Source organism: Scophthalmus maximus, chromosome 19, assembly GCF_022379125.1.
Source record: "Scophthalmus maximus strain ysfricsl-2021 chromosome 19, ASM2237912v1, whole genome shotgun sequence".
NCBI classification, from domain to species: domain Eukaryota; kingdom Metazoa; phylum Chordata; class Actinopteri; order Pleuronectiformes; family Scophthalmidae; genus Scophthalmus; species Scophthalmus maximus.
The window spans coordinates 9,108,304-9,252,482 of record NC_061533.1 but is presented as its reverse complement, the minus strand read 5'-3'; the positions used below and the strand labels follow the sequence as shown (position 1 = coordinate 9,252,482).

The window sequence follows — 144,179 nt, the reverse complement described above, 5'->3', positions numbered from 1 at the left end:
CCTCCGGAGAATGGAAGCTCATACAGCTCTGAAGCCTAAAACAACAGAGCAGAATCTCTCATATTGTATCTCCGGGTATAAATTTACATTTCTAATTTCTCTGGCGTTTAGCAGGCAGCCCCACAGGCCAATACAGATGTCTCTGGCAATGACCTAACGGTTCATTAATATGTATGCTGACAACCAGCCAAAAAGAATAGTAAAATTGCTCCTCTCCGGTTACAGTTTCTCTGGGCTCCCAGAGCACCAGGGAGAGCGAGAAGCTGCCTGAGTGTACATCATGACTTTCCCCTTTCCTCTCATCTCCTCGCTTCTTCTCCCCCCTTCCATCTGGACCAAGTGGGGTGGTCGGCTCGTATTAAGAGACATTTAAAGAGGATCCTTTACCCGCTTCTCCTTTAATGTAATTGTTTAAGTATATCAGAGCTCACATCATACCATGTCAGAGAGGAAACCTCTTTTGTTGGAGAAGAGGAAACAGTGATGTGATTGTTCAGTGTTTTTTTTTCCTTTTTTCTTCGGTCACATCTTAGACAAGTTAACCTCTTTAATTAAGAGTACTTAGCTGTGTGGGCCCGGATGGGGCAGGAAGCGATTGTTGAGACCCTGCCAAGCTGGATCGGGTTTCTCGGCGGCTCATGCTTCCAGCCAAGGCTGAATGGGAGGCTGGCCTGTCAGCAGATGCTGTGCTCAGGGATCAGTGTCTCTCTGTTGGATTATAAGAGCCCTTTTCCTCAAGACAAGAGGGGGGGGGGGGGGGGGGGGGGGGGGGGGGGGGGGGGACAGAGGACGAGTAAAGGGTGTAGTGGCAAAACAAGGATGAGGGGGGACTTGTATTGTGAGTTATGTGCTCTGATGTTAGAAACTGAATACTTGCCATAGTCTGTCAGTTTGTCTCTGGCCCACTGAGCATGTCAGCACAGCATTGTCCTCTGTGGGGATTTCACCAGTAGCAGTGCAATATATCAAAATCTTTTTCAAGGTATGACACAAGCCAGTCACTTATCATGAAAGAAGGAACTTGCCCAAAGTGCAGCAGTGAGCACTTCTTAGTACTTGTGTGTATACATATATTATACCTGTTCTCTAGGTCAAAAGCAGAGAAGAAACATTTAAAAGTGTTGAGATGATTGCACTTACATGGCTGTCAAATATAAACGTGAATAGTCTGCATGCTTTAAAAGATACGTGGTGGCGTTTTGAAGTTTTTTTTTTCTCGCGTAAGTCCCTTATAATGAATCACAGTTCTAAGTCTTCAGTTCCGGCAATAATAAGATCCAGCCTGCTGTGTTCGCATGGTAATTCCATCCAGCGTCTAACCCTAAATGAATACATGCGTCATGTGGTTTGCATGCTGTATCTGTATTAGTTTCTCCAGAGCTCCAAGAAAGACGCCTCTAATTTCAGTTTTTGATATCCTAAGTATGCTTTATGCTTGTGGTGACAAGGAATGTTCTGAGGGGACAGCCCCATAATCTCCATGTTTATTGGTCTGTTTGCCAGACGAGCGTGAGACGACTGCAGAAAACTTTCCAGTGTGTAAAGAGAGACGGCGTAATACAGTTCACAGCTAAAGAGGCAAACGTTTCTAATGTCACACTCCAAATCTATATGAAATCATAACCCATTTTAATTGACATTGATTAATTTTAGCATTTGTATTTTCAATAATTAAAAAAAAATCCATCAAATGTTATTTTATTGTCTAATTTATACTGACATCTGCGTGGGAGATATTAATAAAATCCTCTTTCACAATATGTGTATATGTATATATATATATGCATATTTTCTTCAAATTGAGAAACTATAAAGACAACTGAGGAACTTTTTTCTTTAATGGATTAAATTACGAATTGGGAATGTCTGGTTTAAACTAATCCAGTAGAGACCCTAATGTAAAATATTATTTTCTTAAATCCACTGTTGCCATGAAGCACTCCTGCTCATTGTTTTGCTGCTCTGGCACAGGCTTGATATACCCAGACATACTAAACAGAGCTTCCAAATAATAGGTATGGAACTATGAGATATGAGGAACTACTAGGTACTCTGTTTCACCGTATTTTACTCTCCTGTTTTTATCTAACTTTGCTGCATTTGTGTTGTATATTTAGAAGTAAAATATTAAATAACTTTTACCTGAACATTTCTAATAATGTTTGTTACTGTTGAGTCACATTTGTGTGTGTGTGTGTGTGTGTGTGTGTGTGTGCGTGTGTGCGTGTGTGTTTGAGTTGTGCTCCTTGGTGCCTTGTCCATTATCTTGTTAATGGTGACTTCTTCTTTACCTTAGCACACTGTGAGCTGAACCTGGCTCCCCTCTTAGTGTATCAGTGTACTCAAACACATCCATATAGAGTTTCCCTGTCATGAACTAACATACATGCACACTGGGGTCTACAGGAGTTCAAAGTTCTTGGGTGTCCCAGGGGACAGACCAGAGTGAAAGGATCGACTTATTTTGGTCTAAATTACGTTAAATGACTTTAAAATTACACCCTGCAATGTCTAGACTCTTTAAAAATGCACTATAATGCCTATATGGTAATAACATCCATTAAAACGAGGCATATGTCTGCAATGAACTACCAGCTAGAGCCATATCTTTATCTTTCAAAGGGGGAAAAAAATGTTTAACATTTAAAATTTGCACCTGCAAATGTCACCTAAGTGTTTCCTGTACAACATACTTCTGTGATCTTGGGGGGCTTACAAATGAAATGGATGACTGTGTCTAATTGGCTATTCTCTTTGATCTGGGATCAATCTCTACCATATGAGCTGCGGCTTTCTGTTGAAGGGAAAATTGAGAGGAATGGCAACCTCATTTCCCAAGTTTACCGCAAGGTTCAAGCGTCCATAGCCTGTGGTCAGTGCCTTTTTTTGCATGCTCTCGTTATGTCTGTCTGCTACGCTCTTCTTCTCCTCCTCCACTTGTTTCTCATGTTTCCCCGTGCTCTCTCTCAGGAATATAGTGACCCTGCAGGGCCACTGAAGTGTTCACCTTTAAGACCTTTGAAGCTCATATCTCACAGACGAACAACTAACCGCATCCAACATGACACACATGTCCACACTCGTCAGTGAGGCCACTCCCTCATCTTGTGTTTGATTTGTGTTCCCTCACAGCAATGTGCCCTCAAGGTACAGCGAGAAGAGCTTTCCGAAATAAAATACGAACCTACAACAGACCGTCCGTTGTTGTAGAGTTGAGTCAGACTATCCAACATGCTGAGACACTGCTTTTGCATCTTGAGATGGATAGAAGCAATGTCAACAGCAGCAGCAGCAGCAGCAGCTCAAATGAAATGGAAAAGTATTCTGAAATCCGAAAGGGGCTCCCGCCCGCCTTGCCTGTGAAAGCACTCAGGCTCATCTGGCGCTGTGGGCCGCAGCACGGGGAATTCAAACCACACCTGTAACTCATTATACCCAGGCCCAACACTATGCACCGTCCACATTTTGATCTTTCTCCATTTCACCTCAAATAAGTTCCATGAAAAGGAGAGCAGCGCGGATTCAGGGCGTCAGTGTGTCAGACTCGGCGGCTGACACAGCTGCCTCCGCCGACTTCCTTTCCCCCCTATTAGCTAGACCCTGACTGTGGAAGATTAGAGGCAGATTGGGATTCTGGCCCCGCTGCATCGTGAACATGACAAGGAGCGTTCACCCTTCGCATAGACTGCCCATTTTCTACTGATTTTGTGTTAATTTTACATTTTAAAGCAAGCGATGGAAAACCATGAAACAGCAACAGGTTGGCATTTGATGTTTTCTTTCCTTTTTACATTGTTCAGAAGGACGGGATAGCTGCATTTGGCTGCTCGTGTTGAAAGCATAACAACGATCTCCTATCGCTCCAATTCTGTCTTGTAATAAAACTATTTTATTGTGCATAGTGCAAAAATATATATATATACATGTTTATATAATTGTATGCACACATATTATAGTATAACGAGATTGACTACGAGATTTTAACTACAAATTACAAAAGCTGCTTTGAACAGTGCGATATTTGATTAATGCAAGCAGCTAAAAAGCAAACGCTGAGATCAAGTATCCTGTGCAATCATAATTTTTATATTTTTCCAACATGCCTCCTAAATCTCTGTGGTTGCATTTTACGAACGTATAGAGCCCCCACGGCAGGGGTTTCATGTTTGGATTCCCCTGTCTGAGAGCTATAATGCTCAGAACTTGGCATTGCTGCTGTCTGGGCTGCATTCCAGAGAGCCCAAAAATGCTCCCAAATTTTCAATGTCAATCCTTCATTCTCTAGTTTAGACACAACATTAACAAGCGAGCTGCTCGCCGCAGTCACATGGATTGAGTTAAACAAAATGAGCCATACTAATATACTTATTATATACAGAATTTAATGGCAGCTGCTGATAGTGTTTTTGCTGAATACACTGGTATAAAGGATTCCAGTTGAGTCAGGTATGTTTAGCGTTTAGCATATTCCTTACTGCAAGCCCAAATTGCCTTTTGTCTCTTTGTGGAAAATTTGTTCTCTTGCAGCTACTGGCTGACAATGTAACAATTTGCCAGTAAAATTGTGCTTGTTGGGCATTTTTGTTTCCCTCATCAGCACAATTAGAGCCATTTATTTCTTCCATCTTCTGCTAACCAGCCTGTTTTGCTTTGGAGAGCCAATTCTATCAAAGTATGAGTATGGCATTTAGTCAGATTTAATAAATAAGCAGCGCGTAAACCGTATTAATAATGAATTCCTTTTTGCTGGGAAGGTCACTACACAACAGCTGGTAAAACAATACTCTACTTTACTTGTGTCACATGTTTTAGCAGAGTAGACAAATATTTATTAATATATTTTGTTTTAACTGATAACACAAATAATGAAATTGAATTACGGAGGTTGTCCAATTCATTGCAAAATAAACAAAAATGTAATTATAAAGCCTTCAGGTTTTTAACCACAGAGCCCTGTTGCTAGTTCACTCTGTGGCAATTGAAAAACAACACATGTTATTAAATAAAATTATGTAAATAAGCTCAAATGTTTGGAAAGTTAAAACTTAATTCAGGAGCTCCTTTAAATTAGTGAATTGACAGCACTACAATCTCTTACCAACTCATAAGTGATATATGTTGAGATGTGACTTACTATATATACTTTGACCAACTATAAAAACAAAAACAAAAAATCCAGCTGAACAAGTAATTGAATCAGTTACTAAATAATCGTAATAAGTAATCGAGATCCAACTGTTTTCCTGTAGGTGCCACATCTTTGCAGAGAATGATTTTACATACATTACACATGTTAATGTATGACACACAATTGTTTTGCGACTCTAAATGATTGTAGGTGGTGTAATGTGAGAACATCTGCCACAAATTGAAGGGTAAAACGTGCAGCAATACATATGCACTGGGTGGACAGTAATGACGGCAGGTGTTAGGAGGCAGGAGTGGGGTTACTTACAGGAAGGCTTCCATGTGTCTTTCTGACCTTGGGCTCATTTCCCTGTTGGCACACCCCTACGGCATACAGGGACCCTCTGTGAGATGACTCATTCTTGACCCAAACATGTACAGGACATGCTTTGTTAGAAGAAAAAAAACCTTCATGCAATGATACAAAATAGATTTGTCTTTCTCCTGTTCTTCCGCCTTCACAGATTTGGAGAGGAATTTAAAATGTAGTGAACAGAGAGCAAAAGTGAACACATTGTTTGTGATGTTCAATGTCAAATTTATGCTAAAAGAATCCTTGATTAGACTAATGTATCTGTGGTGCTTCAATCAGCAATGTAATTTAATTCAACTGCATACATGAATTTCACTGTGCAACCAGACGAAATGGAGTTAAAGGAAAAACACTGATTAAACTACCAAGAGAACATCCAGTGTGCATGCATCTGTCTTCCTGTATTCATTTTCCCTCATTTGTACTACGCACCTGGCCAGCACCTTGTATGTGCTGACACTCGCTCGTTGCTCAAAATCAAAATGAAACAAACATGCCAGTGTTTCCTCCCAGACACCTTGTATGCGTGTCTTTCTGAGACGGGATGGAGTCTGAATGAACTCCCTGTGGAGTTGCCAGAGGGAGAGTTTGGCTCAGCGTGGCCAGGTGATCTTACCTGCCGACAGATGATAGCTGCATTGTTCTCTCCGACTCCTCTGTTTGAAAAGTCCTCTGGATTCAGTCGCAAATGCCCCTGCTGCTTTGATACAGTTGCCTGGATACCAAGTCCACCTGGACTAGCATATGGTCACAGCATGTCGATCTTGAAGTGAATTATTTTTACTTTTTCTAAACCCTCAGCCAAAAATGTCTTTCCCTCCATGTCTCAGTCCCTCCCTCCTTCTCTCCGTCTCTTTACCTTTCTATAAATATCTTAGTTTTTTCACTGGGATACAATGGTGTGAGTAACTTACACGGAGACAAGAAGAGTATACTGCACAGCAGCATCATAGCTGCAGGGGAAACAAATGGCAAAAATCTTTACAAAACCGCCCCATGCAGCTTGGAGCTGGTACACCTCAAACTGCCTCAGAGGTCTTAATTCTGTCACTGATGAGGTTGGCCTGCGTGTCTCCGGCTCTAATCGCTTCTGCAGATAGTCTGAGAATAGACATTTGCTGGCCTTGCCCTTCTTCTTAACACAGCCCTTTGAATGTTACAGTGACAGACAGAGGGGTAGCTGTACAGAGTAATTATACACCGGCTGATGGATGGGTCATAGGCAGTGACTGACAGTAGGGATATGGGCTAAGGTTACACTGCCAGGCCCCATGGGGACAAGCTTAAAGACGTACAAAACCAGGCAACGGAGATGGAAATCATGAGATGTTCTTCAGACAGTCAGGCATGACATGGAGCAGACAGCGACCACGTGGGTCCTGGAGGGAGTTTCATTGTAGAACAATAAGCAGCTAGTCACAGTAGAATGCATATCAATTTCTCTGACTGATTTACTGATGGAGATAACAGTGTGCATCTATACATGACAAAGTGCTTCATATAATACAGACTCTGGGCAACTTACTTGTTGTATCATGATGAATCTGTGTGAGGCAATAAACTGTAAAGTTGAAGATTCTTTCGGTTTTAGCAGCAAAAGACACATGGACTACGATCTGTTTTCGAAAATTCAGCCTCAACTCAATGAGACAATATTAAACTTTCCCACACATAATCATCAGATAGTAATGGAAACCAAAGGCACATAAGCTGATTTATCAAAGCTCAAATTCAGATACTTTCTCTCTTAAGTTCTAACATCGTCTATAAATAATACTAGTTTTGCCATTGCATAAGGATGTTCTGTTTATTTAGGCAAGGCAAAAAAGATTCCTACAGATCTGAATACGTTGGGATCATGGCATGGAATTTATTCATAAAGATTTTGACTTGTCTTTTGAAGTTGCCGTGTATGAGATTTCTACGTATGAACACACACCGACTCGGACTCAACACTCAGTTTAGTGAGTGTTGCTGCAGGGAGTGATGAGAGATGAGATCAGAGGTCCGCACTTCAATACAAGGTCGGCAGAAAATATTCAGACCAAAAAAACAAAAATGTTTAACCCATAAAGAGCTGGAATGTTTCATTTATTAAGTATTCAGAATCCTAATTTAGTACTTTGTAGAAGCCTGGCTGGCATCATGTACAGCTTTGAGACTCCTTAGGAAGACTTTAAAGTTCATCCCATTCTTCAGGGCAGATCCTCGGTCGCAGGTGATGCCCGCCCACAACTGAGCCTGGTTCTGTTAGAGATTTCTGGGTTAGGGTTCTGGGTTTTTGGTCACCTCCCTGACCAAGGTCCTTTCTTGCCCTTGTCCCGATGGTTCCAAACTTCTTCTGATTCCAAATATTGAGGCCACTGTGCTCTAAGAAACACTCAAAGCTTTTGAGAGGGTGTTGAACCTTTGCCCTTATCTGTGCCCAGGACACACTAGATAGTTCCTTGGACTTTGTATTTGTCCTGACATGCAGTGTAAATTGAGAGACTAAATATTCACAGGTGTTCACCTTTCGAAACGTTGTCTAATTAATTCAGCTGGCCACTTTTCAAGTTCTAGACACATCTCAAGGATAATTAAAGCAAATAGGATGCACACACAAAAGTACCACAGCAAAGCTCTGAATACTTGTGTAAATTGGACATTTACTTTTCATGAAACTGCAAGCGTTTGTTAAAACACTTGCACTCTGTCTTTTGGATTGATTGTCAAAATGGCTTCTTTTTTTTATCCATTTGTTTGCAAACTTTGCATAGTGCAAGTGGAGGGGTCTGAGCACATTCTGAAACCACTGTGGATGGCCCCGATTAGAATACTAATGCAACCACTTGCAGCTTCACACTCACTTCTCTCAATTAGCATTTTTTTTGGGGGGGGATAGTTATTTTTATCAACAATACTTTTTAACTTTTAAACTGGTAGATTATTAAACATTCTGTGGCTTAATATGCAGGTGTCATGTAATATTGGTTGATATTGGCAGTGAATGACATCAGTAAAAACTGAAGGGAAAAGAAGTTTATAACGGACAACATTTCTCACAGACGTTTGACAGTGGTCCATGACCAATGCCAATATTAACACAGCAGGGCGGCTGGCCAATGTATTTTGCTGGTATATTGTTGTTATTGTAATTTATACATTATAGCATGATATATATTGAATGCTAGCCAGTTATGGTTTTAGTTCTGCTGCTAGAAACATTGTTCTAACAGGAATCTAAATTGCCATTGTTAAAGTACTGTAGAAATTAACTTGGTTAAATATACTTGGATGTACCGTATGTTCTTCAAAAGTAAACCATTTTATTAACTCACACCTGGAAGTGTAAAATCCAACATGGGACAATAACAAAAGTAGGAAATTATTTCAAAACACGGTCCTTCTACAAGACCTGCTACAAATATATCTCACAATACACAGTTCGCCTGAAACAAAGTCCAGGGAGGAGTTCTCTGGTTGTTGTTGTAAATACCAATACTCTATGTGTTTGTTTTCTACACCCAATTTCCCCCGGGAATCAATAAAGTATTTCTGATTCAAGTGGTTTTTAAAAACTGTTAAAAAGTTCAGTGCTAACTGTTTATATAAAAAGTATTATTTTACTGTAGTATTGCGTCACGGTTTTTATAAAAACCTCCTACATTTGTTTCTGGGTAGTTGCAGCTCATGAAGCAGCTGGATGAATAAAACATGACTTGGGTGCATCGTTTAGCCGATTCCGCGTCAAATCTGGTCCGCGCCCAGCTTGAATAATGCAGATGGGTCCCATCGAAAAGGTCATTGGATATTACCTTTCATTTTGAGCTTTAATGTCTTTTCTCCAAACAGGGGGTATCTGCTGCAAACAATGTATAGTCAGCGCGCTTCGCCAGAGTCACTCCGGCAGAACTGAATACAGAGATTTGGTCGAAACCTCAGTGTAAAGTGACTGGTGGTTAGTCTTCACTTTATCATAAAAAAAAGAAGGGAAACAGTGTTACCTTTGGATAGGAAAGCTAAATACTCGTTTTATTTTAATTATTAATAACACAAGTAATGAATACAAGAAGTCATCGGGTACAGAGCTTTCTTTGTTTGCAAAAAATCATCAACTTTTCTTCCGAACTGCTCCAAGCAACAGATCTCACCGATGATAATGGCTGCTGATACTGCCTGAAGGGATTATATAACAGTAATGTCTGAATAATTCTCGTCACCCTCACTTCTTTCAGATGATGGGTCCCAATGTGCCGTGTCATCTTCATGAGCCTCTGACCTAGATGCCAACAACATCACTTTCGTTGCTAAATTAAACAATCATTTCTAAAATCATACCGGACGGCAATCAGTTGATTACACGAGCAGGAGCAATTAGGAGGTGAGGCAAACAATGCACCGCGACTGGAAACAGCCAAGGGAGTTCTCGTCTTGTCAACACTGATTAATTCAGCCGAACAGTGGACTTATTCGTCCCGCGGAGGACGGCAACTATGACAGCTCACGTGTTACCTACAGTTTGCGTCACATCCAACCAGAGATGATGTGTTACGATACTGACAGATTCTCCAAGCGGCGAAGAGAGGCGCGGTGTCGTTGAGTAGTGATTTCTGGTCAAATGGAAACGCCCCCTTCCAGTCTCCATTGCCAGCTGCTCTCCAGTGCGAGGAGACTCTCAACATCTTCACCAGCAGGTGTTTGACAGGTGATTTGCTGCTAATTTATTTTTTCCGCTTTAAATCATGTGACAGTTTTGGGCAAGCCTGGGTCACGGGTCAGAGTTCAACCTGGACATCCTGCAAAAATGTCACCGAAGCAGATTGGCTTGACGGTCTCCACTGAGAGGGATAGAATAGCTGGAGGGGAATGGGCTGGGGGTGGATATAGTCAAAGGGACAGGAAAGAGGCGCAGATAAGAGTGGCTGAGCGAAGAGATCGCCCTGGGGCAAATTCACCGCAGCCTGAGGCTTCCAGACAAAGAGTCAAAGCTTGGAGGAAATGTTTAAAAAAATACATTTGTAGCCGGAGCGGTAGAAGTGCACCAGAGTGCTACTGACAGCGATTTCGCCCAGGTTCAGGAGAGAGCAGACGCAGAACCTCCACACGGCTCGCGCGGAAATACCTTAAATGAGGCATTTTTTGGCAGGGAGCGGAGAGAGGAAACAGATCAGCCATGCACGTTTAGTGCTTGTCAGTTAGCTTATGTCTAATTATGAGGATTGATTCTATACTAATAGAAGCTTCACTTCTTCACACCTCCTTATTCCTCTAGCCATCCACCTCCACAGACGATAATCTGACTGAACACAACCAATTTGAATTCAATTCAATATATTAATACATTTTATATTTTTCCACAAAACCTTATAGAAGTCTTGAAAATAATGGTATTTAAATCAGTGGAATATCAGATACTGGGACTCGCATAGGAAGTTTGCTTCTCCAACCACTTAAAAGTCTTTGTATTGATCTTTTTTTGGGGTCTAATGCTGATTGATCTCACCTCCAGTTTTATACCCCTCAATCTGCTCAGATGGCTGGAGTCTTGTCAGTTGTCCGTTTCCCCTCCATTGGGCTGTCCTGTCAGCTTTTAGCCAACCTCTATCCCCAGTATTATCTTTGCCTCTCCCCTTCAATATTAATTTCTTCTTTTCACACCGCATAATACTGGACAGGATGGCCCCTCTGCTGAACAGCCAATACAGTGGCTGTCTCGACCAATTAGAGTTCAATAGAGGGCCCGTTGGAGCAAGGAGAGCAGTGCATTTATCAAATCACAGATAACATTTTGAAACATCTGCATGTACAGTGTTTGTTAAATGCATTATTCTGCTTCACTTTGCTCATTTTTTTGTAACTAATTAAACAAAATTAAATCAATCGATATGCAAAAGAAGAATGTTAAGTTTTGAATATAGCACAGGTTAAATTTTTTTTAAAGTCTTTAGAATTGTTACATACTGTGAAAATATTGAATGAATTTCATGAATCATACATAATGATGAATCTAAAAACATAACAGTTGGAGTTGCATGTGCTGTAGCGTGGCCCTTGACTTAGAGTATAACATTAGAGTGTGTTTATTTGCATGGGCTTTTCTTACTCTGATATTTCAAATATACATGTATAAGTCTACAACTAGTGTAAATAATGAAAATTATACAATTTTTGTCCTCAGCAGTAGACACACACAGACACACACACACACACATTTAATCTCATTTTTTCCTCCTTAAATTTACGCAACAGCAAAAACAGCAAACTGTGCATGAAGGAACATACATGATGACACACAATGCCTATAGCAGGCCTACACATTCAGACATGAAACCATAGGCTTACAGTACACACACACACACAAACTAACATGCACACACACACACGCACAGACACACACACACACAAATAGGACCACATACACAAAGCTGGGAGGTGAATAACCATCTGGCTCCTGTTTCCCGATGCTGTGTGATTTACACTCTGAGGCAGAGGGCTGAAACTGTAGCTTGACGTTGCACAGTGTGCTGCTCCAGTCGGGGCCTCCATCTTCTGTTTATGGATCGCGGCTACCAGCTGTTAGGCACTTCCACTTAAACTACAGTCATTTCCTGACCAAAAAAAAGAACAAGGCCAGCTAGTCAAAGGTTCACTCTGACCCAGGAGGAACGAGGAATGTTCAATTCACAGTTGCGTTTCTTTTAGGCAACTCAAAGAGTCGAGCAATGAGGTGAACTACAATTCATCTAACAAAGTGTGTCATTTCAGATTTTCTGAAGCTTTCAGCAAATGTATTGTATTTTGAACTTGCAAGGCAGAGAGGGCTGAGTCATAGGATAGACATTGTGTTGTTTGTTCTGGCATTATATTCGATTGCGCTGCTATTACTTATAATAAAAACAGCTTACCCTGTCTGAGCATATCTATGCTTTTCTCTTTTGTTTACCAAAATGACACAACAGTAAGAACCAGAAGTCTTAAATGTTAAGTTTGTCTTTACACAAGCAGTTGAAAAATAGAATACAGTCTGAAACTATGATTTAAAATGATGAATATCTGATAAAAGAATAAGTGAACATGATTAATAATCTTACCGAGCATGCAATGGCTACCTCTGGTGCTCCCTTCCACTTACATCCAGACTGAATGTGCCTGATATTTCTGTTTCCATAAGAATTTCCTCTCAAAAGAAATGGATAGGGAGAGAGAAAGTGAAAGCCAATGAGAGCCTGATCGGAAGAAGAGAAAAAAGAAAAAAGGTAATCTGAGCGCACATTCACTACATGATGGATCCAATGCACTGTGATGATTATTTTGTCTTAACATTCTTGCATTTTTCCCCTGAATGATCCTGATATATCAGATGAGAATAATAGAATAATAACATAAAAAAAAAAACAACAACCTCAGGATTCGGACTGTGCAGTGTCTGGCTACATGGTCAGATTTATTCGCCATAGGCAAACCTCAGGAAGTGAGCCAGTGTTCTCCCCTGACTAAACCTCCCGTATGATTCTGCTCGTGCTGTTAAATCAGTGACAGCTCCAAAACGAAACCCAGATCCCTGATTTTGAATTACAATTATCATTACTCATTTATGTTACCTGTAATGTCATGGCAACTCGCAAGTGTTTCGAGGTTCATGTTGAGCTACTGGAAGCACAGGGTCAACAACATACGTCTTCACGGAGGAGAACAGATTACTAGCTCAGAACTCAACACAAACTGGAGGGTCAGATTTCTGCTGTTGTTGTTCAACACGACAGAACAACACAGTGCTTCAACCGGGGGACGGGCACATATACAAATCAGTTGCAGATCCATCTCTCTTTTGATGCTAATTAGTATGCAAATGCCCTCAAGTTGTACCGAGACAAGTCAAATTGAAGCCTTGTGTTATGCTGCACGGATTGCGTTTCAAACAGCCGTGCCATAATAGCTACAGTCAAACATGCAGCTGTGCAGATTTGAAGTCCACATAGTAATCTCACTTTAACGCAGTGCAAGATGTTTGTCCCTCAGAAAGAAAAACCAAGGATCCTGTGATGGATTTCTCAACTAATCAGATTGAAACAAAACTCAAGAAGACTCATCGAGGTGCTTCCGATATTCCATTCTGTCCATGACACGAACGCGGCGGGACGGTTGGCTTCTACCGGCAAAACATTAAATACACAAACATGGGGGATATAAATGAATTGAAGAGGGAAACGAATGGGTCGACACAGCGCACACGGGGAGGGATGCAAGAGGGAGAAAGAGGCAGAGAATGAGAAAGCAATGACGGTGTAAATCTCCCTGTGAGCATGTAGAGTCCTCCATAATGTAAATGGGAAAATGCATTTTCATGATTCATGGTGGGCATTTCCACTCATGGTCTGCAAATCATTAGTGCACCAGACGTCATATTTCTGTGGCTTAAATGGCAGCTGAAATGCTCAAATGCTGGAGAGGAAAGAAGCACACCCACAGAGAGAAACAGTCAGATAAAGAATGTAAAGGGAAATGGGTTGGGATGGATGAATGACAGCACTGGCAGCGGGAGTGGACACAAGGTCTGGATTTGCCCACTGGCTTCGGTCTGCTAACTAGTGAATACAGACTATAACCACATAACCTCTGGCAACCCCAAATTCTAGTGGCTTTCATAGACACAGATAGTTGTGTTTAAAGTTGAGGATGTGTTTCAGTTTGGTTCAGTGTATCAGGCACAGGCTTTACAACGAGAACCCTGGTGCGAGTGTGGATTTACTGTAGCCGGAATCATATTCGGCACCAACATGGCTTTTGAGCTTGCATTTCTGTTCCTGTAGACTTAAACTGTGCTGTGGTTACCTCCTGTGAGCCTGTCTCTCCAAGCTGCCACATCAGCACAGTATTTTATCCAAATGCCTGGCAAAGTCTTAGCAACATTAGGAAACACACAAGTCATAACCACAAGCATATGTATGCGCACAAAAAACACAGACAGACAAATCACATCCAAACTTAATTCTAACAGATGGGCACGTAAACTGAGAGGGTGGGAGAAAGAGAGAGACCTTAAAAAAGAAAAAAGAAAAGTAACATTAGGGAGAAACATATGTGTTCATATTCCAAAACAAATGAAATTATCCATATTGTTGTTCCATAATCCAAACTGTAGAATTCAAAATAGTAGCTCCCCGCCCCCCCCCCCCCCCCCCCCCCCCCCCCCAAGTAGATATAGAAAATGCTACAGAATACAGACCCAAACCAAAAAATCAACCATATATACAAATATGCATGACCAAGATCTATTTCCAAGTAAAGACTTTACCTATATTTGATAACATTATAGAAACGTGTGTATTGGACTACATGCATTAGGAAAATTCATTTTATGTACAGTATGTTTTGTAGAGCTCATTTAGGAGATGGGCCGTTTGTTTTGCACCCGAGGCCCCGTGGGTTAAACTCAGGCCTGGCCAACTGTGAAATTGTGGTGACAAAAAAACATTTCATCATAATGGACCATGGAAATTTAATATTTCCTCAGGATTCACATATGTCGACAGACTTTCGGTGCATTTTATTTTCGTCATCTTGTGTTTAAATGAATTTCTGGCCAATGTACACGCAAAGACGTGGGGGCTTTATTGACAGCCTTGTGAAAGTTGGTTTTACATTAACAAGAGTTCTCTGACAGGAACGAGTCAATGATCCTCAAGGGGTCTTAACACCCCTCACCCAAAACACCACTCACACACACCCAGAGGGAGAAAGGAGAATGTGAGAAGTGAACTATGGTAGCCTGCAAACATTTTGAAATATTAAGGTTAATTGTGGTGCAACATCATCAGGTTTATAATAAGAATTTGCATATTTCATTAAAGCCATTTGGCTGCGTGCTGGAAATTTACACGACACCTTCAAGAAGCTGCCTATTACAGTGACGGCCTCCGTTGGTCGCTTGCTATTTGGTACAATTTGTATGTGCATGGCCGGGGTTTAATTGAGCTGTGATTGCTCCCTCCGAGTACAGAAGAGGGCAAGGTCAGAATGCTAATATGTACGCTCATTCTAGCATATAAAGGAGAACATAAATCATATTTTCTTGAAAAGAAAAAAGAAAACACTCACACTACGATTGCTCACAATTAATATGTGGAAAAAAAGGAGTGCACACACTTTGACACATCCGGTTCTTTTAGTTTTTTTCTGTCTCAACCCTCGATTATCCCCTCTTTGAACTTGTCTATTTCTGGAACTGTATGAATGTCTCTCTCTCATTTGCCCATTCAGCTCCATCCACTGACCCTCTGCACTTTCTCCGCCCTGATTGGTGGAGACTTCTGCACGGTCTGACATCACATGCTGATCCTAGTAAAAGGCTGTTTCCACTCGCTTGTCTCGAGACAATTAATTGTCCTGACATCTCTCGAGCGTAAAAACCAAAGCCCTAGACGGCCGCAATGAAGATGGAAGGAGCAAAGAACAGTGTCACCACATAGCTGACAGAGGACAAAAACACTACAGTAATATACCGAAATGCCTTCTAAGACATTAAGTAGGACACAGTGTGCCTTTGCAATTACAACATTTTTGTTGGGCCAAAAGAGGGGAACTCTAGACAAACGTGTCATTCTTTTATTTTTATGCATCTTTTTTTTTTGAGTGGACTCGAGTGTTTTCTTTTTTCATGTTGCATTGCTGGGTGTGAACTTCTTGGACCCTGCACTGTTAAGCGATGTTTAAGATATCACTTGTGTGCCTGCTGTACAATCACAAATCCCCTCTCATCTCTCCGTCTAAACTGCCGCGTGAGAGCGGAGTCACAACCCCGGCACTCCTGACTCACTGTTGTGGTGCGTCTGCTGCCGACCCCTATATATAAAAAATGCAGGTCTGCTCTTCTGCGCCTCTTGTCTCGAGAGGCCCCTCTCTCTACACCTCGGCTGCTTGTTCTCTGTGATTGCAATCTGTGTGTCTTTGGTGGTGCCCTCCGCGTCCCGTGCTCCCCTCTTTCTAAGGAGTTTTATCAGCCACCGCACACACGGTTTCCCTGGACAAATAATCAGGTGGCTGACTTGTTACTATTTCCCTCGAGGTGGTGTCTATCAGATAGAGAGGGACAACATACACACCACGCTCACATGCAGAAGACGTACGCATTGGCGTGCAAATGTGGATTTGTGTTTTCTCGAAAAAAAAGCAAAAAATGAGCATTGTTATCAGTCCATCTCTCACATTGAAACTGGCGATGGCGGAATAACCACTGAGAAGAGGTTATTCAATTCCCTCTTTAATATCGGTCTTGGCTTTCATGAGCACATCGCAAAAACATCGACGGAGACACAGTGCTCTGCTGACAGCTGTACAGGGAAGTTACAGCATCCCAGAGCAGCATTATAACGGCGCTCCTGCAAGAGGCCCGCGCGGCATGGGGTGCAGAAACGACTACTGCAGAAACATCAACACACTTGGAAAAGGTATCTATGCAAAAAGGACAAAGTTAATTGCTCAGAGACCCAGAATACGGTCTGCCAGATAAAGACACTCTCTGAGAGGCTTTTACAAACTCTACTGGGAACTGTTTAGGCTCAGATGTGGGTTTGAGGTTGCCTCATGATGGTGTTTCTATTGTTAGGTACCGGGATGTGCTTAGCCATTGTGGTGGTGTGATGCACAAACAAAATGTTGTTGGATTTAATCACACATCAGGTTGGCAGTGACAGTCAGCATCCTGCGAGGACCCGATATCCAACAGCCTGAGAAAAACACAAACCACACACACACATTGTTACAAGCAAAACCTCAGCAGCTGTAAACTAACAAAGCTCCATGCCAGTTTGTGCTCCAGAGTCCAGCTAGTGATAACTGTAACACAGCTGAATGTGCTTCTGCATTATGGCCTCCCTCAGTATGTTCTGTTTTATTTATGACTTTTAAGCTACTAGTGCATTGCCAGTTCAAACTGTGCCTGCTGGTAGGGGCTGACTGCTTGGCCTGCCCTTCATGCAGATGCAGTTGAGAGCCGCTTTTCTTCATGTCAAGTAATGTGTAGAGAAGCAATATTTGGAGCTGTCTTGACAACCGCTCATCCAAAAAGTTTCAAGAGGCAACGCTGCACTTCCCTGCCTCCTCAGCCGCACATGCGCAAGGTGTGACGTTTATTGCATGAGTGGTTGTAAAGAAAATCAAATCAAAGGCAAGATTTCTGAGGCAAGCTCTGCCATTAAGTGGACAGTGAATTCTAATGGGCAACCATCAAATGACTAATGGCCAGTGACTGGGATCAGTCATCCAAACAGTGGTCATCCGTTCCATTTGTTTTAGTGTTATACCTATGGTTAAAAAACAGATATGTTCACTAATGTAGCCCTACTGTATAACTACCAAAGGACCATTTCTCTCATCCTGCCAGCAGTGAGAGGAAGGGGGCATATAACGGTGACTCCCCATTCTGCAACCATTCATTGGTTTTATTACAGTAAATACAGTGGGAGAGACGTTGTAGATGTCTGCGAACTAATGGATCTGTCCCACAGTGTTACAGGGTTTTCCAAACAGATAATTTTGGGAGGCAACCAACGGTGCAACAGAGCGAGAGATGTATGAGGTGGTACGTGAGCTATATGTCGGTACAAACCCAGAAATCAACGACACTACCGCGAGAAAGCAATGTGTCTGAGCAGCTGTGCAATGCTTGAAGCTCGCACTTATCATGATTTATCAACTGCCTGTTTCACAATCAGCAGTCAAAGCCGGTGCAGCAAATCACTCGCTGCACCAGAAAGTGGTATCATCGCATTTGTTGTGGTTTTTAGCCCAAATTAGTTAAGGGATTCTGGGATTAGATGAGAATGAGGATTATAGCGACTGCAAAATGAGGCTGCAGGAGTGTGTGTGTGTGTGTGTGTGTGTGTGTGTGTGTGTGTGGCTCAAGTGAGAGTGTTATATTGATCGTGGGTCGGTGTGATACAGAGAAAAGCATCTGATTATTTCTGTGTATGTGACTTTGTGTGTTTTCTTTTACATATATTTGTGTGTGAGTGTGTGTGCGAGTGATTGATCCCCAACCACGCAGCTCTCTCCAACACAGATGGTGCAAATATGGATGCCAGCAGGATGATTCTTCCAACCCCAGTGGGGGCCAGAATGATTGTCTGAGAACCTGTAAGAGCTGGAAGACGGAGCAAGGCACAAATTAGACTTGTTAACGAAGGACAATGAGTATGACATGCAGCTGTCTAATCTTGTATCTCTGAAGCATGCAGAGCACATTCAGAGGAGAGCTGCCTCTGAGATTGAGGCCAAGAACATGTTCTTTCCTGTAGCAAAAGGCCCTTGCCGAGTCATATTCCGTCTGAAGATCTGGCATGAGATGTCCAATATCACACAATGGGGAAAAACACTTTATTCATTCATTCATTTTTCCATGTTCAGACCATAAATCAACCACTGTGTTACGGAGTCTGGTCTTAAACGTATTTGACGGTGAAAGGAAGCACATTCAGATCCCCCTAAGAAATCAGTGTTGATCCCTTGGAAATGTCATTCGATCAAGAGATACAATATTTATTGCTGTTACCAAGCAATAACAAACTGTAAGGTTTTAGCACTAAATCACAATGCCTGTGTGGTTTAGAGCATCTAACAAAAGAGTTTGTGTGTTTTTTATCTGATCCATCAACACATTCACATGTAGTTACTGCTGCTGCTGGATGGTTTAGCCAATCTACGATAGCTGCCTGCCAAGGATAGGTAAGTATCACTTAGCATTGATAGCTATAAACTCTTAAGAGATACAATCATATCTCATGCCAAATCAAAAACAGAATCAGAACCAGCAGTTGTTTCGTGCCAGTCATCTTTTGGCTCTCCTCCTGTTCTTGTTGCATTCAAAGGCTTTCTGTCTTAAAATGGTTTCAGGGTCAATAATTATGGTGCTGCTTTTTTGCCATTAATGGAGAAATCATATGTTGCATTTATATAGAAACCTTAATGATCACTGTTGATGTTACAAGATATTCTACGCAGGATGCAACATTCATCATCTATGTCATATTAAAGCTATCTCATAAAGTTTGCGAATCCAGAATCGGAGTGTGGGATTCGGATTTCACCACACACTTCATGGCCTGATCTGTACTTTCTTTGGCATGAGTAGAAGATGAACTTTGAACCCACCACAGTCCCCAGAGTTTTTCGAGCGTCCATAGACAAATCACAGGTGGCGTGGGTGTGAGATGTTAGAATTTCAGCACTGTTCATGCAGCCAAAAGCACTTAATGTTATTTCTCTGTCAGGGATTAGAAGGAGACAGGTTTAAGAGTTATAATGTTCTCTTACATGACCTTACAAGACCAAGCAGAATGATTTGAATGAGGCTGTTCATATGAATTATGATATTTTTCTCCTCCCTTACAGGGGGATTCATCGCCCCTTTCACGTCATAGCTGTTGTGGTTGAGGCCAGTGGTTAGGCAGGCCTTGTCAACGTCACAGTCTTTATGGTCTCCCAGTCTGAAAACCGAGTAGAAATCACCATAAAGTATAAATTAGCAGGACTATAATATTGAATGAGGGGCATAACGAGATGCCACAAACTGCCCTTCATTGTGTTCTCCTCCTTGGATCATTAGCCGCAGTCCCACATGACGCGGCAGATCAGGATACAACGTGTAGCCGTTCGAACACCAGTCAAGCACATTTTAAGGCTCATTTGCGCAGCATGCGAGGAATGTGGCGCTAAGAGCTTGCAAGTCTGGTGATTAATGCCGAGCTCCACTTTATTCTTCATGAAAATGGATTACCTCAAAATAATCCCATTTATGGGATCATGAATATCTCGACTCTGAATTCATTTGTCGCGGCGCGCTGTGGCAGGCAAATGTTACTTCACATCTAGAATAACATATTTGAGAAATAGGTGCACGTGGGGGCATCCAAACACATACACAGGCACATTACGTTGATATTGCTCAAGCTGTAGCCATTGTTTTAGCATTTGAGTAGGAAACTGGGACAGTGTCTCCACTAGCCAGATCTTTTTTAAAAGGTGCAAATGGAGGCAGCAGCGGTGTGCGACTCTGGCAGAGTGCTCATCCACTCTCTAATGAGCATGGGCCTAAACCCTTCCTTTAGACTGGGCTGAGTATCAGAGTTGACCCTTCGGTCCCCAGTCACATTTAATTACCGCTATGACTCAGCAAGCTGGAGAGCCAGCCAGTCATCTCGCCTGCGTGGCCGGTCCAACCTGGAGCCACAGCAGAACAGAGCAGACGTAGAGACCAAAGCTTTGACATTTTGAGAGATAGCAGCCGCACGGCAGTCGGGGGTTTACACCAACTGTCTTTCTTGGCCCCGGATAGTGGGGCCCGTAATATTCAGCACATTTCCTACACGGCTAATATCTTCTGGACAGCGTCTGAGCCAGTAAAAATACGCTCATTTCCAGGCCTTGAAGCTGGTTTGCATCCAGGTCTCTTTGACAATTTATGGAAAAAAGTGAGAGAAGGAAGGAGGGGGGTTATATTTCTTGCAAAGGGTGATGCTATTTGACTGCCACAAAGAAAAACAGGAGCCTGCAGCTTTTACTGTAATAAATAATGAGATAGAAAAGAGAAAAAAAATAAATAAACATGCCTAAAAGAAAATGGTCAAATCAATTTTATTTAGACAGACCCCTATCACAGATCACACATTTGAAGAAGGAGAGGTCGGAAAGTGATCAGGGCTTTAGCAAGCGATACGGTGGCTATCCCATCGGCATTCTTGTCTGTCAATTTTACTTTCAACAGTTCATTTTGATGTCTGTGTATGTGTGTGTGTTTGCATGCAGGCACACACGCACGGGCATGTTTGTTTTTTCAAAATGAGGTTTGTCCGAGAATTGGAAGGAGAATTTTTGCATTATTTTCGCGAATGACGCAAATAAGCACAACTGTTCCAGCAACCAAACTCAGTTAGGCACTCACGCGACTAAACTTGATGCCTTGTGATGTTAAAGTCATACTCTCACACTACACTCAAGTGTTCGGCAAGATGTCTGTGGAGATTCTTATTAATTCAGATGAATTATCCAAAAGGGTGTTGAATCAGGAATATCTAATGTTCTTTGTGACTACATAGGCTGTTTTCCGACTGTAGGCCGAGCCAAGTGTATCATTTAAACACACACATTCATGTGTGCTTGCAACACACTTTAGGTGGTTCTCACTGAAAAATGTTTGCAGTTGCTAATCTATTGGACTGAACCAATGGGAACCTTTCTCAGCCTGTTTCCCAGCTTGCAGAAAAAACTTGGCTCTTGTTCAAACCGCTGTGGTTTGCATTCTTGTGGAAGATTTTGGACTTGATGGCGGACAGTTTGAGTTGTACCAACACACACTGTATATTTCCCCAAATGCATTGGTCATCAGGAAACACTTAGGCTGAATCGGTGCAGTTGCTTTTGGACACACTTGGTCATCCCACATGAATAGGAGAGAGTTTCAATTATCAATATAAACGCATCTGCCTGTCAGCATGTGATAATTAATTTTGTCTGCTGAAATATTAGTTCATTGAATCAAAGACATTCATTGGTGGTGTTCCTGTTAAGCACCTTATGATGTTTTGACATTAGAGTACTGTTTAAGGAAACCAATCTCTTGACTGCCTCAGGTCAAGATGGATGTGTTGAGAGCCACAGCCCAGACTAGATTCCCTGTGGTCCTTGAGCAACTGGGCCATTCTAGGCCCTGTTCCGCTCTTATTGCCCTTTCCTTCCCCTCATCTATCCGCTCCACTTCGCCTCCCTGGGACCATTCCACCTCCAGCGGCTGGAAATCCCCTTGTCTTTTGAAAGGCATCCTTCACTGACGCTCAGCAGCCATTTCAGACAGACATGTGATTCGGCCTAGAAGGAACACAACAAGCATCTCAATCTCTCAGGCGCTGTGAAGTGACTCCTGACTGGCTCAGAGGAAGGAAACACTTTGACAGGAAAAATGTTTATGCCTTGACGACTCAAAACATGTAAGCACGGATTAGGGGCAATATTTCAAATGTTGAGCAGTCAAACTGAACAGGATCATGTTTGCCTATCTTGACAAACTGGACAAGGGTTAGGCAGCATGTTTTCTGTCTAAATAACGGTGTTTAGCCACCGAACAGCTATATTGTTTCATGGACAATGAACATTTTACTGTAATGCCACTTTGGACTAAATGGTACAGGAGCCAGGGAGTGATTTGACTCTTTGTAGAATTTGCTGCCAAATAAGCTGCAATGGCTATTTTGCACAATTGTACCACATAATAATCAGAGCTAATGGCGGTGCAGATTACATTTAATGAAGATAGTCTTGTCTTGGAAATATACAAAATAGTGCATAAACATACAACTTGTTGTAAAAGAAGTCGGTTTTAGCTTTGTGCGATTTTCATGCGGACCTGGATTAAGGTTTAAAAGTTTAACTATATTAAATAATGTTATTTAATATAGCTTCCCTCTATAGTACAGTGTTATATGGCTCTAGAAGCCTGTCTCCATCTCTAGACCCAGGTTTATGATTCTAGCTGTTGTACCCCTGAGGTATGTTTTGTCTCAGCATCTATCCCCATTTCACTTTTTAACACTCCTTGTCAGAAAGGGGATATGTCATTTCCCTCTGTAAATCTGAGTGGAACGTTAGCTTCCCCTGGAAACACATGTTTTACCTTTACAGACCTGATGAAGGTTATAGCCTCTCAGTCATCGTAATATCGTACTCTGTGACTTTCAAGCACACGAGAATGCAATTTCACATGCACAAGCTCTCACACAGACGCACACACTTACACATTTACACACACTCTTTGCAGCCCTCTGCTCGGCAAGAGTGATATCATGTGACAGTGCTACAGGCCTTAGACGGCGTCCCATAGTGAAACTGTGAAATGTTATTATTTAGTTCCTTGCCAGTGGTCTGTGACGTTATGAAGGACGGCAGGGCATACAGAGGAGGGGCCTTGGATTAAACACATGGTGATAAACACTGCAAAGCCCCAGCTACTCACAGTCCAACCCTAATTCAACTAGTGCACTGCATTCCATTTATGAACCAGATTTACATGTTTTAATTCCTCTGCTGTAGCCTGGCATCACCAGACCCATTCGCATTTGCAAATGGGTCTGCAACCTATCAGCTAATTTAAAATGTCCGAGGCAACAGTACCAGACCAAAATGCCCCTGGATGCAACTGGATAGACCTACAACCAATCAGAGCGAGGAAACGCATGACGTAGCGTATCAGGAGACGCAGCTGTGTGTTCTACATTTTGAGAACATATACCGGCCAGTTAGCCTCATGCCGTTGCGACAGTGGATTCAAAAGATCTCTCTGCATCCGTGAGAGACATCTTGGTTGTTAACGAAAAATGCTTAAGCGGCGCTCTGTCAGTCATGGTATCAAACTCGCCCCATTTTAGATAGGAGGTTGGGATTGGCCCGACCAGTTTCAAGACAGAGGTAAATCGGGCCAGACCCATCTGTGAGAGCAAATATATGAGCTTGCAGATTGGTCTGGTTCCAAGGCTACCTCTGCTTAAAACAATAAATTACACCACTCAACCAGTTGGGTCTGATATACAACCGATGAGTTTCTGTTTAGCTGCAAAATAATGCTATTATCAAGTTTTTGTTTTCCCCTCCCACTTGCTTTCCCATTATCATTTTCCAAGTGACCTCTGAGGTAATTGCTTGAATAATTTACCATTAGCCACAAGTGTTTGCTTGAGTTCAATGGCCTTGACTAACTGTATCTCAAGGTGGAATTTCAGTTAGAGGGCAGACTTTGGACATATAACGTCTGCGGGAGAGTACACTGACACAATTATTTTAACCATTAAGGCTGGTATAGGCTTACACTACACCAGTAATTAAATTAATGTTAAAAAGAGGGGGGGGGGCTGATGGGCTTACAGCCAATTACACCAACCCAAAACCACTGGACCACATCATCTAATGAGCACTTACTCACAAATTACACAACAAAAGGAGGAGGTGAAGGCTTGTAGTGTAAAAAAAACAACCTCCAACCCCCCCGTTGCTACAATTAGTGTGAAAATAGGAGACTTTCTGTGCAACTTTGAATGGATTTCACATCCTGGCCACCACTCACTAGCATGATTGCTTCCTGTGAGAAAAGCAACTTCTCCCTACTTGTCCACTTCTTAAACACACACACACACACACACACCACATGGGGAATGTCTAATTGATAAAATATGGTATTCATTAAACCTAATGGGCCCTCTTTTCAACTGCACACATGACATAAAGTGGCAAAATGGCTTCACCTGCGCTCTGCTCCGAACATGCCACACAGCTACAGGTTCACCATAATGGAAGCAGAGCGCTAGTTACAGGAGACATTTTAAGTGCACAACTTAAAGGTCTGTAACCAGATACAGTACGAGGGAAACCTCAGCGCTCTTCCACAGGGGACAGAGAACTGCAATTTTCAAAATACATTTTTTACATAACCAAGTCAACTACAACTCCTGTTTGGATAGATTTGTGTGTGAGGGATTAGATTCTCTACATTAGTATTCGGGCAAAAATCTCTCCATTTAATCAGTGTGTAAAAGAAGATTTTGTTTTTATTTTGATCATATTTATTTTTATTATAGATTTATTTTTATAATATTTTATATATATATGAATAATATATCAAGGTATTTGTGTGATTATATATTTATCATTATCTATGTCTTTCTAAATGCACATTTGCATTTATACAATTAGAACATAATAGAATAGAATATTAGTATTTGTCCAGCCGAGGTAGGAAAATTACAAGTATCCATAATTTTAACAATAATAATAATATATATAAAAAAATATAAAAAATCGAGTAAATATAAACCCCTTGAAACTTCCGTCTTCTAGGTTGAAGCCAATTGACATTGCTTGCCAATAGTAAGCAGACCACTGCATCTCTTGTTACAGCTGGCAGCACAGACAATAAGTGATCATTGAGCTAATGATGTGCAAACCAGCTCCGCTCCCTGTTAGACCTGGCCCCGCAGCCGTGCACAGGGGCTCTGCCAAGTCGCCAGTGTTAAGGTTTGCGGATGAAATAGTTGGATTTTATGATCATACCACATTTAGGAAACATTGTAATTATGTGACTGTAGTACTCTTGTAATCTTTTGCGATAACGCTTTTATGACTGTATACAATGGAGTGCCTAATCTCCACAAAGAATTCACAGATGATACAGTCATCGAGTTGCCGTCAATCATATTCCATCATATTTAATCAAACGAGCAATAAGAGGTTGTGTGGAGGCCACACAACAGCAGCATTAAAATATGTTTTCGTAAAGCTACTGGGTATGTTAATTAATGTTCACGCAAGCCAAGTGTGAGGAGTGCAATTCTACCGCACCAACGCTAATCCACCACAGCTAGCGATTTATTTTCAAACAGCTCCTCGTAGATGTATGATGAATGGAGTTAATTTATTTCTAATCTGTTACAGATCTAGCTGGGGAGGAATAATGAAAAGTGACTGGTCTAGCAGCCAACCACATCAGTTAACACTGAGGTCGACAGCCTTTGCACCACTGTCAGATGTATAATACCTTGTTTGCAGTGGTCTGTATTGCATGTGCAAATGCAGAATAAAGCAGTGCATGATCAATTTTAAGATTTGGTGAAATTCTGTTAAAGTTAGACTGATAAGGGGGGGGGGGGGGCAGGGATCAATCATGTGCAACAGCACTGATAATAACATACATGTTATTTGATTAATCATAAATCAGGATGTGAAACACCAAATATACGTCTGTAGTAATAGTGTGGTTTTTTATCTATGACCCCACAGCACAATTAATGATTTTCCAACCACAAGACAGGGATTATACATCAGAAAGCAGACAAACCACGATAACCGCCTTATCTCATGCAGACCATACAGTAGACGTATCGGTAATGAATTCTATTGGCATATTTCCATTGATCAGCTGATCAAAAATACCAAACAGGAAAAAGAATCTGCAGGAACAAATCCAGACATCAGGCCATCCCACTACACAGACAAACTCTCAACTGAGGACATCTAAAGAAGCGATGAGAAACTCCTTTCCCCCTGCTTGGTAGTACTCTCATTTTGTGGTGATGTATTCAGCACAGTGATGTGATTGCAAAGTCCCATCTCATTCTTCCACGCCAATAAAAAAAAAAAAAACGATGTTAGTATGATGACGGCCATACTGATGTGTGCCGCTATGGCCGTGAGTGCAACACCAGCACCAGGTGAATGTCCCAGAAAAGCCAGAAACGCAATTTTGCACTGAACTTGGGATTCTGTGGCTTCTTTCTGAGAAGCCCGACACTGTCATTCACGTCAGTGAAATACCAGATTTCTTTTTTTTATTTTGGTTTCACAGTAGGAAGAAGTAATCCATTGGCATTATGAAGCTGGAAATAAAGCATAATGCAACAGTGCTGTCACAATACCAAAGTTATGACTTCAATATGATACCTGTCTAAATATCTTGATACGGATACTGAACTGATACCACAAGACCATGTATTAATACTTTCATGATCAAGTCATAATGTAGTTTATGTGCTGTTAAGTGTTTTATTTTTCATGTATATGCAGTTGGGTTTTTTTATAATAAATTTGTGCATTTATAAAATTAACATTTAGATTTGCGGCAAAAGTGTTATTAAAGCTTTTAGGAGGTATGAAGTAATCTGATGTCCACTCTACCTGCCATTATGTGATTTCTTTAATTGTTTGAACCTAGTATTTGCAGCCAGAATCACTTGTTAGACGGCATTTGAGTATAAGTTCATTATTTATAACTTTTATAACATTTATATATGTTGATGATCTACATACTTTTTTCAGCAGCTCGCAAGTTAAAGTTAAGGTTACCAGCGTGGAGGTTGCATATGCATAGAGATGTTTGCCTTTATATATACATTGGTATATTACTTTAAAAAAAGAGAGCCAAATTATCATTGTCAAACTCAAGGGTGACAAATAAAGGATCTATTTTACGGCACAGGCATGATGTAATTATGTTATCTATCATATTCGCTAACCTGCCGATTTGTTTCCAATTCTTTGAACAGGTTTGCTTTCCAAAATTGTCGGAATTTGTTTGATTTGTTTCCAAAGGAGGCAGATGCACTGTGGGTGAAGGGAGAGAGAGACACCGTGACGACACTGGGAGTGAATCCACAACCAAAAGATTGACCTTGAGATGAGCCCCCGTGTGCACTGTGTGTTGAAGGGCCACAGGAGAACGAGGGACAGAACATCGCAATCAAAGAAAATAAATGCATGACATGTTCGGGAAGGGGACGTAGTTAAAATGCTAATGCAAAGGGGAAAAAAGGACGCCTGAATTAGTGGTACTTAGCAGGGCTCGAAAAGAAGCAGGCTAAAAGTAGTTGAAATGCTTCAAGTGAGGAGAAAATAGAGGGAAATCAGAGACATGTCAGGCAGCAGAAGAGGCGTATATACTTTTATAGCCAGGCCTAGGTTTTTAGCTTGTGGGAGGGCTGTGTAATTCTTGGAGTAAAGCTTGATACAGGCTCTGAAAGGTTTTTACAATGACATGGAAAGTAGATTCTGTTGTACGAGCGTGTTCTAATGAGACCCACATTACTGCCATGGCAACAGAGACACCAAATATAACGTCACAGAACAATACGGGAGGAACATAATTGAGATCAGGAAGAGAGGAAGACAAAAAAGAAAAGGTTCCCTGGATGAAGTGTATCATCTGAAGTAAAAGACCGGTCTGTGGTCTACAGTGGGAGAGAGTTCTCCCCCAAAGGAGCCTATTATCCACATATAGGCACATCACTTTCCTGCTGAATGACACAGAAGATTCGGGCGAACTTTTGCAGATCTCATACGCACACACACATGGTAGCACACATGAAGACCACAGAGAGTTTCCATGCACGTGGTAAATGGACTATGTTTATACGGCTCTTTTGTAGTCTTATTGACCACTGGAAAACGTTCATCCATTCACACACATTCATACATCTAGGCCTGTCACGATACAAAACTACTTTTTGTTGCACAAAATATTGTCCCCGAAATGATTGCGATAAACAATATTATCGTCCTTTTAAGACCATTTTTTGATACTGAATTTATGTGGGCTTGGTTGTTGCGTGTGCATGTCCTACACGATTTGTGTCGCTGCTGAGAGAAATGTTATCCAACATTTTAGAGAAATACTAAGAAATCCATATTTTCAGACATTTTAAAGACCAAACCAGTGATTTCTTAATCATACGATGAGAACAGATGAGAGGACAGAAGCAGTGAGACTTGCTGGACTGTTGTTGACGTTCATTCTCATTTCAACAAACACGCTTGCAGACACAATGGCGATTATCAAAATAATATTAAATAATACAATAATTGATTTCATATTCACGTATCATGCGAATAGGTCGATAATGTTATATCATGACAGGCCTACATCCAGCGCTGCTACTTACCATACTTATCTGCTACATTCATACACTGCCGGAAGAGCCGTCAGAGGCAATTTAGTTAAGTCTTGCCCAAGGACACTTCGGCATGCGGACAAAGGGAAGCTGGGGTCGAACCACTGACCTCCGGGTAAGTGGACGACCGACTCTACCTCCTGAGCCACAGCCGCCCACGTGTGTGTGGGTATATGTGTGTTTATGCAGGCACGTGTGTGTGTGTGTGTGTGTGTGTGTGTGTGTGTGTGTGTGTGTGTGTGTGTGTGTGTGTGAGTGTGTGTGAGTGTGTGTGTGTGTGTGTGTGTGTGTGTGAGATTTAATCTATTTGAATCTTGCTTGTTTTAAATAAGCGCTTGCCAAGGGAGGTTGGTTTACAGGTGCATTTTGTATTTTATTTTTTCCAGTCCAACAGCTCCCTTTGCTGGATCCCATGTTTGACTGTATCGACGGGACTGTACAACTGTTTGGATTCACGGCCTTAAGTACAAACTCTGGTGGTTGGGACCAAGCAGGTATCACCGGCCACCGTATCATTTGCGTGCAGAGAAAGGATTTGTTCTCGCACCAACAATTCAAGAAGACCGCTTTTTAGTGGATGCAGTTTCTTACAGCTGGGGCCAGTGTGAACTCACACCATCGTGTTATTCAACATGCCGTGGCTTTTTAAAAATTTTCCGAGAGGCTGGCCCCGGGTTACTGTTGCGTGCAAAAATCCCAGTTATTTCAGTTGTGGTTTTTCATATTTGGTGCAAAATCAGACTCCCGTAGGGTAAGGATAACATGTACATTTCAACAAAAACATATGCACTTTCAATGAGATTATAAAGATCAATATTGAGATTATTATTTCATCCTTGTATGGCAGTAGCCTTGTGTTGCTCAAAAGATGTTGGGTTTAGACCTTCTTGTGTTGCTAGTGGATCACAACCTCCGCCAAGGAAGTGATTTTTTTCATTGCCGTTTGTTTTTCTGTCTGCCTGTCAGCAGGATTATTTAAAAAACTACACAATATTAAATTTTAGAGCAGATCCGGATAAATTGGCGGATCCAGGAAATGTTTTTCACTTTCTTTATCGCGGTGAGATAGGGCGTCGGCCTAGGCAGAGGTGTGCGCCAGTTGAGCGTCCCGTGGACAGGAATATTTCGATGGGTCATTTACTCATGACAACTGTGATAACGTTGGTGACGTATTTGCAAGTTGTTAAAACCATAGTCATAAAGACCATGACAATATCATATCTCCTGCTGCATTACTGAATTAAACAGTCTCTATAGTAGGGCAAGGTTCAAGAAAATTAAATCTGACGAATTATTTTCATTAAATCAAAAGGCCAATCAATCCGACAAACTGTACAGTTCATAATGCCATGTAATCACCTAGTGCTGAGGAAATCTGATTTGTGTGACAAATCTGATATTTCATGCTGATTTTCCTCACTGTTATATACAATTGAGCAGGGCAGATATGATTTAGTGGTGCAGTTCTCTCCTCTGTGTCTACTTTGGTTGTTATGGGCACTATTGAGGCGTATTCTACAAATTTTATGCATTTTAATCTCACCCTATGAAACCGAACAGCTGCAGCCGTTTCTGATAAATTTTTGCGATTTTCAAACTTTTTTGTGTACATTGTTTTTGGATGCATGCATTGGATGAGGTTGACGTTGTGTGGTGCACTAGACAATTAGGCTATGTTGCTGTATTCCTGCTGTGTACCACTCAAGTGACGCAACGTCAAAAAGACTTGAAACACTTCTGAGCCACATGTGATTTGAATTGTCTCTAAAGACGAAAAACAAACAGAAGTATAGTTCAGGAGTTGCCTGTGGAATGTCAATACCCTTGTGCTTTTGGGCATCAGGGTGGGTAAATGGTTTAATGTTGCCTCACAGCAAGAGCATCCCTTCGTCCAAATCCCAGAGGGCAGTGAGCATGTTCTCCCCATCCTCACATGGATTTATTTTTCTCCACAAGAAGATTAAGCAAATGAATGCATGAAAAATAGATTGTCTGCACTCCGCAGATTAACAAGCTCCTTTCTTGACTGGTTTTTGCTTCTTACTTTTCTTTAAAACACGCTCACTGCATATTTGTTTAGTCTTTGGATGTGTCTGGTCTGTTCAGTTATTTCAGCCATCCTTCTTCATTAGGAGACTGTCGCCAATTGTTTCATCGGAACTGCTGCGTACGTAACCGGCTTCATTTGAAGACAGTAAAGGGTTACATTGCTCTAAGTGGCCAAGTTAGAAATAAATGAACTGAAAACACCATTATTTAGAGGAAGAGATTAGAATGAGCTGCTAGGCTCAAACTAAGACACTGTATGTGACTTTATGTCTTTGTGTATGCATTAAGTAATGGTGCACATAAACTGATTATTTCTCCGTGATCCTTTCAGGATTACAGCTCTTTCATGACTTGACTGTTTATGGCTGTACCCCACGCAGGCCGCTCTGCCCTGCTCAGCCCAGAACATGTGTTCAAACACTTCATTGGGAGTTTCCATGGTCGCCCAGGCTTCCAATATGAACCGTGATCCTGGCTTTTTTTTTAAGTGTCCCTCAATAAAAATTCACAGCAGTCCATTTATCTTTAATTCTGGTGTGTGTGATGGGTGCCACAGCGCTGTGGTAAGATTTTTTTTTTAAGTCAGGATTTAACACAGTTCCTTTAGCCCTTCCCAGGTGTCCCGGAACTTCAAATTTCTGCTCATGCATCCCAAGAAAAAAAAAAGTCCTGCTCCCTAACCTAAGGACGGACAGACGACATCCATTTGATTTTTTTTACTATCTTCTAGTGCCCACGTTCCCTGCATCACCTTATTCATGTTCATTGATTTGGCGATATTAACATGATGCCTGTAATAGAAAAATCAAAGCCATCCAATAAAACCAGTCCAGTGATGTAGGTCTGATCAATACTGTCGAGACAGTGGGATCACAGATGACCCTAAAACTAAATCAGCTTTAGTGGTGATTTGGGAGAAGTTACATCTGAGGGCACTTTGCCTTCAACACATGGGTATTATTTATGATTATTACAATAGGTCATCAAATTATTTTTATCCACTGAATAAACCCTCAGACCCATGGCACATTAAAAAAAAGAATGGTATGGTGCCTCCTCTGTAACGCATCACAGATCAATAAATATATATCAAGGTTTATGAATAGCATATGATTCTCATTCTCAAATAGTCAAAGGAAAAAAGAAGTTAGCGCTTGCATGTTGCTTTTGTTTGTTATTTGTGACACGCATATATTTCTTTTTCTTCTGAGATAAATAATCGGGTAATTGAAAAGCATTGTGCCAGGGTGAAATAAGGAAAAATCAATAAGACTAATTCGGGTAATGAGTATTATTTAAAGGAAGGGGCCCGAAGCCAAATGATATCATTGAAAGCTACAGCAATATACAAGCAGTTTAAACAGTATGAACCGATATTGAGTTCATTTGTAAAGTGTATTTCCGGTAAAATTGTCCAAGTAAGAGGGTGAACTTGACTTGCCATTCAGTATTCCTATTTCCTACGAATCATTAGCTACCTTCTTCGTCTCCTTCTTCCCTTCAATGCTGAACAAATTCCCAAGATTCAAAACTTAAATTATTATAATTATACTACGTAGGCAAATTGGTAACTGCAGAATCAGTTACATGAGGTGTTGCGTGTAGCAGCACTGAGCTCCCCTCAGCATGGTGCCCGGCCAAGCTGACGAAAGCCAAGCCATGATGTTTAGTCTCTCACATAATCCACATTACACAGCTCTCAGCTGAACACACAGCTCGAACCATGACAATAAAGCTTGTGCAATTTCACTGAACATGGAGAATCGCACTGACTCAATTTGACTTGCGTGCGACGCGTTGGCCATCTGAGGAAGGGGAAACGGGGCAGACACCAGAGAAGGTGGTTATTTGATTGTTTGCTATCTGGTTTCAGAGGGAAGTGACTGCTCGTTTCTCACAATGTTTAGACGAATAAGACGGACAAATACTACTTAAAGGCTTTTGTCTGTCAAGGGGGCAAGTTTCTTGGCAGAGTCTTTGGGGGCTCATCCTTTAAATTGCATGACTCTGATCTGCACATACTGCAGTACACCCTCAGATCCTGGAATGGGTTTGTGGTTTTAGCCGCACATTACCACAGTTCACTGTACTTTTATCTGGAATTAGTAGCTAAGCCTTCCTGAGAGGTGCCCGCCCACCTGCTTTAAAGCACATCACACTACACCTTTGCTCTGCCCTCGTCCACTAAACCCACAACCATCCCAACACATTCTCCAACACTCACTCAAAAGCTTCAACACACAGGCTTCAAATGCACAAAAAGCTAACGCACACACACACACACACACACACACACACACACACACTTCACTCAACGGGCACATTCCAGGTAGGTTATCTAATTTAATTTTCGGCGTCTCGTGGCTTGGGTCTCCTTTGTCCTTGACCTCGTCGCTGCTGGTCGTCTGGTCATCTCCCCCTGCCAGGGGGCCAGCATGCCTGTCTGGCATATTTAGAACTAGACTGGACACCAAGTGCTAAACAAACACAGATCCTCAGTAGTCAGTAGCACGCTCCATTTTCAATAATTACTCCAAATCAACACATACAGGCGAAGATAATTCTGCAGGTTTAACGGGATGAAATGCCGAGAGAGTTTTAAAATCAATTCTTAAAGCATCTGAACATATCAAGTCCTCATATGCTGTTTTTTACTCAGACGAGTCCCCGCATAAACAGCTCATATATTTCTAAAAAAGGAAGTATGGAAAATACATGACATCCTGCCAATGTGTCTTTATTGATTCTTATGCTGCTTACCGGTTTCCGTCCAAGTTTTTTCAGGCCTCACTCTTCACTGAGACTGCGAAATATGAACATGACTAATCCTCCCATCCCAAACTTTTGTATCTGACCATAAGGTTACAGTCATGACAGGTAGTGAGGTGCACAGCATTTGCTCACTCAGTGTATGCAAAATCCCTGTCATATCTGCTGCCCACACACCAAGCAGAGCCCTACTGCACCTGTCGGATAACATCTGTTCATCTGTCCTCCGTCTTTCTCTACTCTCTCTCTCTCTCTCTCTCTAATAGCTCCTCTCACATATCTTTTCTTTTTCCCCAAGGTAACTACGGTTATAGCAAAGTGTATAGCGGTCACACTGTTTGACATACCATTTTCAGATATATTATTTGATAGTTGTGATAAGCCGTATACACACGCCACTCAACGTGAGTTGGGCTGCCAGTGCTAAATTAGTACTAAATTATGCGGCGTGATGTGATTATGATAATTTCTTGGTTCCAACAACTTTCGTGGAGGCTTGCAGGAGCGTCCAGACCTACATTTATTCTTGCTCATTACATTGCATATCACATAATTGTGTAATATATTAGATCTGCAACAGTTAATCAATTAATCGATTAGTAATCAACTACTTAATTAGTCGCCAACTATTTTGATAATCGATTGATAGGTACAAGTATTATTATTATTAATATAGTATTAATTATTAATATTCTATGATTTCAGCTCCTTCAATGTGAATATTTTCTGGTTTCTTTGCTCCTCTATGACAGTAAACTAAATATCTTTGTTGTGTGGACAAAACAAAACATCATGCTGGGGTTTTGAGAAACACGATCGACATTTTATGACATTTTATGGACCGAACAGCTAATCAATTAATCAAGAAAATAATCAAAAGATTAATCGATTATGAAAATAATCATTGCAGCCCTATAATATTTATCATTAAGATTGCTCTATAAGATCATAGATTCCTGAGGAATACTCAAAAACTTTGCAGAGCCTCTTCTGATTATTGTCATCACAACAACCAGTCTGACAGTGGGTGCTTTAATACAAGTTAGAAAACTGTTCCTCGTGATAGTGATCTGCCTGCAAGCACAGGTGCCTTTCAAACGGAATGGGGGATAGCACTCTGAATGCTTCATTGCATGTTACGCCTAAAAACGCACCCATGATTCATTCAACAGAATAAGTAGAAACCCTTTTCAACCGTAAGCCTTGCACAGCGCTGTTCCCACTGCTGCTAAACAAAAAACAAAGTGGATTTGAATGCACCACACACGTGCTTACACCATGTGCTTCTTCATTAGAATAGAGCCCTGGTTTTAATGCCCTGAGATAATGAATGTTGTGATTTGGCACTGTAAAAATAGAAATGTAATGAATTACAAAAAACTTTCTGCGGTTCCAGCGGCATGTAAATACTGCGTACCTTCACCTTGCCATCTGTTTCATCAGCAACGCCGTCCAAGTGAAGTAAAAAGATTTTCAACACTGCATTAGAAATTAACAGCAATACATGTAGGTGGTGAGAAATATCGCACTTAACCGCGTGTGCTTGATCTTTCTTGCACGATATTTGGACAACTTAGACACGTTCCTGCTTTCAATAATAAAAGTAAAAAAATTAAATTGTTTTTCACCCAAAATATTCCCACTCTGCTGACTTAAGTTTGCCATCTCAGGGTTTAAATTCATGTTGAGCAATTCAAACTAGCCTAACTTTTACTGCAGGCCTGTTCACTCGACCATGATTGGACCAAGTAAATCAGGTGACACATGCAGTTGGAAGATAATACAATAATTGTATTGTAATTGTAATTTGTGATATTTGTTACATTATTAGAGTAATGAGCTCAACAGCAGGTTGGGGTGTCACAATTTCCATCATAATGTACTACGATACTCACTCATACACATAAATACCAAAAAATTGTAGCTACCTACTGTACATTGCATGCTCATGTAAATAGTATGGTTACCCAGAGAGTGTGACAGCAGATCAGTGAGTGTGGATAAAGCCAAGGGAGCCAGTTTAATATATTTCTTTTGTTATTATTGGGACTATCTAAATCCATTGTGGTATCATCCTGATCAGTAACACACACTGTTCATTCAGTTGTTCCATGTTCCATGTGACATTAAGTATAATGGGAAGTGGGCCACAGCCTTTTTAGATAAGATATTATTAAATAAAAACTAATTGGATATTAGATAATTCATCATCGGCTTATGTGTGAAGAGAGAATACGTACATGCTAGTGTGTGTGTGTGTGTGTGTGTGTGTGTGTGTGTGTTGGTGTGTGTCGGTGTGTGTCGGTGAAAGAGAATGAGACATGATGGCAGGGAGGAGCAGAGAGAGGCAGACGTTTGAGAGGTCATTTGCGTGATCTTTGAAAATATTGCTCTTGCCTCAGGCTTATGCTAAGAATACTGTGTCTGGGTAAAAAGAAATGTTATATTACCTATACGCTGTGTTCATTCTGCCAGTCTAAGATAAATAAATGCACCTCCATGGTGCATTAATACAACCACATCGAGTTGTACTCTCACGTTAGCTTTGCCTTTTTCACATAAATAACGTTAATTATTCAGCGGCAATTCAGAATAATGACATTTAATAAGATCCAATATCCAAGAATATGATTCCTAACGCATAGTTTAGAGAGTAATTGTCTAAAAGATTCATTAAATTTTTGGATAAAGACCTACATTCCTTTCTTCAAAGGCTTATCCAATTACCATACGTAAGTTTTACTAATGGTGTATAAATTATTAGATGATTTTGCAAAAAGTAACACCGATATGAAATGTGTAAAAAAATATGTTGCATTGCTGTATTGGAACATAATAATATGTTTTAGTTCATTTGTTAAACATCTTGTATTTTTAACAGGTCTTAGCAGGCCTGATAGAATTATTCTGTAAAGTGTAGAAATTCATTCAACACGTAAAAAAAATTGCAGCCTTCATTCTAAAGGTGCAAGAGTTAAAATCAATGAATTTATAGTATTATTATCATAGTATGTATTATCTTTGTATGTTTATATAGTAAATAATTTGTGTTGCTGTCGGGATGAAAATGTAGAGTTTTAATTACATCATACTGTGTGTAACAAACTATGTGCATACAACAATCTAAGTAAAATATTGAAATGATTTGTCCTTTGATGCTCATGGCTATATTTGGTTTATTCAAATCAAACTTAAATGAAAAAAAAAGAGTAAAAGGTGATTGAAAGGTCGTCAGTTAGCTCTTTTTTTTCTTCAAAAGTTCAGTTGAATAAGTTTGTATGTTGCTTTATAACACAATGAATGAAGATGACTAAACTGCAGATCACGTTGTTCCATATAACCGCGCCGGCAATCATGACGTAAATGTCGGGGGCTTTTATCGTCTTAATGTCTTGTTCCTGGTATGAACCCTCTGGATTAATGAAAAGATGGAGCACTAAATCACCCTGGTCTAATCTGCTAATCTGATCTCAGACGAACCGCATTCTCATTTGAAATACAATACGATGCTATCAACAGCAGGAGTGATAATCCACCTGGAGAAACATTTGCCGAGATGGAGGCTTCAAGGAAAATGTGAAAGAGCGATGTGATATTCTGTCAGAGAAGGAAAGTCTTGAATTAAGAATCAGATTAAAGTCATGGCGAGCTTCATGAATAATGCAGCCGGCGTTTATTTCCCAAGAAGTTAACTGTAAAACATAGTCCTCTCGCCAAGTCTCCCTGCTCTCAGCGCTCTCCACATTTCATCCTCACCAGTGATGATGGATGGCATTTTAAAGTAAACTAATCAAAACTGAAAAGCAAAATGGATTGTGACAATATTTCATTCCATCAACATCGTAATGGCGCATGTGTCAGACTGTTTCTTGCCATCAAAAGATTAAAAGCATAAATCAAAGATTATAGAGACAAAACAAAGGAGACTAGGTTTAAAAGTTAATGTTTTAACAGGATGACAAAATCATTAGAATCTTAATTTATGACCCCGGGGCAAAGGCTTTTCAATGATCTAGTGTTGGCATGTCAGTGTAATATCCCTGTCATCGTTTTTGCCTCATTCATTCTATGGGCCCCGACAGGAAATACTCTCATTTGAGTGGCACGCTCACTCTCGAGTTGAACGAGCTGATGTGGAGATGTCCTCTCTCCTCTGCCAAGGCTGGTAAATTGGTGTGATCCAACAGTAGCACAGTTTTGAAAAAACAGAATTAAACGTTTTCAGCTCAAAGAACGACACTTAGGATGTTATAGAAAAAAAATCAACCCTTACTGACTGTGGGAAATGTGCAAACATTTAGCAGACTACTTTATTTTAATTTAACCGGTTTGGAGTATTGGTTATAGTTATAAAAAAAAACCAGTCACCCGCCCACTGTTCGCACTCCAACCGGGGCTCTGACGGTTTCACAGTGTAAGTTTAGGCTTCGCATCGTTTTTTCTCACAGCTCCGTGTGAAATTGGCTGACAAATCAAATGAGGATTTCAGCATGTGTGAATACTTAGTGTAACACATCAGACGCGGTGTGAAACACTGTGTGAAAGCCTGCTGCTTTAATGGGCGCTGCATTGCGTCCGACCGCATGCACACGACACTGAAAACAATCCACCTGATTCACATATCTCACAGAATAATAACCGTTGATTCCCTTAAGAGGTTTGAAAATGAGACTACAAAATCAGACGTAAAAATAAATTAAAAAAAAGGTCGAAACATGCGAATCCTTTTGAGTCAGCTCTCACCTTCCACCACCACCGCTTTCCATCTCTGCCTCATCTGCCTTGGAGTTGATGTTTTGTAGTGGCGTCACATCTTCCCGTAATCCTCCTCTGGATTGGCTGCAGCCCCTCATCTCTCAGCCCTGAAGGTCAACATGCGAGAGGCATCAGTAAAAGAAAATGACCCGCGTGAAACATGTCGCAGTCACCTCCAGCCGGGCTGAGAGCAACCTACCTCGGATGCGGGAGAGAGAATCCTCGGTCACCCGACGCTGACAGTTGATTATATACCGAAAGCGCTCGTCTTCATTACCCACCAAAGAGCATTTCCTAAAACATCTTTGGAGAAAAAAAAGCGTTTGACCTCATAGTTTAGCGCATGTTACTTACTGGTATTTAGAAATTGAGACCTTTCAAGCGTTGAGGCCGTTTCCTGATTTATTAGGTGGAAAATTCAATCTGCAACTGATTCATACGTTCTGTAAGAATGGAGGATCAGGGAGGTTCTGTTTTCTCTCAGGTACCGACTCTGGAAGTACAATGAAAGCAACCGAGACATTTTATTTTGACGAGTATTGATCAAACCCAGCTGAGTGGAAAGATGCATCGCATCTGCTTTGACAGAGACGATGTGTTTCTAATGAATATGTCTTTGTGGTTTTTCCTGATAAATCTCCCGTAATATGCGCTGATGGCTTTGTTCAGAGATCTTTTTTTCCCTTTCCCCAGCCTTTTCCATTTGATTTTCACTTCCTCTCCCTGTGATTGTTTCTATTGGTCTTATTAAACTTATTCTAGAAACAAGTCAAGGCCGTCATGAATCGTGAATCCCGACCTTGAATGGGATTCCAACTTTCTGACCCAGTAACACTGTGACATTCCACACTGTGACTAAGACTCTGAAATGTATTCAGCTTATCAGTTATTTCTGGCACAAGCAGCCGCCCCCCCACCCCACCAACTCCCTCTCAATAAATATGGGGTTGACTAAGTTGATATGCCTCCGAGGCGTTTTAAATATTCCCCCAAAAAATATCTATTCATAAAGCGGGGCAACGTAATTGGGTGATTTATGACCTTTTCACACCGCTGGAGCGATTAACTGAAGACATCATTCAGAGCTGTCAATCACACAGATTGTTCACATGGAAACGGAACACCATACAGCCAGCGACGACGCCAGCTGACTTGAGAATGGTGCCTGCGACAGCCTTTTCACTAAAGTGGCCTTTTTCCGGGTAAATCCCTTGTGTTGTTATTGTGTTGGCGTAAAAACTGCTTCTTATTAGAAACCGTCACCGATCAGATCGGGAATTTGAATCAGAGGCGCAGGTAAATCGGCGCACATTCATGGTACTATCTCGAGGGTGACACGGTTTTCAGCTGAACGCCATCTCATCCCTGTGCCCTCATCACTGCTGGTCACAGACCTTGACTATGTTCATAGTTTAATAGCACACCTGGGACACATCTTCACATAAAGCTATCATTACCCTGGATTTAATGATCAGGCGCAGTGATTTGTCTTTATTGGTCTTCACGCACACACACACACACACACACACACACACACACACACCTGCATCTTCACAGCCTTCCCTTCGTGCTACCACCAGGAGGAACAACTTGACACTAATTGGCTCATCATGTCAAGTGTGTTCATGCATAAAGCATTTATTCTTCGGATGCTTAAAAAAGTAGCAGCTTTGGAAGAGGGGGAGATTGGAGAGGAATTGCATCCTGCATGAGATTTTGTGTCTTTTGCGTCAACTTCCTTTTCATTCCAGCCTCGAGAGTCGTGGTTGCCGAAAAAAGCATTTGACACCGACTAAGACTTTGTGGCCGCGTAACTGCTCAGGGGCCCGTACGAAGCAGGAGCTGTGGTCAGGTGAGTTCAAGTTTACCATGGTAACTCGGGGTGCACCTTTGACTTGCTCCGGAGGAGGGTTACGTTTCTGATAACGGATCAACATCATCTGCAGGGACCAAGCAGCAACACACGCTTTAACAGACGAGTGGAATAGTTTTGCTGTCCACTCTGGTTTTAAAACAGAGCTTCTAGTAAACGTGGGCAGAGTTTATCACGCTGAATAAATAAATCTTAACTATCATAGCTTCATTTAATGAACAAAGATTATTGGATTCCTGACAGTGTCGATGCTTTTACTCTCACCCTATCACTGCTGCTCGGAATAACATCACCTTGTGATGATAAATGGAAAAAATAAACTAAACCATCTGTTTTTTTATCAGAAAAAAAAAATCCACACACTGTTAATTATCATAAATGAACATGTCAGTCAAAAATTACCACTTCAGTCATTACCTACTACTTAATACTGTACGTGTATCGGCCTCAGAAGCGAAAAACAGTCTAACGTTACTTCAGCTTCCAATCATAATAGTTTGTTCATAATCAGACAGAAAATGGCAAAAATACGCATTCAAAATAAAAACAATATAATGAATATGTATATTCTGGTTATGTGACCAAATTGTTTGCATTTCACCTCTCTGAATATCACCTTTATCACCCTTGTCACTATGAATGAATTAACCTGCAGGTAAATACCTCTTCTTCTCATTCTCTCATCACATTTCCTACTTTATGATCATTTGCTTGTAATCAATGACTCTGCCGCTTTCAAGCCAACGTGCTTGTTTCCAGGTAGGAACAAAAAAACAGCTTTGTAGGTTGTCCAGGATGGTCAACGTCATAGCACAGCCCCCATGAATCCAGACTGTCTTTATTTTATCTAGCAATAGTCATATTTTAAATCAAACTGTTAACACGTACCAAAGAATGATGTTTTTACTCCTGCAAAGTCAAATTTCACTGATTTTCTTAATATCGCTCGGGTCCAGTTGGCTTATCAGGGGGCCTTTACCCCCCACCCCACCCTCTGGTCCTCAGGGCTTGCTGCCTCTCAGTCTAATTACCAGAGATAATGGAGGGTGAAGCTAAATGGCACTGATGGGGTCCAGCAGAAGGTTATTAGGTGTCCTCATTAGTGCCCGAGTGAAGTGAAAGGAGGTTTAAGGTCTTATTCTGATCCTGATGGATGGTCTTCCTCTCAGGGTGTCTTTAGAGTGTGTGTGTCACCGTGCAGACAGCTAGGCAGAGGCACAGATCGCAGGAAACATTAAGAGGGGGGTGTGTGTGTGTGTGTGTGTGCGCGCGTGTGTGTGCGCATGCATGGTAAAAACCAATCCAATTGGGCACATGAGACATGATTCCTGTTGAATGTCAGAGGACTATTTTCTGTGTTAGTTACAGTAGGAATGTTTGATGCAGTAAATATTCCATATGCAGTGTAAATTACTTGTGGCTAGCGCAATAATCACAGTACATTCAAGTCTTAAATAACTTTGTAAATTGGTTGAAGAAGAGAAAAAAAAAAACGAAAGCATGATCATCAAAGCAATGTATTTCTGTTTTATTGTATTACTCATAGTTGCTCAGACACGTGTATATACAAATACAGATACTTTTTTTTTTTGTCAAATTTTTTTTGTTGTGGTTTATATACTGTAAAAGAGCAGGTTGGAAATATTCCCCACTGATGGCAAAGTGGGAGCGGGGTTCAAAGGTGAGGGAACAAGGACTGCAGGTGGTGTGGTGGAGGTTATACAAGCACAAGGAGGAATGGGACAGGACAGTACACACGATGAAACAAGTGGCTCATCAGCAAGAGCGTAGCTGACAAAAGAAGAGGCTTTGCCTGTTCGCACAGAACGCGGATCGATGATGGGCTTTACCCCGCTAAAAAAATCCACTTTAGGATTTGGTGGAGGGGGATGCACTAATCCTTGAACTGTACCCAGGAACAACATATACCAGAGGGACAAGTGATTCTGGGGCATTTCAAAAGGGAGAGAAAGTGAAGGGCCCTGTTGTAGTCTCTCCGACGCCAGCACCCATTCCATGTAAAAGCACAATGGCAGAAAGCGTCTTGTACACAGACGGGGCTGCCAGGGCAGAGGCTGGAGGGCTAAGGCATGGGAAACACTCTTCTTTGCCAAAGAGGGTTGCCGCTTCCCATTCACTGCGGCAACAGCAAAAGAGACAGACACACACACACACACACACACACACACACACTCAAAGGTCTCACACGTTGTTGTTTTTTTCCGCACTGGAAAATATCCGCACATCGATGTACACTCTCCCAACCGCTTCCTCTTGCGAGGGCAGAGGGAGTCATGAATAGTCAGACTGCAACCACATGGGATGAATTCTGTAGATGAGTACAGACATACAGAGTCATTCTTGGGAAACCCAAAAAGCAAAGTTGTTCTTGAACTACAAAATGACCCCCACTGTAACTTCACAACAATGGTTTGGGTTATGTACACTTGTCATCTGAAACTACACATCTTAATGACGTCACTCAAATGGGGGATGCAAAAACACACAGCATGAAAGTGATCAAAAAATCTATAGTACGCCTTAAAAAGGTAAAATAAGAGCAAAAGAAAACATTCTTTTTAAAACGTTTCTTGATCTTAGTTTTTTTTTCTTTTTTTTTTTTCTTCTTTTCTTTTACATGTCATCAAGTCCATGCGCATGCCACTTAATGAAGCCGGCGAGATCCTGCAGTCAAAGAGCCGACAGTCCACTCATGGCAGACCTTGTAGCTGACCAACATGCTTTCCAACGCCGAAGGCAAAACAAAAAAAAAGGTACACATAGGCCGTCCGCTGAGTCCCAAGTGTTTCTTTCCAAGGCAGGATCCTTATGTGAAGAGATGGTGAGGGTCGGTGATCGGTTTTGAAACATGTAACAGGTGAGCCACTTGTTGGCTATGTCCAGCCTTCTGTACACTGGTGCGTGCACAGTTCCCACAGGTTTCCCCCTTCGTTTTAGCTCAAACGTGTCAGTAGGCATTGAGGATCAAAGCACACAATGCGTTGTTTCGAGGACAGTACACACTCCGCAAAACCCAGAGATAATACCGTGTTCGTTTGTTTTTTTTAGAAAAGACATAAGAACCAAATTAATACTTTAATATCAAACACTATTTACATCAAGTTTTCCTAATAATAATAATAGTCATAATCATCATCATCATAACAATAATAATAATTATACACTTTTAACAATGATGTATCTCGTTTATTTTTTTGTTTCTTTTGTCCTCAAGAAAGGTACAAAACAGATTCTAACCTAACACTACATGTTTTATGGTTGACTACCTCAGGATACACGGTATCCAGTTTATAAGTTGATCCTCATTTCCCAAGTTAAGGTGTGTACAGAATAAACCATGGTAATAATAGCGATGATGACATATAGTAGTGTCGGTAACTACAAGAGAGTACAGTCGGAGCTGGTTTCTGATAGTGTTAATCTGCCGACAAGCGTCCATTTTGGATCGTATGTGGCGCTCGTTCCCTGTGGTGTTATCCTGAAAATTAGTACCTCATTAAATGGCCTGGTCTCCTGTTACCCTCCATAGCTGAGCTGCTATTTCCACTGCAATAGCATTGTTACCATAGCACAAAAAAAAAAAAAAAATGGCAAAAGGCAAAGGCAGTCTTTCTTGGGGGGGGGGAAAGAAAACGGTGGGAAAAAAAGGCAGCCACAAAAATTAAAACAAAGCCAAAAGAAAACAGTTACATGCCTTTTTAAGACTGAATGGTACTGAACAGTATGTTTGTCATTGAATCTGTTTTGTTGCGTGGATTTCTTGTTGTTTGCTTTGTTAGGCACTCTTAGTCACACTGCCTCCGGCTACCTCCTGTGTGCGCCTCTTCTGTTTCATTCTTTCTGTCTCCTTCACTCACCAGTTCTCTCAAACTGCAAGGTCATTGGTGCTTTAAAATCCCCCACAGTGGAAATCTACACCCCCCCCCCCCTCCCGAGACCCCCCCAAGCCTTCCGCCATCTATTTTTAATACCAGAAATAACTCCCCTTGCCACAACATGGGGTCCGCATGCCTGCCATTTTGAACCTCATTAAAGAGTTACTTAAACCAGTAACACTAGGAGCTGAGGGTGGACATGCAACTGCGCCTGCGCCGCTCTTTCCTGCTCTGTATCTCTCTTTTATTATCTCTCTTCAAACCAATTGGTGCCTCATTTTTCATACAAAACCGAGCTCTGAGAGTCGGGCTGTTACCGACCTAGTCTTCTAACTACTCCTTCATTTGAAAAGAGACTCACCATGTGCATCTGTGGGAGTCGAGGGGAAACTGAATATCATTAAAACACAGTGAATTCCTACAAATATAAGTGCTAACATAAACCTGGCTTGACTAAGCAGAGCTATACACTACCTTTAACTCATGAATTATACTCTTCCAGATATTTTCCACTAATTGGAGCCATGCATCGGTACTTTGGAATCTGAACGTGAGAACCGGCTAACTACTATTTGATGAGCACGACAATGATGTGAGGAAAAAAAGTAAAGTAATGTTAATTGAAGTTTCTTTTCAAACACCCCTCCATGACCCATGTCCTCAGTTGAGTGGACCTCTGACAGTACAGTACAAAAAGGAAAAAAAAACAAGTTTACAGTGTCTGCAATGCCAAAGACAATATCTGGAGACACAAGTAATGGTCAAATAATTTAATGGTTGGCTGGGAATCATTTTTAAATGATCCCTTTAACGATCAACAGTGATGGAAAAAAGCTGTAGTGTTATTATTGTCTATAACTCAAATGGAAAAGATTCCAATTGTGGCCCAGCGTAGTAAACCCTGCATGGAATTTCTGTGACTGTTGCCGTGAAATTGTGTGATCAGCTTTCAAATGATATTGATCCTTAACTGTCCACAAAATGTCTGGTGAGAAAGTCCAATTGAACCGAATGCTTTGAATAGAGCTCAAAATACTCAAATGAGGACAAGAAGAGTTGCTTCATGGTTCTATAGGTTTTACACTCACTCACTCTAAGTAGCTTATCCACATATATACAAAATTTATGTTTGAGAGAAATTTGCGCATGATATTTTTAACCGGCACAGTCTCAGGATCTATAGGCTGTGGTGCATGCCATGGAATTAAATTCCCAGTGCTGTGGTTTCCCAATCTCACCTCAGCTTAAAACCATCACTCCCCCACACACATCTTCATTTTTCTACTTTGTACTGCACTTCCCCAGTCCAACAATGGTGCTGCAAGAAATCTGCCTCCTATGACCAAGCAGAATTTAATCAGAACGAAATCTGAAAGGCTTCTTGAAGAGGTCTCAGGGTTAACTACCTAGTTGTGTATGTACAATCATTTCTAAGACCTAAGATCTTCACTTTCCTACTGTGTAAGGCTGCTACTGTGTACAACTTTGTAAAAACCCTACTGCTATTGACTGTTAGAGGCAATTTTGTACTGTAAGCAGTGTGTGCGCGTGTGTGTGTGTGTGTGTGTGTGTGTGTGTGTGTGTGTGTGTGTGTGTGTGTGTAAACATCAGTGCTGCAATGACATAATTGATATAAAGGGATGTCAAGTCACGGGAAAATAAGAATCACTAAGTGTCAAAAAACGAGATTTGGCATCTTAGTTGAAAGTTTAAGAGGGGGCAACGGTGCCCCCCTTCCAACATCAACTTGTATCACTCACAGACGGAGAAAGACCACTTAAATACTTTTTCTGAAAAAAATAGAGGGTTCCTTGAGAAGCCTGCTCTGACGCCCGATCAAGCAAACAGGCTGCAGCCAAAGCCCGCCCCCTTCCCTGCAGCCTCGGGCAGATTCAGGCCACACTAGGTGTTAATGCCCTCCAGGACAGAGGGGGGGCGCTATAAAGTGGAGAGTGCCGCTAGGCAGACGAGCAACAAAGCCAGGAGCGGACTTGTTTTCTGCAGGTGCGGCGCAGCATTCGTTTCACTTCGGGAAGGCTCCGCTGGTTCGTGACTGGTATCGTCTGAAAGGACAGAAGAATAAATATAGTGAAGTGTTGGTACAAACCTCTTTTTTTTTTTACAACATTAACCTGAAGAGAACAGATATCACTATGCAACTGTTAGAAATTTTTGTTCATTTGATCTACGAAGCCACAACCTGACAGTATTTCATATTCAAAAAGCAATATAGGTGACGTCTGAGTTGCCATATGAACTTCAGTTGCTGTATCATGTTTTATTGCTCTCATCCAACATTTTGAAATCGTCTCTCAGGTGAGCCTGTGCCGCCTGTGTCTGCCTGGCAGTGGCATCAGTGTGTGAGAGCAGCCATGTGTCTGCTGCACCATTGGAAAATGGCCTGAACCATGCAAAGGACAGAAAGGAGGGTCGGACAACTTCACAACTATACAAGTGTGTGTGTGTGTGTGTGTGTGGGGACAGGGCAACAGCAGATGACAGATGAATGTTTTAATTTCTGTCCGTTGGAGGATTTGAGAATGAGCCAAAAGTAGCATGCGAGGTGAGAGGCAGACACCGAAGATGCAGGCAGGATACTGAGGCGGACAAATTGGCAGATTAGATGGTGAGAGAGGGGGAAGGAGAGGCAGGTGGGCATCAAAGACGTCTCAGGACCTGGCCATTACGTGTCTGACTCTGTGTGTGTGTGTGTGTGTGTGTGTGTGTGTGTGTGTGTGTGTGTGTGTGTGTGTTTGGCCCATTTAGATGGCAATTGATAATACCTGTTTTTTACACTGGTCATATAAATTGAAATGATAGTGGTGCTGTGTGTATTGGGGGGGAACTAGAAGACTAGACCATCACGCAGATGGAAGTCCCATTCTGTTCTATTAAAGTAGTGAAAAGGTTTGAGAGTGGTGTAAGAATGTGAACCACGGTGTAATTAAATAAGCATCAATCTGCATAAGATGTAAGCAGCAACAGTAACGTGACACCACTCTGGTGATCTGGTGAAGAATCGGACTGAGGGAGGCGTCGGGCGGGGAAGAGGGAGGACGGATCAGCTTACAGACAGACAGACGGACGGCACAAAAGGACGGAGGCACAGAACAAGAGACACACGTACAGATGCATGGAGGTCACACTGAAGAGAATCAAAAAAGCAGGAAGCCATACTAACCTCGTGGTTCTAATGTATTGTCTACTTTGACGTTTACATCAAAAACGCGGTCATGTACGCCTATAGTTTTCACACAGCTGTCTATAACAGAAGATAGGGAGAATGAGAGATCATTAGAGGTATATGCCAAATAGGTTAGTGACATTTGAAGACGTCCCCTCCCCCCCCCCCCCCCCCCCCCCCTCCATCTAAGCCCTGAAATTAAACATTCCCAAGCAACAAAGCTCATGGCAACGTTCAGATGAGGTATGAAAGCGACCTGCATTTCATTTTGATCATCTATCATCCTTTTCATGTTTTCATAAAGAAGAGGTCAAAAATAACAATCTCAGCAAATAAAGCCGTTCTGTGATAAATGAGGGGGTTTGGACAGTGGGCAAAAGGTAACTGAAGAGGCAGTGAAGTAAAAAAAAAAGAAAAGAAAAAGGAGGGGACATAAATTGTTTTGATTTTCATTCCAAACGTATACTCCAGCGAGCTCTATTACAAAGCCTTGTGTTACACCCAAAAACTTACTTGATGGTCGGACGAAAACTTTGAGCTTCAGGCATGTTTTCCTCCCGTTCTCAGCGATGGTGGAAGCTGGAAAAAAAGAAAAGCAACAGACGGGTCGTTACTATCGCGCGCCATGTAGACGTGCAGTAAACAATATAGGAAATTGTTTTACGACAGTATCTTCCCTTCATGAAAGGTCCGCGTGAATAGATTTTCTAATAGTGAGTATTTTGTGTTATGTTCTTTCCTGTGGGCGACTGAGTTTATTCAGGAAAAGGAATAAACTTTCGGATAGTTAGTGTTGACTCTTAAGTGGATTTTACAGGGTTAGTCATGGTTCTTGGGGAATAATAGCTAAAAAGTATTTACAGATGTGCTCACCGAATCTCTCTGGGGGGAAAGTGGAGTGCTTCGCTCACAGTTTAATCGTAGCATCTTAGATTTTTATTTATTTCTCTTTTTTTACAACTGGCAGCAGCTCAGGAAGGATCAAGGAATTTGCATCATTTTGAGTTAAAATCAAGAAAAAAACCCAGAATAAAAACGCCAAGCTGGAAAATATCGCGTTGTGCCAATACGCAATACATGTGCCTTTCAAGTTTATTAGTATTTTCCCTCCATAAAATACCTCGACACTTTTCAAAGGAGACACAATTCACACATCAGGGGTTTATGTGCGGATGGTTTGCGGTTGCTGTCAGGAAATGGATCCTTTCCTGTGAAGCCCATGGGGGGGGGGGTGAATCTCTGAGTGTTTGGCACCATAGTGGTTGTATCATATCCTGTTAAAAAGAATAAAATGTGTGTGTATGTGTGAGTGTGTGTGTGTGTGTGTGTGTGTGTGTGTGTGTTTGGTTGGCCACTAATGGTGTTGTGGTTGTTGGGGCACCAGGTGCTATCTTGCTAGACGGGAGTAGGGGTCGAACGCGTGGCACTGGGAGCATGGTGGTCGCGTACGGCGCGCATCCATCATAGCAGCGAAACACACGGCAGTTTAAAAAATATATATAAATGTTGTTGTCTTGTGTAAGGACCTCATATCAAATAAAGAGTCTTGTAGGATTTTCCACTCTGGTGACACTAATGGTATTTACTGTTACTAGTTTTCATTTCCACCTTCCCCTGCGGCTCCAGGGAGACCACACGGTCTGCAGAGCTGTCTGTCGGCCGTCGTTTTTATGTCTGCTGTGGATCATTCCACAGCTGATGCATTGAAGCCACGCATTTCCAAAGGCTACCATTTGGGATCTGTCAACTCCTGTCCAGTGAACCTATACCTAACCCCCTTCCTTCGTTTCCCCCTGTGCCAGCTGGGTCACCCTTTCCTCTTGTCTGTCAGTGTTGCCACATTCACTCATCAAATCTCAAACACACGCAGAAATGGATTTTCATATCTGGCAGTGTTGCTTTACATGCCCTATACTGCCAGTTTTGATTCTCTGATCTCACCCTGTCTGCATAGTGTTTTACATTCAAGGATGTCTCTGTATATATCACCGCGATCAATGTCCCAGCATCTATTTCCATGTGGAGGCTGTGGAAAAAAGCGGTGAGCTGTCTCTGTAGCCATGGGGATGTGTTCATTAGGAGAATTACTGACTAATAACTATGGAAAAGGGTCAGAAGGGATGGAAATATATTCCGTTTCTTGCTTTTTTTTTCATGCTCTCCAGTCTCGATTTACCCTGAGATCCGACGGCAGCTTCTTATCGAATGCACGCTGCACACTCCCTCAATCATTTTGCGAGGCCTTTTCTACAGCTCATCAAGATCTCTCTCTCTCTCTCTCTCTCTCTCTCTCAATCCCTCTCGTCTCTACGGCCTCGCTTTAACCATTTTAATGCTGTTGCTTCATCAGCTGTTATCTCCCTCTTAGTCATGTGTCAGTGTGCGAGAGAGGCGACTTGAGATCAGATGCTCTTATTTTTTGCCACGGCTCATATTCAGCAGATGCTGGTGGGGAGAAAAAGTGTGAGCAAGAGAGAGCGAGGGCCTTATTATTTCGGTGTGGAGGCAGCCGATGACACGCTGATGAACCTTGGCCACCGTCGCTCACCCACTCAGACACACCAGTACCCACGCAATTTGTGTCACTCTTCTTATTGCTCTTTTTTCCACCACTACTTCATGCTCCCGTTTTCAATGTGCACGCACGCGCGCGCGCACAACCCCTCCAGATGTCTTATCTTCATCATTGTCGAGGGGCAGAGCTGAGTCACAGCCATCGACACCAGCCACTTAGCAAAGGCAGCTGATCATGACAGAAGTATGGGCCTGATGAAAATGGCAAAGAGCATGTGGGAGTCTCTGTCATGATGACAGTTTGGGGGGCTGTTGTGATGTTGCTGGATTTGGCCACAACACGCAATTCCACTCCTACACGAAAGAGAATCTTGGACATAAGGTGCGAGAGTGACCTGATCCTGACAGGATTGTGTAATGATCAAAGCAGCTCTCACCAACTATGTAGTTCATTTATTGAATTACATGAAGCTGTAATGTCTTACAGTATAAAGACAGAATATGACATTGCGCTGTGTTGTTCTGAGAAGAGCTGTTTCTTTTTTTTAGAAATGTCCGCAAAATTGGATCCGTACATTTTCCTTTGACATGTGATGAACGCAGCAGGAGATGGTCCCAGTCAGACGCCTTCACACTAACAGGAACACATCCGGATCATCCTGTGGCATCCTCGGGTTTTGCGATGATCATTCAGCTGATTTGTGTTTGTGAATTATTATCATCAACGAGCTCCATTTGCTCGCTGTGAATTCTCACGTGGGCTCACTCGGACATGAATGGGGCAGCATATGCGGACATTTGCGTTCTCCCATACAGCCCCTGTGGAAAATGTCCAGGAAAATGTCCGGACTTCGGTGCGTGTCCGAAAGCAGCTAACGTGAGAAAAGTGAAGTAAATGAGTTCAGCTGAGCCTGGATGTGGCCACTGGGTTGACATGCTGCAGATGCCCGAGGTGTGTTGCTCTACATTCTTGACAACAAAGGAAAGATTAATCTTCGGCCCTACATTCCTTTCTTGGTAGCAGGCTCTTCATTCTGTTTGATGAGGATCCCTTCTACCCGGGCCCAAACCGCCCCGCGCCAGCGCCTGTTTATTTTGGATTAACATGCTGCAGAGGGGCCGGCTTATTGTTCTAGAAGGCTGTAACATCAACACCTGCTACTCTGGTTCCCATCAGGCCCACAGCCTCAACCATCAATCCATCCAGCCCGAGCAAGTGGCTGCTTTAAAGGACAGAGACCATGAAAAGACGTCCCAGGGATGAAGGGGGGGGGGGGGGGGGGTTGGCGGGCACAAGGTCGGGTTACTCCTGCAGGCCTTGTCCCCTGGCTGGTAATGGCCGGTCCCCTCAGTACACTGCATTATGCATCAGCATTAAGGCAAATGGAATGAAGCAGAATCCAATTACGGAAGAACAAACAGGTGGGCTCAGTGCGGCTTAGGCGCAGTATTGTTTCAATCACAGCCCAAGCCAAGCTTTATTGCAACTGTAATGTTATCTGGAAAACACATTTCCTTTTCTCTTTCAGTGGGAGATTCAACGGCATACGTCCGACTCGGGGACATAAAACCGTGTGTCTGGCTCGATGGGAGGCTAAACGCAAAGTTTAGCTTGGCTAAATGCAGTACATGATATCATGGTCGGATATTGATTTGTTATCCATCATTTAGGAGGTGTAATGCTCAGCTGTAAAAGAACACTGCAGGGTGAGTCAATCCAACTGCTGCAAGACACTTCTTTTTTTTCTTCCCAGCATTAAATCTGGTGTCATCTTGGGTCTTCTTATAGTCAGTGAACCTTTGACAAATACTTTTTTAAGTTCAAGATTCTCCTTTTTGTAATGCTCCACCTCAGCGTCACTTAATTATCCACTGGGAGTACTTGTCCCAAAGGGCCACACACTGTCAACATTTTTACATGAAACAGTATTTTACTGTAAAACATTTCAGCATCAAAAGCTGAGTATTCAGCAACTATCATAAGACAAGTTTAGATGCAGATGTCTGAGTTTAAAAACCCTACAAACAGGTGTAAAAAGACACACACTTTACTTTCGCTTTCCAGAACCTTTGTGCCATCTTCCACCAATGTTTCCATCAAGCTGATTAGACAGTTTGCAGCTGGAAGACATTTCTTCTATCAAGTATGTATAAATTACTGCTGGGATTCATTAATATTGGTTTCAGGGAGTGGAATCAGTCAAGAGAGGCCAATTTTTAACAGAACACATGTTTGAAAAACCTTGAATTTAAAATGTTCCAGTCAAAGAAAGAGAGAGAGAGAGAGAAAGAAAGCTACCCCATCCAATAGGCCGTTCAGGATAATCTCTTTCAGGCCTACTATAGCACACACATACAGAATGAACTAATATGTAATAAAATGAACATATGCACTGACACAATTACTGAATGTCCTTCATGCAATGTCCTGTGCACAGTCGCCCACTTACAAACTTTAGGACAAAGGATTTGAAACTACAGACGCAGGAAATGTGCTTGTGCATTTGTGTTTGCCTGCCTACACAGTGTGTGTGTGTGTGTGTGTGTGTGTGTGTGTGTTTGTGACTGTAAGATGGAAGAACCTATCCAATGGAGAAGCCCATTAACCAGATGTTACTACAGCGAACACACAATAGGAGGGGAATGAGGGAGCTGAGGGACCATAAACTTTCCTCCCCGCTGATAGCTGGCCCTTTTGCTCTTTCCTTGCATCTTTCAGCTTCCAGCACCAGTGAACCGGAGTCATCCCTCGTGCCACTTGCAACGAAGGAACAAGGTCACGGGCGAAAGAGTGTGAGAAAGAATAAGTAAAGAGAGGAGCGTGGGTTTAAACAGATAATTAGTACTTAGTACAATGCACTTGTTTCCTCACTCTATTGTATGTCAATGCAATCATTTGGGGATATATCTATTTCTCTTAGCTATTATGTATTATTATGTATTATGTATTATTATGTATTATGTACTATTATGTAAATGCAAATCATAGTTTTGTGAAAGACAGCTTCATGATGGCAATCACAGTCCTCAGTATTCTTGAAAATATAAGCAACTGAAATACCTTGAATTCCATCAACTCATTCACGTCTCCATACTTATTGCTATTAATAAACCCGGTGATTTATCAATCTAAGGGGCAGGTCGGCCTTTTAAAGCAGCCATAGAATATCAAATCACTACAGTATAATGGACTTACTGCACTTAGTGTATCACATATAATCACAATATTATTGTTTTGGCCTTAGTATCCACCCAGTGAATAAAAGAGAGAACCGTGTGTCGATTGTGTGTGTGTACACAAATGCTTGTAGTTATGGAGGAAGAATGGAGGGAAAAACAAGAAGAAAACACATGAAGAATAAGCAATTAAACATAATGACCAATGCGCTGGGTAAACAATATACAGTATATGTTAATGGTTCAGTGGCCAAGGATGAAATGTCCTTGCCTCTGTGATGATGAATCATAACCAGGTTCTGAAGACGGCTGTTAAACGCATGAATCATAATGGGCTGAAAGGAACCTTGTGCCCTTCGAATCACAGGCCCCGCCGGCCCCACTTCCCTCTGATCTCTTGGCTTTTCACAGCCTTCCTGTTTTCCTCCAGACAAAAGTGATGACTACTTTATTGGCAAGCAAAACTGAAATAACTTGATTAGAGACCTTCCTTCATCTCGCCTTGCATTCTCTGGGCTGTCAACAAGTTGTGCCCTGACTTGGCTCACGGTCTGTTATTCCCCAAGTGTGGCCGATGGGCCTGTTCGTTTGGCTGTTTTCAATTTCCCTTTTAAAAAAGGGGGGCTACAATGATTTTGTCATAGCGAGACCTTTAACAGGCGTCATCCTTGTGTTATTGATCGTCTCAGAAGCCGGCAGAATTGATTGGCGCAAACTGTTTTCTAATATGTTAGGTGGGCATTTACAAGCACCGTTGCCAATCTAGCACATTTGTTGCCTCATTTACGGACTTTTCACAAAACGTTAGCTACTTATTATTTTTCCCTTTCCCCCAAAAAAGCACCTAGCGGTAGATGCCATGAATCTAGAACAATTTCTGTCCAAACCTTAGCTACTGTCAGTGGGAGGGAGTTGCCAATGTTGCCCCGCGAGAGCAGAAGGCAAAACTCTCTCTGTTTAGTGAGCGACACAATTTGGGACCATTCTTCCTACAGGACTGCTTCAGCTAAGCCATATCCTTAGGATATCTGGTATTAATCCTTCTCCAGCATCTCTATAGGTTAACGTGAGCTGCCAAGGCCAAGAGACAGCGAAGCAAAGCAGCCTTTAAATCATGATTCCCCTGTCCGCCCTTCTTTACAGCCGGGATGATGTTTTCATGTTGGCCCTTGGTCCCAACTAGGGCTGCATGTCCTTTTTTTTTTTCCCTATGGTAACCATAGTTAACCAGCTCCAATGATTTCTTCAGACTCCAGCTGTTACCCTGGACTTTTATCGCCCCCCCCCCCCCCAATCTTCACTGAACATTTGAATGACATGTGTACACGAACAATACAATGGTTTGAATTGTAAATGGACTGTATTTATACAGTGCTGTTTTTAGTTCGACGAAGTGCTTCACACTACAACACACACACACACACATACGCATTCATACAGCGCTTCTATATATAGCGCTTCTCTATCTCGCATCATTCACACACTGCCAGCACAGTTATCAGGGGCAATTTGGGGTCCAGTGTCTTGTCCAAGGACACGTCTGCTTAGTTTACGACCCGCTCTACCCATTAGATTAGATGAAATAGATTGTATTTGTTCATAATTGTAATTTAGATTGAAAATCTGACCATGTCAGAAACAAAAGACAAAAAAAAGACAAGATAGGTCGAAACCAGAAATGCTAGGACCAGCACTGTCTGCCGGACTATTAACTATACAGTGTACCACCCCCAACCCCATATTTTGTAATACATTTATAAAGTATCAAAACATGTCAAATATTTATTTCCTTTCGTGTTGTGATGGAATTTGAACTTGGTCTAGGAAAGGCTTTGAAACCCATTGGATTTTTGAGCTAATAAATCCCATCAACAGGTATCTGTAGGCATCTGTTTGCAAAAAAATAAGGTGTAACTAACAACCCTTTCCTTCAGTGTGTTCACACTTCTATTACCCAATGCCAGTAGCACTTTCAAGAGAGAATCCAAAATCCTGCATGTTCTCCAAATGGTTCAGGAACAGCTTTAATTTTACTTTGAGTAAATTTAGGCATTTTTTATGCTAATTTTACAAGTATGTTAGGGGATTATGGTTTTGTTAAGCAGGTGATGTCAAGGTTATGAAAATCGTGTTTTTTAGCAGAGCAGCGGCTTGGGAATGGCTTGGAAGTAACTCCTTGTTAACCTGTACTCTGAAGGGGCCATGTTTCAGCCTCCATTTCATACTTTTTCCGTTGCCCCGACAACGGAAACAGTAAAGCATGTAAATGAGAACAGCTTCATTGGGAATTCATCTGTATTTAAATATTGTATATACGAGGACAGGAAGAAGAAGAAGAGATGCAAACAGATAAAGGACTGGGACCTGGCTGAAACTAGACAGAATGCAAATGGGACACCATGACATTATGTATATGCCAATTAATGTATGTGTTGTGGTTCCTCAACAGTTTTCAACTACATCCTCTATTTTACACATTTATCATATACTAGGTCATACACCTACTTTTGTTTCTTGCCACTAGTCAGTCTATTTGTCTATCTATCTGAATTATAATAATGTATTCCAGAGAGTGTGCTTCTGTGGATTTTCTATGCATGTATGCATATTGTACAAGAGTGCATGAATATCCGTGTGTGTGTGTGTGTGTGTGTGTGTGTGCGTGTGTAGCTCTCTGTCATATTATTCCATGTTGTCGGATCATTCCTGAATGCTGATGACAGGGTTGATTTTTCATGTGAATGGATGAAAGGGCTGAGTTATGACGGTGTCCGTGCGCTGGTTCCCTCCTTGTACCACAAATGGAACAGCGCTGGCTCTTTATCATTATTAGCAAGCCTACCCTAGCTCCAACATAATACCGACTGGATACACCGTCCCCTGCCTCTATTTCATTTGTCCATTAATACCATTTCCCTGCTGCTGCCGTCTTCTCTGCTATCTCTGTTCCCTTCTCCTCTCGAGAGCGGCTTGAAGGCACATGGTACATCACAGGATTTATGATCCATCACGAGACAGCTATAGTCCATGTCTTAGAGAATCTGTTTGAGCCTTTTTGTGCATGTAGCAGTCCAGTAAAGTTGAATAAGACCATATGAGACTGTGTGGGGGAAAAGACCTTGCGAATAGCAGAAGGTTTTCTTGCTTGTTTGCTTGGTTTTATGATCAGTCTTGTGTTGCATTTAGCATTTTGGCCTACAGGCATCTGCAGAGTGATTGAGGTCTCACAGAATGTGTTTTAGTTTGTAATTTAACATGTGTAGAATCATCGCCCACCATCTCCCTCTGGGTTTCGTTGGCTATTTAGCAAGTGTTCGTTTGAAATCAGGCACAGCCTCTCCCTAGGACACTGTTTTACTGTAACGCGCTTCTTTCTTGCCGCGTCAAACCCCAGAAATATCTGTAACATAACTCCAGCCACAAGTGCGACACAAATGTGTTATTGATTGTGTTTCTGTGAGAGGCAGTCCCAGTCCGTGAGCAAGTCAGACGGCGAGAAAACGACATCTTTTCTGCCGCCAATCTGCCACTGCGTGATCACACCAAGTGGTTTCCCAGTTACCACAAATCTCACACGCCTAAAACAGCACAACTGCGCTCACTCATCTCTCGCGGTGAGCTGCCACTGATATTGAATTTCTGCCCTTTACAGATTAAAATCACTCAAATACAAGACCGTGGCTCGTGTCCATATTAGAAAAACGTGCTCACATCAGCATTCTGCGAGATGGGTTTCACTTGAACTGCGATCGCACTGCGAACTCCGACCCGAGGAGTGCTCCCACTGTCCTTGCTTATCCCTTCTGTCCGTCCAAAAGGCATACACGTCCGACCTGTAACTCACTCACTGCTCACTGCATTGTGCTGAATTGCTTGCATATGTTTCAATCCTTATCTTTCTCCCTGAATCCGGTACATTTCACACCTTTAATGTATTCCTCTTGTGATTCTTTCTCTCTGCCCCCCTTGTCAGCCCCGTCTTCAAAAAGGATCAGGCTTCTGACTGATTGTAGTTTTCCTCTTGTCTTCAATTACATGCCCCAGACAGAAAGAGGAGGCTGACGCAAACAAAAATGAAGAATTATGACCTCCATTTGAGTAAATTCCCTCCGCCCTGCGAGCATTGATTAAGCTGTTAATGTTGTTGAAGCAGATGACAGCAGAAACCTGTCTCCTCTATCTAATTTTGTCAGCGACTCAACAAATCAACCTTCGACCCGCATCGAACTCGTAGCGCGAAAACACCATTAACGGGCATTTTCTCAGCAGGAATATGATTTGACATCTTAATCTTCCTCTACAAACAAGAGAGCTACTCAGTCACGTCACTGAGGGCAGATATTTCATTCCCTCTGGTCATTTGGCTACAGAAAATAATTACAGATGAGGAGAAGATTAATATTTTTGCTAGAGTGTAAGGTCTCTCCTGTTCTGTGTGTAGTTAGACATTACTCTAAATTAGAAAAAGCCCTGCAATTTTGTTTGGGGATAGATTTTCCATCAGAAAATTCACACAAATGTTATAAAACCAAAGGGAAAAAAATGTATTTCTTTGTATTTCTAATATACAGTTATGTGTCGATTACGTGAACCCATTCGCAGTAAGTTTTGCTATAACCTCTTCCTCGTGTGCTCATGAATAGTGCCCTCTGCCTCAGGACACATTGACATTTCTGTGTGGAGCAAGGTGTACAGTATAGCCAGCCTCGGCAGGTAATGATGCATAAGATTTTCTCTGTTAGCCACGCTACACTATGCATTCACCGAATGTAGGCAGATCAGCTACAAGGGCAAAGTCTGACCACTGACTGTGCTGAACTGAAGGTATCACCATGCATTATACAGTAGAAATGTCTATGCTATGTTTGTATGTTGACACGGAGGCAAAATAATATCAAATTGAGTTATTATTGACCATCATTAAATGTCTCAAAAAAATCCAAACAAACAATCACTAATTACCGATTCAGTCTAATTATTTTGGCATTTGACCTTTACTTCAACATCTCTACCCCGCGTACAGTAAGAGATGAACATTTAATGATCCTCGTGGCAAAAGTTGGTTAATTCATGTTGTGTCCCACAGCAGGGAAGGTCGTTTGGGACTTTTGGCTCCCCAATATTCCTAAAATGTAAAATGACAGAGTTCAATTAAGAGCAAAAGAGTTTATTCTACACTCAAGTAGCTTCAGTGTACAGTTCAGTCAAGACGCATCACGACCGCCAGTGATCATCGTGGTATGAAACATGACGTCTACCCTGGATTGTGTATCCATCTAGACCTAAATGTTTTAATATTAACTAACCAACTTTAGTGTCCCCAAAAGATGATTTTAGGCTGCACAAAAGTACAAATTGATGGCTGAGTCTTTGTTCTGATTACTCACAATAATGAGACCGGATATCGCTGCAAGATGGCTGGCAGGCCGCCATCATGTTTCATAGTTTCAAATGGCATCCGCATGTCAGAAATCAACCTGGAGGTGTAATATTAAAAAGAGCTAAGTGTAGTGTGATATTATCAGACACTAACAAACTACTGGCATTTGGCTCTGGACCAACAACTTACATGCGCAACACAATATTTGCTGCAAAAATAACAGGCCGTCCTGTCAGGATTATTGTTCCTGGACACAGACACTGTTTTCCTGTCTTGGGTCTGGCTGTATTTTGTAAACTCTGACTGCGGTTAATCAGTTTGTTTCCACCCTGGACCGTATCTGCATGCTATACTATGCTGTGAAGTGACAGGCACAAATTCTGAAGTATTCAACATCTAGTTCGGGACCAGGTCAGTAGGACACTGAAGGGCTGTTTCACCCCACTGCTTTAGAGTATCATACATACTCCAAATATAATATTCTCTGTGATTAATTTGGTATACATATATAAAGATATGGACGCAGAAGGAGAACATTAGGAATACTTTCACATTTTATTGGCGTTTTTGTGAGAGTGGAGAAATAACCACTAAACCAAACAAGCAGAACTTGACCAGCAGTTGAACTTGGTCAAACTGTGCATGTGCGCATATGGTTCACAGGGGGAATAGAACTGGAAATCTTTGCCTGAAAAGTTTATTCTAACTCAAATGACCATACATTTTTGCAGTTGATGCCAAATAGACATGCTTATGGTATGCAAAGAAGATTAGGGAACAAGATTAAGGAAGATTTTCAGTAATGCGGTGTTAAGTTGTGGTCGTTTGAAACAAGAGATAAAAGATTAAAGATGGTCTGAGCCTTGCTTTTTTTTTCACCATATTAAATACTGGATATTTATAACAATATTATGCAAAAAAATATATATTTAATCCCTGGGAAAATTAAAGTAATTAGGTTATACCAAATTCTTAAGATTAAAGGAGAATGAAAATGATGCAAGTCAATGCAACCTGAAAGAGTCTATGTTTCTGGAGCTAAGTCATGAGGGAAATGTCCTTGCGGTGGTGGTGGTGGTGATGGTAGAAATCAATGCTGCAGATGGATTGGCAAGTGTTGCAAGTGTTCAGTTTTACATTCTATCCACTAAAGCAGCCATCTCCTCCTGCTTCTTTTTGGACATCCAGGTTGGAGACAATGGCACTGGGAAATCACATGTCGGATGACTTCATGGTGGATGACTTTAATATCCGCCACAGTAGCCAGAGAGGCTATACGCTAGAATCGTTCAATAGCCAATGAAGCCTCGGGCCACTAAACCAATATGGCGTGCTACAGCAGAATGGATGTGTTCCATGGAAGCTCTGTCGGTCGCTGTGTAATTTAATCCAGCCCTTAGGACAAGCATCTCTCAGCAGAAATGGAAAAAAAAAATATGTAAGAAACGGAGACGTGAGGGAGTGGATGAGTTGTATAACCCTTTGCTAACCCCATCTATGCGCCCAACTTCAGAGACTTCCATTTTTCTCTGGTCTCATTTAGTATGACTGTCAATGTAAATTGGCTATAAAAGCTAAGGGAAATCTGGTTACTTTTTTATCAGACAAATGGGTAAACACCTGGCTGTGGAACAGGCCCGTAGAAAGGATTTGAGGCTATTTGTTCTGTGGACAAGATTGAGAAGAAAACACTTATTCACCATGGAAACAGTGCCAAACATTTTGACTCCGGTCCCTAACTCCACAGTGTAACATGAGAGAGAGAGAGAGAGAGAGGGGGAAACGTGAAATGACCAAAGGACAGAGGACTTGGCTGGCTGTCAGCTTAACTGCTTCACAAAAAGGTGCCAATTTAGAAAACAGATCTCAGCGTGTTGAGCTCGGCTCGGCTGCGCTCCTGAGCCTTTCGACGCCGTCTCTCTGAGACTGGGGCGGAAAAACACAAAGAAACAGGGGACTGACAGCCACCTCGAACTGCATTAACACCAGTGGCTACATTTTTACTGATAAACGGACACAAATTGCCGGCTGTATTTAGCGCAAGAGTGTTCACCGTCGACCGACATCCCGCTTGGAAAAAAGGAATTTCTGCCGTTTTTTCCTCAAACATTAGGCCCCAAAGTGCACAAACCTCGACCCTTTTTCCCTCAACAGCTGAAGCAATAACGCATTGCACTGCATGATACTACACTAATGCAGCCCATATGAGAACATAACTGTGCTTCCTATTTTGTAATATCAGCGAATCCCTATGACGAATGTGCTTTGAGCGAGCGGCAGTAACTTTACCTACTGACAGTGACTCCTCCATGTGCATTCGGTCTGCGGTGGGAGGACAAACTCGACTCATTTCCACTCTATCACCTTGCTTTGATAAAACCTAATTTCCCAGGGGCTTCAACTTCAGATGAACTCAGTTATGGGCTCAGTTCCTATGCCAAGAAGCAGACAATTTAACATCTAACGTGAGCCGAATAGGACAATAACATAATGCGGGGAGGAGAGCGCTGCTTTTTTCGAGGGATGCAGTATCGTGCAGCAAGGAAAGTGAGCTGTAACTTTCAAACCATCTCAATTTAACTCCCCCGTGAATTCCATTGCCATTTTAGGGAAGAGTTTCCCGCGAATGATTAGAGCCGCGTGAAAAGCGCGGCAGAAAGCAGAGCATGAAAGCGCCCTCTCGGATCACGGTAATGCCACTCTCAAAGCTCTGTAGTGAACTTGTGAAAACATGGGTGAGGGATTGTGTGTGTGTGTGTGTGTGTGTGTGTGTGTGTGTGTGTGTGTGTGTGTGTGTCTTGCTCTGGCATATTAAAAGAAAACCATCAGGTCAGGAAGAGGCCGTCTAGGTTATTTAGTTCACGACACATTCAATTATTCGGTTTCATGTTTCATGTTTTTCATGTAGCTCTATAAAATATATCAGACATCATAGTATTTCTAATAGATATGAAAGAAAGCAGTATCACTGCAAACACGAGGAAATATCAGACAAATGTAGATTCTTGGATGTGCGAAGGGGCCCTTTTAATTCCTCGTTGGGGTTCACCTTTTTTCTTTTGAAGTGAAAGTTTTAGTCATCGACTTACTAAAAATATTTTGGTTTTCCCTTTCGTTTGTCATCCATTTGTATGTGTGTGCTTTGTGCAATGCAGTTCATGAAAAGGACTCACAGATGTAGTAGTATTCTCTGCCCGGTCTGAACTCAAAGCCCAGGGAGAAGGGAGTGAAGAGCTGGAACTTCTCTGAAAACTTGAGCGGCCCGTTCGGGGAGTGCGGCCTGTTGCACTCCCAGCGCTTGAAGCCCTTGAAGGTGTGATCGCACGTGCTGTAGCCATCGTAGTTGACCATGTAGAGGACGTAGCGCTCTGTCCGCTCCTCGGGCACCGTGTCTTCGTAGTGAGGACAGTAGACGTCCAGGTAGTCATTTATGCACACGTCGATGTGGTAGTCCCCACGATGGAACCTAGGTGGAAGAGAGACGGGAGGAGATTAACGTTTCGGTATTTATATAAAGTGTAGACCTCATGCACTTCAAAATTTACTTAGACAAATCCCATAATCCCGGTGAGTCCTCTGTGTTTTTGCATCAACATTGCTTCGGCCATTGGGCATGAAATGACTGAGCTGTATTCAGCACATATACTTTGAGATTGAAGGTTGAGCTCTCAGTATTCTCTCTGTGTTGTGCGGGAATTTACAAGCAGCAGCACTCTTGTCCTCTGGCTTCAATAAATTTGGGTCAGTTGGTTTATCTATAAATCTATCACCGCAGCGGATATTTACTCACACAAACACAAATTTATCTTCCGAGAGATAGCAAACTGACGTATCCAACTCTGAGGAAATATGCTTTCAAGCAAACAGTTTTTTCTTTTGAAAAAAAGAAAGACGACTTGGTGAAAAGCACGAGATACAGAGACGAACAACCTCGGGGCTGAGTGCAGAGTGGAAATAATCTCGGGGATACAGGATGGTCCAGACAGTAAATGTCACGAGAGGAAAAAAAAACATTGTGTCCGAGGGCTCTGCGGCGATGCATCTCTACAGCCGCAGTGATCTGTGTGGATCCAGCGTCCACACACGGTCAGAGGGCTTCGATACACACAAGCATATTCACCAAAATGCCTTCCACTGTCACAACCTTGAATCTACACACACACACACACACACACACACAATTGAATCTCTTTTGCCTTCAAAAATAGGTATCCTACCTTTGGAAATTTCCACACAACATGCTATAATTAGAAGAGCGAATTTCTGTGTTGCAAAGTTTCCGGTTGTGTCTTGGATGGTACGGCCCCCCGACCCTTGGGTCGCAGGGGACTTCCCTGAGAAAATATTGGACACCTGTGAACTAAATAGGAATGCCCTCAATTTGGCACACGCGTTCGAAGCACTCCAAGAGTGACCGTGCAAGAACCACAAAGTCGCACAACTACACACACACACACACACACACACACACACACACACACTCGTACACGTACACACAGCTGGTGCCGCTGACTTCTTTCACCCAGGGGCCAGGTGGTGTGAGTTTATAATTGACACCTCTTTAATGTTGTAAGAGCACAACCTGACAAGAGTTTTGACAAAACTTTTTAATTGGAACCCGCCTCTGCCGCCTATGAGGAGGGTTTCTCAAGCCACGGGGAGCGCCGTGGTCCGGGCGTATTTGCAGGCTGAAGAATTCCATCCTGCGGACTCTTGCGCCTCAGGACAAACATGGTGTAGCAGTGCTCTTGCAGCACGGCGACCTCTCTCTCTCTCACCGCAAAGACTTTTCTGTCGCCCCCAAGTACAAAAAAATTCATTAAGATTTTCAGAAAATATAAAATTCATGGCTCCTTTTCAATTGGGCTCATTAAGAGTTCAGGATTTTGCAAAAAAAAAAAAAAGAAAACCTATCTAAAAATACCAGTGGGAAAAAAAGAATGTGATTTCCATTGATTGGCAACTTCAGATGAAGATGAAATTATGGTGCTGCACAACAGTGTTTTTCCCTGTCACTCTTTCCACCCACATATTTGCTTTTCAAAACACTGCTGCACTGCCGTTTCTGTTTTTTCGCTCTCCTTTTTTTTTAATGCGATGTTCCAGTTCATTCTCTAAAGAATGGATTTTCTAAGATCCAATCGCTATACATGCACTGAATACTCTCGTCCTGCTCGGCTGCGTCTACTTCAATCTGCGTCTAGACGAACGGCAGAGAATTAGAATCCCAATCAAAACCAGGCCCACTTGTTTCCGAAGATCAAATAACAATTTGTGCAAAATCTGGTTCGGGTGCCTGCCCTCGTCACTTAATTCATGTTGGTATGACCGAATGATTAATATGACAGTCAAGCGGCAAATCCAAACAACAGTCATTTCTCATCACTGTGATCATATGTGCCCCTCTGGCTGTGCACGGTCGGTACGCCTATTTATGTGTGTGTGTGTGTGTGTGTGTGTGAGCCTGAGCTAGCATTAAATGCTGTTTCTCTGTGTTTACCCGTGTAGGGTAAATACCAATGTGAGGGTGTTTACAACCGAGGCATGGAGGAGCTCATCTGTAACATCTCATTTAAAACATGTCTGTGGAGGTCCAAGCAGAGCCATGCATCTCCCTCACTGCCCTAAAATGTCACTGACTTAATGGTCACATCCTCCCATCCGCTTACCACAGCATCTCTGTGCGCGTGTGTGTGTGTGTGTGTGTGTGTGTGCATGCCTGTGTGTGATGTTTCAGCTGCCCTTCTCTCCCTGCCTCAGCAGCCAGAATAGTGGCTTGTGGCCCTGACTGCAAATGAAGCCGAGGATGTTTGGGTGAGTGAGCACATAAAACGGGACAGGACAAGCATTTGTTACACATAACTCACTGACTCATGCGCACACACACACACACACACACACACACACACACACACACACAAATACATATAAACATATATATGCAATAAATACACACCTCCACGCACACAGATTCGGTTTGTGTTATCAGTTCGGTGAGCTCCCTGGCACATTGGCAACGGAACAGAAGTGAGACAGTCAGAAGCTGCTAATGGCACCGAGTGAGAACGAGAGTCAGGGTGAGAAACAGACAGAGAGGGAGGGAGGGAGGGAGGGAGAAAGGACCTGCTTCCCAAAGACTGAGAGAATACAAAAAAATAAGAGGCAGCAAGACTGAATACTGAGTTATCCAACCATGCACTTATCACTAAAGTGAGATTCTCCCACAACTGTATATATGTGCATGACATGACAGTGTTTGCAGCCCAAAGCTGTAAATGTTCCTCCAAGTCTATTCAGTGCCGGATTGACATCAAGATTCATCGCAGAAAACGTATTTTTGTTGGGTGTCTTTTAGACAGCTGTGTTTATAGTCCTTGTAGAAAACCCTGTTATCAAGGGACTCATTTGAGGAGTTTTAGATGTGGCCGGTATCTTGTTTCATAGTGATGGCAGACTTAATCGGCCGCTGCCGTTCTATCAACAGTGCCCACTCTCCACCAGGAAGAGGAAGGCGTTTCTTCCCCACGTGTTGTTCCACGTACGTCGGCCTCCGTGTGGAATACACGAGCACACAAGGGGTGGCACCAGCGGAATGTAAATCAAGGCCGCGCTCTGTTGGAATCCCTCAGAGTGAAATATAGGCAGTTACAGTAACACTGGTTGAATAGAACAGAGTAATTGCAAAGCTACTGTAGGATTGACTCATCGGGTGGGTACAAAAGAAAATGTAAATTAAAGCACCGTTAGGAAAAAATTGGCTGTTTTGTGTGCGAGTGTCTGTCAGCAATATGCCGTACTGTCTTTCAGTGTGCCGCAAGGATAATGACATTTTTCTCAGTGTTTGATTAATTAGTTTAGCAGTTCTGATTAGCAATTATAGGTTGATCTATCAGATTTGGGTTTGGGTTAGTAATGCATTAAACACTATATATAATCAGCATGATAATAAACAATTTCATTGCAAAGTGCAACACTTTGTGTTCCCCACGACGACAGCTAAGAGCTGGTACAAATCTCCTCGGATTTTGTCCAGATGGAGTTGGCACCGTGTACCCCCTTGCCCTGCTTCCAATGACGCACACATGCCCACCACTTCCATGTATTTGACCAGACACTTCGAGTAGTGTCAAGAGCGTCAATCTCTCCCCCCCCCCCCCCGATTCCTCTGAGAAAAGGGCAGCGGCATGGTGTGGCAGCGGAGGCCTTCTAGCTGTAAAATAGGTAATTAAGGAGCAAAGTTGGGCGGAAGGCTAATTGTCAAATGGTGATAATTACGCGCCTTTGTTATGCCACAGCTGTCCCAGTGAGCTGCGGGGTCACAACACAAAGCTGGGGAAATCAGCTCTGGACACAGTGTGTGTGTGTGTGTGTGTGTGTGTGTGTGTGTGTGTGTGTGCGCGTGTGCGTGTGCGTGTGCGTGTGAGTGAGTGAGTGAGTGAGTGAAAGAGAGGGAGATAATCTTTATTACCAACTGATTACATTTTCATACCGCCTCCTCAGGCCCTCAGGAGCAGAAAACTGAAGGGGCCAAGCATTGTCAGCACTCACACACAGATGCCTGGGGACACACAAACATAAAGTCGCAAACGGAGAGAGAGGGAGTTTGGAAGATCCTGAATCTTGAAGTGAATGCAGGGTAAGGTGGCACACCACTGCAGTCGCTGATTGGCTCATTTCCATTTCAATTACACAGCCCAGTGACATTGCCGTGCACACGCTCGGGCACACACACACACACACGCACACACACACACACACACACACACACACACACACACACTCGCAGAGAGACAAACGCACACAAGTGCATGTATACGCGCGGGCCCTGCACATGCGCACGCTCTCACTCACACACTGTACCCAATGAACTCCCATCAGCCACTTCTCTGAGCTTTGCACCGGTGGCTGCAGACGGAAAAACAAGAAGAACAGGGAGAGATAGCTAACCTGAGTAAAAGAGACAGACGGAGAAAGAGGAGGAGAGCAAGAGCTCAGTGGCACGTAGAGGCAGGGAGCAATCTAAGACATCTAACCCCTTCAAATAAGTGAGATGTAATAGAAAGAGGAACTGTTCAATGAGGTGCCGTAGCAGTGCACTGCTCTGGATGCCACTGCTCAAAGGTGTGACCCATCAGGGGAAACTAACACAGGATGTCGGGGGAATTCAAAAGTTCCTGTGTGAAATTGTTTTCCCTGTTTAGTATGGGCACAGAAGCTCTAGAAAATCCCCCCTCTTCAGTGGTTCTCTCCTGTCCCCTGTGTTGTTGTTTTTTCCCTCCACGACATGAAGGGCAGCGCAGTACAAAATCATAGCGATACCGTGCAAAAAGGCAGTTCTGAAGGGGTAAACCTGAGGCCATCTCCGGAGAGAAGCAGCACACACACACCGCGAGGGGTTCTGTCGCCGGTGTCACTCTAAAGCCGTAATGACATTTTGACTTAAAGGGGAATACACAGTGACAAAATACTGTAAAGACTTAACTTTCTACGAGAGAGGAAATGCCCGAAACAATCCTGCTTCGTGTTTTCTTGCAGAGACTTTGACAAGAGCTGTCAAGGCTGTAGTGCTTGCTGTACACACAGCTGACAGCTGCATGCATCACAAAGTCAAAGCCCCATCTACCGGAGTATAAAAGATCATCTGTGTTTGCCTCCACCTTTTTTCCCACTCCGTTCTTTTTTCTTGCTCCTACCACTCCTTTCTCGATTTCTTTTTATTTTCTCCGCCCACTTTTTCGCCTGGCCCAGTCCCTCTCATGACCCCAAATTAGATCCGTTTACATTATTCCACCTCTCCCTGTTGAAATTCATACATCTGATATATTTTCAATTTGATGTCCTCAGGCAATGGAACATTGTGCCTGATAAATCAAATCGCCGTAACCTAGAAACGAGGAATGTACCGGGACCTTAAAAGGCAATCACGGCATCTGTGATTGTTTTGTCCCCAACTTTTTTCTTTCTGTATTCTGTTGAGTGTGTGTGTGTGTGTGTGTGCTGAGTGTGGAAGTGAGTGTGTACATGTGTGCATGTTCCTAAGTGAAAGATCATTTGTAGATTTTGGTCCGCGGGGAAAAATATGTTTACCCAAGAGGAGATGAACTCTGACTGAACCCGGACTAGAATACACATGCGGAGGCATTTTTTGGGACCTTTCAACACATTCTCCACCAACGCAAATCACATACACTTCTTGATATAGTGTGTGCAGTTGTCTGATTACAGATAATTGGTTTGGCATCTGAGGATGAAAGGCAAAGAGGGTGTGAAGGAAGACTTGAAAGACAGAGAGAGGCAGAGGGGCAGAAGAGGGACGGCAGCATTTGAACATTCTTGCTTTTAACAGCAGTCAGAGAAGTGGACTTGGCTCTTCCACAGAGGTATTCACCTTGTTATTACTGATGGCAAAGCAGTGTAATGGCAAGCCGGGGCGACGGGTCAGGAAAAGATAACTGCATCCAAAATTTACACCTCACAATCATCTCGACTATTAAATTAAATTCCTCGCCCAGCCAAGGATTTCAACAGTTCTCTTTTCTTTGGAAAAAGGGGAGATGGAAAACATTTTATGACACCACCTTCTGGGACACTCACATTACAGTTAATAATACACAAAGGAGTATTTCTCAACCTGTCAAACACTCACACAAAGTGCGCGGCATCAACCTCAACCCTGACTGGACTCGATTAAAGGCCAAATGTCGAAGTCTCATGGTTTCAAGAAACACCACGGCGTCAGGCAGGTTTTAAACAAGTCAGTGGTTTAGAGCAGACTATCTAAACCATCTGAAATGTTGTGAATAATACCTCACTGCACTGTAAATCTGTGTGTGAGCCCAATACAGTCGGTCATGGTTCAACCGCAAGTAGCTCTTCGTGATAACTTGCACAGTTCACCCCATTCGCCCTTGTTTTCAAAAACACTGCCGGGAGGTTTGCTCAGAACCCAAATTACTTGCCACTTGGTGATAATTGGGATAGCAGTGATAGCCAAAACTCCAAATGATTTGCAATAAACCTGAGTTAACCTTTCAAATCTGACATTGTGCTCGCGCTCGAGGCAGATGTGGTCGTAGACGCTTTTTAAAGCATGATGCAACCACCGAAATGCTTGGGCGGGTTGGTGGCTCAGGACTCACATGGAGGTAAAGAGCAGTGAAGTCAGAGGAAGGGCACGCAGGAGCGTCACTAGGTGATATATGAGTTGACGGCAACATTCCTCGCTGGCTAACTGGCAGCCTGATAGGCTTACAGCACCGGGAGGGGTCCGGGCAGAAGACACGGAGAGATCAGACCTATAGAGTGTCACATATTACGAGTATGGCCTCTGGGACACGGTGGAAAGTTGGGATGTGCGTGAACGCAGGCTTATTTCCATATATTTATGTGAGGTATATGCTGTAATGGACACAGACACACACACACACACACACACACACACATGCTAGTCATGGTGCATTTTACTGGGTCCATCTGCTGTAGCTTTATGAAGGGTGTACTCCAGGCTCAGAGCAGGTGGTCAGCCCAGTATAATATACCGACTGTCATCAGTGAGGGACACAGAGAGGTGCCCATGCATTCTTTCATCTCCCTCTCTCTCTCTCTCTCTCTCTATCACACGTAGTTCCATTCATCCTCCCATCTCGACCCTTTCTCCTTCACTTCTCCTCTCCCCTGTCTGTCCTCATTCCACATCTCCCCGTCCCTCGTCCCCCTCGCTGCTCCCTCACTCTTCACACCCCTCCGCGCTCAACACCACCACCAGCACCACCACCCTTGATCTGGAGATATTCATTTCTGTCATTTATGTTTGTCAGCGCTCATTTTGCCCCGGGGAGACAATGAGTTAAGAGCAGTGACAGACAAGTTCTTGTTCTGCTCTCGGTGCTGAGTGAATGTGCGAGATGTAGGGCTCCAGTGAGTGCTTGATGCAGTCCGCATCAGCATGCTGCAACTCACATCCAAAACAGAGGAGGGGGGGGACAGACAGATACTTCCTCTGAGCTCATCTACACATTACTCTGCCAAACAACCATTTTTATGGGTGTATAACACTGATGTGTGTCGGCTATATATGTGAGTGAATGTCTGAGTGCATGCATGTGTGTCTGTGTTTTTTCTCTCCCCGCGTGTAAAAGGGTTTCTTTATGTCTCCGCTCGTCACCAAGGGAGTCGGGGAAAAATGACACATCCCCCCAACATCCTGTCAGACCCCGGGGCCATTCTCCTGAATCATTGCTGCCCCAAACCTACTTCAATCCCTCTGTAAATACTGTACTGCTCTGACATGTTTACAAGGACCACAGTGGGTATGTGCATGCCCGCCGATGCATGGGAGTTTATGCACAGTCACGCATGGGCAGTTAGTGTCAATTAATAGCCATATATCACGGGCTGGTGAAATGTGTTTGCCATTAATCATAAGTCATTGTTTTACAGTGACACGGTATTTGGCAGCTGAGACAGAACAGCAGCAATGAAACGTCTCTGAGCCATGTAACATGTCCTCCTAATGTGAGAGCCGGAGAGAGAGAAGCACGTCCTGTGCAGATTGTGACAGAGTCCAAACCTTGGTCTGTCGTTCGGTCCTTTAAGCCACCATGTAGCTGCAGCAATTAATGCTTGCATAAAGCTGAAGTGGCACAACTTGACACTTTGATGAGTGGCTTTTCATACATGTACAGTGAATACAGATACAAGAAAACCCTCTCAGGTGGAGGTCTGCATTTGCAAACACTTTGCAATATTGTATGATTGCATAATATTCCTGGTTCCTGTGTTCATATAAGGTGAAGCTGTAGCTGGAATTAAAGTAAAAAGTAAATTGTGGTTCATTCAAATATGCTCCCTCCTATTGAAATAAGTTACCTTTAAATATCGGTTCTCTGTTATCATTTGGGTTATTCAAAAGAGTTTTGCTCTCTTATTCAAATCGCCTATGTTTTCAGTATCACTGTTCCTTTATTCCTTTTTAAAAAAACTATTTACTTTTTTACACCTCGAAAATGAGATGATGCATCTCAAGGGGTTTGTCCTTCGTTAATACATTTCTGATATAATATTTCTATGAGACAATAAACCAATGAGACGATGCTTAGGTGCTAGATGGTCAAAAAGTCGGTGTCTGGTCTCTTGGACGTGTTACGTAATTGAAAGATGAGTCAGCAGCACGGTGGACGATGAGCTAGTGACAAAAAAGACAAAGAGGTAATACGGTAAACATATTCAACCCCTTTTAAAGGAAGCATCCAAGGGACCATGCATCACAGGGTTTTCCCACTCAGATCAGGGGGGCTAAGGCGGTCATATCCTAGTTACTTAAAGATGTGGTGCCGTTCAAATCTGTGGACAGCATGGGATTCAAAACAGATGCACATTATGATCTGCCAGTGTTTTTAATGCAATATTGGATTGTAAATGGTTCAAATATTTGAGTAGGCTAAGGCCGGTTTGAGTCTGGATATTGTCAAGGATACATTGTTTTGAATGTTTGACAACTTTAACAATTATTCTGTGTTTGTGATCATGGCTTTTATTGTATTTAGAGAGGGACAGAGGGAGAGAGAGAGAGAGAGAGAGAGAGAGATTTGATTTTTAAAACACAGAGAGAGAGAGAGAGAGAGAGAGAGAGAGAGAGAGAGAGCTCATATCTCCTGTCTTTTTGCTTCATCCGCCACCTGTGCAGGGCACATTACAGAAGAATGTCAGCCCCCTTTTCTTCTGTTGTTCCCATGTGAGCCCCACTGACTCCTTGTCTCAGTCTGCCACTCAGGAAGAATGATCAGCAGATGGATGGAGGAGTGAAATGAGTAGGAAAAATGGCAGAGGAAGACAAAGAAAAAAGGAGAGCACACCATGTAGGAGACACGGGAGAGACGCAGAGTGGGAGGAGGGAAAGGAAGAAAGGCATTGGTGAACGTTTTAGCGCTGCAAAAGATGGAGGAAAACATAGCCTGAAAGGGTAAACGTGTGGGTAGAAGAAAACAGAAACAAGGATGGGAAGAGGAAAAATCAGTGATGAAAAGAGAAAGGACCTAAAAAATGGGCTTTTGTCCAGATTGTTTCATCTCAGTATTTCACCCAATGTATTGATCATTAAGACTAGCATCACAGCCACGTACTGTACACACTGGCCCTCACTGACATGCCAATATAGTGTGTGTATATATATATATATATATACACTACATACACACCGGCAAACACACACTGACCTTCAAGGTAGGTTGCCATGGAGCTGTGTCAGGGAGTTATAATGTCACCACTTTCATAAAACCCTTGCCCCTTTCACACTTCACAAACCACTGACTGAATATGTTACTGTGTGAGTGTGTGTGTGTGTGTGTGTGTGTGTGTGTGTGCGCGCGTGTGTGTGTGTGTGTGTGATCGCATAGCTTGTGTGTTTTCAGGCTTAATAAATATAGTATCATATGTATAAGTACAGTATCTAAAAACAGTAGGTAAAACTTAAAGGAGCCATGGGAAGCCAGATGGTAGCATCTGTGGGATGCGATTGCTTTACTGACAGATTGTAGCTACAGTTTTGTGTCTGTCCCACTGTTGTAATGTGAAAACCGTCATTCCTTGAGGGATCCACTTTCTGAGTGAGAAAACTCTACAGCTACTGGATAACATCAAAAATGTATTGGCAACAAGCTACCGAAGAACGAGCTGTTATACTTTGTCTTTGCTCGGCGATCTAGAGTTCAATTTAGACTCAAATTTGAGCTGAGACTAAATGTATGTTCATATGAGATGGTAAAAAAAAAAAAATCAACATCTCACAGCCAAAGAAATTTTACCACACAATGTTAGTTTTATTCCTTTACGTCAGGGACGGGGAAGCTTTTTCCTTGAGGGTCATTTCCATTTTTATAACATCTTTGCTCGCCATACTGGCTTATTGAACACATATATAACAGTAATCTCTCTTTTACAATGGCTGAAACTTCTTCTCTGTGGCGAGACATCTGATGTCAGATGGTAGTGATTATGATGATAGCTGGTTTTAGCCACACACAAAAAAAACTTGCTCAAACTTGCTCACCTGCTGTAGTTCCATGCACGGATTGTAAAGAGAGTAATTGCTCCTCATATCAAACTTGGCAGTAATCCCCCACAGAAAAAACGTCTGGTTGGGCAACATTTTTTAAATTTCGGTTTAAGAAATACTTGAATTTTTGATTCAATGATTTTATGTTTCCTTAAAACAAACCGAGTGTCTACTTTACTTTTGTGTTCAAACCTGATCGTGACCTGACAGGCAACACACACTGAGGGATTTTAAGTCTACTTTTTTTTTTTTAATTGCAGAAATAAATAATTGCTGCCATGAAGAGTTGTTAGTGGTTTGTGTGTAATTAATGCGAATCTGTGTCAGAGGCCTGACTGAACTGTTTTGTGGGCATGTTCCCAGGGCCGGAGGTTCCCCAGCGCTTTTATTAAATAACTAGTGCAGTGTCCATCAAGCTGGAGCCTGACATCATCAAAGGGTGGCGTCTCAGTTCAAAAGAAAACATGATAACCGTATTAATGGCCATTTAAAATAAACCGATGAATCTCTGTCAGCCAATTTCCTTGACAACCGCTCATCCAAATAAAGGATGTGGGTTGAGGGCAGCCACAGAGACGGACAAAGAGATTTGTCTATTTATTAGTTATGTTGTACCTGTTATTACTGTACTAACTTCATGTGGCATTATTAAAAAGATTACAGTGAAGATTATTATTTTTTATCAGGCTGTGATTTCATTCAGTATCGTATATGACCATGGATTCATCCCGGCATCCTGCCATTATTTTCATAATGTATCGATCTACTCTATCTGAAATTGTATAGCTGTTTATAAAGAGGTGAGCACGCGCTGATGGGAAGCAAAGGTAAACGGGAGGTCTCTGTACGGGTTAATACCGTCCTCCTCCCTCAGCTTAACTCTCATATTTTCAGGGTCATTCCTAGATTTCAGTCTTGATTACGGCTGGAAAGTTTCATTTTACACAGGCGTCACCAGTCTGGTTTAGATAAAATCATGTTTGGAAATGTTTTGTTTGGCGTCAAGCACCCTACCCGCTGAGTTAAGACTATATGCCGAAGCTTGTTGGGATTGCTATCACAAATGTTTGCTCTGGGCAGATTTTCTCACTCTTTCCACCGTAATCTACATCTTTCCACTACATACTCTTCCATGCTTGCGCCTCTTGTACTCAAGTATTTCATTGCATGGATTTAGCTTGTTCACGTAATGATGTGCCATGTCATGTGCCAGCCCATGATCTAAACCCTACCTAATTTATCAATATTGTAAATCATTTGGTATGTGTTGCCAAAAGGCTTGAGGGGTTGTGGTTTGTCCTTTTTCCCAGTGCCGGCCACAATGAAAATATGTATGTGTTCCTTCACTGTACGGAAGGATCCTTTAAATGACTGGCACATAAATGCTTGTGCCAACAGCATGTTTTGTCACATCATGTCATGTTTTGCCCCCATTGTTATCTGCGCCAGTCTAGACGGTGTACACCTTCCTTAGTAATGAGGTAGTCTACACAATACCGCATTAGGAGACAGTGTTGACACAGCCATCAGATAACAGGGGGGGGGGAAACTGCAGTATAACCCGATGGCTATCATCCTGGACACTATCCAAATCTTTTTAAAATTTGAAACTAGGATATTTTTTTGGGAAAGGGCTTATACTTTCATCTCAACAGAGAAAACCTATCACAGTGATCAGAATCAGATTAAAGGGTCCGCACGGCCCTTCTCTTTTCTCACAGTCAGATAATAACTTTCAAGTTCAATCGTAACTTTTAAGAACAATCGAAATTCACTGACGCTCTCTGTGTTATGACTTTGTTATTAAACTGGAGATCTGGCGGACAGGAGATGTGGTTGATGTGGCAGCTGAGGGGGAAGAAAGGAGGTAACTTCCAGAGCAATCTGCTGATTATAAAAGGCAGAATGTTTTAATAGCAGATGGTTATGAGGAAATGATGGAGGTCCATCCTAACCAGCCTCGGTCAACGGCGACGAAAGCGACTGCTGGTTCTAGGCCAAAGCGTGTATGCATGAATGCACACATAGGCAAGTATGTAGGCAAGTGCATTTGTGTAAACTTGTGTTGATTAGTTCTTTGAGAAAAGGATAAATAAGTAAATCTGTTACATATCAGAGATGAAGTGAAAAGAATCCACATCACTGAAGGACCCACAGTCATGTCTTCAAATTTCTTGTTTGGTCTGGCGAACAATCCAAACCCCCCCAAAAATATTATATTTCAAATGATAGAAAACAGATGTGGCACATCCCAATATTTTTAGAGACTGGAGTGTGTGAATGTTTGCAATTTTCGCTTTGCAAAGGTGGAAACATTATTCTACATACGCTATTTACATGCACAGCATTTCAATGTGCGTTACTGGGCGCGTGTCTGTCAGAGAGAGATATAAACGGGGGCGAAGAGATGTCAGGAGGACAGAGCAGTAGCTGTACCTCCAGGGGGATCGACAGTGGGGGGCTGACACATGGGCCTCTCTCCTAATTCCCGAAGCCTGTTTAAAAGCTATATGTTCCGCACTGCAGAGTGTAAGTCTGCAACAAAGCTGTGTGTGTGTGTGTGTGTGTGTGTGTGTGTGTGTGTGTGCGTGTTTGGTATGAACAAAGCGTTCTCCAGGACCTTCAGGGTCAGCCTCCCATGGAGAAGCTGTCAAGGTCCCAGGCAGGGGGTTAAGTGGTGTGTCGGATACTTGGGCCGTGTGTCTTATTGTGGGCCAAGCCTGTGTTATACAGGGCACCAGAGGTCGATATTTAATATAGACATGAGCACGCATACACTCACACACAGGCCCACACACACACACACACACACAAATCTGAATGCATACATACATGCATGTGCACACATAAATCCCTCAAAAGTTAAACTGCGGAGTTCACGGCCAGTTTGCAATTATCCTTGTATTGCCCTCATTGTATATGGGTTACACTACTGAGACCTTGGTCTGGCCCTTTTTCTTTTTTATATTTATTGCACACACACCTTATTCAGTGTGTTGGTGTCTGGGGCCGACAGCTTCATTCAAAAGTGGAAAAAATGAAAAGGCGAGGTTAGCCGGTTAATGGATCAGATTATCAAAAAATGTGTTCCTCCATGGTAGCAGATACAGTACGTTTCATATTTGTAATGTGCGTGACCTCCAAGTGAGAATATTATCTGTTTTTTTCATTTAGTTTGTGACGACACCTGCTCACGTATACTTTGCACGCACGGAGGAACTTTTCTTTCCTCCTCTGTTTCCCTCTGAAGAGACTTGGCGTGTTTCCCCTCTGGAAAGAGCCGCAAACAGGATCAAAACGTGCAAAATGGGAGCAGTCAGTCCCGTCCTTGCCTTTGATCCCGAGTCCGCCCCGTTTAAAAAGGGCCTAGTTTGACGGAGCAGGAACTCTGTCAGTTCAGCGGAGCTTTGTGTCACGTCAAACAAGCTAAGAGATGCTCAGCGGGCCTTTGTTCTGCTGTCCCGGAGAGTGGGCCGCGGGCGATTAGTGTTACAAACACACCACCTGTGTGCGTGTGTGTGCGTGTGTGTGTGTGTGTGTGTGTGTGTGTGTGTGGGTGGGCGGGCGGGTAACCTTGCTGCATGTGCATGTCACGCTGTACCTGTGCATCTTTCTGTTGACTTCAGTGGTTGTCTGTTCATGTCTGTCTGTTGAATGTTTGAGTTTTACAACATTAATGAACATTAGGAGGAGAAAAAGATACATGAAGTTGTTTGTGCCAACATCAATCAAAACCTCGTCTTTCCCACTTATTCCAGATATATGCACACGTACACTCTCACAAATCCCTTCCCAAATCATGTCTCTGTTAATGGAAATTATGATTGTTTCTCGCTGAACCAAAACCAGTTCGGCATTCAAACTAATTGGCCTAGTTGTGTCTTATCCCTGCGGAGGGAGACGGAAGGTCTTGGCACTGAAACAGGGTCTGTAGGTCATGTCTTGGCGGGCACAGGCTACATTCTGTTCACACTTCCAACTGTGAGCTCGTGAACTCTTGAACTCGGCCCGCAAAGCAGGAAATTGAAACAATAAGCTTCTGGAAACCAAATGAAATTTCAACACACAGGCAGGATTTGTTATACTAGCAAATGATTTGGCCCCTTTGTGCTATTTATTTTTGCACTCTATTTGGTTTGGGCAAACAGAGAAATGCTCCCAAATAGACACACACACACACACACACACACACACAAAGGGGGTTTTATGGAAGCAAGTGGTGACACACTGTGGACAGGTTTTAGGAGGTTTATCGACATGTGTGGTCTAAAGTTAGTGCAGTTGGAGAATGCCTTCCATCCTTGCGTCCATTTATCCCTGAATATACACTTCTTCCCCAGCTGTCTCCTTCATCTCATCCTCTGACCTGAGCTGGCTGTCAGGGCCTCCCGCTCCGACACATACTGTACGTTCACCACATTCCACGGCCGGGTACAGCGAGACCTCATAAAATATAAATTACTGTCAATCTGTGTCATAAAAGAGGCTCCGATTGTTACTTTACCACTAAAACTAATGCCATATGTTGCACTGCATATGGTACATATGGCGTATTATTACATAGTTGGTTTTTTTTATGGTTTGGAGCTGAAAGGATTTTTGGATGATTCGGTTGCAACATTGAGATAATGTCGAAACCGCCTGTCCAAACGTATTGTCCAACTTTCTCAAAAGTTTATCGCCGCGACAAAACGTTCATAATTACATTTACAACACAATGATCATTCTGTCCCGCAGTATCCCCTCTGCCTGTCCCAGACTCACTCCACCTGCTGCCCTCTCTCCACACTCGGATCCTAGTGTGTCGAAAGCCTAAACCGTCTGGTATTGATGTTCCCATCAGGGCACAGCAGGGGCCCCTTCATCATGGACACGGACACACACACACACACACACACACACACACACACACACACACACACAGATGCCTCGGTGAGATGTCCCAGTTGAAGCATTAGTCAAGTGTGTCTGCGTATACGTGCGAGGAGATGGTCCGTACCAAGTCGGCAGTGTGTAGGCTTAGCAGGGTTGGCTGAAACCTCCCACAGGTGCTAGGGATCAATTCAAACACAAATCATTTCATACACTAATCCCTCCTCACGCCCTCACCTGCATGTTTTACCAGTCTCCGACACTTCGCAGCTGCTAACAGATCCGGCCCTATCTCCCCCTCGTTTTTTCCACTGAGAAGTCAACCTTTCTCAAGCTGCGAGATAAAAAGCTAAAATTCCCCTAAATACCGCTGACCTTTTGTTTTTACTACAGGGGGGAAAGAAACATCAGGCAGATATTTGGGGAGTGAGCGAAAAAGACCGATCAAGATAAGGAAAGGAAGAAAAAGACATCATGATCCAGGGACCAAGTCTTTTTTCTTTTCTTTTCCTCTCAGGGGGAAAAAAAAGTTCATATTTCAAAGAATATCAGGGGTGTGAGCTGAAGAAATATGATTATGAAATGGAAAATATTATATGGTAACAGACAAAAGAAGTAAAGGAGATTGCTTGAGTGCTAGAATGAAAGTCATATGTTGCTATCTAATTGACCATCTCTGCAGTTCGGCACGTCGGCGTGTAGTGTGAGGCATGCACACCACACTCGGTTTAAGAGCAGACTCTGACTTCGAGCTCTTTGAAATACGCTCGTGTGAAAGACCGACTTACGGACAGAGAGAGAAAGAGGCAGAGAAAAAAAAAATACAGAGAGCATTTGCACATCTCTTTTAACCATATCTGACAGATGACAATTGATCAAAGTAATACAAGAAACAATCAGTGTTTTACAAAATATTAACAAAAGACCAGGCTTCCATTAAACTCACTGGCTGATGTTACAGATGGTATTGGACATACACACACACACACACACACACACACACACACACACGTCACAGGCATTTTCATAATTCATCGTCCCTGACTCTATATTTCCCAATGAACGGTGAAATATTTGTATTGCGTCGTGAATAAACAGCTGAGGAAATGATTGGCTGGAAAAGCTTATCTATCAGGAAGATGCGGCAAAGGGCAGGGAGGTGATGGGGGCAGCGAAGGGAGGGGGAACCTGGGATTTAATGAAATGACTTGTGGGTAATATCTCCACATGCTTTGCCGTCACAGTTGGCTGGCCTTAAATTAAGCCGGCACGAGGGAGGCAACAGCAACACTTTTCAAGTTGTACGCATGTACACAAAAATAACATGCAACGGATGTTCTGCAGAGAGAAATTGTAAAGATGTACAGACCGGCAAGGGACTGAGTTAATCAACAGAAATTGTGTTCATGTGCCTACATCCAATTGAGCTGCTCAGATTTTCATTTTCAGCATCTGCACTCAAACACATGACTCAAACACAAACCGACGGCCAAACCACCAATGAGCAGCAGCATCAGTAAAAATGAAAAAAAAAAAAAATAGCGGTGATATAGCAGAGCGATGGATGCTACAGAACATTTCTGAAGCTGGGCGTGCTCTTGCATAAAACATTGGGCACTGAGCATTTTAAGTGCTTCTATTGTAATCAGGCCAAAGCCATAACAGCTCCCATAAAGGCCTGGTGCGAGTCGCTGAAGGTCCATTTAGGCCTTCGGAACAAAGAGCACCACTTGATCAATAGACAACCTCGTTAGGCCAATATGCTGTGGCGGGCAAATCCTGAGACGCAGGAGGGTGATGGGAGGGTGGGTGTGACCGGGGAGGGGAGGGCGGGGGAGGGGGGGGTGGTGTCTGAGGTGCTCCTTTAAGTACATGGGTTTGAGCAGAAAAGCACCAGGGTAAAAACCAAAAAAAGGAATATATAGACACGAGCCAAAAATGCGTGAAAGACTTCCTACAATCATTAACCAAGTGCTTTGCGTTGTGAAAACTCTAATGAGGCCTGTGTGTGTGTGTGTGTGTGTGTGTGTGTGTACGTGTGTGTGTGTGTGTGTGTGTGTGTGTGTGTGTGTGTGTGTGTGTGTGTGTGTGTGTGTGTGTGTGTGTGTGTGTGTGTGTGTGTGTGTGATCGAAAGCCACTAAAAGCTCTTTAGGGGCACCTTAGGGAGCTATCCTTCATGACTTATCAACTAGGTAGACAGGCAAGAGTGTACGTACACGTGCACACACAGACACACACACACACACACCTACATGCACTTATACACACAGAGTGGGTCCTTAATGAACCCTTGTCAGTTTGAAGGGAACAAAGGTTAGAGAGAGAGAACAGTGGGGAGAGGAGTGGAGAGTGCAAAAAATAAGAAAAGAGTGGAGGTAAGAGGAGAGAGAGAGGGGGACGGAGGGAGGGAGATCCCTCCCTGGGCCTGTTTGGCCTTGAGATCGATCGCTTATCACTGTCACCTAATCTGTCCATCTCTCCCTCTCTCCCCCTCTGTCCCCCCCCCCTCCCTCCCCCCATCTCACTCCGGTGCAGAAAGGTGTGGAGAAAATGAAGGGCAGAGAGAGAGATATAGGGAGACAGAATGATGGAGTGTGCGGCTCTCATGAATAGAATTAGATGGGGGGAGGAAGTCGCTGCGGAGATGGAGTAAAAAACAAAGGCAAATAAAGACCAACAGAAAGTGAGGCCGAATGACAGTAAGCAGCGAGTGACGGAGTAACAGAGAGGCGAGCGAGAGAGAAGGGGTGCGGTGCAGCTCAGCGATAAATCGACAGTAAATCTTTTCAGATGCACGGCAACACGCTTCAGATTTATGAGCAAAACAAGACGAGACGAAGGAGAAACCACGGAAAGACGGAGACATGATCAGACCCCTTGGTCCTCCTTTACTCCTGACATTCTTCCTCCGCCACTATCGCGAGAGATCTCCATATTCATGCGAAGCCAACGCAACTAGAATCATTTTTCACATTCTTGCGGCAAACAAAAAAAACTATAAAGGATGGATGCATACGGCATGCACATGATGTGCATACATTAGAGCAGTAGCATGCAGTACTGTAGGTAAGCTAGCCCATCAACCTTAAAATAAAAAATGTCTATTAATTATTGATGATGTTGTTTTCCCGACGTAACTCAACATGTACCAACATCCGAAGCCACACCTGAGCTCCCTGAACGGCCGCAGTGCAGCGGGTGAAAAACATCCCTCTGTGCTACTTGACCGATGTACAGTACATCACTCAGGTTCCCTCTATTCCACCCTTTTTTCTCTCTCTATCTCCCTTTCCGTCCGTCCTCCCCTCCCTCCTTCCTTCCTTCCCTGTTATTATCCCTCTCCCATTCCCAGCCTCCTGGCTGTGTCCTGGCAGCCGAGGAGGGATGACAGATGAGCGGGAAGAGACGAGAGACACTAAGGAGAGAAAGAATAAGCCCGTGTGTGGTGTTGTGCACCTGGAACGCCTCATGATAATCTCTGAAGATGTTCCGCGCGCACACAAAAATACCCCAACGGTAATGATTCGGCATGTAATGTTGAATTTTCCCCCAAATATTCACCGGCTTGAAGAAGAAATTGCGTCAATGTGTCTCTCCTGGCGGGCAGACTGAGATGTGTGGTGGCCCACTGCATGTCCCGGGTCGCGCGGAGACAATAAAGGGGCAGATGATGGCATGGGAGACGGAATAAAGGACATAAAGGATGGTGTGAATAGTCCCCCTACAGCTGCAGTGGGGCTCCACTTAGGGCTGCAATTAACCTGAGCACTTAACCCCCATCGGGGAGAGACAGACGGAGAGAGACAGAGAGGAAGAGAGAAAAGTTCCCAATCTTTCCTCCGAAGGCGCAGAGTGAAGCGGAACTTTGTGCAGACTTACTGTACCGCACGAGGGAGGAAGGAAGAACAGGCGCGGGTCATCCAAAGAAAAGACGCCGTAATGAATTTGAATAGCAAAATTACACGAGCTACATCCACGGCAAGCCGGCACCTTTGTCGGGTCTCTTGTGTGCTTCTCAACATATGCTGTTTCGGGCTGTATTAAAGGCACTCGGCGCCAACCTGCCAAGTCCCCAGCATGACTTCACTTCAGACACAACGCATTTCTGCTCTGTTGTCGAATTTGTTATGAATCTGACGCTGGTTCATTAGATGTCTCCCTTTCACTTTCACCCTCTCTCAGAGAGGATTTGTTACTTTTTTGGTTATATCTTTTTTTGAAATCCCTGTATTGATTCGAGCCAACCCCACGAAAAAAAGGAGGATAAATTCCTCTGGCAGGGTGATAAGCAGCTGAAGTATTGCCCTGACAGCAAGAAAGGAAGCCGAGTTTGGAGTCTCTACTTTTGTTTTCCTGCACTCAGTTCCCTCCCGTGAAGTGACGCCCTAATAGCAGCGATTAAAAATGATAACCTAAATGCACGGCACCAGGGGAGGACAGACGGGACAAAGATGTCCAAGAAGAGAAAAAACACCCTATGCAGACTGTGAGCGTGAGGTTGGGCGTCGCGAGGTTTGGAAACGAGACGACACCGTTCGAGACAGACTAAACAGTGCTGCGCTTGTGCTGTGCATGCGACGCGCGTACATACACGCCGCGACGGTGACGGGGCCCGCGGCCGAGCGCGAGACTTTGTGATACACCTGAACAGCTCAGCACTCACGACACATTAGTCTGCATCCTTCAGTCTATTCTCCCTGCTCCGTTCCACTTCTCCTCCTTGAAACTCTGTCCGTCCGTTCACTCTCTGTGCAAATCGGTCTGAATGTGTATCTCCACTTCACGCTCTGCCTTTCCACTCTATCACGCTTTCTCTCTTGTCATTATATCCCACTTCCACTGCCATCCTCCTCCTACTCGCATGATGTGAAAGGCAAACACGTATGCACGCGCGCACGCACGCACGCACACACACATTTCAAGGCGCTGCACTGGCTGTGTTTCTCCGCTGCTAAGACATGTTAAGGACATTGTGACTGAGGGCAAAATCGGAGATAACAGTATGTTCTGCATTAGTTCACATGATTTTTTTCCCCCTCAAAACCGTTTAATTTAATGTCGGGTTCCTCTAAACGTCTTACCTTCTCGTTTAAGTGCCTGTTCGACACCGGGTGTGATACGACCGACCCGCCGAAGTTTAATTGCCTCCCCGTGCTCCCGACCTCATCTGGGACAATCCATATCATTAACAAACATGGCTGACATTTTCATCAGCTGCCTTGCATTGAACGAGCGCCATTGTCATGCAGCCGACATCGGGACAGGAATTGTGCTCGGTGATGTGAGATGTCCTCCAATGATAAAAATACCACGAATGCCCAGATTGAGATATTGGCACACCTTCTGTCTCAATATCAGGTTCAGGAACCAAGTTCATTAACCTTATATTTCTTTTACATTTGCTTCAGAAGGCCACGTTTTACAACTAACTGAACTATACACACTTAGTCTTCGGTTTATTAGGAACCTTGACAGGCACTACGACAGCCTGATCTGAAAGTTTATGATAGTTATAATGTCATGTTCAATGGAGTGCAGTTCAACAGAACAACCACCAACGATGGCCTCCAACAGGAGGATACAGCTGAAAAGCACCTCAAGAGTCATTTGAGGGGAAAACTAAGAGAAAGAAATGTGAGGAGAGTATACTTCAAGATAGTCTGACGGACCGTGAGAGCGTTTTCTGATCTGGGTTGGATTCGTCATGTAGTGTGTAAAGTGTAATCTGAGCGAGCTCATCGCGGTGATATATTACCAAACGCCATCTGGCAGGGAGGACCACAGTTAAATGTTGACAGTAATGACAATTTAGATCACCGGCCTTATTAAATAAAGAGCTCATTTGTGGCAGACATATGGCCAATCAACTCATTGCGTGGCAGTTCATCATGCACGCGCACGCACACGCACACACACACAAACACACACCCACATTGAAAATAGACACGAAAATGAAACACTAAATGCATTTACCTTCAGACACGATATGGTATGAAGACATGCCTGATAAAACACTTACTATGACATGTTTACTGTGAAGCCAAGTCCCGCTTACTGAACATGTTTCATACTTCTAAATTAGAATCATAGATACTCTATGATGAGTGTTCAAAGCACACGACAACATGCAGTGCGTGGGTTCACATGCTTGTATAAAATGACGTTAGTCTTTCTTCCCCTCACTCAACACATAAATCAAGCATTTGGCCCTTTTTCCTGCCGGGCTATAGGGCGAGGGATGAGAATATTGTTTTCAAAAACAAAACCAACTCCTGTAGGAATATTGACACAAGCCCAAGAGAAAAATACAGATTTTCTAGCCACACACACACACACAAACACACACACACAGAATCGTGTAAGCATTTTCCCATAGAAGAAAAAGTGAGAGTTGTGGGATTTTTGGTGTAGGGAGAAAGAGAGAGAGAACAGAAAGACAGCTGGCGCAACTTTTATTGGATTCCACATAAACACTGTTTGTGAGAGCAGGTCTGTCTGTCTGTCTGTCTGGTTTGTGAGGTGAGTCAGAGGTGTTGATCTGTGTAAAAGGCTCATGACACAGCTCCTGGTTTCCACACTTGCAAATGGCATTCAGGTCTAAGTGAGTGAACACACACACACACACACACCCACACACACACAGAGAGACAGACAGACACACACACACACACACACACACACACACACACACAGAGACAGACAGACACACACACACACACACACACACAGAGAGAGACATACAGACACACACACACACACACACACACACACACACACACACACACACACACACACACACACACACACACACACACACAGAGACAGACAGACACACACACACACACACACACACAGACAGCGGCGAGGAGGGGGTGACAAACATCCTTTGTGTTCTCCCACAACAACCATCTGCATCATCCATCTAATCTTTTGCCTTTCTGCCGTTCCATCTATCCTCTGCTTCTGTTTAGCTCTCGACAGCCTGCGGTAACACAATGTGATCATCTATCGGCTTGTTATGTCTCACAAGAATGAGAAGGTTAGCACTTTGAATTGGGGGGGGGGGAGATAACAAAAAAACTCCAGCAAAGCCTCAAACATTTAGATCAGGCTGAAAACATCAATACTGTCGTCAGCGATTTCCACGGCGTACCCTCTGCCTAAGCTAACATGACTGTTTTTGGATTTGACTGAAGCCTTATCACAGCGGCAGAGAAAATCCCACATCATAGCATCTCAAACAAAAGGAAATGTTACACTTAACTGGTTCAAGAAATTGGCAAGAAATCTAGGGATGTTTATCCAGTCTTCTTTGCTCATTTTCGTTCCACACGCTGCATTCGCATTTTTGCATTCTGTCGGTTCGCGAGAGTCAAATGTTCTTTTCCATGTTACCATTGTTAAGGTTGGCAGCAGGGCTTGCAGGTATTTCTATGTCATAGTTATAGGTGACAGAAGCAAAAGACAAAAAACAAAAGTTCCCGCCTTTTTTGTCATTTCACATCGGAGAAGCCAGCTTTAGTGTTTGTGTCTTTGCTCTTCTCACTGGTTTTGAAGTTAAACGAAGGTCCCAGAGAATACGTTTGCGTAGTTGCGTGTAGTAACCAGGATTCTGCTGAATCAGAGTCAAATCTAATGGGAATTTCTGTGGCAAGTCCATTGTCAATCAAATCTAATGCAACAACAGCCAAATGAAGTGAGCAGGATTTTGGATTTGACACAAAGGAACTTCAAGTCATGTTTAACTGCATATTGCAAAATGTTATTTGATCGTCCGAAACCAGCTCAAGATATATCACACGTGTATATCGGGATCATTTCGCCACATTAGTTGGACCTCTAAGTTTTTATACTGCACATGCAGCTCAGTGAAAATAATATATATTTTAAAACTAATCGCTCAGAGGTTTAAAGTGAGTTTAGTGTGGTTAAAAGTTCCCAGTAAAAGGTGCACAACTCGTTCATATACGTTAGTATCAAAGGTCGCCTGGGATTGTGTGCCTTTTTATTTGGTCTGTAGCCTAATGACTGAGATGTCTCAGAACGTGTGAAGATGACATGGTCATGTCCACATATGGACCCTCGTACGAAATGTTTTTGTCTGGTTTACTTTGCAAGACTGCAAACCTGTGGTTGTCCACGTATTCGTAACTGTTATGACACAGTTCCTTTCACACTGCAACTGTCTCATTTTTTTCCTCCTCCTCTTCACACCTCTTGTATGTCTTATTCTTGCCCATCAACACGCCACTCCACTCATCCTTCCGTCTTTACTGCGCGCATTCTTCATATACCCGTCTTACTTTTCTCATAACCCCCCCCCCCCCCCGTTCACACCTTTTACCGCTCCTCTCTTCACCTCCCCTTTCTTCTCCCTTCGCCTTTGCTCTCAGGTGTAGTTTAGATAAGGCTAGAGGAGGGGATTAGCGAGAGCTCTCTGCCATGTTTGCCTTTGGCACAGAGGACAAAGGGACTGGGACGTTTACACTGCTCCGCCATCTCCATTCACCTCCCTGTGTGTGGAAAACATCCTTACAAGGACACACACACGCACACACACACACACACACACTCAGACTCACCTATGTAATGACTGTGTCACCATGCCCCAGTTATGAACTGAATCAGCATAATCCCTTCACACTCCATTAATCAAGAAAAGGCATGGTGTAGTCTCACAAAAAAACGCACAAACACACAGAGAAACAGAGCGCTGACACCTATTCTCGCCCCGTGTGGTCCGCCAATACCGGCTGGTCCCGTGGGCTGATATTACTGGTCTAGTGATCCAAGTCAGACATAAAAGGAATCCACAATAGCTCGCACGGCCCTACAGTTGTGTACATGGGTGTGTAAGCCAAATATTTCCATCAAAAGAATATGACTCAGGCTGCTGAAGAAGACATACTGTGCCGGGGATTTTACGGCGTGATTGGCCTCGTTTCCACCACGGGGCCCCACCGAAGCTTAGCAGGCGGTTCTCATCATTGTAATATTCGATATCTCTCAACATTTTCTGTGATTGTCATCCCCGCGGAGATGATTGGTCGGCTCACACTTCAGCCTTCAATGAAGAAATTTAAAATTTTGATCATGTGCTGTAGACATCCGATAAACACACCCGATAAAATATGTGGCCGTATGGTAAGACTGGTCACGTAGACGCACGCAGCACCCGTCGGCCGTATCGCCCCCTCGCTGTGGTTAGTATTACAACTGCTCAAGCTCGTGCATGCTCCAGTTGCGGTTCAGTGAGAAGCATTTTTTTCTAACAAACGTGAACTTTTCAACATATAAGAAAGCCCTTCAGCTGCTTTCAGACATACGCTGACGTCCTGACAATGTCCTGAACTTCTCCGGTGGGGTTGTATGTAAGAACGCAAGTGTTTGCTACCAACATTGTGTGGAACTTCTCCTGCCGGTCCCCTAGAATAATATTTTGAGATTAATGTCCATGTGAGAGTACAGCAGGAGACTCTACAGATGACTGTACACAGCGTGCAGCCTCCCGCATGCTCTACCCAGATGCCACGGAACGCTCCGGAGATTATCCTGCTGGTTGTGAACGCAACCAACTTGACAGATCTCCCGCTGCGTTCGTCACATGCGAACGGGCGACTCCGGAGAATGTCCAGACGTAATTCTGAGCACATTGTGCAGAGTTCATGTTCGAAAACAGCTTTTTGTGATCATGTGTTTGTGTCTTTGGTTATGTTCACTGATTCCTCTTCATTTGCAGAACTGTCTCCCCCCATTTCTCCTCCTACATGTCCAAAAAACAAAACAACAAAACAAAAGCAGTATGACTCTCTAATGCAGACCAGTGATGACACATTCTTTACCAATGACTAGTGGGGCAACGTGTCTTTGGGGAAGGTCAAGTGAATGATGTGGCCGAACATCCACATCGCATTGCAAATGTGTATTGGAGTATTTTCAAAGCCAAGGATAGCGGCTACTTTCTCAACTTTCTGCGGCCTATCTGTCTATCCATCAGTCTGTCAGCTGGGCGTAACCTCCAGACTGAACCGGCTGGTGGTCCAGCGCAGACTGTAATGCGGAGCTCCCACCATCGGGGACCCGCTCGTCCGCCCGTGTGATCAGAAAGACAGAGTGCTGAGCATTTGATCAGCGCTGATACCGAACCCAGTGGGCGTCGAGCCACCGCGGCGAGACATGACAATCAGTGAAATTTATACACAACAAGACCGGAGCGCGTGGCAGTCACATTGACTCACACACACATACATGCAAACGCAGGGCGCAAGAAATCGTATACATGACGATAGACAAAAAAAAATATTGAGTTAGTGAAATTGAAAACAAAGACAGAGAGAAAAAAGAAAATAAGCAAGGGAGGGAGACAGGTGTGTGTGTGTGTGTGTGTGTGTGTGTGTGTGTGTGTGTGTGTGTGCGCGTGCGCTGTTATTTCTGGCACCCACCTATCAGTCAGGGGTTGCAGGCAGGAAGCAGAGCAGTGTGGGTAGGAGAGGTGTCAGCTAATCTGCCATGATTGATGTGTAAGTCCAAAAGTGATGAAACTTCACTGTACACTGTGAAGGTCTACGTGGCATCACACAGACACCAACATCCACATCACAACACAACAACAAGAAGAAGAAAAAAGGGGGGGGGGGGGTCAGTGTTCCCGAGGGATGCACCAAATCATGCATACATGATAATTGCACATGCACCGTGATCCAATACACTTACAACCCATCCCTAAGCCTCTGCATCCTCCGGCGCCTGGGATTTCCTGCCGTAGCTGAGGTTTCGCTGTGACATGCTCTCCATTTCACCTAATCGGCCATGAAAAATGGATGGCAAACATAAACAGGGACTGCCATTGTGTGTGCGCATGACCTGCTTGCGTTCGTGCGCTGTGCGAGCGAGGCTTTGTGCTTGTGTGCACCGGGCATTTACACACGGAGACTGCCAAGCGCAAACCTGAAGGTATTCTATTTGTTTTGGAGCCTAATTGCCGAAATAACTGTACTTTCAAACAGCACCCAGATGTGGTTGAGCTGGCTCGACTATCAGAACACCCACACAGAACTGAGAGTGGAGAGGGACGCGGAGATAAACAGAGGAGGGCGGAGGGAAAGAGAATTTTCTTCCCTGCTGTCGGAGGATAATTTTCAGAAAATAATCGCTGAGAACGGATAAAGAAAGATGGGAAAGAAAGGAGGGGGAAGGTTACATCAACTTCATCTCTTTCTTCCTCTGTCATGTTCTCAAATTCTTATTCTCCAAAGAATACCACATGAGCTACATCTACATACACACACACACACACACACACACACGCCCTTCACATCCGTGGAAAGGGACCTCTTAAACGGTGATGTCATCCGTGTGAGCAACGCGGGCCGCAGACAGACCTTTCTTGTTTTTCTTTGTTTGTAATGGTTCATCTCGGTTGCTCAATCACGGTGTTTACAAAGGGAAGTATCACTAAATACAATAAAGGCTCGTGCTTTAAAGCTACATCAAACTCCACGTTCAACAAAGTACAAAGAAGAAATGACGTTAAATATAAGCCCCTTAACTGTTTACATAAAATCGCTGTTTTCCTAAAGACCATCGTTGTCTTCTTCTGCAACGACTGTTAATTCCTCTCTTCCCTGGAGACTTTGCATCATGACCAGACTCTGTGCTGGACTGTGGTTGACCACTGTACTGCACCGATACAGTGTCCCCTGCTCACACACACACACACACACACACACACACACACACACGGCATAAACAGTGTGTAGGTGTTGCTATCTGAACTCAATCAGTGTTGGTCAGAGAGGGATTAAGTGTACTGAGCAGCACAGACAGGACGATGCCAATGCTCAAGAACTTTACCGTGACGCCTCCCTCTGCAAGAAGCACACGCCTTAGAGCTCAGACTGTCAGTTGTCCCTGTTGCTGGGGACAGAACAGATGTTTGATTTCCACGAAACCAATTTCTTTGTCTAAAACAACCTGTTACGTCGATAACAGTAATAATAAATGTGACCTGAAATAGGGTTTGTGAAGAATAATTACTGGAAGAAACCACGGTTAACTGTCGGTACGAGACATAGAAGTAGAAGTCGAGAATGGGATCAGTCATTATTCACAACCACAAGAGGTTGCCTGTCATGAAAACCTGAACACGGGTCATTTTTGTATTTGAGGTAAAGGCCAATGCCATTGTTGAGCCGCTGAGGATAAAGTTACGCGCTCATCACAGTCTCACGTCAAACTTGCGGGAACCCAAGCGAACGTTCTCCTTCCCCCATTTGCTGCCTGAAGTGTGTAAATGTGTGTGTGAGGGATAGAGCGTCGACTGGCGACGCTCACAAGTAAACATTATGCAGGAATGTTTTTTGTTCCGTTCGACCAAATCCAAATTCCCACCGCTGCTTACAAACACTGTCAGACCTCCATTTAATCGCATGGGACACACGCATACGCACACATTGAAAGAGTACAGGTCCTCTCCCTTTCTTTCCTCATTGCAATTAAAAAGAAACTCAGGACGCCAGGCAGGCACGGAAAACAAAGAGCCAAATGCAAAGGTCCCGCAAATTTCAAAAGCCTCCCAAACAGATCTGCAGCAGGTCCCCGGAGCGCAGGGGCCTGGGCTAGGATTAGAATCAGAATCAGTCGTGAGGGACATTGACATTCTACACAAGGTTTTGGTGATGGCAAACTTTGGCAGCCCTGCTCGGGCCGTGCCGCGCCGGAATTCCTGATGAGTCGATGTTTATCTTATCTGGGAGAGATACACTAGTCATTTCTGTAGTGTTTTACATCATTTTGCTGCATCCATTCAGAAAGGGAACGCTGTCACACATAACAAAGCAAACATTGCCCCATCCACGCATGCACACGCCCTTATTGGTCCAAGTTGAGAGCAGTAATGCTGCATGGTCCCGCCGCAGGACAGGAATGAGAAGAAAGTGTCCTCCTTCAGCCGTGAGTCTCTTGAGGGCCAATTAGACAGAGGAGCCATGTTACGCAAGCCTCCTCTCTGCTTCATTTCATCCTTTACCCAAAACATGCACATGTAAAACATGCACGGCAAAGCACAGCTAACTGGGGTTGACACGTCTTTCAGAAATTGCCAAATTTAAGGATTTTACACCCAATGAAATTTGCAAAAATTCATTGTGATCTGGAAGCAATTTTCTCAGTGTTATACATGTGCTAAATAACTACATAACTTTCATATATTCTGATGACGGTTATGTCCACTCTCCCAACATATTGTGCGCTGTTGATGCGCCTGAAGAAGCTTTAATCAAAGGCCCAACACCTGATTAGTTAGTGCGGGCTTCCTTCCTCCACTCCTCTGGCATTCTTTCCTGGTGAAACAAAAGTAATTACCACAGACCTCTACCTTGCCCCAGGGACATAGAGGTGAGCATACGCTTTCACACACACACACACACACACACACACACGGACACACAGAGCCGCGGACACACCCCTACGTATAGACTCAGATTAATACTATCCAATACGTGTTCACCATTTCTAGCTCCCCGGCCACTGAATGACAGCCTCGCTAATTAGAATCTGATTTACCCATTTAATGAAAAAAAGGAATAATTAGATAGTTAGATAGCAGCAAGGAGACATTTATTTTGTATGCATTTAGAATCATGGTTTGTGTGCGCGCGCGTGTGTGTGTGTGTGTGTGTGTGTGTGAGTGTGTCCTGAGGGGAGAGTGTTTTGAAATGGGATGCCTGATTGCGCCTCTCGTCTAGCTGCTTTCTAAATGAAATTACTGTTCATTAGATACACATGTACACACACACACACACACACACACACAGACACTCTGCATACAGTATACATGCAGATGAAAGGACCAGACTGCTGTGTAAACATGTTTCCCATCACATAGCAGTTAAACTCCTGCCACTGCTTCTGTGTTACACCGACTCGATGGCGTCTCCTTTCTTTTTCCAATTTCTTCGAATCAGTGTGCATTTCCGTGTCAGATTGTGATTTGACACGGAGAAACTTGATTTAGGAATTTATTGGGTATTCACTTTCTCTTGCCACGTCTCCCATTAGAAGTGTTTCTGAAAAAGGTTTGATACCATTTGCAGCTTGGAGCTTCATAAACTCGCTTTATCCCGAGACACCTACCGGGTGAGGTTTTTGTCATTACAAGCAGGTACTTCTTAAATCCATAGCTAGAATTCAATATATCCAAAGAGGATGAATCATGGGTCTTTTGGAGAAAAGGGAAGATCGGCATTGTTGCCTTGAATTTTTGCAGGAAATGATGGATGGGTGACGATGGATAACATGATGCACGGGACAACATATGAAACATAACTGTCACCGTTGATAGTTTAACTGTTAATCCCGACAGGATTTGAAATTGTATGTGTGGTCTTAAAGGCATAAAGTCCCGGCCTGTGTTTAAGGCAGTGACAGGGGTGGGGAATCTCTTTAGAGATGAGGATTGAATTAAAGAAGCGCAAACTTTGTGTTGAAGCACAAAAGCTTTTTTCATTATCAATGAGAGGGAGCCATCCAATAAGCAAATCAAGTTGGTTTGTTCCCTTGCTTGCAGCAAATGTCAGTCTGCTGCCAAAAAGCATTATAGTCACAAGCTATGTTGTCAGAAAATCAATTTCGGGGAGGGAAGAAAAAAATCCTACATGGATGACGATAATTAGAATATGGTGGATTCTTGCATTGGAGAGATCGCTGTCCAGCAGTAGCATCTCAAGTCCTGCATGTCACCTTCCCACTGAGCAAACCAAGAGAGCTTTTTTCAGAACAAAAAGTCCACATAATGTCGCCTCTACGTAAACATTTTAGTCCAAAAACTGGAAAATCTTCCACACAGATGGACTGAGCGGCGTCTGCCGTTCGTCCTTGAGCCGTACACTCATGTAAATATTCACAATGGGAAGCTTCCAGCTGCGACTGTATGCATGTGTCTAGTGCGTTTCTCCGACTGCAACCCTTCCCCCTTGGACTTTGCTGTACATACTAAATGCCTCCCTACCGGAATAAGAGGTAAACAAATAACAGGTAAATTACTTTTCAATGGAAAGGTCAGAACTATTTGGGATGTGGAGAGAGTCAAAACCTTCCTTTGCCCTTCTGGCTCCAAACTCCTCCATATGGTGTAAACAAACACAGAGAAGGGCGTTTGGTAATGAGGTGGCATTGTTACAGACTGGAGTTGTGACCGGGCCAGGGCCACACACAACCTAACACAAGAGATTACAGCTAACGTGTGAACACGTGGGACGGAGCAATAGACTGTTATGTACAGGCGGCCTCGGAGAAAAATACGCAAGTACACGCACGCAGCTGTGGTCCACGTCTGTTGACAGATTTATTATCTGTAATTCGTGTTCACCAGATTTAGTCTTGGTGTTAGAGAACGTCCCTAACATAGTCAGGGAGATTTGTCAGGTCTTAGTCACACTCAGTCAACCTCATCCTTTGAGTTTCAGTCGACTTGAACTCTGGACATTTTAGTCGTCGTCTGAGTCACCAGAAGATCAGTCGACGGCAGTGTTGCCATCATTCGATTGCAGCTTGAGTCGAGTCAAATTTCCGCAAGCTGCTTTCAAACAAGCAGCAAATGATCACTGCAAATAAGCCACAGAGTGACAGGTTGCGTGATCGAACGCTAATGCAGCGTTGTAGAGAGGGCGCCTGGTCTGATGTTACCAATTCAAAAAAATCAATACATCTAAATATGAAAGAAAATGAGACCATGTGAAGTCTGTCAAGATGGAACAACATCAGCCAAGGCAACCCCTGATTTGAGTATCCGAGGGGAAACTCGACACAGTCGATTCAGAACCCTGAGTAACAGTTTCGTCAGGACTTGGCCAGAAAGGTGTTGCATTCGTTCTGAAATGTCCGGGCCTCTGTGGTGTCGTACTAGACTGTGTTATATGCGTACACTCGGTGTTTAATAGGTTGTCGCTACCAGTTTTATACATTTGTAAAGTAAATATTCTAGTTGGCTCATTACAGTTTGAAAAGCAGCATCTTTATGTTTCAATAACTTACCTCAACTTCTCTGTGGTGAGCCTTGATGTGTCTCTTCAGGTTTGTGGTATTTCTAACCTGCTATTTTATGGCCACATTGCTTCCCTTTAGCAATGCATTCAGGGTTTTCTTCATCTATTTCTCGTCATTGCAATGAAATTGGTCCCAAATTCCACTTTGTTTCGTTCCCCCAAGCCCTGTTGTTGTCATTGTTAACTTCCAGTAAGTTACTCTGCTGTGCTCATTGTGTGCTTCCTGGGAAGAGGTGGGGGCACAGTACCGGCCAATTATATGCAGCTGCATGAATCGGACTTGCTGCATTGAAATTGACAGTGACGTTTTATTGTGTCAGTGACCACTGCATGTCGATAAAGTCACAGTTAGTGTTTGATGAGATCCATGCCATGTTGTCACGCCTATCTTGGTCATGGACAAAAAATTTGAATATCATGCTTATAGTTTACAGTCTCATCGTGGCTTATGCTTTTTTTACATCACTATTTAATTTAATCTCTATGCAATGCGGAAAGAGCAACACAAATCCCCTGGCCTGTACAGTGAAATGCCAAAAGTGGCTTTGTTCCCAGCCAGAACCATCCCAAGAATCACTTTCTGTCACTCGAGGTTTGAGTAAGCTGCTCTTGAGGCAGAAATGTCTGCCCATCCTAAGATATAGTTGATGGAGCATTCACCTTATGCCTCATTGAGCTGACTCACTGTGGCATTGCAGAGGATACGGCATATGGGAGGGAAATAAATAAACAAATGCCCCAAGTGTCCTCTCTCCATCTTGGCTCCGTGTCGGCTCACAGCCGGGGGGGTTGTTTCCCCCCCCCTTCGCTCAGCTATATAGTGTGGGCAGCCCCCAGTGGCTACTGGGCCCGGTGTTGATCCATCACGGTTCATCATTATGCTGGATCAACTGCCGTCCTGATGCCCGAAGAGCGGCGTGCGTCACAGAGGAATCTGTCACACTCGTCTCTCGTTGTCTTTTTCTACCTCACACTCACACACACACACACACACATACACACACACACACACACCATGATTCACAACTGGTAAAACAGCGCGTCCCCTCTTTCTTTGCCATGCGTGTCAGAGTGCTTAGTCGGCCTGTTTGGACACTGCCTCACACAAACACACACTGAAACTGGTCAGCCGGCTGGTAGACAGGTTGGTACTTTAGGCGCAGGGAGGGTAGACTGACAGTTACATCCTCGGGGCCACTGATTAGGTGAGTAACTGCTTGCGAGGACTGAGGCAGATGGGTATCAGTGGCTCTTCAGATCACGGCCTTCCTTGCTCCTGCTCAGGCTTCAATAACTACCCACTTGTGACCCGAGTGCAAGAAATAGGATGTGTGCGCGGGAGTGAAAAGAAAATGTGCAAATGTGTTTGCCTATACGTGCAGCGCTGTTTGGTTAAAAAATAAAATAAAAATACACAGGAGACATGCCTGCGTGCATCAACAAATGTCTGCGTGTGAGCGCAGGCTTCGACACAAAGTTTGAAAATTGCCCGGGGCAGCACTCCACTAGCTTGGAGTCGACGCAGAGAGAGGGGAAGGGAGCGAGAATGATTGGCACGAGGGTGTTTACAGTAAACAAGAACAAGGACTGGCAGGCTGGCTGGTTATTACACAGGAATGCACCCTGCTCTCATCTCCATTCTTTTTTTGTGTGTGTGTGTGTGACTTTGACGGGCTTTATCCGCCCCCGGAACACCGACTCAGCGGCCTATTGTCACTCTGACATACAGCATGTTTGGATCATTATTTGCTCGGTGCCCGACCCTGACAAGGCTGACCACGACAGTATGTGGCGGCATGTTGAATACGCAGTGTGTGTGACTAATTGGAGGGGAGATAAGCGCCTACGGCGAAGTGTTAGAACATATATCTACAGCCGTTTTCGGACATGGAAAACGTCCGGAACCAAATTTTTAGGGACATTTTCCGGAGTTCGCCCGTTTAATGGCGGCCCGGCTGGAAAATCTTCCGGAAAATGTGCTGACTTCAGTGCTTCCCATGTGTCTGAAAGCAGCTGAGCTTTGTCTGCCTATGGGGGGGAAAAAATGACCACGATGATCTGAAAACATGATCGATGCCCCCCTTAATGATGAAGTAGAGAAACTTGAAAGGGAACAGCACCACTAAGAAGTTCCCTGTGTTTTTCAGTAAGTTATCCATACTTTTATTTATTTTTTAAAGACATACTTTTCAAGACTGCTACTAATGAATGTCCCGCCGACATATCTTGTCTTTTTCTGCGGCTGACAAACAAGTGGTGCCACCGCCATTTGTAATCCCCATCTCCTCCTTTTTGACAAGCGGCTCTCAATCAAACAAACTCACAAACACATTTATATATAGGTGCACGTTCACGGGCACGCACGCACGCACGCACACACACACCAGTGACTATCTTTCCTTTCTCTCTATCCGTCTGTAGGTAGGGATGTTAATTATCTTAAGTCAAGGGTGGCTCCACCGAGTCAATTTTGAGATATGATCTAATCTATCCTTCTTTGATCCCCCTCCTTCTGTTCCCGTCTACTTCTGTTCCATGCAAACTGCTCTCACCACCTTCATTAACATATGACATACCGTCGTTAAACAATGACCCGGGGAGCCATTAATATAAAGCGATATTTATGGTGACTTGCGCCTGCATTGCAATTTTTCATGCTGTAATTCTTCCCAAAACCGAGCTCTGTGTTTTTTTTAACTGCTGTTTACTGTATATTCCTGATCCCATTATCTATTCTTGTTCTTGGAAACCAGTCCTGCACGCATCCACACTGTTCCCTCATGCGGGATGAGGATGAATACTTAAACACACAGAGCGATTACAATAAGCTTACTCATATATACAGATGGTTTTTCCTCTGATCTCAGAGCTTGTGGTGTCCCAGATGAGTTGCTTCACTCACAGTTTGTATTACAGAAACTGATGCCGTAACCGAAGCCAAAACTTAACACATCTGCATATATACACACAGCGTTTACAAAGGCATGAAACAAAAACGGGACTGCGGACAAATGCGTGTACACGCACGGCCATTCATTCTCATTTTCCTCGCTGGACATGTTGAGGTTTTGTCAACATGGCAAAAACAATAAGAGGAATTTCTTTTCTTCTTTTTTTTTTTTTTGATTGATTGTGGTTGTTTTGCAGTCGTGCCACAGCAGCAAAATGGCACTTTAAATATGGGTGTGCAACATTTGGATATGTGGGGTGCGTATCAGGGAAGGGGAAAACCGAATGCAGCGATCAGTGTAGCATTACATTGTTCCATCTGAATTTATTCTCATCTCTGTTTCTCTTCATCCCCATTCACTTCCTGCCTTCCGCTGCCCTCATCCACTTTTACCTCCACCCACCACTCCACCCCTTTCCCTCTCTGCATCTTCTTCCTAGTTCAACTCCTCCACCTCCTTCCCCCGTGTTGGTGCCAGTGGCTTGACACTATCTTGAAAACTTCAAGCTCGATTGAATCGCACAAAGATCATCCTCTGGTATTTCTGTCTCTTCCTCTACCACCACCTTGCTCTGGTTGGCTGCCTGGCCCACATTCCTTGGCCCTGCCTCAGCCCTCACATCAGCCCAAGACAGGTCCTACTTCTCGATCAGAACAGGATGTGTCCTCGAGTCCTGGTTTCAGATCACTTCTCCACCTTTTATTCAAGTTTGTACCTCTCTCACCTACGATCCACACCCACTCCTCTTCCTCTCTTCCTATTATCCCATTTTCCCAATAGTCCTTTCAGCGAAATAGTAAATCCCTGCTGTTGTCCCTTTGTTGGTCCACGGAGAACAAAACCACAGTACTCTTCTCCCAATCAAAGTGTATGTCCCCGTTTAGTCTTTAAAGTAAACCAAACAAAGAGAAGAAAATGCATAGCTGGCCCTGGTTGCTAGGAGACCCCGTGTCCACGCTTCAAGCAGCTATTCCCAAGCTTTTATTTACTCCTCTCCTTACCCGTCTTCTTTTCTTCATCATTCTATTTTACAGAGAGATTGACTGTATTTCTTAATTGTCCTAATACTTAATCTGTCACTGACAAACTAAGACAATGGGATGAGACAGAGGAGCCAAAAGAGGAGAGATGGAGTATGATAGAAAGAGAGTACCGTACTGAATATTGCAAAGAGATGAACGGAAAATTGAAGAGGTGGAAAAGAAAGTCAAACTATTGATTGTTCTTTTCTTCCCCTCCCATCTCCTGCTTTGCGTCACACACGGGGGGCAGTTGTGGAATGAAAAGACCCCATACGATTTGTTTCCCACGTCTTTCTCTCCACTATCCAATATCGGTATCTTTTACCGGATTTCTATGCTCATCTGTCTCCACTCCCCTCCCCTCCAGTCACCTACAGCTCCTCCTCCCTGTATATTTTTTCTGTCTGACAGCAGCGCCGGGGGCCCGGGGCAGCTGAGGGGAGGTGTGATAGCCATTAGGCAATGCCTCGAATTTGCCACAGGGTGGGAGGATGAAGAGGAGGAAAAGAGGAGAAGGAGGAGGATGTAGTGACGATCTTAGTTGCATGTGTCCTCCCCTGTTCTGTTCCGTTTCATTTTGTCCTTCCCCCTGCATGCTCCTAATGGCTTCCTAATGACAGCTTGCAGGCACCGCACACCCAGCCATTTATAACTATCTGGATTGTGTGTGTGTGTGTGTGTGTGTGTGTGTGTGTGTGTGTGTGTGCGTGTGTGTGTGCGTGTGTGTGTGCGTGTGTGTGTGTGTGTGTGTGTGAGTGCGTGTGCGTGTGTGGGTGTGGAGAGTTTAGAAGACAAAGGGGGTGCATTAAAAAGCATATGTACCTCGTCCACATTGGATGCACACACACACACACGTGCTTTTCGCCACCAGCCAACACCATCCCTGAGTAAACTGGGGTAGCCCGAGGCAGCTCTACATGAACCTGGAGGGGACAGGAGTTATAGACTCTTCTAGCCACATGCAGTGCGAAAGCCACAAGTGAAGGCTAGTTTTTCTAAATATCTTCAGGCTATTTTCTTTTCTTTTACATGCATTTCACAATCTGTCTCTGTCTCTCTTTCTCTTTCTGCACACACCACTCGCACAGGGGTGTAAACAAACCAACAACTTGGCACCAAACTGTCGGATTTTTCACTGCCGATTGTTAAGGTGAATGGTGACCTGTGACAAGCTGAAGAAGAAGTTCTGTTTTTTTTCTTCCTTTTTTAAAAGAAGCATGAAACGGATCCCACTTTTGCTCTCTCTGAATGCAAGTTACCGTTTCTATCCACATTTGAGTCGAGAGGACTGCGATGGTGGAGGCTCTGCTGAGTACAGTGGCTGAATTAATCACGCAGCAATGCTAAAGAGGTAACTCACCGCCCGGGGGTAAGAGAGGACAACACGGCAAACACCTCTTATTGACATATGGATTACATAACTTCCAGAGACAAGCCTTGCCACTAGTTTTTCATTAGTAAATGGACTAGTGGAAGTGGAGGGACTGCAGCAGTTTATGTCAAGGAAGAACCAGATTGGATGAATGAAGGGCTGAGATATTCAATGCACCATCTGATTTTTTAGTTTCATCTTTTTTTGACAATCAGATGACGTGTGTGCGTGACCTGAATGTGTATAAATGTGTCCAGATGTGTTTAACGTTTCGTTGACTGAAGGCAGTCGTGAACTTGATGGTGAAGATAGGTGTCCAAACAAGTCCAACCCCAACTTTATGTCTGTTTTTGGAATTTGTCTTAAAAAATGATATGCACAAGATATGGACAGTAACAGTTTAACAAGTTACCATTTATTCATTTCACAATGAAAAAAGCTACTAAATGCAAACGAGAGGCAGGCACACACAAACACATTGAGGGAGTTTTATGATAACATCCTATCTGCGTGGTATATGTGAGACAAGCGAGATCCTATCAGTGTCTGAAAATCACTAACTGCATTCCTCTCTATAGCTGGAAGGGAAATCCCTCGGCAGATAAAGACTGTGTATGTCGGAGTGTGTGTGTGTGTGTGTGTGTGTGTGTGTTGAGGGTGTGGATGTGGGATCAAATCAACACCTTCTCACAGGCTCTCTCTGATGTCGCTGATGTCTGTGGAAACGGTATGCCACCACCGTCAGAAGAAAAGCTGTGACCACACACACAAATAGACAAAGCAGTTACCTGAGAGCAGTGTTTATCAGTATTTGCTTGGTTAAGATGACATTATTTTTGATATTCTACTTCCGAAAACAGAACAGCCTATTTTTGGCCGCGCCGCCTCGCCTCGCCTCCTGTCCCTCTGTACGCCTGCCTATGAGCCTGTCCTGTTGTTTTCCCCGCAAATTCATCTCTCAATTTTCTCCTGAGCCCATGATTCTCCTGAGATTACAAAACACGCAGTTGCCATTGGAAGCACCTCCTCAGCTGTTAGCAGAGGCGGTAGCAGGCATATGATCACAGTGATGACAGGTCTCTATGACCTCATCTATTGAAGTCCTTTTGGACTCAGAGGCAGAGAGGGGAAAGAAAAGAAGGGGAAGGGGGGTGAAGAAGAGAATAAGGGAGAGAGACAGAGAGGAGACCACCTCACAACCAGTCACAATGGAAATACCTTCCAAAGAATTGCTGCAGAAAGTGGGATCAAAATATGACCGGCATCGTAAAAATCCATGCAAATGTTGCACGGCACCTGAATAAGAGAAATCTGAAAATTCTAGAAGCGGGGAGAGCCAGTGTGTATGATGAATCTGTGAGAGTCCAAGCAGTGTGATCGAATCGGACACACGGCTCTACACAGTGTATTATTGTTATTATATCGTCTTAATGCTCACTTTAGAGTTGTGTCAGCTTCTCACGCTGGTTGTCTACTCAGCCCCTCTCTTTCAGTTCTAATTCACTTAACATGGCCGAGATGAGAAAAAAGAGCTGATGGACGAGATAATGGAGCTGACTCGCAACCTGTCTACCAGTGTGTGCATGAGGCACACAAACACACACACACACACACACAGACACACACACACACACACACACACACACGTATTGGCATGCACATTCATTTGAAGATGCACACGTACTCATGCATATACGTCTGGCATACAGACGGATGCACACGGCCACAAGACAAATATCAGGATGGAGTGGATAATGAAACTGCTTCTGACCCTGTCCACTTATGATCCTCTACCCATTACCCAAATGGACACCACTCTCTCCTATTGATCACAGCCCATTCTCTTTCACTTCTCCGTTGCTCCCGTCGTTTTTCATCCCTTTACCTCTCCGCTCATCTGCATCGGTCCGCTGATGGTTTCCGTGGCCGTTGATGGGACTATAAATCAGGGGCCGCGCCTAGCGATTATCACCACGGAGACCAACTAAGCACACACTCTCCGACCCTGAAAACCCCAAATGTCCTCACCGGGAATGAAACACACCTCTTCAGACATGCACAATGGGTGTCCGGTGGGCGGGTGTCCTCTAGCTCAAGTCTACCTTTTGTGAGTGGGTGGTAGACAATGTGTGTGTGTGTGTGTGTGTGTGTGTGTGTGTGCGCGTGTGTGCGTGTGTGTGTGTGTTTGAGTGTGTGTGTGTGTGTGTGTGTGTGTGTGTGTGTGTGCATGTGCATGTTCGTGTGTGCGTGTGAGAGAGAGTTATGAGTTACGAGAGCAGTAATGGAATACCTTCCCTGATGCGAGGTGCTCGGCCCATTCGAAATCCCGTCAGCCGTGAAAATGTCAGCCATGATCTAGAGGGGCTGGAGCAGGTTTATGACATCATCAGTGTGCTGCCACCGCAGAGATATGGCACCGAGAGCCCCCGATAGGCTGATCGGTCCACAAGGCCTCAAGCCATGCAAACAGTCACAAAATGTTGGAGCGGTCCGTGTTCCTAAGTGCTTCGTTCTTTCCCAAACACGCAGAATTAGACACTTCAGATAGCGAGGCAGCGTGGACGGCGGTTTGAACTCATTCGAAAAGGTACACACTCAAAGCCAAACAGGAAACCAGCGAGTGCGTTGTGGGTGAAACGGAGGGACATTGGATACAGGCATTTTAGCCTGGTATTTAGTCTGTGGCAGGGGCTGCGCTACTTGCCACTTTTGGTGCCAATTCAAGCAAACTAGCGAGTCTGTAATCAACAGGACAATCACAGAGGATTAATACTGGCATACACCCTTAACCACACATGGAAATGTGCAAGTACATACACAGGCATGTGCCTACACACACTTGGGCATACACACAAAAGAGCCCGCAGATGTACACAGTGGGCACTCTAACTCTGAGTCTAGTGCCCGATTTCTAAACATACGGTCGTCTCCATTATGCCGGAGGAAATGCGAGAGTCAAGGAACTAATGTAAATAAATGTTCTCACGACAAGGCCTCGCACCCACAGAGCGTTTGATTTGAACATGTGAAGAAAGCATTGCCTACGGTTTCTCTTGGACAGACGATGACAGTTGCTATTCAAGGCCACCACCCTGATTTCTGTTTACCAAATCGCTTGGTAACAGTGAGATCATGGCCATACATCTATTCTACACAGTGAAAACCAGCGTGCCTGTTTGCTTGTATGCACGTAGGCATATGAGTTTCTTTGTGCCCATAGATGTGTTAACTCTCACAAGAATAAGCATGTGAAAATTATTAAATATAGTTTTTTTTGTAACACCCGGGCCCCTAAAGAGTGTGCAACGTAACACTGGAGGCCCTGGAGGAACCACAGGTGGAGAAATGGGGAGAAATGAGAAAGAAAGCAGACAGAGAATGGGGGGAAAAGGGAGGAAAGAGAGAGCACATATGAGCGGGACAGAAAGGAGTAAAAAGAGCACTATGTGGATAGTGGTAAATGATAGGGTACAACTAAATGAGGGTATGTAATTTGGGGTGTTTAGTAATTACACTGGTTTGACAGAGCCATGTCAAACCATCCCTTCCTTGATCCCCCGCTGCTCGACTGCCGGCTTTTCTGCCAACATCCTCATGTTTTCCACATTTAGCTCTTCTCACTCTCTTTCCTGCTCTCCCTCCCATTTGCAGAGGCTTTAAATGCTCCATTCCAGCCAGCAAGCATCAGTCAAAATTTTTTTACCAGCTGTATATCCAGTCTACTCTCCCCCCCCCCCCCCCCTCCTTCATTTGACAAGCTTGAAATATAGAGGAAAATGTTAATATATGTTTTCTACTGACCACTGGTCACTGGCCAGGTCTATGAAATTCATTTATATTGGTGGATGCTTTGCCAAGGAGTTGACTGCGGGTGTGTGTGATCTTGCAGTGATTTATTTTATCCCAAAAGCATATTATTCTGAAGTGTGAATGTGGTGTGTGTGCGAGAGAGAGAGAGAACGAGAGAGGGAAAGAAAGTGAAAGACATTTTTTGTGTTCATATTGCACATGACTTAAGTCCATGTATGTCCAAGAATATATTCGTAAGGCTCGAGCACCAGCTGTGTCGTGGAGGGTTTAGTTGGAAATTTAAAAAAATGGGGGGGGACGTTACTTTACTCTCAAACATCTACATTCACATGCTGAGTTGATAAAATCCACATTAGTGAAGCAGGAAACCGGCAATAAAACCTGACACATGGAAACGGTCAGGCTCCTGTGATTTTGCAGTAGTATATGGGCCCTCCAATGAATATAAACTATGATGCACCAATGATGAAAGTCTAAATAGAGAATAAAGTGGGGGTATGGGAGGATAAAGACATAAAGACGACGAAGAAATATTGCATGGATGTGTGTGTCTGATTATCCTGGATACTGTGACAGCTGATGTCACCGAGCAGTGGGGTCATGGAAACACCCCAAAAAATGGCAGTTTCTTTTGAGACTTTCCAATTGAAAGGTTTTCTACCTCATTAATGATAAACACATTTAAGTTATTCTGGCTTTTTCCAAACGTTCGAAAACCAAAGAATAAATGATGTGTCCCAGATAGAAGTAATTACACACACACACACACGCACACACACACACACACACACACACGCACATGTAGAAAAGGGCTGAACGGGTGTTGAAATAAACATAAAGCCAGCATTAGTTTAACCACTCCAAAACCCTGGGAGAGCTGTTCTTTTAAACCCACCCCCTTATTATATCACATAACCACAGATTTTTTAACAACTGCACGCAGAGGCATATAAACACATATTCCCTTGCCCAGGTGCAAACACATGCGTGTTCACACAGAGACATATGCGCAATGCCGCTTCTTAGTTCTATTCGACCGCCCCGGGCCCCCGACAGTGTTTGAACCCTGACCTTGTCACATTCGAGTGTGTCCGTGGGGGAAGGGGGGGATTCTAGGGATTCGATTTTACATGGAGGAGGTCGCAGGGGGCTCGATCCTCAGACAAAAGCCTTGGTTGTAGCCGGTGTCTGTGGGTCAGGGTGGGTCACGGGTCAGCCCCGCACTCTAACCCCCTTTCTGTCTCTTGCCTTCTTCCCTTCCTCTCTTCCATCCATCTTGCTTTTCAATGCAGAGGAAGATCCGAGAGGAACAATGGCCTTCTTCTGCCCCCACTATCAACCCAGCAGTGGGAATGCATACTGAACAGGGGCCATGGCGAGCCGAGGGGTTCCTCTCACTACTCAGCCCATTTTTCTCCTCTTTTACATGCTTTCACCTCCCCTTGTTCCCCAGCCTCCATCTCCCCCACCCTCCCCATTCTCCTTTCCACTTTACCCTCATGTTTGATTGGCTAGTGTCGATCCAGAACTAACTTACTGTCCTCTAAATGAAATAAACATTAGCCAACCAAAATAGTACATGTATATTGTCAAGCTACCTGCCTCTATATCCATTCCTACACCCCACACCAGCTCATCACCGCCACCGCTATCTCCCGCCACCTTTCATTCATCCTCTCCAGCTCCTTCGAAATCTGCCAATCCAGTGGGCCTCACAGGCCCGTCTCCAGCTGGCACTACAAGCTGACCTTTGCCACGGCAAAACAGCTAGAACGCTGTCTGCCCTACACACACATGCAAACACACACACACTCACGCAGACACACAAAGAGACACACGGACCTACTACTACAAATGAAGCAGGAATGCCGGCAGGAGCAGGAAAAGAGGCCATGCTGGAATACAAAATGACAGCCTTGTTCCTCTTTCAGCCGAGGGTTAAACTAGAGGGTTCCCCCTGTTCTTCCCTCAGCCCTCCATTTTGTGCTTGTCTGACCCCTCTAGTCCTTCTAGTTGCACCTTAGCAAGGGGGCTCACACTGAAAAGTGGCAGCCAGTCCGGGTCCAAATGTGATTAATTTGCTGCATTCACCAGGGTTGTTCCTCACACACAATAGAAGTGGACTGTCTAGGAGTCCATTAAAAAGCCTCACAAGCCAGAGGGCCCCCTTCCCAGGCACTTGGCAACGACCGGGAGGTCACACACTGCAGTCAAGAAGTTTTTAAAGGTGTGTGTGTGTGAGTGTGAAAGAGAGAGAGTGTACACAGCAGGGCGGGCATGACTGTACTTTTAAGTCTTTCTCTAACAGGAGAAATAATATTTTGATAGCCCGGCATGTCACAATATCTGACAATAATTCAGCGTAACAAGAGGTGCTTCTTCAGCTGTGTGATGGGAACCCATTAAAGGGAATTCCTGAGGTAATCAATCATGAAAGGCATTTAATGCGTCCGCCATTAAAATTATCCACCATATTTTAGAGGAAAAACCCCTTGAAAGAGCTGCTTTTTAATGTGTGTTCGTGCTGCGCATTTTGTTGGCTTGCAGGTTATTGGACCTCCCACTAAGTTGGAGAAGATGATCTCTGTTCTTAAAAGCAGCGCATTTCATGCCAATTTTCATCGCAGCACTGGGGAGGGAGGGAAGAGACAGTTCAGTTCAAACTAAACAGAGAGAAAGATAAAGACTATTTTTATATGGTGAACATCTGCACATCTTTACTTGCATTTTGTGTTTGTGTTCTTATCCACTCAGGAAGCAACTCTGTCTTTGTTTTCCATCTCCCTCCCTCGCTCGCTCACCCACTCGGTCTCGCTCGCCGAAACAACGCTGAGTGCTAAACAATGTCATAATTAGTCCTGATTGATGTAGCATATTAAGCAGCAAACAATTAGCATACAGTATATTGCTGCTCTGGCGGTTGGAAAATGACTGATGTGACTGACCCGCACCATGCACAAGCTCAATAACACACAATCATTTAGAGAAAGTGGAATGAGTGTTGTTTCATGGGCCGGGCCTCGGATTCAAGCACATTATGTTGTTTTTTTCCCGTTATTTTTCTCACAAACAAATGAATTCAATTTGTCAGATAAAAGGTTGAAAGCTCTCATGAGTAAGTTTAACACAACACTGAATACTAAGTATGAGCCTTATTTTTTCCCTCTGTATGCCAGATAGGTAATATCCGATTTTTATTTATCTATTTTTTCTCTCTTTAAGGTTCACACGGTGACCAAAGGGGGGAAGTGTTCACAATTCATTATGTACTTACACTTTATTGTACACAGAGAGTGAATTAACAAAAACGCCCGGAATTAAGAGACAAAGATCAAGAGATTGTGAGACTTAAGGTATATTTCAACCCCAACCAAGCACGTGTAATATGTTCTCATTGTTCTCTCACGGTTAAGTGTGGTCTGTCATTAATCACAGAGAATACTCCATCCTCACGGAGGAATGGGGGGAAAAGCCAGCCTATTGTAAAGCTGTCCATCACAGCTGAAAGTTAACACCTCGGCCGTATAACAAAGCAGAAAAGATTACAGGGTGTATATGTTCGGCTACTGCGAGGCACTCAGTGAGAATGCACCATGTAGGCAAAGAGACAAATGACGCCCGGCCGAGATTCACTCGTCGCGGCTCAATCCAACTGAAAACAACCGCGGAACGGTGCGAGGCATTTTGTCTGCATTTCTGCCTGTTTGAATCCCTGCGTGTGAGCATGATTACGCTTGTCAGTGCACGCATGTGTGCACATATGTGTACGCGGGGAAGCTGTTTCTGTCCAACCGGCCACATGAGTCACGTTAGCGCCACTGAAGGGGGTCGATTATACAGCTTTGTTCTTAGCATGGGACGTCATCTTATCCCTGTACGAAGCCAAGGCCGAGACAGGGCCTCCGAAGACCAGTGCGACCGATTGTTCTCTCACCGTCGGACTGATGGGAGGCGGGGGCTCGCATGCAGGAGGGGTTTAAGGCAAACACGCTGGGGGCTTTTGCTGTTCCAAATCCAGAAGTGGAGCTTTTCAGCAAAATACATGCCTTTGTGATTGTACACCACAACCACTTTATGTCCTGGATATCTGTCTTGCTCTCTACTTCTTCCCACTCTCCTTCTTCATTTCTCTCCGGTGCAACACAAGTCCTTGTGCAACTCATACAGGGTCTCTAGGACTTGTAAAACCCCCCGTGAGGGCTCCCAGGGCAGCTACAAGCCCAGCCTGCGGCTCCCTACCTGTGGCTCTGTACTTTGGATGCTTCCTTGGGGACCTGGAGACGTGGGCAGGCAGACTGGAGGGATAAACACAAATGTAATACTACTGGGAGGATTTAAGAGGTGGGGATAGGCGAAGGGAGCATAGAAGGTTATAAAAGCAGATGAAGTCAGAGAATGGCTGAGTCAGAAAAGTGACAGATTAGTTAAGTGCTTCCTTGCCAAGTATGTCCATAGCTATTTTCCATGAGCAGGTGAGACTGGGCAGGTTTCCCAAATGTTAATGAAACAACAAGTGACAGCAGGTGAATGAGGTGTCTTCTCTTAGCAGAACAATGACCTCCTTAGATCATCAAGCATATTTGTCCTTTCCTTTTACTCCTCTCTTACTTTTAAAGTTTACAGAGCCGCCCTGCCCGTTTACGGCTACAGCAAAGGAGTTTTCATTATCATACACACTTATCTAAATGAATTGGTCCTTTTGTTACTATATGTTGCATAAGTGGACACAGAGAGAGGTGACGAGCTAAGTGCGTGTGCGTGCGTGTGTGTGTGTGCGTGTGTGTGTGTGTGTGCGTGTGTGTGTGTGTGTGAGAGAGAGAGGCACCATGGTGCTGAAAGAATGCCAGCATAAAGCCACAGGGGATGGAGGGCACTCCTCATCTCCCGCCAACAGAAAAGGTCAAACTCCTCAATATTAACTCTGGCTCAGGTCACCACGCTGATTACGCTACAATAACCATTTTACCCCCCTCCGCCGACGAACACCCCACGCACGCACACTTTTCACTATGCCTGCCCTAGCACGTCCAGCCGGAATTAAAACCCACCGCGACGGAGAGCCCTGTCGGCGCCCAGCGCAGACATACATAAACACATTCTCACACAATCGCCTGCAATCACGATCCTTTATGAGCGTCTTAGCATAAACTCTGAGCCCTCAGAGACCTGTGCTGCTCCCCACGCTATATGCCACAAGTTGATATGGTAGAAGTGTGAAAATGCAGAGGGACACAGACACACACACACACACACACACAATCAGATCACAGGGGAAATGATTGCAATACACCATTACAGCTTGAAGAATGTTGTGGGTTTACATTGGGGACTTGACCTAACCTCCAGCCACTGCCTGCACTCAGCATTTCTTCTCACAACACCAGATTGGAGGTAGATTAGACTAAGACCTAAACCCCTTCACCCCTCTCGGTCCTGGCATCCCTTCATTCCCAAGCCCCCGGCCACAAAAATTACTTTTTCCCTCACCCGATTTTCAACAGAGAGGACTGTGTGGAGTCAGGGAAAACTGTCTTTCCTGTCATACTGAGATTTTTGCATTATGATGAATTATGGCACGCTTTAAAATTGTGGGAGGGATGATGCAAAACTGTTTTGAATTCATCACTCTGTGTCCGCTGAAATTCCTCTGCACGCCCCATAGTCTAACCACACATGAAATGTGGTCACCGTTTCACTGCGTGTGTATGCAAACTATTTGACGTTAACTGTCTACATGATTGTAAATCATGTCACAGTATCTTGGCAAACCTGTTGACAGAGCAAGCTTCTGTAGGCTTCAAAAGTAGCGGTAATGGGCATGTGCGAGTGTTTCGAACACACCCCCTCACTCCCCTTATGTCAATAATTACGGAGATAAAATTGACTGATTTTCTTGCAAATTGGTGGTATTCTGATTGCTGCCACATTGGCAAAAAAAGAGACGGGGATTAAATAAATACATTAAAAAGAAGCGAAAAAGGGGAACAAATGCACCAAAGATAAAAAAAATATAAATGGAGAAAATTAAAAGAGCAGAAGTCGAGAGTGAATTAATTCTATCTCAGCAGGAGCTGTATTAAATGACAACTAGTGAAACGTGTAGCTAAAGCTGTCATCTCTGGCGCCTCCTTTCTTCAATGACTCATTCTAATCCTGTCTAATACTTTTCTTCTAAATGTCTGTCTCTACTGTCTGCAATGTCGTCTAATAGCCTGATGTTGTGTTAAATTATGTGGCTGAGCTTTTGCTTCCATTATGGCACCAGAGGAAAGGAATGTGGACATAAATGGATCACAATTGTATTTAATTCTATTCATATGGTCAAAACAAGTTGTGATCATGAGTTGTCCTGGTTAGTAACCAGTTGCTATTTGAACTCGTATTGGCATTTCTGTCTTTCGTCCATTTGTCACGAGTGATCTTGAAAAAACAACACATTTTTCCCAAAATAAAGTGTCACCAGTGATTATTCATTCGTATATCATATTTTCAAATTACACATTCTTGTCCAAAACCCCCAAAAAACATAATTGTTTCTTTCTGTCTTTTCTATACACACACACACACACACACACACACACACACACACACACACGAGCACAAATAGATTTCTCACTCGACTTTGACACTAACAGCTCTACCAAGGTTCGACCAGGAGCATCTTCATTATCGTCACTGCTGATTCAGACTCTGCCAGTTGAGCTGGATGATAAATCAGTGTTAATTGTGAGCCTGGCTGCTACTGTAGCCACGTTGGATACACCAAGAAACAGCTCAGTGGATAAATCACATTTACCTCTAAGAGATGCAACACACTCGCCTATCTGAGAGGAGAAAAATGAGTTGCTCGGTACAAAGGGGAGTTGTGACGGATCCCCTTCCTGGTCTCATATCTGCTCCTACTGTGATCTGGGCCATCCATGGGTGAGGGATGAGACTCTGGGAGCACAGAAGAAAGCACTTTGTCATCTGCGACGATGAGAAGGAGGAAGTGTCAGGTATAAGCAGCAGGGTGAAAGGGCTGGAAGCAGAGAGGGGCACAATTTGAGGACATATGATAGGCGGGTGGCATCCCTCTTGTTAGCACAAATTATTAATCCCGCTCTGTTGGCTGTTGGAGTTTAGAGTAAAACTAGACACCAAGCAATAATTTCACAATCCCCTCTGGGAATATTTCAACAGATTGAACAACGAGCGTTCTGGCACAGTTTTGTCCACACTACTGAGATTAATATTTGCTCTTGTGATCGTGACCTCTGGATGTTCACATTAAGCAAATGCATGGCCTGGTCTTATTCGCAATCAGCTGCATAAAGAACACATTATACAAAGCAGTGGACGTGTGTTTGACTAACCAGCTTGTTTTCCTTTCAAATGAATTGCCGTGCAAAGGCTGGGGGTGGAAATCCCAGGATGACCTTCTTTGTCTTAGGAAACCATAAAGAAACCTGCGGTGAACCTCTTCCTTCATCTCATGTCATGCGTTGGTGTTTTATCTTAGCTGCAGAATTTTTTAGCACTGAAGTGGATTGGCATGTAAAACAGCAGAACTTATTTCCCAATGGGAAAGTATGGGTAAATAATATTTGCAGATTAAAACAAGCTGTGTCCACACACACACACACAAACACACAGTAAGTAGTGTACCGGGGGGAGAGGGTGGGGGGGGGGGGGGGGTTTGTCTATCATTTTAAGTTATCAATTACCTTATTTGATTTCCCGGCTGTAACGGAGACCGTGTGAGCCAGGAAGCCACAGGGCAGACCACAATATGATTCATAATGGTACAAAATAAAATGGATAGAGCAATGGAATCACACAACAGCAGCTACCAAAAAAATGAAAGAGGAACAGACAACAACCACCACAATAACAACCACACATATTGTGGATGAATTTGACATAAAAGAGATTTGACAAAAAAAAATGGTTGAATCCCCATATTCAAATTCATGCTTCCATTTTAGTTTTTACATATAACATGCTAATTTAATACACAATTACACTTCTCTCTTCTTTAAACCCTGAACTCTCCTACTCTGTCACTCAAGTGTGTACACACACACACACACACACACACACACACACACTCATGCTCACACAAATACCAAATACCACAGCACAGATAAGGAGAGAATAAAAAAACTTCCATTAGCTTGTAAACAGCTGTAATTCTGTAATTACTCTATAACTATCTACCCAGAAGCAAAAAGACAAGTATATACTTGTATGTGTGTTCTTATGTGTGCTTGACTTACCTTATTGTATTTAAAAATGAATCTGCATTTCAGTCGAGAGAAGAGCTCACGTTCTGTCTAACTGAATTTGCAAAGCAATACCAATCTGATTTTTTAATGAATTTATTTTTTTGCCAGTGCAAAGCACATTTATTAATTTTCTATTGATTGAAGAAGATTGACAAGATGAGCAGAATTTTTTGATCTCTGTGTCAGGCTTAAAGCAGAGTGCACCATGGCCTTGGTATAATATGTGACAGGGGAGAGATCTCTTTCTCTATCTCTTTTCCACCCTCTGACCTCCAGATAGAATCAGGGAGCTGTCATGAAGCACAGAGCCCAAAGAGGGCATAGGTTCTTGGGCTGCCTTTTCACCATGGAGACCCTAAGACCAGAGTCCCCTCACGGGAATGAAAGAGGAGAGACAGATGAAAGCAGCAAAGAGGGGATGACTCCCCTGATCCCCCCCTGTCTTCTCCATCACCCACCCGGAGAAAAATTTAATAAAGTCCACATACCAAGAGCCACACAGGACAGAGATGAGAACACATGAAAGGAGAGATGGAGAGATGGAGAGAAGAGGAGATGGAGAGATGGACAGAGGAGGAGATGGAGGGGTGGCAGTGATGACTGACCCCTCTCCCACGGTGTCATCTCTGACCTTCAGAATAGTCAGAGAGCGTTGGACCCCAGGAGGCAGGATGAAACACACGGATGCCACACACACAAATACACACACGCACATACACACAAACAATGCTGGCACCAAAATAGAGCTTGTGCTCCACAAAGACACGCGCGTGCGCACACACCACTGATACAGGCGCACTCTGTCACACACCTGTATGCGCACATTCATTTAAGTTCAGCATCAGTTCCTGTGAAATTGGTCTGCGGATTATATGCCAATTTCAAAAATAGGATTTGAAAAAAGAAAAATACGTCTGTGATTCCGCAGAGAATGAGCCCTATTCATCAAGGTATAAGGAAGCAAGAGTCATGGGATCAGCAACAGACTGAGACGTATACGCACGCACGCACGCACACACGCACACACACACACACACACACACACACACACACACACAGAGAAGGGGAGAGTCTGGTCCAAGTGACTGTGTCCTTGAGGGAGGATTTGGTGAGTGTGTGGAGGGAGTGCTGGGTGAAACAAAGTGGGCCATGTTGGCATCATGGGCCACTCAGACAGTGACACACACACACACACACACACACACACACACACACACACACACACACACACACACACACACACACACACAGACAGAGCCAACAGTGTTAGCTGTGGTAACATTAATGTGTCCTCTTTCATAGATGATTACTCCCAGCAGGAGAAGGGGCATCTCTTTAATGATAGTCTTTCACACCAAAAGACTCCCACTAGACCGAGGGGAGGGGGGGGGGGGGGGGGGGTGTATTTAAGGAGGAAGTAAAGCAAGAGTTGAGGATAAAAGACGCATGGAGAGAGGGCCGGCATGAAGAAGTGGCGGATAAAGGATAAAGAGAAGGAAGATGGCAAATAAAATATGGGAAAAAAACAGGAGAGGCATGGAAGAGAAAAACAGGGGAGAAAAAAAAAAGATGAATTTTAAGAAAACAAAATACCTGAGACAAGGTCAGGAAAAATCGAAGAAAAAGAAGGCGAGACAAAGGTGAATGTGTAAAGAAACATCTAGAAGCAAGCAAAGGAATAAATAATGTAGTAATGTAGAAAAGAGTGTGTGTGTGTGTGTGTGTGTGTGTGTGTGTGTGTGTGTGTGTGTGTGTGTGTGTGTGTGTGTGTGTGTGTGTATGAGTGTGTATGAGTGTGTGCACACCCATGTGTGTACACACATTTCTGGTAGCGCGCCGAGACCTTTTCCGGTATTCAAACCAAAGCTGTCGCGACCATTAGTCCTCTTGGGGACCAAAGCCTGTTCCTAATACGGCAAAAAGTCCTTTCTGTGCTTCTGGATAAGGGTACGGTGTTCATTGAGGTTCAGGTTTTGAGTTGTGTGTATGAGTGTGCATTGAAGAAAGGCTATGTGTTTGTGACACCCAACAGATGGAGTCTAATCTATGGAGGACGCCCCCTCCCCAGGGCACAGCGGGAGCTGAGGACCCCAAGTGGTGCTTATACCCATTGACCACCACTGGACCTGCTCTCTAAAAAAAGAGCAACACACAAAAACGTACACATGACTCACGTATTCAAATACGGCTTCATATAAACTTAGCATTCAAACCCTCACTCACATGTAAAACATGATTTCATAGACCTATAAAGAACCTATTCACCCAACATACAAAACATTTTCATTTGTGGGCATGGACTGTATGAAGCCATATAGATAGTTTAAATTTCATTTGTCATTTTAGATTTCTGCAATGGAGGTTAATTGAATTTCAACGTGGTTTTTCACCGCATTGGAATAATTACTTTTTAAAAATTCTGCATTAATTGCTGTGGTTACTTTTGATCATCCAATACCCTGCACATGTTTGTTTCATTATTGAAACTTCTTTCACCGGGGAAATCATTCCTATGAAGACTGAAAGAAGCCAAATTGAATCTACCTCCTTTGTATTGGAGTGAATTCAGATTTGAAAGAGCTGACCCGCAGAACTCAATTCCCCTCTAAGTTGATGCCAGAGGTGAATCTCCTTCAAGAAAGAAAACATTTTTTGTCATGAAATTGCTGTCATATCCAATATGTCACAGACTATGGTAGATTACCTGATGCTTTTATCCTGAGCAAATTACAATGAATGAGCAGGTGAGGGTGAAAAGCACTCAACACTGGCTGTCAGGTCTGGAACTCTCATTGTGGCACCATCTCTTTAACCTCAACGCCACCCTGTCGGCCCGTATGACATTAAAAGAGAATGCCATGTAAGTATACATTCTTTGTTGAATACAGCAGAAAGTGAATTTTCCAAAACCACCAATGCACGCTCTGACACGTCATATGCATTCTACCCCTTAACACACACACACACACACACACACACACACACCCCATAATGTGTATGTGGCTTTGCATGGTGTCTGTCTGGCACAGCCCCCAGAGCTGATGCCGCTGTGACAGCTGTCTGAATCAGCAAGATGCTACATTGACTGGACTGGGAAAGCGTGCAGCCAAGCAGGAGCCGAGGGTGAAGGTGTACGCTCGTGTGTGTATGTAAATGTGTGTCTCAGTCTGTGTTTGTACATGTGCATGTGCAGGTATATAATCTGTGATCTGTGTTTGCCTGAATGTGAAAATGAATGAAGCTAGAATCACCGCCTTTCCTGCAGAAAGAAACCACAATCGCCACTGTTCCTGAGTTATGGCAGTGAATGAAGGTCCAGAAAAGTTTTTTTTGCAGAACATAATGATGTTACAGTGAAGTTGACCTGTGACCGTGTTGGATATATTCTGCCTTCCAATGGGGTCGTGTTTACTGTGTCATTCACAACCTGAGACCTTGGAGTTTTCTGAGAGCTCAGATTTCACGAGTTGTGACACGTTTGCTGATGTTTTCAGAAATGGGCGGAGGCCATGGAAGTTCATTTTTTGATGGATGGTGAATTAAAGTATAATTATTCTAGTCTTTCTTCACTATTGTATACGTCTGAAGAATATTATTGATATTCCCAACAGCCTCATAGTTTCATTTTGTCATTATGCCTTTGAATTTCCTGCATTAGGTAAATGACCTGCTAGCTTGCTAAATCCTTATCCTCTGACTTCTACATGCTGACAGTAACGTTAATTTTATTGTCCGTTGCCTAGCAGCAGTGTTCTCACAACTCAGCCACTTGAGTGCTATGCGTTTTGTGTACACGGCTTCCCACGTCGTAACCATGAGTTTCATTTGAAGGCAGCAATAAAATGTCAGCACATCATCATCATCATCATCCAATTACACATTTTCCCTGAACATTTTCCATCATTAGTGCATAATTTCTTGAGTTATGGCCAAAAACATTTCCAACAACAGAGTGACTTTGACTTTTGGCCTTGGATCGCCCAAAATCTAATGAGGTAATCAATGGAGTCCAAGTGAATGTTTGTGCCAAATTGGAAGAAATTCCCTGGAGGTGTTCCTGAGATATTGCGAGAATGGGACAGACAGACAACCCCCCCCCCCCCCCACCCCCACCCACCCCCCCCAAAAAAAAATCCAGCCACGGCTGTCGACGCTGCGGAGGCATAAAAAGGAAGAAAATTTAGAAAAGGAATAGGGGACCATGTGGGATGAATTAGGCATTTCTGTTTAAAAATTGAGGTCTTGAAGGCCTGATGAAAACCTTGGCATGAACAAAGAGGAACTGTTAGTCACACCGGCCCCCCCTTGGGCTGCTCCGTCCTGTGACAAGCAGTGAATCAGAGGCCATACACCTTCCTAATACACAGAAATAATAGTGTCTCCAATCAGCAGCTATTCTAATAGGCCGAAATTACCCAGCAGTACCACCCTGTCAATTTGTTATTTTTCCTGAATATCTACTGGGAACTTATTGTATTATTTATTTTTTTATGTGAATATCCATAGGACATTGCAACAGCTTCATTGTGTTCAATAGGTGTTCGTATTGCATTGTGTTGAAAAGTGGTTTGATAAATGTTAACTGACAATAAATGTGATGTGTGAGTGCATAATTCATGGTGAGAAAAAAATACATTAAATTTTGTAATACAACTTTAAGGTGACTCGGCGAAGGTAAAGGTGAATGAGGTCCTTGTCGCTTTAAAGGGTCCATTTCTCACAGATATGGGTCATTCTATCTCTGCGTGTCTCCTTTTTCTTTTTCCTTTACTGCCTTCCACTAGTACCTTTTTAAAATTCAGTCCATATAACCAGGCCCTTTACACTATTAAACCCTTCCTCACCCCGCCCCCTCGGCAGCTCCCAGTGTCTGATCTGGAGACACAGGTCATTTGTCATCAGAGAGGGGAGCTCGGGGAAACAGCAAGCCCAGCATGGGGGCTCCAAACTGGGCCTGAAAGCTCTCAATGCCGCTCTACAGAACTGCTGAATATAGTCAAGTAGTCAAGTAGTCAGGGATGGAGCAGTGTCAGTGTGTTTGCAACTGTGTGTCAGTCCACATCGCTGATTGCTTTTCTGTGAAGTGTGTGTGTGTGTGTGTGTGTGTGTGTGTGTGTGCGTGTGCGTGGGCCTTCATATGCTCGCCTGTTTCTGTTTTCTCTCCGGACAAAGCTCGACTGGGGACAAAAGAAGGTTAAAGCAGAGCAGACTGCAGATAAGAGTCAGCTGTGCATATATAGTGTACGGAACACACACTCCCACACAGACACACACTGAAATGCACATACACACAGACACAAACACACAATATCTACAGAGGGTAAGGGGTTATAATGGCAAGTGTCATGCTCTGTTGTGCGCGATCGTTCTCACTGACCCCATAAGAACCAATATGACTCTCATTACTTACACACATAACACACCCACACACACACGCATTCAGACTCTCATTACAAGTCAGCCTGAAGTGGAGGAGGAGGAGGAGGGGGCACATAGGAAGAAGACAGGACACTGTAAATGCATTCTCAATCTCTTAACTTACTCACCTTTCTGCATTACATCCTAGCTGCGATAAGAGGACAGTAGCAAGGAAGGAGAAGAGGATCATATACTGTACAGGATGAAATAATCAAGAAGGTGGGTAGAGAATGGTGGATTAGAAGAGGGGGTGGAGGACAGACACAGGGACATAAGAGTGCGTGATAGTCAGAGAAAAACAGGTAAAGGAAAGAACAATAGGTCGCCGGCGCAAGAATAGCTGTCCCGCACTGTGACACTTTTATAGTGTGTGCTTGTATTTTATTCCACTGTACATGCAGATACTGTATTGATTTGGACTGTTAGGGGTAGGTGATGGCAGAGGGGGTATTAAATAAAAGGAATGGGGGGGGGTGAAAAAAATCAATTTCCACCGCTTTAATGGCAGACAGCCCTCTGGAAAAAGAGGAGAGAAAAAATAAACAGGGGAGGGAGGCAAAAATGGAGGAGTGTGGGTCAGCAGGCCAAGCCAGTTCATTTGAGCCAGGCTGTTGACGGTGTCTCTACTTTCTCTGCGCCCTCGCCTCAGCCCACACGCTTCACTCCCTTTGTCGCTGGGTGCTCTGCTCAGCACATTCTGCCCCTTTGTCTGCAGAACCTTCACCTTTCCTTGTGCTGTCAATATTTGCGACCAATGGTGGAAAAGCACTGAGCCACACTTGGATGCACACGCGTACACGTGTGTGTGCGCAGACAGGTGCACAAAATGCACGGCACAGTTCACACACATGCCCAGACCAGTCTGGTTTACGAGTCAGTAAAGTAATGGTTTTCTGTGTCACCAGATGTCAAAAATATGTGTGTGTGTGTGTGTGTGTGTGCGTGTGTGTGTTCAGTAGTAGTGTATCCACATCACAAGCTCTCTGCATGTAGAGTTCAAAACATTGCGTGCCAAGAATCACCTAGGGAGATCTTTTTTTGTGGGTCCACCACGTGACCCAGCCAACCCTCACTTACATCGACAGTGAAGCAAAAGCCAGACATCTACCACTTATCTACCGGCAGCCGCCACCCCCAAATGCCCTCCTCACTCCACCCCACACCCAAACACCATCAACGACACTGGACCGGGCAAGCGTGAGAGAAGGGCTGGCGATAGACACGAGATGTGGCACGAACGGCAGAAACGGAGCCCCTCGGACTCGCACAGAGTCAAGCACCCAGACATCTCAGCCTTCCAGCCAAGCCTACAGTGTGGTTAACTCCTGGCATGCCATGCAGGACCAGCGGCAGCTGTTCTTAAGAGAGACGCCATGACTGGATGGAAAAAAAATCTTCCTTATGTAAAGGCAACCAAGATAACTATTTTGCTTATGACTACATTTTTTCTAAATAGCCCAGGACGTATCTATCAAACCAAAATGCCCTTTGTACATGATAATACGGAACAATACATATAGTGCAATTTTATTTAATCGACATCATGGAGTGATATGAGAATATTTGCAGCTTTATTCAATTGTGAAAGGACAAATTGTTTTTTATGTGGTGTAATTCAAATGATGCTTTAAAGCAAGTCTAAACCCACTTTGAACAATACAATTTTGAATCAATTTGTCATGCAATATTCTCTATCCAGATGGCTAATTTAATAACAGGAAAATTACATCTTAAAGTCTGCGGGTGAGTTTGGATAACCTTTAAATCTGCAGTACGCGGGTGATCTCCTGCTACTCCGAAACACGTCCCCCTGACCTTCCAATTAGAGCTCACTACCCAACAGCGGCAACACACTAAATCTTGCCCGGGCTGCAGGTTTGGACACTGGCATAAAACAGCCTGCTATAAAATCATTACTAGGCTGTAAAACATTGGAAAAATTCACAATTAAAAGACCAGCGGAGACGCAGAGAAAACAAAGACAGAAGGAGAGGAATTATTCTGGGTCCAGATATGTGGGAGTAAAACATTTACGCAACAGACACAATAACATACAATTCCGCCGGGAGATCAGCAGGTACCAAAGTAATGTTTTCTTTATGGGTCTCAAGGACACGGATGGAAAAAGAAAATGAAATTGCCACCGAGATATCCACAACTCATAATCTAACAATGGACGTGTTTATACATTAATCCATATGATAAGCCACGACAAGCAAACAACACCACATCAATCATGAATCAATTGCCTTTTCTCAAATTCTCATAAATCACGATGTGCACTGTGCGCAAATGCACATATGGCTCCGCTTTGCTGTGACATTTAATTAATTGGCTATTTACATAAAAACTGCACATAAATAACACAGGTTCAAAACAAATGTATCAAGAAAAAAAAAAAAAGACTGGCTCATCCTCCGTCAGCCTTGAGGGTGTTTAAACAGAATGCCATCCCTGGGCATTGGCAGTGGCATTTCCTGGTGAGACCTTTTCTTGATAAAACACTAATTATGAAAATTGAAGGTCCATCACACTATGGACAGGAGCAGTTTCTATTGCTTTGCCGCTGTGCGGAAACACATGAAGGCATGTAGAGTAATTGCACAGTTACATGTAAATGTGTAAAAGTAAACCATTAAGTGGGGCAATTAAAGGGAGGGCAGAATGATAACACATCTCACTGCTGTGCAATCTAATTAGTGACACCATAATAAGCTATTATATCATATTAATGACATTAAATTAGAGGCGATGGGGGGGGGGGGTTGACGAGGAGGGCTCGTTTCAGATGAAGCGTGTAAAAGGTCGCGGTGAAGTGATTTATCCGATTGCAGTCTCATCGGATAGGAGTCAGAAATCGTCAACGCAAATTAAAAGTGAAAGTGTAGCGCTTCGTAAGCTGAGTCTGAGACAGTCGCCCGCTCCACTGTGAGAGGAGGATTCCCTCAATTAACTTCACAGTGAGACAGAGAGGGGTCTAATCCATACCTGCTAGTGTCGATAGCATTCCAGCGCTGGCATGCTGAGCCAGGCTGTAAATAAATAAGCATATGAGCTTAACTAGGCATACTGGCCAAGACACATATCCCACTGCTGGATGATGAAGAATGATCACACTATTTCACAGGGGGCTGACACAATTGTTTCTATATTTATTGTTCAATTTGTATTGAACTGTTGATTATTGAGGTTTCCTTTAATTAAAACTATTTTCTCATTTGGGATATCAAAAATAAAGGATTCACCTTCAAAAAGGCTAATTGCAATAAAGAGCTTTCTGCTCCTTGCAATTTCTCTTTTAATAAAACAAAGGCGGGTCTCTTAAGAATTTAAACACGACAAAAGATGAAAGAAAAAAAACATCCATTCTGGAGGACTATAGTGCGAAAACAGCTCAATGCAGTATTTCGCCTGTAGGAAGAAAACAATAAAATAGATCGATGGTAAGCTTGTAAAAGTTGCAATTTTAGTTTGAATAGGAGTGTCTAAATTGGAAATAACTGGGTAAGTCTGGGATTAACAGGCCCTCTATCACTTATCGATCCACGTTTATTACTTTTAAATGTGGGTAATTGGAGAGAGTTTGGTGCAATCTCTGTCTGCATCTTTATAGAATGGCTCCAGTAGGTGTACGGGCCCTAAGTGCACTCGTAAATTGGTTTTATGAGTTTCTGAGACATATCACTGCTAATGTTTCCACCCAACGGCTTTATGAGCACATTGTAGAGACTCGGGCGAAAAGATATTTTTATATATATTGCAAAAGTGAAGAGAGCCGCAGAATGTTAAGAACAAATAATTCTTGAAATTTCCGTGAAAATTTTTAAGCAGCAGTTTAGTTTATTCATTTTATTTCATTCTGTTGACCAGACATGATTAAATTTAAAAAGAAATTTGGAAAAAATTAAAATAAAGTAATTGAGCCACTTATTGACTATTAGTTCTTTAAGGGTCAACTGAAAATCAAAGTATCAAGACGAACACAAAAGTGAGTGACACTGCTGGTATTAGTCTGTGTGTATTCGTGTCTGTGCGAGTTAGCCTCGGTGCACACTGCGCACAATCGTATTGTTCTGCAGATGTTCCCCCTCGCAGCTCAGTGAAAGACTGACGGCATTCAGCCGCCTTTCTCTTTCTCCCTCATCCCCATTTCTCCTGCTCACATCATCCGATCCCTCCATCAAAGCTGGGCCACTTTGCCAAACATGATCCCTGCCTGTTGTGTATTGGTTTGGTTTCAAGAAGCGGATTAAACAGTTGCCACCAACTCTCTGATGTGGACCTTATCTCAGGTTTCTCTCGACACTGCCAGTGCTGCGGTGTTATTAGAAGCTGAAGGGCTTTGTCATGAAACACAAAAGGCAGAGCTAGGCGGCGGTTAGTACGGCTTTGTTAAGGGTCAGAGAGGTGTTAAATGGACTACACTTGGGGCCGTGTTAACACCTTCACCTGAGACGTCCCGACTTATACGGAGGGGTGTTCCATTCAGCTGTGGAAACTCATACCTCTTTCACAACAAAATTACCGTGTAGACCCGGGTTTTTTTAAACCCGGGTCGACCCGCGTCCGCCGAAGGGTTGAAATAAAGTGCCCCGTTCTGAACCTCATCGATGATCTGGATTGTGTCAGTCGTTACCACCAACGAGCCAAAGCTAGGCTAAGGGAGCTAGCTACATGCGAGGTGTCTCAACAACAGCTGGTGAGGTACCAGCTGTTGCCTCCGTCATCGCGTGAAGCCCATTATTACCCGGGTCCATTGCAGAGTCATTTGACCCGGGGCTGAATGCCGATTAAACGTTTTCACACTGTTCACACCGTTTTCAGACCGTTTAAACGGGTTTTTTGGCCGCTGTGAAAGGGGCTTCACGGAGAAGAGTGGATGGGAGCAAAAAATGTCAAACTTAATCTGACAGAAATATAAAGTCCGTCATACAGGCTACTAACTAGCCAACTCTCGAAAATAATAAATGAAATAAAGTACTATGATATAACAGGCTGCACTTTTGTGCTAGGATGTATTTTGTCATGATGCCTCCCAACTCAGTTTCTCAATAGATGGCATCTCTTTACTGTTGAAGTGGGTCTGACATTTGTGCGTCTCCGGAGTTGGCCGTTTATTGGTCATTGTTTGGCATTGGTTGAAATGTGAGTTCAGAGCCTTTCTTTATATACGGCACCTGATCAGTTAGTGAAGAGACATGCAGGTTTAGGTCAAAAGGAAAACCAAACCGATGAAATCTACTGTGAGAGTAACAGAACAGTTTGGGATTACTCGTCCTCAAAAACAAAAAAACTTTTCCGTAATGAGATTCAAATTCAATTCAATTTCAAAAAAATGTATGTGCCCACAGCGGTACCCCAGAGTCACATTGGGGGGGAATCAGACCACATTCTGGGCCGGCTCAGCGTCAGTCCTTGTTACTCTGGATCCCCATCTCCTCTCCCTCCCACCTCCTTTCATCCCTCTCTTATCCCCCTCTTTTCCCCCCCAGACTAGTCTGGCGGGTCTACACACGCGATCCTCACGATAGCTGGGCCTAAGCCCCGTAAAGGCTAACAAAGTCTCTGTGTAAAAACTCCTATAGAGGCCCACGTCCATCCGTGGATCCCCCTCACTACCCCACCAATCCCCCTCTTCCCTCCTTGTGCTGCCTGACTACACTTTCGCTTCGCATTACTTCTGCTATTCTAACTTTTCCACTTCTGAGCACTATCAATTATGCACTAGAATAACAGTGAGGCCAGGCTTGGCAGCAGGACATAAAGGCCGATTATGGGTGTGAATAATTCAGCCATCTTCGTGCCATGTTCCTCTTACCAGTGATACAGGCAGGGAGGCTTTGCTGCTAATGTACGACAGCAGACACAATCTGACCTGGCCTTTATGTAAAGACAGCTCTCTACATACCAGAGGAAAGTGGAGGACGGAGAGCAGGAGATGACACGAGAAGTGTGGCTGCGCTGCATTATTTAAAGCAGCTGTGAACCTGATGTCGCTCAGGTTGGCAAGTGTGTCACTGTCACAGACTTCACGACTGACACCTGTCGGTCTGTTAGCGAGAAAACTCTGTGAATTCAACTCCAGTCTTTAAAAGAAACTTCTCGAAAATACCGAGAAAGTTTTAAACCAAAACTCTCAAAGAAGAAATGTGTGCATGACTGCGCCATGCCAGCCATCATGAATGTTTCTGGGTTAAGGTCAACAAGCCAGACACGCAGACAACCTTCCATCACCTTCCTTCTCAAAACATGTCTACCTTGACTTCATTTTTCATGATTTGTGTGCAAAGGATTGCAAGTGCTACTCCTCTCAGAGATCACAAACAGTAATGAATATTTCATCACTCCACCCCAAAGCCAAGCACACACTCTGAGCAAATGTGAGAAATACGATGCATCACTTTTCCCACAGGCTAAAAATCTACTTCAACCATGTACCTCGTGGAAAATAATACCACTCAAACATGTGCAAATTGTTGGGCTTTTCCATGAAAGGTATAACGGACAGAGGGCAAGTTTACATTTTCTCGGGCTAGACTGAAATTTAAACCACTAAAATCTACAAGTTTGACAGAGTATGTATACATACACACATATTATCAACAAATAAAATAATTATTCAACGTATTCAAAAATTACATGGGATGCACAAAAACCGTTAAGATATTTTAAAAAGACCTGGACTGCATTTTACTGTAAGAGCTTATTCTGTTTAGCACTATGTTTTTTTTATGAATAAAATCAGAAAAAATGTAAATGTTGACACAATTCTGAAAATTTCTCAAAAAAACAATTACACACTTTTATAAGAGCGGCTGCTGCTTCTTGGAATGAAATTGTTCTAATGTTTGGAAGTTAAATATAACATTTATTTTAATTCGTAAATAAGTGTAATCTTTTTCCTTTTTTTTACTTTAAAAATGTCAAAAGCACTTCCAAAAGCCATTTCATTTAAAAAGAAAAAAAAAGAAAAAGGTCCTTCCCTCCCCCTTATTTGTGCTTCCGTTTGTCATGCACGCTCTAATCCTGGCTGGAATGTCTCCGGTCGCGGAGTCCTGCGGCCCTAAGGAACGGAACAGCAGGTGAAACTGAACTCTGAGGAGCTGGTCCCGCCTCACAGCTTCTCCAGTAGTTCAACAGACCCACTGGTAAACGAGAGCCCAAATGTGCATGAAAAAAAATATTTTCTGTTTCCTCTTAACGAGCAATATGGGACCAAATGAATAAATGAATAAATAAATGAAATAAAATATCAGAAATTTTCCCAGGTAATGTTTTAACAAACATGTTAGTGAAGAATGGTCAGATTACTACTGATTACAGATAATTTAATTTCCCTGAGAAGTTTATCCTTGCGGAGTATCTTTAATCACAGATGACCAATTAATGCTTCTTTCCAAATGTCTAATTTGGAAAATTTCAAAACAAATACTGATTCAGACGATGGCTGCCATATTTACCTCTTTGAGTCTAACTAGTGCCAATGACACACACACACACACACACACACACACATACACACACACACACACACACACACACTGTAGCTCAGTTTCTTTGGAAGGAGAGAAGGAGGGTGGTTTGGTTGGTGTATGTTTTTAAAAAAGATTATAGGAAAAGAAAGACAAACAGAAAAACAGGGGGAAAGACGTGGAGAGTGTCCGTCAAGTGGTGCAGCCACAACATTGAGCCAAATGCTGACAGTGGGCCTGCTGGGTCACCGCAGCAGGCCTCCTAGATCCAGGAACAAGGACAGTACAGTCTCCTGTCTCAGGAGAGGAAGGAAGACAGAAAAGAGAATGAAAAAAAGAGGGGGGGGGGGGGGGGGTTGGGGACAATATGGCACCCAGTGTCGAAGAGCGGGAGGAAACCGACTGCCCTATATTCCAGGGATACATGGCGGGATAAGGAACAGAGGGCTTGAGCCGGGTGGGGGGGGGGGGCGGGCTGGATTAGGACAAAGGAGGGAGTTATCGAGGAAAAGATCTGATGGTGGTCAAATTCACAAACACTTTGGTTTCTCAGCCCCTTCAAAATCCCAGGAGCAAACCAAAATCAGACCATTTCATCGCCGCCGCGCCACGCGAGGCAAAGTCGCCATTGCCTCTTCAATAAATCTAGTTTACTGGTGTTTTGGTTCTCGAAAGATTAGGGGACATTAAAAACTTTTGTATGCATGACAATGCTGGTGAAAAACACACACTCCTGAGGATGTAGCCATAGGCAGCGCTCATCACCTCTGTTTATCCGGAGGGCTTAGGCCACTTTGGGGACTCCCCCTAAGTCTCACTTATCTCATTAGACCCTTAAAACTGATTAATATGAATGCCAGCAGAGGCCAGCTCAAGGCATTCTAAAGAAAGGAGGGAAGGAGGAAAAGAGAAGAGAGGGATGGAGGGGGGGGGTTTAGAGGAAGGGGGTTTTTGTGTCTCCGGACAATGAGCTGATGGCTTTTTAAGCCTCTCAGTGGCTCTGGGTTAATACCCAGGGCTGCAGTCATGGGATAGGCCGCGGTTCAAAGGCTGCTGCACTCCAAGGCTCACTGCTCGCTGATTTAGAGGAAGAAAATAAATAAGCAGAATAAATACCACATCTCCTGCAACTTGAACCTCGCTAAAGGAATAATGAACTGCCCTATCCAAACGAGAGTGGTTCGTGTGTGTGTGTGTGTGTCAGTCTATGTTCTTTGGGGTGTCATATTTGGTTATGTGGGATAATATTCAGAGTATAAGCCAGACCAGTCAAGGCTTCGCTCAGATGAGAGGAGAGGGTGAAGATGGCATTTATCACACATTCTGGGGATCAATCGTTTTTCCTCCGGGGGGGGGGGGGGACGACACACACACACACACACACACACACTCAGTGCAGTTTCACACAGGAATCCCATAAACAAAGACACACAAACACACACATTGCAACTTCACAAAATGGGAAAACTATCAAGCAGCTCTCAGAGGAGCTGTCTTGGAGAATTGGGTCAAGCAAGAATAGTGCTGTGCTCTGCTACAGTAAAGGGTGTGTGTTTCTGCTGTTTCATTAAAGCAGGTCTCAAAGCAGAGGTCAATTCAGGATAACCACACACACACACACACACACACACACACACACACACACACACACACACACACACCCAGATACTTACGCAGATGTATATGTGCATGAGTTGCCAGCACACAAACTGACATGCCCTACACGTAGTCACACGAACATGAATACCCACAAACACAAAACACTCGCCGCTCGCCTGAACATCAAACCCAGACTCAACTGAAGACGTCAGATTCACTCGTGTTCTACATTTTTAACCGTGATTTATCTGCTTGGTTACAGATTCTTCTAAGAGCTTGGATCAGACAAGCATCTGTTGGGTAATAAAAGACTTGGAGCCGGGAGACTAAATATGAAAAAAAAAATATATATATATATAATTTTTTTTCATGTAAAAGTAGTAGTAACTGGAGTCCAATTTAGCTCATTTAAAATTTTAACATGAGACATTTTAATAAGAAAGTATGACAGATTAGGAAATAGTTTTAATTTTGCATTTCATTTGTGGTCAAATTCCACTTAGCCTTTTTAAAGTCAAAGCCTTCAAACTGATGCAGCCAGAGACAAGCTGAGTCAAAGGCAAATACAAAGAGACTTGTTTCAAAATGAGTTATCGACTATTTGAACTACAATCATGCATAACTATCCACTTTATTCATCACAGTGAAAAGAGATGCATCATTTGATGAGGACGAAAGGACAAAAGCATCTCATTCTTATTGCACCAATTTGTCCCCACGGCAGATATATAGCATTTTGAAATGAAGCCCTCCATTAGGCTACATTGCACACACACACCCCGCATCCAACTGTATCCATTTCAGATGAAAATTCACCTTCGAGGGCCCCATATGCAATGGGTCACAGCAGTCAGGACCAAGAGGCAACTTAGTACCGCGGCACCAACTCCCAAGTAAACACAGCCCCGTGTGCGGGGGTCTTCAGTGTCAGAGGAAACAGCCCCGGTGTCACTAAACCTGGACAACACCTCTTCAGGGTCCAACCACGATCACCGCCGGGAGAGACGGAGACAGACAGCGAGCCGCATGCATCTTTAAAACCTTGGCAAGGACGGACGGGGAGGGGAGGGGGGCCGATGAGCTTGATGGCGTGGAAGGCGGCAGAGGAGAGAGGATGGATAAGGCTAGTTGGAGACTGCCACCTCCTCTTCTCCGCACACTGCGTCACCCCTGGCTACTACATGCCGCTCCCCTTGTGTCTGCCACTCGCATTATACTCCTCCTCTCCTCCCTTCTTCTGTCTGAGAGCGTACTACAACTTCAGCTGTGCAATCTCCCTTTCCCCTCGCCATTCACACCATTCTCCCTCACTCCTCTCCTTTGCCCTCCCTTTTTTTCCCCCCTCCCTCCGTTTAAAGCGCATGCATTACTTTCAGCCCTGGCCATGGAGTGGACAGAGACAGCAGAACAATGGCCGCCTTTCACTCTCATGGCCGGGCATTTTGATGAGAAGGGGGGGGGGGGGGGGGGGGGGGGGGGGGTATTGGCTGCTAGTATTTTCTCTACTGTCAATTCAAACTGGCCAATGCAGCTAATTTATTATTAGCACTTCTCACCACAACAGGAGACTAAATGAGGTGAAGGCGACATTGTTTGATCGTTTGTTTATTTATATTTGTGTCACTGGGAAATTGTCACAGTGGCGGGAACTCTATGTTTACATTAATGTATTCAACTCAATCCGTCCTTTTACCCAAATTCACTTCACGTTTTGATGAATTTGCCAATGCAACAAAAGAAAACACCAAACCAAACCTAAAAGCAGCATTTTAATTGTTTTTTTAAATTTCTATTTTAAGATATAAAAGTTTAGAAGTAGATTCCAAATTCCAAAGGGAAAGCCGTCTCCGTCGTCTGTCTGTGACGATGAATTACCTCATGAGTCATTTACAAGCGGCTACAAGCCGTCAATTAGGTCTTTATTCACAAGTTGGAGATGTGTTCTCTTCTGGGATCTATTCTCCACACTGCTGCCCAGCTAGAAAAACATCCAGTCACTCCCCCGCAGCCCCCCCGCCACCTAAGTTAAATAAGGAAAACGGCAGTGTAAGGTCCGAAGCCAGTCTACCATGAAAGGAATTATCTGTGGAAAATGTGTCTGGCAAAAAAACGAACAGTCTCAATCGTTCCTGTCACATTCTCCAGTTAAATTGTGAAGAGTGACAGAAAGAGAAAAAAGAAATTAAACCCATCGGGCGTTTTTGGGCCTTCACATGCTGCAGTGTGTGGGTCCTGTAAATCCAATATGACTTTGACAGTAAATGAGTTTAACGAGGTCAAATCAAGCAAAGCAGAAAGAGCTGGTTTGAAATCAAGCAAATGTATGGGGTCTTCTCTCCGACTGTGCACTTGGAGTGCCTTGGACTGAGAGCAGAGGGCACGAGAGGCTATCAGACCTCTCTCAGTAGCGCCCCTGTCTGGCCAGGGGTGATAGATCAACCGAGCGTTACTACAGTAACAGCTGCTTCCAAGCCTCCATCTTACAGAGGAGAGCGGAGGAGCTGAAGACGGATATGGTAGCGCCATTTTCAGCCATGAACGAGCACACATGATACACGACTGCAAGATTTTTGAACGGGCATTTTGACCCTTATTGGACCTGCAGACATCCTGTGTACCTTAAATCGTCGCTGTTGGGGGTCGCAATGAAACAGGTTTTCCTGTGATGGGAGTCAAATTAACCTGGCGGCAAAATCTATATATTTTTTTCTCTTTCTCTGTCGACTATGCTCATATGAACCACAGATCTACTCGGGTGATCACAGCAAAAACACAACTTTGGACTGCGCGTTCGCGCAGCTGCTCCGGGGTGGCACAAGGTAACTTCAGGAACAATAAAGAAAGGGGGAGAACTTTCCACAACTTTGAAATTCAGAGTGAAACTGACGTAGCCAGCGTTGGCATAGAGAAGAAAAAATTGGCCCTGAATGTGGAAGAAAGCCAACTAGGTTGCAAAGTAACGGGAAATTATTTTTTTATCAATCTCATGGTAGAATACAAGTCCTGCATCGAGCTTTGCATGTGTGGGTGCTGCATAAGCTGGTTAATACTTTATTGTTTCCAAGTACAGCTATACGGACTGTTCCCCTGAAAGCCACGGACTGAGCGCGGGCTGAAAAGACAGATCACTCAGCTGATAGCAGTGTTTCTGGCACTCCATCTGACCTTGGAGTGATTACTCTGAAAACAAAAACCTGGACATTAAAATCTGGCCCCCCAGGCAAGGGAGGGAAACGTGCAATTGAAAAGGAGCTGCCGCTCAATGTTGTCCATTATAATACGAGATCCTGTCTACTCTTTGGTGGGTAACCTAACATCTCAATTGACGGTGGTGGTATTTTTAAGGCTCTTTAATATCATTTCAACTCAGTTAACCTTGGTCAGGCTGAGTGATATTATCTCATCATGAGCAAACTGGGGTTTTTTTATAACGTGTTTGGGAAATTAAAAATCAAGGTGTCATAAGTAAGCAGAAAATTTAAAAATATTCAAAATGTTTGTTTGTAGATATTTACAAAAACTAAATAATAACTTACTACTTTTATAGGACTTTTTTTTGTATGAATAATTAAATATAAGAATAAACAGGAGTATTAAAATAAATGTAACCAGTGATCATAATAAAATAAATATTGAACAATCCAGTCATTCATGTTGTCTCTCCTCTGTGTGTATATGTGAATAGTTCTAGGCTTTCTTTACTTCATTGGAATGAGCATATCCCAGACGACGGCCTGCCCACCAGGCACCCCTGGCGACAGGGCTGCTTCTGTCCGCCACATAGCACCTCCACAAGGGTCACGGCCAAGAGTCCTCCCCCTCTTCCACCGTACGCTGAACAACAGCTGCTCTGCCAAGCACATTGACTAAGCATTGACTACTGCCTGCTGGGCTCATTTTCTAGTTAATAGGAGGGAGAAAAAAAAAAATCTAATCTAAATGGAAAGTGCATTTACAGGTCTGGTGAGAAAACACAGAGTGCCATTTAGACCTAATGAAAGTATTACATCTCACAACACCATTATTGCAGTTTTGTCTGGTTTTCTGGCCGGGCCGTGTGTTTTATTCTTTCTGGATCCTCTGCCTCTCGCTGTCTCTGTGTCCCCCCCCCCCACTCTCGCCATCCCCGCAGCTCGGTCGGTGCCACAGGAATGAAAGAACGACAGAGCAAGGGGTCATTAACGAGAACTAATCAGCCCACAGACGCAGAGGGAACGAGAGGCAGAGCAGTGGAAAGTGTAAAACACAGCTTAAAGCCAGTGAGTATAAAAAAATTACAAAAAAAGATAAGGAAAGACTCGCCTGGGGTCAAAACTATCCACTTTAGCAATCAAATGTAAAATGAATTTAATTTCGAAAAGAAATAAAGGTTTTCAGAATTTGAATTGTACATAAAAGTTAAGATTGTAAAATACGATTTTCACATCGGTTGAAGTCAGACTGGCGTATGGACTAGCTCCACCTCCGTGCGTACGTGCCTTTGTTAGTGTGCAGCAAGCTTTTGCGTGCGTGCACACACACACACACACACACACAAAAACACACACACACACACACACACACATAAAAGCACAGATTGACGAGACGTTTATTCTTGTTCCACTGGTCTATGACAGATAATGAGAAGTCCAAAGGAGAAAGATGTAATTATTCTGGTATATGAGTCTGAAGGAGAGGAAACAAGCCCTATATGACCTCATGGCTCATTTGGTACACTTCATGCCCATGCGAACACACACACACACACACACGCACACACGCACGCATGTTCAGGCACAAAAACATGCACAGACAAAGACATGACTGCAACAAAAGAAGGCTGTCTTTGATGCCAGTGACACCACTACTGTATGTGAGGCCTCCAGTTACAGTGTATTGTAAGGACAAAATGTTAAAAAACTGAACAGTGTGATAGGAAAATGCAACAAACAAGGCCGTTTGTTGCACTACAAATTAAGCAGCAAAGAATACATATCACCTTGAGCAATTTGCGTGATCGCAACTAAGTCAAAATGTTTATGTTAATACCAACTTCCACTTCAAGGAGAGTTCCGGTTACAAGTTTTGCCATTCACGGGCCAACTTTCTGCTTCCTGACTCCTCGTCTTATTTGCGTGACCTCTGCCTGAGCTCCTCCCAGAGTGTGTCTGACCTCGGCGTGTCTTTTTTCACCATCGACTGTGGAGGGACTCCCAAAATATCTAATTGTTTTCTGAGCCCGGCAAGGAGAAAACAAAGAGAGACGGAGATAGAGTCGAGGGGAAGGGAAAGAGAAAGAGGGGCCGAGGCAGAGGGATATGGGGAAGAAGAAAGGGCGGGGGGGGGGGGGGGGGGGGGGGGGCAAGGGAAGGGCCGTCTCCTTAGCATTACAGCTGAGACAGCGTCAGAGCAACTGTCTGTCTCCTCATTAGAATAAATACTCACCAGCCGAGACGGTCGGCGAGATAGGAAAGGGCAGGATCCACAGAGAGAAATGTCCCTCTGTATTTCAACTCATTTCAAGTGAAAAGGAACTCCCTCGGGACAGATAAAACCAGAAGATTTCTCACTCTTCTCCAAACTGACCCTAAATGATACATTTTTTGATGGACACAAAGGCCCCAATGAAAGCTGAACCAGAGCAATGAAAAAGGAGAAAGCGTCGATGTTTCACAGGGAGAGACGGGTAAACAAAAGAGAAGACAGAAGTGCAATAAAGACGTTTGCAAGTTTCTGGTCTGGAGGTGGGAAACACGAGGGTGGAACGAAGCCAAAATAAACAGCGCAGAAATCCCCTGCAGCCACTGCCCAAGTCACCAACCACGCAAACACAAACACAAATTGCGATGCTCCGAACTGGTGAAATTCCGCGCTATTACACTGATCGCTTGTAATTCGGACCGCTGGAAAAACAAATAGGAGAAATCCGAAACAGGCAAAAAGATTTGATTCCAACGCTAAAAGTCTTCAATATGTTTGACCATTTAAGTTATAAAAGTCTCGGCACCAGTGGGTCTCGTCCACCAGCGACCTCTTGAGCCTCTGACCACGTCATTTATGTTTTGTCCATACGTCTACTTCACACTTTCTCCACATCACTGCACAGTAAACAAGGCCACACGTACTGAGACAATTTGATATTCATTTAATTTTGCTCACTTTTTTTAAAAGACTTTTTGTTTTCAAACTTAAAAGCATTTGTAGGTAGACAAAAGGGAAAGAGGTGAGACAAATTTGTACAAAAGTAATACAGTTTCTAGTTGAGATTTAGTAGTATTTCCATGTTCCACCCTTCATTTCTGTTTGTGCACTTCAGGTGATTAAGTTGGCAGTGCAAGACATATTACAAACACTGATGTGAATAATCCAACCTGGCCACGGTGAATTAAATCAAAACAGGCTTTGTGACGAATTAAAACTACAGTGTGGATGTGATGGACTATGCGACTTTTCAAGTCTGTGGAAGCTGCAATTCCAAACGGTGCTGGAATGGATGGCGACAGTTGGCCTCTTCTTACGGAAGTAAAACGACCTTGTTCACACACCAACAAGAGAGAGTGTAAAGAGTCACACATTACAAATTTCCCCGGCTAACATTATCTACGAAAAACGACACTATCAGTTTGAATTTATTTCCGTCATGGCGTCTCTGTGACTCCTTTGCACGCGGGGCCATTCCCTGTGGTGGAAGCTGCCGTACTTTGGCCCGAGAGCTTTCACACCGGCCTTCTACAGCAATGCACGAGGAAAGAGCCTCAATATGTATTTTAACCGAGTCATCGATAAGACACGTTGTGCCGTCGCTCCCTCTCCCGGTCTGCTCTCTCTGCTGCTATGTTACCTTTCTGGCCTCCTGCCTCGGCCCTGCAGGGGTGAGAGTCAAACAAACTCTATTTAGAGTAAGTAGAACGGAGTGACTGGCGTTAGCCGCATTAGAGCCGTCCGTTAAAACCTGTTTCCTTTCCTCGGGCGAGTCAGAGCGTCAGAAACAGATGAGGCCCGGGAAGCTATCTATTTCTCCATGATTTTACTGGGGACACAAAGAGGGTAAAAAGGCGCGACGAGTGGATCGCAAAACGTCTTCATTTCTCTCTCTCTCTCTCTCTCTCTCTCTCAGTGTTAGTGTGTCAGATCTGAGATGAACAGTAGATTTTACTTAAATTGCCCCTTTTTTCCTGACTACACTTTTTTTTCTTCACTCAAACAGGGAAATCTTGTCAGCACATCTGGAAGATATCAAGTGAACTGAGCAGCCAGTCAAGTCAAAACAGTTTTTAGTAAAAAAAAAAAGAAGAAAAAAAAAAGGTCAAGTTAAAAAAAAAAAAAAAATAAGAAAGTACAGTCCTAATTAAAGCAGGTCTATCGACAGCAGAAATCAAGACTTATCTTTCAAATTGTGTTTGCCTCGGTTGAAGAACGCGCTCCATAAATAAACAGCCGGGGTAGAGTCGGAGCGGAGAGCACGACCACAACAGTCATGGTCTATGGTATATCACGCCGAGAATCTCCGCGCCCTGCCACACTGGCCCTGACTTCAGGGGAGCGCTCGCAGTTTGTACCCCTGACCACTAATCGCTTCGAGCAATAAATCATGTTTTCGCAAACTTCAAACTGAATATAAATAGTTGTACAACAAATTCAGCGTGTGCTATTAATGGCTTTGTGCACAGTTGGAGGGTAAACTGTGGATTTTACTCAACAAATACTAAGTGTCGCTGGCAGTTGAGGGTAAAAAGATCTCTGTAAACTCCACCAGCAGTGTTTAGACTTAATAAGCTCGGGACAAGGCTGTACAGTCTAACTCCATGAGGGACTTTTAGTGGGAAACGCTGTCTCGACAAACAGGCACACTGAACAACTCGAGGCTGCCGGGGCAGAGAGGGGCTCCACTCGAGCGTTGAAACTTTTTATTTTAACTTTGCTGAAGTCCTCTGGCGTGGCCCATCTGAGTCAACAGCACAGAAAATTCACTTCACAACTTACAGACTCCTTATGTTGATTTAATGTAAATATTACGTCAACAGTCAAAAGACTTCACTTTTGATTCCCACAACTTGTGTAGGAACAATATTTAAATTATTTTGGGGAAGAAAAAAAATATAAGTACAAAAAAATAAGGAGAAAAAGGAAACTTTTAGAGTAAAAACTTTTCACAAGTCTTTAAAGTGTTAGTCACTAGTTTCCAAACTGCGCAGCCATCATTACTCTTACTTTAATGACAACCTTTCAAAGTTTTATACAATCACTGTACTTGGTTTTATGTTTCCAAAATTTATATGCATTCGTTAGGTTTCATTCTAGCAAATAAATCTAGACCTGCTATTTGAGCAGATGCCATTGGATCCCTTTACTTTGCAATGGTGTGCTTCAATTGTCACGTACACTCGGATATACTACTTTACATTATAATGCAGCACAGTTTAAAAAAACAACACGTATCTAAAGTATTGTACTGGCTGGAAAATATCACAATTTAACCTAAATGAATTGCAAATTTGCTCAACTTCTCAAGGAACCGTTTCTTCACATAAAAAGTCACCCTATATGAATATGTTTAGGATTACATGGAAAAAGAAAAACTCAACACCTTTAATGGCCATAAATACACAAACCAATTCTGACCTAAAATCGTCATAACGTTCCACTTGGGCTTTATAGTGAGTTTGTAATTTTATGTAGACTCATTTTCTGCCTCTGTAATATTCATGGAGCTTTCGTCTAGATACTTTCTCGAAGTGCTGAGACCGATGTATGAGCCCAGTGAATTGCCCTACTGCTACTGAATTTCGTGAAGGAGCTGTTTAATAGAGACAGATACATTATGCTCTTGAATCCGCACTGTACATAAACTCCAGAAGAACGGAGCCACGTATAGAAGCTGTCCCACAGGTCTAGACTTTTGGCCCGCGTGCCCACAACTTAAGTTTTCCAAATCAAGGAGCTCGAGGAGTCTTTACGCACAAGTCTGGAGTGAGGAGGTGACCGGCCACATTTAGAAAAAGTGAAATGGACTTTGTGTGTCTGTGCTGACTTGGTTCTGTTTGGTGTGTTGAGACCACTTGGAGATCGGTGTTGATGGCTCCAGAAGGGGGTTGTGTAAATAACCCGCCCGAGTCCGCCGGACGGAGAAACAACGCAAGATAACGCTCCAGGTTTTATAGATTCTGCTTTTTTCTTTTCTTTTTTTGCAGGAAACGTCTCTCTCTACCTGTATATCTGATGAATACACAATTAAATGCTGAATTTCCTCCCCTGTGCATTATTGACAGTGATTAAAGCGATGCAACACCAGAACCGGGAATGTTTGGTTCAGGCCTTTTTACGCACCGTTTTTAAATCTTCAGTGTCCCCCGGGGGTACGCGCTGTTCATGATCATGATTTAAAAGAGAAAGAAAGAAAGAAAAGGGACAAAGTCGCCTGTTCCCATGCGTACAGCCCCGTACCTACAGCTACTGGCATTCTGCCCTCACTGCGGAGAATAAACACCGATGTGGTCCGGCGGAACCTGCGGACGCCGGTGATTCACATGCGGATCATTCGGCGACTCTTGGCGCGTTGGTCCACTTACTTGGTGTTGGTCCGGTTCCAGAAGACGGCGTAGCGGTCGGCCACCACTTTGGAGCTGGGCTCCTGGCTGAAAACGCACATCAGCAGCACCAGGCAGACGAACAGGACCATTTCCACTTGCACCATCACTACAGCGAAAGTTCGGCACGTATTCCTCTTCGGTGTCGGGTCGAGTCGAGTCGAGTTGCACTTCGCGCTTCAGCCGGGACAGGTGACGGCTCTCACTCACATGTGGCCGACGTGTTTCTGGCGCAGTCTGCGTGAGTGCTGCACAAAATACAAATGAGCACGGCACACATACACACACACAACGACGACAAGGAGAAGGCAAGATTGTGACCATTCAAGTGGACACTTGGGATGACACTTGTTCTTCGGGGTTGATGGGAAGCTACAAAAAAAAAAAAAAAGCAACCAACGCGTCACTGCGTTTTCACTCTGTTGCGGGGCGAGGGTCCAGATGGATCATTGGCTTTTATTTCGTGCGGGATGTCAGCTCTGGCAAATCCGTGGTGGGCTGACAAAAATATGACCCTCTGTTGCGCGCACCCACACACACACACACACACAGAGAGAGAGAGAGAGAGAGAGAGAGAGAGAGAGAGAGAGAGAGAGAGCGATCAGCGCCTGTGAATTGCGCAGCACAACAGGCGAGTGTCTTCTGCGGTGTGATAACGTCCCGCGCCTTCTGCAGGTAAAGCTGATGGATGTAGCTCAGTACTTCTTCTTACTCCAAAGCCCCCCAGGCCCCCCCACCCCCCAAAAAAGCGCAGCGGATTAGCCAGTCCGAGGTGTGATGGAGGGAAGAGAAAGAGGCCCCTATATGTGTCCAAATGACGCCGAGTGGCGCACGTCAGATGTCCATGTTCTCCGCGCAACTTTTGGAAGCCATACAACCGGGGAGTCGCTGGTGTTTGAATGGCGATGTCAGACGCGGTCGTCGGTCTCCAGCGTGATGAGGAGGGAGAGAGACAGAGAGAGAGAAAACACAGTTATCCTTTCTCAGCGATTCACCGGAGGTGTCACGGCCGAGGTGGCTGGGAGGAGTCCTTCTCGGCGTCGGAGGAGGCGGACAGCGTCGGCTTCTCTCATGCGCTTCTCGCCGCGGAGACACTTGTGTTATGTCCACATCCCCAAAGTGTCCTCCTCATATATAAGCCATCGTGCGACGCGCCGGAGGAATGGGGGGTGGGGTGAGAAATCTCGCCTTCTCCCATGTGCGTAGCGCGTATAGTCTCCCTCGGTCTCGGGTTGTTTTGGGTTCGAAGCGCCGGGACACGCAGCAAGGTGAGGGGCACACGGCAGGCAGCTGCGAACGCCGACTGAGGGAAGTGGGTTTGGTTACGCAGGAGCGGGGGATAGTCCCATTGGCTCGGAATTATTTGAATGGGCGTCACTCGAACAAAGGCAAAGCCCCTCCCCCATCCCAAACCGAGCTAATTCAATTACTGAGCGGTACAGAGCTTGAGGGGGGGGGGGGGGGGGGGGGTGCACAGGACAGGGACCGCGTTCAGACACTCCGCCGTCAGATCGGTCCGATGAGTGCGCACGGCGACATTTAATCATGTGCGCAGGGAACCAAAGAAGATCCTGGTTGGAGTTACCCTCAGTCTCCATTCAACTTTCTAAACCTCAGTATGTTTTTCATTCTAATAGTAAGACAAAAGAATGGAGGTAATATAGATCTTCAGATCATGCGTAAACATTAATATTTCCTCATGAGGAAATATAACAAATTTAAAAAAAAGTAACTTCCTCTCAATTGCTGTTCTCAATTAATCGTTTCATTATTTAATAATGTTTTTTTTATTTATTGTTATTTTTTATTATTATAAGGAGTTATACCTCTATTGCGTTTAAATAGGAGGGAAGAGGTGGAGGCTGGTGGAGATGAAGGCCATGCGGGCTCCCGGCGGACGGAGCCGCGCAGCCTGTTGCCGGCGGCGCACTGGAGCGGCGCCCTGGAGGGGCGCACTGGAGGGGCGCACTGGAGGGGCTCACTGGAGGGGCTCACTGGAGGGGCGCACTGCGCCCCGACGCCCCGCAGTGGCGGGCAGGCGGGACGGCCGACTCAGCCGAGGACAAGTCCAAGTTCCTGTGCGCCGGGGAGCCGCGTCTGTCGCCGCCCTAAATCAGAGAGTGCTCCCACGGAGGATTTATGAAACTTTAGAAAACGAGCAGCAGGCCTAAATTCAGGTGGGACGACCCTAAAGAAAATAACTGTAACTTGATTTCGTGTGTGCAGGACGTCTGGCTCTGTATGTTTAAAAAAGGAAAAAAGAAAAAAAAGAATTGTGATATTTCTCCAGATTTAGGGCTGTTAGGTAGAATAGTACACATGCACGTTTTTTTTCTTCATAATAGTGTGTGTGTGTGTGTGTGTGTGTGTGTGTGTGTGTGTGCGTGGTGTGTGTGTGCGTGTGTGTGTGTGTGTGTGTTGTAAAAAAAAAGGTGAGGATGACAAATAGTATTTTTTTTTAAATTGTGAACTTAATTTTCTCTTCTGTCCACACCACATGACAAATTTGGGAGGAAAAAGTGAAGTTGCAAAAAGCAAAGCACAAGAGAACACATGCACCAAGTAGTGTGAGTTGAATTATCAGTCCAAAAAAAGTCTAAGTGAGGATTTTTAAAAATATCTATCCATTCTTTATTTTTCTGTAAGCCAATGAGTAGTTAACAACAAAAAAATGAGTAAATACATGCACGAGAGACATTGATGGTTATGTATATTCTCAGCCCTGAAAATCAAGAAAATCAAATACAGTTAGTCCTAAATGCTTAGTGTGTGTGCGCATGTCTGTGTGTGCGTGCGTGTGTGCACGCAACAGGTCCCGTTTGCTTTAAGAACACTGGCGGAGAGAAGACAAAGGAGAAGGAACAAATGGGAGGGGGGAGAAACAGGGTGAGAGAGCAGCTAATATTTTAAGATAATCCTCTTGACCTCTTCCCTTGGACTGGTGTAAACTAAGGGCCATTCACTTACAGCTATCATCGCACAAGGGCACTCACACGCTGCAACTACAAACCACCACCACACAAACTCAGGCAAGTTGTATCACATAAACACCTTTTTTCAAGCATTTTTTGCGATGAACACACACACACACACACACACACACTCAGAGAGGACACTATCAACTACCAGGGGAGAGGGGTGGGGAGAGGTCAGCCTTGAGGTCGGCGAACATGGCTGTTTTCACACCCACTTTAAAGCCATGACTGCATTCCACTCCTGCTGCGTCCCATCTCATTCCCTCCCTCCCTCCCTCCCTCTCTCTCTCTCTTTTTCTCTCGCTCTCTCAAATACACACTCATACAAAAAACACACTTCGTAACAAGCATATTTAACTGACGAGTGCACACAGCGCGCATACCCCCAACTGCTTTCATTTTCTCGAGCATAGAGACGGAGCGTTCCCTCGCCATCCCCTTCTTAACCCACTGTCACCATCGTAGTGGGCTGCGTTGATTACTTCTCATGCAGGCCTATTTTCTCCCTCGCCTCCATCCACATTTTCCAGCAGAGTGGCGCAAAGATGGCTTGAACTCTATTTCCAAAAATGCTGGGCTTATTTTTTCTATTTGATTGATTAGTGAGAAGGACAATATTACCAGCACGCACGGGCTATCAGTGACCAAATGATGTGGTTTATGAGAGGGATGAAAATTTGAGGGACTGTTGTGCACATGCACTTATTTCCCCCTCTTTTTCACTGTCTCTTACAACTCTTTCAGCTCCCTTTGTTATTATCTCTGATAATTCACATTACTGCAGTCTTTTCTTACCCTCTAAAAAAAATGATTAATGATTTGACATCTTATTGTCCAATTCAATTTTGGACGTGATTCTAGTAATTCCCTTTTTGATGCATAGCTGGTTTCATCAAGGGGCTGCTTCAATTTGAGAAGTCATTCGGGCCAAAATGACAAGTGTCTGGCCTCAAGCCCAAGAATTTCCTCCTGTCACACACGGTGAACCGTACGCTCACACAGCCAGGGTCACAGCAGGGTGAGACGGGAAGGCTGACTAGGTGGTTCATACCTTTTTTTTAATGTTATTGTTCTCCTTCTCCAACTAGACAATTAGAGACGGCATCATAACACAGACTCATTAAAAAGATGTGAGATTGTGCCGCGGTATGTCTGGTGTCAGCACGGGAGGTCAGGCATGCCAACAGCCAATTATGGACATGAAAACAGTAAGAGTTACTTTGAACGAACTGTCTTGAAAATATATGTCAATTAAAGGTGTGTGACAGCTGAAAAAAACAAAAAAAACATCTCACTGTTTGGCAAGGCTGAATGCCTTGCCAAACAGTGAGATGTTTTTTTTGTTTTTTTGGGTACAAAAATGGGTACAAAAATGGGTACAATCTAATCTCATTTTCTCAGTTGGGATCTGCTGCATCCGTTGTATGCGAATGCCATTAACCGGTTGACGAGATGCCCTCACATCAAAAGAGTTATAAAGCTAAAGCACAGACAAAGTGGCACCTTACAGGTATTATTGATGCTTTTAATACCATAAACCATAAAAAGGAAACATCAAATCTGCTCTCAAGACACCTTTTAAAATTATGCAAGTGTAGTGTAGCTACATTTTCGACTATGCATTGCAAGATATTGCATTCCCCTAATGTTATGTCTGTTTACTGAGATACAGAGCAGCATTGGGATACAGTAGATCAAGCAGAGAATGGGGATCTGGGTAATGATCTATTCACACAGTGTAGCTCCAAATCTAATTGATATACAGCTCACACGTCCATAAATATGATGCTCTCTTGTCAGTTAGTCTAACCGAGATCACTGTGCATGCATCGTGCCCTGTGACCCCGTTCACACTATCATATGCTCCAAACTGCAATTTGCAGATTAGGCTGTGGTTACATATGAAGAGAAAATGGGATTTCACCTCTTTGGAGGAGCACATTTGAGAATTTTTCATGGTTATTTCTGAGGGAAATGATCATATTTCCCCTTTATGTATGAGGAGATATTCCACTAAGAGTTTAAAATAAGCACTGCACCTTTGTGTAGTTGTGATTTGATAAGTAAGAAGCCTGTTTGACAACCCATTTAACGCCACATCTTACACTTGAAATTGCACATTTTTCCCATGTCTGGATTTGTTGTAGTGAAAAATTCAAATATATTCATAAACTCGACAGAAACCTTTCTCATTACATCTGAGCTCATCAAGAACATTACCTCCCCTTCTCTGTCTCGCTCCCTCACTCGCTCTTTATTCTCCACCGCCTCCCTCTTTAGGATGCATATTAGATTAAAGATTTTATTGTCACACTCAATGCACTTAGAGCATTGGCAAACTAAATCACAGGGAGACAGCATGTCATAGAAGAGACACCTTGGGTTGACTAAGTCATGACGAGCCGGCACAAATCGATGAGAGGGACTAATCGGATGTATCTGCTGGGACGGGACCTGCCCTGAATCCAAATGATGGACACCAGATGGGGACTGATGTTGCCATTAGTACACCATCAGTGCAGTAGACAGAGCGATGTAAGGACAAGGGCTTCCTATTCAATGAAGAATCAGGTTTTCAATAGTGACAGCCAAGGTCCTTCTATTCATGGAGGGGAGCGCAGGAGCCTACGGTGGTGATGGCTTGCCTGAGTTTGTGCAGATGCAAGGGGAAGAAAAGTGAAAGATACGAAGAAAGCGTTTCTGTGTGTGTCCACAAGGACAAGGAAAGAAAAAAAGACAAGGATGGAAAATATTTTAGAAAATCCCAAAAGGACAGTTTTTGTACCTTCAAAACGAAAAAGATCACCCAGACCCACGTGACCGTTCTGAAAATGATTGTGGTCCACCACCTCCAGGGTTAATGTTTGGTTCAGTAATGGCAACTGAAAATACTCGAATAAAGTTGGGGAAAGACTTGGAGAAATAAAAGATGAAAAGGGATAGGATGCAATTTGCAGTGTCTGGTGTCCAAGTCAGACACTTTGCACAAATGCAGATTTTGTTACAGACCCGGTATAGCTGCCTACCCCTGTTTCCACTCTCTGTGCTGGGCTAAGCCAAGCAGTTGCTGGCATATTTACTGTACAAGCATCTGAGTGGTATCGATCCCCTCATCTAATTCTCTCCAAGAAAGCGAATAAGTGTATTTCCCCAAAATATCTAACTATCGCAGTGATGAGTTCTCTCCCAATCCACCAAATTGTACAGAAGTTCTTTGCCTTCACTAAGGAAGGTCCATGAGAGCAAAAAGAAAAAAGACCAAGAGTGCATGTGCATGTGTAAAGAATGTGGGAGTCGGTCTGTACAGGTATACCCCATATCTGTGTACTAAGCCTGAATCATATATGTCTCAGTGAGAGTTTTGCTTTTAAAGTCTCGAGCCTTATCTTGTATCTTAAAATATATATGTTCCGAAGAGCAGTTTTACTTTCTTTGATGAATGAGAGACTCCACACAGGCTCATTTTTTTTTTCTGGGGGGGTTGGGACATACCATCAGCTGATAAAGAATTAATAAGAGCATTCTTCATTCTTTAGCCGGACGTTATCAGCCAGCACTGGTGTGAAAACAGCAGTTTTATGTCTGACCTACACCCAGTTTCTCAGCAGCCTTACAGTAATGCTGTCTGATATTTCCCCTCCCATTCCATCCACAGTTAAAATGAATGAAGCCTCACACACAGACGCCGACAACAACCCCCCCCCCCCCCCCACACACACACACACACAAATGGCCCGCTGGCTCAGTAAATGTTTATTTGGTTCGTAACAAAACAGTTTGTTTCTGTGTGTCTGGGTGTGATTCATTATGTTGTGCGATATTTTATCACACTGGACACTAATGACATCAGCTCCAGCTGTGTGGAGCTGTGTGTTCCCAACTTCACCACAACAAAGTATATAACTCTTTTTGCGTCCACATGCATGAGGCAAACACACTATATATTGTGTGTGTGTGTGTGTGTGTGTGTGTGCGTGCGTGCGTGCGCGTGTATGTGTGCGTGTGTGTGTGCTTGTGTGCGTGCGTGTTTAAAATATATTAGCTACCACCATATTGAGTTACTTTTTCTTGTTGCTGTTTTAAACCAAACTCTTCCCATGCATTACTCTTAAGTGTATTGCCTCCAGTGGGTGAACGCAGGGTTAATGATCAAGAATACATAGCGTTGTGGCATTTTATCCTTAGATCTAATTCAGAGAAGTCTAACTTATCCTCATTACAGGGACCTGTAGAGGAGCAAATGACAAATCACAGTGTGTGATAATAAAGGTGACACTGTGAAAATCCCTTGGCTGGGATCCATCTCATCATTATGAGAGCATTATGAATGGATGTAATAAAAGTGAATTAAGGCAGGACACCGCTGATATAGATATTATGAGCACATTGTCCCTTGTCTGATGTGAATGGCGCTTCTGCTGGCTCCTGCAATAAGGGCCGAGGTTTTGGAGAGGCTATCCTCGACTCGGAGTAATACTTACACGCAATCATGACCAAAAAGCTGGGAGGAGAGAGGGTGGGCAACTATCGCGTCCTCTTTTGTGCTCTCTCTGCTCTTTCATTATAGCTATGAATGTAAAAAGCCTTTGATATCCCTGGCTACAGTGTGCCACGCAGCAGTCGTTCGGCTCTATGGGGCCCTCACGTCTCTCTTTGAAGTCCCAGGAAGAAATTGATGTTCCACTGTCCCTTTATGGCTCTTCAGTCGAAAGAAAATATAGATTCATAGGCCCAGGACAAAGCTAATAGCCAGACTTGTTCAAAGCAAAGGAACAGAATAATAGTGCCGTGTGTCAGTTCAAGCCAAAGAACATTAATCTCTTATTAATACCAGTTGATTCTCTTTCAAACTGTACTTTCTCCGCTTCTGTCTCTCCTCTCGCTCTCTCGTCCTCTGGTGGATGTTGCTCTGTGGAAAAAAGCCACCACTGAAGAGCCCGGCTATACATCATTGATGAGGGTACAATAGCATTAGTGTATGCTTAGCCTGCTAATTCTCACTGCCATTATGGAAAGTTTTCTAATCGGGCCATTTGTAATACCGCACATAAAAGGATAAGCTGAGATCCGAGCTTGCAAGAGGGCTTATGACGCTGATCAAATTAAGATCATTCTCTCCCAACAGGAATACCTGATAATGAGAAACACCATTGCCACGGAGAGTATCTCTGACAGGCTATTGACAAAGAGATTTGCCCTGTGGTATTTATGAGTTGGTATTTGTTATGCACACTGCATATGCAAGAATGTTTCCAGCTACGGGGCATCCATTTTCATATACAGTGTATTTTGATTCCAGAGGTGTTATTACGCACATCAAACTTCAACAAAATAACATCATTTTACGCGTGTTTGTTAGTGAATCTTGGCCCCATTGTGTCAGTCACACATTCCGCTCTGTCTGCATGAATGTGAGAATATTTCATATCCCCCTGACGCCACAGTAATCCCCTCTGTGCAGATATCACTCAGTCACCGAGGCAGACCATTCGCTTCTCATGTTCTTAATTTGTCTTTTTTAATGGAAGGAACGAAGGACACGTAAGAGCTTGGGGTAAACTCCCATCTGATCTCCTGCCAGTTGTGTTTGCACGCATTTGCACAAACCTGGCAAGAAAAAAAAAAACACACACACACACACACACACACACACACACACACACACACACACACACACACACACACACACACACAAACACAAACACAAGGACACGCACTCACAAACCCATTACAATGACGCCGCGCAGATTCATGTTTCAATGCTTGCGAACATCTAAATACATGTAGAAGTAGAAGGGCTGACATTCTCGCATACATAATCATAGACACGGAGACGTGAAAATACAGCCTTTGGAAATTATGGGTTGTGGAAATCTTTCAGGGTGTGTTTTTCCTCTAGGAAAACGTTTAGTCTAATCACATCTGATAGGAAAGCCAAAAATGCACATTCTCTAGTTTTGTCCCACTGTTTGGAATAATGAAGATGCAGTTTAATGAGCTAACGTGACTTCATTTAGCTCACACACTGCGTGAATACACACACCCACTCACAGCTCTGGCCTCTCGCTATGACTTATGACTTTGTGTTTTGGAAGCGACGCCCATCACACCTGTGTTGTGATGTCATCAATTTTCTCCTCACTTCTCTGTGAAATATGATGTCATCACTCAGCGCCCTGTCCACTGATAAAATCCAGGCAAA

General features: G+C 43.6%; 1 protein-coding gene across 2 annotated transcripts; it reads right to left on the bottom strand.

The window, feature by feature from the left end:
- Positions 1-41,904: 41,904 nt before the first annotated feature.
- Positions 41,905-136,314, bottom strand: efna5b (ephrin-A5b). Of its 2 annotated transcripts, XM_035640577.2 has the most exons (5): positions 134,985-136,314; positions 61,730-62,022; positions 47,999-48,064; positions 47,483-47,563; positions 41,905-46,364 (listed from the first exon to the last, which is right to left on the bottom strand). In XM_035640577.2, exons 1-5 carry the CDS (start codon positions 135,107-135,109, stop codon positions 46,240-46,242), a joined length of 690 nt encoding a protein of 229 aa, XP_035496470.1. In that variant the 5' UTR covers positions 135,110-136,314; the 3' UTR covers positions 41,905-46,239. The 2 variants fall into 2 exon arrangements, with proteins under 2 accessions (XP_035496470.1, XP_035496471.1); XM_035640578.2 differs by lacking the exon at positions 47,483-47,563.
- Positions 136,315-144,179: the final 7,865 nt, after the last annotated feature.

Coding starts and splice junctions, on each gene's coding strand:
- efna5b (XM_035640577.2), bottom strand. CDS start 135,109: ATGGTGCAAGTGGAAATGGTCCTGTTCGTCTGCCTGGTGCTGCTGATG. Junction 62,023..134,984: donor TGGAACCGGACCAACACCAA/GTAAGTGGACCA, acceptor TCTTCCACCTAG/GTTCCATCGTGGGGACTACC. Junction 46,365..47,482: donor CAATACATTAGAACCACGAG/GTTAGTATGGCT, acceptor CTGTCCTTTCAG/ACGATACCAGTCACGAACCA.